At 43.8% G+C, this 144179-nt stretch overlaps 1 protein-coding gene across 1 annotated transcript; it reads right to left on the minus strand.

The window, feature by feature from the left end:
* Window positions 1-15320: 15320 nt before the first annotated feature.
* On the minus strand, window positions 15321-65332 carry LOC122926674 (paired box protein Pax-6-like). Its single transcript, XM_044278126.1, has 8 exons — window positions 65218-65332; window positions 62340-62345; window positions 48404-48562; window positions 24759-24841; window positions 22619-22769; window positions 20142-20239; window positions 19849-19996; window positions 15321-18617 (listed from the first exon to the last, which is right to left on the minus strand). Exons 1-8 carry the CDS (start codon window positions 65330-65332, stop codon window positions 18532-18534), a joined length of 846 nt encoding a protein of 281 aa, XP_044134061.1. The 3' UTR covers window positions 15321-18531.
* Between the last annotated feature and the right edge of the window lie 78847 nt (window positions 65333-144179).

Here is a 144179-nt window from a genome sequence, read left to right on the forward strand (position 1 = left end):
TCAATACTACATTACAGAAACAGTCCCTCTGAAAATACTATTACCACACAGATAGTGCCCCCTTCCAGGGACGGATTGGGAACTTAAAGTGGCCCTGGAAAAAAACCTAAAAGTTGCCCCATGTTGTAAGTGGGACTAAATTGACAGAAGACAGGCCAACACAAGTAGGCAGGGACAACAGAAGTAGCCAGGGCCTGCAATACCATAGTGCAGCACAAAGTACTGCTGTATCAGAATCAAATACTACAGTTCATCACAAAATACTGCTGCCTACTTCACATTATCCAACTGTATCACCTTCCTGAGAACATTAAGTACCTGACCTGCGGCCATCGGGAGAGCTTGGGTGGCCCCCTGGGCATCAGCCCACCGGGAAATTTCCCTTTAGGGTCTATGGCCAATCCGCCTCTGCCCCCTTCAATTATTATTGGCACACAGTGCCCTAAAAAATAACTGCGCCCAGCAAATATTGACCCTGACACAAATAATGTTGTAAACCTAATGTCCCCCAAAAATATATGCTACACATATACTGTACCAGGGTGCCGCCACAGTAATAGTGCTCCCCGAAGTCCCACCAATAGAAATAATTATCTGCCAGAGTGCACTTAGTGTTAACAGTGCCCCCAATACTAATCCTGGCCCCATTGTGCACATACTAGTAATCATGTTCTCCATAGTCCCCCCAGTAATAATAATTCTCCTTATAATGTGTGCCAGTAGAAAAATGCCTCCTAATGCATGCCAGAGCAAAAATACCCCTTATAATGTGTGCCAGTCCAAACATACCCTCATTATGCGTGCCAGTACAATGGTACCCCTTAAAATGTGTGCCTGTGCAAAAATACTTCCTTATAATGTGTGCCAGGACAAAAAATACCCCTTAATAATATGCACCAGTACAAAAAAAAATTATAATGTGCACAAATGCCCCCTTATAATGTGCGCCACTACAAAAATACCCCCTTACATACCTTTCAGATCAGACCTCCATATCAGATCCTAAGATCAGACCCCCATACACCTCAGATCAGACCCCCATATCAGACCTCAAATCAGATCCCCCATATGAAACCTCAGATGAGACCCCATCAAACCTGCATGTTAGTCCCCCCATATCAGACCTCAGATCAGACCCCCATCAAACTTCCATTTCAGACCCCCTTTAGACCTCCATGTTATACCCCCAGATCAGACCCCCTTTAGACCTGCATGTCAGACTCCCTTTAGACCTCCATGTTAGACCCCTCCATATCAGACCTAAGATCAGACCCCCTTTAGACCTCCATGTTAGACCCCCTTTAGACCGATATTAGTGATGGACGAACATCGGCCGGGACGTTTTGCGATCAAATGTTCGGGAACCGCTCGTTCGCGGCGGGCCCCATTCACTTTAATGGCAGGCTAACCTAAAAAACCTTCAGTCATATTTGCAGCCACCAAATACTTACTAAAAGTGCACAAATAGTCCTACAACATGGACAGTGACATACCAGAGGGGGATCAATGGCAAAAATTTCCACAAAAAATATGTATTTTAATCAGGGGCCAGTTTTATATGTCTTAAAGGGAAACTCTCAAAAATGTGCCCTGCTGGAGCCTAGAAAATTAAAGTGATTATGTGGCTGGAGGTATATTAGACAGTCAGTGCATAACAATTTTACTGTAGGCCAGTGGAGTACAGGTCCCAAACATTAGGCATTTACCGGACAGAAAACATCAAGTGATTATGTGGCTGGAGGTATATTAGGCGGTCAGTGGATAACAATTTTACTGTAGGCCAGTGGAGAACAGGCACCAAAAATTATTAATTCAGCTGACAGAAAAGAACAAGTGATTATGTGGCTGGAGGTATATTAGGTGGCCAGTGGATAATTTTACTGTAGGCCAGTACAGGCCCCAAAAATTTGTCATTCACCTGACAGAAAATAATTTGTGATGAAGTGGCTGGAGGTACAATAGGCGGTCACCAGCTAAAAATTTTACTGTAGGCCAGTACAGGCCCCAAAAATTAGGCATTCACCTGACAGAAAAGAACTAGTGATTATGTGTCTGGAGGTACATTAAGCGGCCGTTAAGCCGTTGTAGTCGGACACCTGTCGGTCTAAGCGTTCCCTGAGTTGGCTGTAAGAATGATCCCATATCCGAAACGACCAACACATCTTCAAACTGCCCTCTTTTTGCAGGTGCGGTAGGATTGGTAACCGCACCTGTTTAGCTGTGGGTGGAAATTCCTCTGCCAGCGCCCGCAACAGCTGAATGCAGCGACTCTCACAGCAAGGCCTGGAAATGCTGCATTTTGACAGCCCTCTGTGATGCTGGTAACATGTCCACCATTTTGTGTTTGTACCGGGGGTCTAAGTACGTTGCCACCCAGTACTGGTCCTTGCCCTTTATGCTTTTTATAAGAGGGTCCCTCTTCAAACACTGGAGCATGAAGGCCCCCATTTGCACTAAATTGGAAGCAGTGGAGCACCCTGGCTCCTGCTCATCGACCAGGAGAATGTTATCCTCAGTCTCCTCCCCCCCATCCACGGACAACACTAGGGATCCCAGAAAGCCTGCTCTTCTTGCTCCTCCTCCTCCTCCCCCCAGGCACCATTCTCCTCTTCAGACTCCTGCTGACTTGTCTCAGATGAAGTATCCCCCCTGGGAATTCATTCAGCATTGCAACTTCATCATCTTCCAGCTCCTGCTCCTCAACGGCTTGATCAATGACACAACGCAATGCACGCTCCAGAAAGAAGGCGTAAGGTACGATGTCACTGATGGTGCCCTGGCTGCGACTGACCAGTTTGGTGATCTCATCAAATGGCCTCAGAAGTCTGCATGTGTCATGCATGAGCAGCCACTGGCCAGCTGTCAGCCGTTGGGCAATAGTGTTATCCGGCGTCATCAACTTTTTACACTCGAGCATTTGTGTCACGGAAGCCTGCCTTCTGCCAGATGAACGAAACAACGGCACGGTGGAAGGTGGACTGGAGGACAAATGAAAGGAGAATGGGAAGAGGCAGGACATGGAGCACCAGGAGTGTGGCTTTGTGGGTTCTGATGGCGTTGCTCCCACTAGGCTCGGTGATGGGAGGCGAGGTGCCTTCTTAAGGTGGTCGTCAGGTCAGTGTTGGGCTTACCGCGACTAATGCGTTGACAGCACAGGCTGCAGATGACAACACTATTGTAATCAGCTGACACATTAAAAAAGGCCCACACTGCAGAGCCATGTGCCAGCGTCCTGGGAGCGCAAGATGTGACCGTGAATGGTGGATGGCTCGCTCCAGATACAGATACATTTTGTCTGCTTTTTGCCTCCTGTGCACTGTGAGTTCTGCCTGCTTCTCCTCCCTATCTGCTGCTCCGTCTCTCCCTCTAAACTCCCCTCCCTCCTCTCTTGTGTCCACCCACGTGACGTCCATCGACACTTCATCATCGTCACCTTCACCACCACTGACATTAGAGATCTCTGAGTAGGCAGCAACAGCGGGGACCACCCTCCTTGGGCTGATCTGGGTACTGTCGTCAGACCACTGGGTGGCGGCCGTTGCTACCTCCTCATCCGATGCGCGTCGGTAAGGTCTGGGAATGGATGGGAAAATAATTCCTCTGACTCGAGTGGAGGGGCTATGGTGATGGTATCTTTGGGGGTGCACACAGCAGAGGGTGAGAAGGGTGCAAATACAGAGGCTGAGTGAGCCACTCAACCAACTCTGTTGCCTTCTTTTGACGTGATCGCACGCACCTTCTCCAACTTCCTACTTAGGCTCTGGCCTGGTGTACCTGCCCAACCCCTACCAACCCTGCAGAACAGCCTGCCTCTTCCTCTGCCTCCTATTTACAAAATGACCCTGTGCCAAAGTCCCTAAAAAAAAAGTTGTATTTGTGGAAGCAGGTATATCGCCGGCCCCAATCAGTATTTGGTGGAAGCAGGTATATCGCACCCCTCAATCAGTATTTTGTGGAAGCAGGTATATAGAACCCCTTAATCAGTATTTTGTAGAAGCAGGTATATCGCACTCCTCAATCAGTATTTTGTGGAAACAGGTATATAGAAAACCTGAATCAATATTTCATAGAAGCAGGTATATCGCACCGTTCATTCAGTATTTTGTGGAAGCAGGTATATCAAACCCCTCAATCAGTATTTTGTGGAAACATGTATATAGAACACTTGAATCAATATTTGGTGGAGGCAGGTATATCGCACCCCTCAAGTATTTTGTGGAAGCAGGTATATAGAACCCATTAATCAGTATTTTGTAGAAGCAGGTATATCGCACACCTCAATCAGTATTTTGTGGAAGCAGGTATATTGCACTCCTCAATCAGTATTTTGTGGAAGCAAGTATAAAGAACCCCTTAATCAGTATTTTGTGGAAGCAGGTATATCGCACCCCTCAATCAGTATTTTGTGGACGCAGGTATATCAAACCCCTTAATCAGTATTTTGTGGAAGCAGGTATATCGCACCCTTCAATCAATATTTTGTGGAAGGCGGTGTATCACAGGCCTCAATCAATATTTGGTGAAAGCAGGTATATTGCACCCGTCAATCAGTATTTTGTGGAAGCAGGTATATAGAACCCCTTAGGCTACTTTCACACTTGCGTTCGGGGTTCCACTTGTGAGTTCCGTTTGAAGGCTCTCACAAGTGGCCCCAAACGGATCCGTACAGCCCGAGCAGGTATATCGCACCCCTCAATCAGTATTTTGTGGAAGCAAGTATAAAGAACCCCTTAATCAGTATTTTGTGGAAGCAGGTATATCGCACCCCTCAATCAGTATTTTGTGGAAGCAGGTATATAGAACCCCTCAATCTGTATTTTGTGGAAGCAGGTATATCAAACCCCTTAATCAGTATTTTGTGGAAGCAGGTATATCGCACCCCTTAATCAGTATTTTGTGGAAGCAGGTATATCGCACCCCTCAATCAGTATTTTGTGGAAGCTGGTTGCCATGGTCCCTCCCGTGACAGAGGCGATAAGACCGGATAGACTTGCTGCACGTGAGGCTATCTGACAGGTCTCTCTGTTTTCCTTTTTGTATGTTGTTTGGCAGGATCTCACCTCTCTTCAGGTTCAGCTTGTTATCAGTGATGAGGCTCTATTTAGGTCCACCTCACACTGCTGACCATGCAGTTGATATTTCCTCTTGGAGTTGCTAGAGCTTGTTTGTCTTGGATCTCCTGCTTCCCCATACATTTCAAAGCTACTAGTTTCCTTTTCTGTTTATTGTTCTCTCGTATGTTTTGGTTCTAGGCCTCAGGGAGATGTGGGTTTCTTCATCTGGGAAGAGACCAGCTGTCTCAACTCCTGCTACCTATCCTAGGGCTCGTCAGTTTTAGCAGGGCATAGTTATCCGGCGTATGAGCATTTCCACCATCAGGATCTGCTCATACTGGCAGGAGTTAGGGAAGGGCCTAGGGATTACTAGGAGGTCACCATCCTTCTTCCTTAGCTTTTGAGGCCTAGACTGTTGTCTATTTCCTTTTGTGTGTATCTGTTGTTTTACCCTTCCCCATTACCCGTAACACCGGTGTATTGCAGGCCTCAATCAATATTTGCTGGAAGCAGGTATATCGCAACCCTTAATCAGTATTTTGTGGAACCAGGTATATTGCACCCCTCAATCAGTATTTTGTGGAAGCAGGTATATCAAACCCCTTAATCAGTATTTTGTGGAAACAGGTATATCACAGCCCTCATTCTGTATTTTGTGGAAGCATAGTAACATAGTACATAAAACCGAAAAAATACATTTGTCCATTCAGTTCGGCCTGTCATCCTACAAGTTGATCCAGAGGAAGGCAAAAAAAAACTGTGAGGTAGAAGCCAATTTTCCCCCGACTCCAATCAGGCAATCAGAATAACTCCCTGGATCGACGACCCCTCTCTAGTAGCTATAGCCTGTAATATTATTACACTCCAGAAATACATCCAGGCCCCTCTTGAATTCCTTTATTGTACTCACCATCACCACCTCCTCAGGCAGAGAGTTCCATAGTCTCACTGCTCTTACCGTAAAGATTCCTCTTCTATGTTTGTGTACAAACCTTCTTTCCTCCAGACGCAGAGGATGCCCCTCGTCACAGTCCTGGGAATAAATAGATGATGGGATAGATCTCTGTACTGACCCCTGATATATTTATACATAGTAATTAGATCTCCCCTCAGTCGACTTTTTTCTAAAGTGAATAACCCTAATTTTGATAATCTTTCAGGGTACTGTAGTTGCCCCGTTGCAGTTATTACTGGAATGGGGCAACTATATTTCAGGTATATAAAACCCCTTAAACAGTATTTTGTGGAAGCAGGTATATCGCACCCCTCAATCAGTATTTTGTGGAAGCAGGTGTATCGCACTCCTCAATCTGTATTTTGTGGAAGCAGGTATATAGAACCCCTTAATCAGTATTTTGCAGTAGCAGGTATATTGCACCCCTAAATCAGTATTTTGTGGAAACAGGTATATAGAACCCCTGAATCAATATTTTGGTGGAAGCAGATATATCGCACGCCATTTTTTGAGGGGCAACAGGTGTATCACACCCGTTGCAAATAGTTGTTCCAATAATGTTTGTCCCTCTATATACCTGCGGTATTGCAGCAGAACCGCACACAACTGCTGCATAATACAAATGCACTATAATATACTTTCTATGTTAGGAAGTATATTATAGGTATATCACACCCCTCAATCAGTTTTTTATGGGGCAACAGGTATATCACACCCGTTGCAAATAGTTGTTCCAATAACGCTTGTCCCTCTATATAGCTGCAGTATTGCAGCAAAACAACACACAACTGCTGCACAATACAAATGCACTATAATATACTTTCTATGTTAGACATACAGAAATTAACCCCTTCACTAGCCCCAAGCCACCAGGGATACAGGCATTAACCCCTTCATTGTTCTAGACCAGCAAGGATGTATACAATAACCTTCACTGTGCTAAACCTGGGTGCTGTTTATTGCTGTTTGCCTGGATGCCACTTGGTCTTGTATATCTGGCTGGTTTATAGCTAATTATTAGGGGCTGTAAATAATCTCTACTCAGACATATGTGCAGTTTATGATGTACAGTAAATGGACAATGGAAGAGTGCTTTACTTTGTGCATTATTTCTGTTCTGTGACATCACTGATTCATTTCTGTGCATCACCATGCATATTATCATACTATTGTGATGTCATTGTGAGCCTTATTGTTGTACTGTGACATAATTATGAACATTATTCCTGTGGTGTGACTTCATTGTGTACATTATCCCACCATTATTTATTCAGTTATTTATGTATTTATTTTATGCACTTGGGGTACTGTCACACTTGCGGCAGAGGATTCCGGCCGGCAGTTCCATCAAAACGTATGCAAACTGATGGCATTTGTCAGATGGATCAGGATCCTGATCCGTATGACAAATGCATTGAAATGCCGGATCCGTCTCTCTGGTGTCATCCGGAAAAATGGATCCGGCATTTATTTTTTTCACATTTTTTGCGGTCTGAGCATGCGCAGACCGCAATACTGGATCCATTTTGCCAGAACACTCGGGGCCGGATCCAGCATGAATTTTGGACGGAGATAAAACCGCAGCATGCTGCGGTATTATCTCTGTACTGAAAAGACAAAAAGACTGAACTGAAGACATCCTGATGCATCCTGAACGGATTGCTCTCCTTTCAGAATGCATTAGGATAAAACTGATCAGTTCATTTCCGATATTGAGCCCCTAGGACGGAACTCTATGTCGGAAAAGAATAACGCTAGTGTAAAAGTACTCTTATATAGCGCTACTATATTCCACAGCGCTTTACAGACATTAGCATCAAACTGTCCCCAGTTTGCTCACAAAGTAAGTTTGACATCACTGTGTGCATTATTCTTATGCATTAGGAAAACCTAATGGTACTGTGGGGTCCCATCCTCAGTTTTGCTATGGGGCCCTATAGGCCCTTGTTCGCCCCTGTGATGTTTGACATACTGTACCCGACAACAAGTTCTGAGCCTGATAATTTTTCCTATACTCTGGATTTTCACTTACATTATGATCTACGCTGATGATTGTTAAATTATAACTAAAAAGATTATTTTTTTTGTAATGATTCAAGTAACGAATCCTTATATTATGCTACACAAGATGAGTGTGGTCTTTCACCTAAAATCATATCATACTAAATATCTGATATTATCTTGGAAGAAGGCCTCAGCTGTGTATTAGATAGTGTATGCTTATTCTCCGCTGACCCAGTCTCCATGATACAGGAAGAATGGTGTATATATAGCAAGGACACTGGAGTTTGTATCTTTAAAACAAACATGAGGGCGGCCTGAGATGGAGAGCCTGGGATGTCGAGGTGATGGTTATTGTCTTTGACATCCTTCCTCTCTATGCCTCGCTCCTACCTCCCCCACTGCTCGCCCTAGGGCCAGGATTCTGCTCCTGTCGCCTAACACCCATTCCGCTGCGCCAGCTCCCTCCACTGCGGTGTCAGAGGCAAAGCACAGGATGGGTGAAGGGAAGGGAGAGAAACAGAGAGGTTATTTTTATAGAGAACATGACCTTTCAGCAAGGCCCTGGAAGGAAACGGGAGCTTGAAAGAGCAATGAAGAATGTAAATACATATATGCTCTTTAACCCATGGCTACTGGGGGAGGGCATTCACATTCTTGTGCCAACTAGGTTAAAAAAATAAAAATAAAAATAAAATATTATAGTAAATAAACATCTGCATTTTATTGTAGCTAACATCCATTTACAGCTTTATGACAAATGAACTGCAGCTGTGAAGGAGTTAATGGAGCAATACATTTCAATATGTATATATTCTGTCAAATCCAAGAAAGTCCAGTCCACTCTGAGCATTTATCTTTTATTCAAAAGCAATTGACATATTGGGATTTTGTCTTTACAGTCACTGGGGGAGAGAATTATCAAAATTGGTGCAGTTGGCCATTGCAACCAATTAGATCCCAGTCTTTGGAAAGGAAAGATGCATTCACTTTGCCTTTGCATCAGTACTGATAAGTCTTGCCCATTGTGTTGGTTATAAAATATTTTAGAAACATAGAATGTGTCGGCAGATAAGAACCATTTGGCCCATCTAGTCTGCCCAATATACTAAGTACTATGGATAGCCCCTGGGCCCTATCTTATATGAAGTATGGCCTTATGCCTATCCCATGCATGCTTAAACTCCTTCACTGTATTTGCAGCTGCCACTTCTGCAGGAAGGCTATTCCATGCATCCACTACTCTCTCAGTAAAGTAATACTTCCTGATATTACTTTTAAACTATTTAAACCTAAAAGTAGCTATATTGGGCAGTGGATCACTATGTGAGTTTAGTGATGTCACCATGACATCACTTCATATCAGGAGCTTAGTGAATTGGCTACCTACATTACACAAAGAAAGCTGAAGACAATCTACTACTGATGCTATAACTTCAGGTGATCGTTAGCATTTTGTGGACATCTGCCGTCTAACATCTGTATAGGTATAGACCCATATTAGAGGGGTTTTCTGGTCCTTTCATATTGATGGCCTATCCTCAGTATCCAATCAGCTTTGTCTGACACCCTGTCTACCTGACAATCAGTAGCTGTGGTGCTGGAAGGCTGCACCCGAACTACAATTATATCCATTGTGCGTAGTGGACGGAGCCAGTTATGGCAGTGCTGCTCCCATTCACTTCGGTAAATCGTCAGGGGTGCTGGGAGTCAGACCTGCCCCGATCAGGTATTGATCCTCAGGATAGGCCATCAATATAACAGGACTGGAAAAGCCCTTTAAAATGCAGTCGTCCAGGGGTTTTTGTACTATAACAAAAGTGTTTAGATTTTAAAGGAGTTTTCGGAGAGTTCAACATTGATGGCCTATCCTCGAGATAATTATCAATATCTTATCAGTGGAGGTCCAACTCTTGGCACCCCCGCCGATCGGAGGCCATGACACTCCAGTGAGCACTGCAGCCTCTTCCTAGGCCAGTGATGTCACGTACTTCGGTCACATGGCCTAGGTGCAGCTCAGTCCCACTTAAGTGAATGGGGCTGAACTGCAATACCAAACACAGCCACTGTACAATGTGCTGCGCTGTGCTCGGTAAGCTGTCAGGAGCAACACATCCTCTTCAAAAAGCTGATCGGTGAGAGTGCCACTTCAGGTGATGGTTAGCATTTTGCGCATTGGTCCGTAGGGTGGTCTTAGAGTCCACGTGAGCTCATAGGCTTTTTGGCACTGCCCGTATGGCCAACTGCTGAGGAATCAATTAGTAGTGTCTTGAAAAATTTGCAATCAACCTATATAATAGAGTCATTTTACAAAGTAATGAAGATTCAACTTAGGTCTCATGCACACAACTTCTTTTTCATCTGTGTACTCTGGATTGTTTGCAGATAGCACATGAATGGGTCAATAGCACATGAATGGCCATGCACCAATCAATAATTTTTTCAGATCCATGTGTTCTGCAAATTATAGAACATGTCTTATTCTTGCCTCAACTGTGGATGAGATTAGCCGTTTTCTATTGATTGGAGTGAGAAAAATGCAGAATGTACACAGAAGATATCCATATTTTGTGAATCCGTTGTTTGCAGACCGAAGTAAGGACATAGTCATTTGCATGAAGTCTAAGTCTTTTTTAATCTATTTCTTTTTTATTATTCTTTGTGTTTATTTGTCCGTTTTAAAGGCATATGTTTAAAATGCATACAATTGTGGTGTGAACATAGCCTTTTACTCACATTACAGTTACTCAACTGTAGCACAGGTGCCCCATATAATAGTCCAGGGAACAGAAAAATGGCAACCCTAAAGGGCACCATTGGAACTGTTGCCACTTCCATTTTCCTTGTGCAGATGTCAATCAGAAGGACCCCTGCCCAGACTAGAAGATGTTAAAATCCAATACTCTGCCATACTGTATAATAAAAAAAAATGGTGAAAGCGAGCGTTAAATAAGGCTGATGTGTCTTCTGTAAAACATGTACATCTGTATTGCCCACAACATATATCTCAAATGGAAAGTCTGACGTGCCACTGTCTAGTCTATATGGTAGCATATGTCACCTATTGGCTCCCATGTTAGAAAGGAAAAACGCTTGGTATACTTTTTTTGTGGAATGCCTCTATATAAAAAGTGCAGTCTACTATGCATTCCTCTACAATTTACTGATGTATACCAGCCAATTTTGGCCTCCATTGGGTGAATTGAGCTTCTTCCAGTTCATATGCCAAAACTAGGGCTTAAACTGTCTCTGTTAAATATAGTGAACCGGCCCTATATTTAACATTTATATTTAATATTTAACATTTATTGGGTGAATCAGCTGAACCCAGAGCACCTGTGCATTGTATTGGTCAGGTGAGCCACCAGTTATCCACTTTATTGACCTTAAACCGTCTCTGTCTCTGAAGATTGGTTTTCCAGTTAAGATGACTCCTTTCATGACCAGTTTTACAGAGTTCATAACTAGTGCCTAGAAGTACTCTTTAACTGCTGATCAGTGCTTTCCAGTACAGTCATCCATGGATATATCAATCAGTCTTCAGTTTTCCAAACTACTGATATTCTGCCCAGGGCTGGCCTTTAGCCACCCCTGCCAAAGGGTGCACCACCAGGAATTTTAGTATTCTTTGAGCAGTATATTTTTTTTGTAGTGCCTGGTGGTGACAGCAGTATATTACATTGTTATGTATTGCTGTATGGCACTGTTAGATGGACACCATAATGAATTACATAGCTAATTAAAGAGGTTATCCAAGAGTCAGACAGACCTACCAGAATGGCCGCCCCATGGTGGATATCATACTCACCTGGTCCCTATCGCTGGGTTCGGTGTCTAATGCTCACTGGCCGACTCTTCCTTGCCATGCTGAGATCAACATCTATCGAAGTGGGGACATGTGACCGTTGCAGCCAATCAAAGGTCACACGGAAAAAGTACAAAGGAGAGCGACTAAACTGATAAGGGGAATGGAGAGTCTTAATTATGGAGAAAGATTAAAACAATTGAATTTATTTAGTCTTGAGAAGAGACGTCTAAGGGGGGACATGATTAACCTATACAAATATATAAATGGGCCATACAAAAAATACGGTGAAAAGCTGTTCCATGTAAAATGCGCTCAAAAGACAAGGGGGCACTGCCTCCGACTGGAGAAGAAAAAGTTCTCTGTCCGGAAGCGTCAAAGCTTCTATACTGTAAGAACTGTGAAGCTGTGCAATAGACTACCTCCAGATGTGGTCACAGCAGGAACAGTGGACAGTTTTAAAAAGGGTTTAGATGAATTCTTAAAAGTAAAAAACATAAATGCTTATGAAAACGTGTAGAAATCTGAGTCTCAATTCCTTTTGGGATTCGCGTCACCACCTTTCCCTTGGTTGAACTTGATGTATGTATGTCTTTTTCAACCGTATTAACTATGTAACTATGTAACACGCATCTCCCCATTGACAGATGTTGATCTCTGTTGAGCGGCAGGGAGAGGAAGAGCCATCCTAGGAGCATTAGACACTGAACGTGTTGGCAGGGACCAGGTAAGTATGATCTCCATCACAGGTCAGACACTCTGGGAGGTCTGTCTGACTCTTGGATAACCCCTTCAAGGCATTATAACCCCTTTAAGGAATTTGTTATTTGTAAACTGTTTAAACACTGTACTTGGCACAAAGTAAAGTTATGGTGCAAAACACTATCTGGTCTTCATTGGGTCCCGGAGAGCATGTAGTCATCTTCCCAGAAGTAAACAGTTACAGTGTTAACCGGAGCGGTGAGTATTGTATATTTTATTATTTTGAAGCAAATATTTTTTTAGATTTGACAACCCCTTTAACCAGGTTATTAAATGATATACACCACACACCCAGTGACATGCGGTTACACTACAGGAAATAAACTTTGAGTAGTTTGAGAGAGAGCAGAGTTTAATAGGATCACAGTGCAGAACAGACAGGGCAGGTCATGCTATACACTAGCAATGCACAGCAGGGAGGAGATGATGCATGCCAAACAGACGGTATCTAAAACACAGCTTAGGGGCCTGTGAGGAGTACACGGGCAAATCATACAAAAACCAAGCAGCAAGTTCCAATGCTGAACCCTCTCAGCAGCTCTAGTGAGGACCTGGGTCATTTTCCCAAATATTACTCAAAAACACATTAAATATCAGCTGTATACACCAATATATCAGCAGACTGAATGACAGCAGTGGCACAAAATATACTCAGTTACCATATGTTGGTGGTGGGGCCACCAGCTTGGATTTTTTTTGTAATGACAATTGAGATGAAATGTGTTAGCACCCAAAAAAACCTCATTCTTAGATTGGTTATGACACGTACATTTCTGATAAGCTAATCAGTAGCAAAAACTATAAAAAGTGCAATGTTAATGAGCTCCCTGATCATTGGCGCAGTCCGCAGTAGTGCTGGTCATGATTCTTAAGAGCGGTATTGCCATCTTCTACTGTTATAGCTCACTGTGATATGCCATAACATTGTGATTCATGGGGACTCCCTCTGATTGAAGAAGTAGCTTCTTTCCTGCACTGCAGCTCTGGTGTTCATCTGCAGTGCAAGAAAGTCAAGCACAGCTCCAAATATTCCAGAACAATAGAAAAGCTGTCGCATTGCCTGCAAATGGTTAAAAATAAAGTGTCCCCCGCCGCTGCCATTCCAACAATGCCCATGTCCCCATTGCACTCCACTTCCTGCTCCCGTCTCCACACAGCAGGAAAGGGCTGGGAATGCTGCTTTACTGGCTGCAGCAATAACCCGCCTCAGCCAGTGATTGGTTGAGCGGCATTCCCTGCCATTTCCTGCTGTGTCAGGATGTCAGCAGGAAGTGCAGCAGGGATGTGGGCACAATTCGAACTGCAGCAGTGGGGATGAGGAAAGTGAGTGGAAGCTCATTTATTTATACCATTTGAAGCCCATTAGACAGAATTTTTTATTGGGTGGAAATACCCCTTTAGTGTTACAGTTCCCTGCACAGAGGGTGGAGTGGATCACGACAACTGAGGAGCCTAAGGGCCCAGTGATGGCATATCCTGGTAATGTACCATTACTTCTTGTGGTGGGAACGGTTCCACCTTACATTACCATTCGTTCAATTATCAGTCAATATAAAATCTAGCATCTTTGTAACATTTTTATGTTTTTTTACCATTTATTTTCAACTGGTCACAGATCTTATTATGCTGCAAATATTGTATGGCAAGAATTCATGGACATCTAAATAACCTGAAGCCGTAATCCTTTGTGACCCCAAATACTAAATAAAGACACATAAGAATAAACAGACATTTTACTTAATTGCTGCTTACACCTTTGAGGTTTTCTTTACACGGCAGCTGAGAATTCAGATGTTTCGGCGGGAAAAAGCAAGCCCCTTTTTTGCTAATCCCAGAAAACCTCTTTAGAGAGCACCTGTCAGTAGGATCAACTCTAATAAACCAAGCATGCTGCCTGCTGGAGGTGATCCTGCTGATTAAAATGATATCTGGTATGTGAGAATTGGTTGCAGTGTTCCCGGAGTAATTGACTTTTATTATTTATTCAAATAAGGGATTCAGTGCACTAAGGGTGTCACCAGCAATGGAAAGCAGAGGATTTAAGGTGGACTGATTTAATAGGGTTGATCCAGCTTACAAGTGCTCTTTAAGAATTTTAACTAATAAGATCTATACATTTCTCCCCGTTCTGTTATAGTTTTTGTACTAAATATACTAGTGTACACTGGATGCTTGTGACCTAGGTATTAATTTCAATTCCTGTTGATTTACAGGTAATGTATATGACCTGTATGTGTCCTGGATTTGTATCTGGTAAGTTAGGTTAGTAATTTTTTGTGTGTGTGTGTGTGTTTGTCCACTAGTTGACATTTGATAGAAACTTGTATAGATGCCCCAATTAAGAGCAGTTCATAGAACAAGTTCATATTTAGTAAAATAAAGCCAATAGTTTTAAGATCTCCTTAAAAGCTATGTACACATTTGGAGCCAATTTTTATTTGATTGCATTTCACTCATTTTGGGCTAAAAAATCATATTTTCAATTAGCCTTTATGAAAAATATTGAGCCATTCTTTCACAAAGGGTTAACTGTTTTTCTAACTGTGTGACTAGTACTTTCACTTTCACTTTGTGCCGGTCATCTAATAAGCCTTATCTCAAAATTACTAACAGGTCATAAACACATTCCTATGAGTAAGATAAGTATTAAGCTTTAACGAGTGTTTATAATGTGAGAGAGCAGAGAGAAGGAGCCTGTCTGCACCCCAGGTGATGTAAAAGACAAAAAATCCTTTGACTGCTACTCTAGCATCTAAGCTAAGAACACAAAACAGGATTCCATATTCTTAATAAAGACCAATTGAAAAAAAATTTTGTTCAAAATAAGTATAATGCAATAATAAAAAATTATTGTCCCGTACATAGCCTTTGGAGGGGCTATCCGGTAAAAAATTAAATAAAATACTGAGATTAGTATGTGTTAATAGAGGGAGATCTGATGTTCTTGACCCTTTATTTACTAGAGAGAAAGGAAAATTCCTCTGAAAAGAATCTCTTTGGAGAATTGAAGGTTATCTCCCTTTCAACAACCAGAAATGTCAGGATATAGTGCCATTAAGCCCAATCTTTCACTCACCCAAAAATTATACTTAGGGGCCTCCTGGTTTTGACATACTTTTCTAAAGGATTTGTATAATGGACAACTGGTTTGGCTCCACAGTGCTATGAAACGTTTAAATCGTGGTCACCAGTGAACTTGATTCTGTAAGCAGTATCTCCTCCGTGAGAAGGAAGTACCGTAAAAATTCTTACCTTTGGAGAGCCACCCTTTTTTTAAAGACCATTATCAACTGGTGACCACCATGTTTGGTTTTAGTCCGAGGACCTTTTAGAAAGCCTTCCTAGAATTCAGTTTCCTAGTTTGCTTGGAAGTGATAGAAGTAAGATTTTTGGAACTCAAACCAAAATTTTCTTAGAAGAGATAAAAATCAAATCACATACCATAGTCCCCTCCACCTTTGCAAATTTCTGGGTTTAATATACAGTACTGTGCAAATGTTTTCATAATAGATGTGTAAATAGTTTATTTGTATCCATTAACAAAATGCTAAGTGAATGAACAAAAGAAATCTAAATCAAATCAATATTTGGTGTGACCACCCTTCACCTGAAACCAATTCTTCTAGGTACAACTGCACACGGATTTTGAAGGAACTCAGAAGGGAGGTTGTTCCAAACATCTTGGAGAACTAAGATCTTCTGTGGATGTAGGCTTGCTCAAATCATACTGTCTCTTCATGTAATTCCAGATAGACTTAATGACGCTAAGATCAGGGCTTTGTGGGAGTCATATCACTTCCAGGACTCCTTGTTCTTCTTTATGCTGAAGGCTTAACAACATTAAACAAAAATTATTGGTGATTTTTTAATACACATGCGTATTGTATGCTGCAAGATCCTATGAGGAGTTATCCCAGTCCTCCGTATAAAAAGCAAAAGAAAAGGGGTAGCGGATCTGCGCAAACTAAACAAGTGGTAAAGGTGAACAATCAAAAGTGCAGTCTCCCAGTGTATGCTCAACGCAACTAAAAAAGTCTGCTTGCTGTCTCTTAGCCCACGGGCATTCACACTTCTCTTGTTACGGCAATATACTTCAGTGCTGGATGCAGGTACCGCAATGCTCGTTTCTGCCCATTATTCCAGCGCTGCAGCCTTAAGAAAAAATGCATACATAGTGGTCACCACGTATAGATAAAAGTAATCGCACTTTATTGTACTTACAAAGTTGTTGTCTTAATCAAATCACATAAAATATCACTGTCCGACCTGGGTTTCGCTCCGCTTCGTCAGGGGTGTGCCGAGATTCACTTCTGGTATGGGTGCATTTGAACCTCCTCATTCGGGACGTCACATCCGCAAAATAACATTGGTTGCATGTCTTAGGTCATTGTCCTATGTAAGTTTGGCGCTATTACGTAGCCTCTCTGGTATTGCATGTATTTCTCAGCATTGACAACACCATTAATTCTGACCTAAATCCAAATCCCCAACCCCATTTGCTGAAATGCAGTTCCAAGCTTGCAAGGAACCTCCACCGGGCTTCACTGTTGCCTCATTATTATACTGTTCTCCAGCCCTTCAGCGAACAAAGTGCCTACTGTTACAGCCAAATATTTGATTCACCAGACTACAGCACCTGCTGCCATTTTTTACATCCCAGTTCCTCAGTTTTCATACATAATTGAGTCGCTTGGCCTTGTTTCCTCATCGAAGGTATGGCTTTTTAGCTGAAATTCTTACATGAAGACCTCTTCTGGCCAAACTTCTCCAAACAATGGATGTGTGTACCTAGGTCAAACAGGTTTCTGTTAGTTCTGATATGATGGCACTGCTGGACATCTTCCGAATTCGAAGGGAAGTAAGCATGATGTGTCTTTCATCGACTGCACTGTTTTCCTGGCCGACCACTGCATCTACGGTCCTCAATGTTGTCTGTTTTTTTGTGCTTCTTTAAAACAGTTTGATACAGGCAGGCCCTTATTGAGTTTGTCTGTGATTACATGAAGAGACAGAAGGATTTGAATAAGCCTACATCCACAGAAGATCTGTGATTAGCGCTCTAATAAATGGTGTGCAAGTGTACCTAGAAGAACTGATACTCTTTTGACAGCAAAGGTATTGATTTGACACCAAATATTGATTTGATTTACATTTCTCTTTTTTTTTCATTCTGTGCATTTTGTTATAATAATAACACTTCTAATAACACTTCTTATGCTGCTGATTTTTTTCCACATCTGCCTAACACCTTTGCACAGTATACTATGTCTATAAATGAAATTTCCCAGGCATTATCGACACTGGGTATTATAGTAGTATCATCCAAACATCCTTAAAAAACAATAGGAACCCATCCAGATGAGAAATATCAGTGCAGGACAATCATGCCAGTGAAGACCTACTTTATACAGCATAAGGTGGTGCAATGTTAGAAGTACCTTTGGTTTTACATAACTTATTTCCTCTTTTTTCTTGTAAGAAGTTAAATCTTGAAAGCACTGTTCTTAACACCAGGGAGTTTTCTAAAGACAGACAGAGGTGCGGATGTTTAGACCTGAACTCAACAATATCCATTTGTTTAACAGCTCTTTTCAGCAGAATCAGATTCTTTGATAAATTTCTGGCTGTAGAAAAAAAGCTTCTTATTCTCAACTGAGTTTTTACCAACTGCTGATCTGTGGTAACACTACTTTACAAAACATGGGAAATGGTGTGAACATCTTATGATAATCAGCCATTTTTTAAATAGTTCAAAGAAGACTGTTGTAGACTTCTTAAGGTTGGGTGTTCTTGTGATGACGATATTGATAAGTCATGATTAAGAAAGCTGGTGAATACGGTATATTTTTTTCCATTTTTAACATAGAGGTCTGTTGATTCACGACAGTGATTGATGTCTTCGTTACACAAGAATATGAGCAGTCAGACTTAATCCATACTTGTCCTTTTTTTCTTCACTGAAGCCTGGGCCAGTATTGAGTCAGATCTGGGTCTCCTCCCGGTACTTGGACAGGAACAGAAACGCCTGGAGAGATCAGACCTGTATGAAGAAACAGAATTTACTGAAAATGACCATGCTGTTTATCATGGGGAACTGTGATGCAAATATCAGGTATATCCATGTGTCCCACTAGTGCATATGGAGATCATAGAGGGGGAGGGTGCTCTGCTCTGGACAGATGCAAAGAGCAGTTCCTGCTCTAGAAGATCCAGCACAACCACATGTTACGCAGTCTCCGATTCATTTGAATCGACTCCATGTAATGCAACATTTCTCCACAATTGCAGGATGTTTGGGTATTTAGTGATGGTTCTTATAGGGATCACCTGATTGCCAGTGTGTTCTCATTTAGAGAAGGGTGGTTCAGATCCATTTTAAGGGTATTACCAGCAGTAATATTTATTCTTTACCAGCTGCAGTGGAGCAGCCACACAATGCAGTGATATATCGGTAAGTAAAGAAGAATGAATAGACCCTCAGCAGATCCGCTGTACAAATTTCTGTGAACCAGCAAAATAAGTTAAAATACTCAAAGGGAGATTATAACTCAAGGATTTAAATTTTATACCTTGGGGAAACTTCAAGGCCCACTGGGCAGTTGTTAAAGGGGTTATGCCATTGCCGTTTTTGTGCAGATCTGCATTTTGTGGAACAGAATGGCCGACCCCTAATAGAACAGTTCTATCCTTGTCCATAAAATGGGCAAGAATAGGACATGTTCTATTTTCTTGCAGGACTGCTGAATGGACATACGGGAGTGGAGAGCACACTGGGGTGCTATCCGCATTTTTTGTGGCCCCATTGAAGTGAAAAAAATGTGTTTGTGTGCATGAGCCCTTAACTGAGCACATTAAACCAGCTCAGTGAGACGGACAAAAAATAAGGAAAATAAACAGCAGGTGGCGCTATACAGATACATTTTATTGAATAGCTCACTGGCTATACTAATTACGTGCAATTACAAAAGTATTCAGACCCAGTTGCTGGTTTGAAAAATGTAGAATATGATTAGTGACAGAACCCTTTTAAAGGGGTTTCTTACCCTTTAGAGGCCACAATGTTGGCCAATTAAAAAATCAGTGGCCAACCATGGATATCCAATAACAGGCAATCCCCACTGTACTAGGCATAGTGCTACACTGGAAGAGTTTTCATATGGGCCAGCCTCAGGTCTCATACATTTTAGTCAAAGGTTCATCATTATTGCACTAGTTAGAGATATTTGTCCTCTTAACTGTTCTCATAAATACATATTTTAAGAAACACTTGCCTGTGGAGCCACTTGCACTGGACCCCAGACTCTGGTTATTCATGTGAGTCTGAAGTTGAGGAGCTGTATAGGCATCATAACTGCGGACACTCACTGAAGGACTTGGTGGTATCATGCAGGAATAGGAAGAGGTCTGACTGGCTACCGGCTGTGGAGAATTAAAAGAAAATAAATTCCTCAAATACATAACTATAGAAACAAAGGAGGGGGCCTGCCATATATATGAAAACGCCAATAGGCTGGTGGCTTTCCTTCTTGGCCTTTAAGCAGAAATTTCCTTAGCTTCCTCTCACCTGGATGGGAAGGTTATTTGGCATTGTGAAGCTTGGCAAAGGAGGAAGAGAACCATAGCTGTTCGTTATAGCTGCTTCACTGCGGCTCAGCATGGACCCTAAAAGAAAAGTCTTGATTAAGTCAGTGTGAAGAACCAAATGGTTTATCATAGAAAATATGTCTAATAAGTCTTCACCTAGTGCCTAGTTTCACTTTGTTCCATCAGACCATGTACCATAGTCCTTTAGAACAGTGTTCTTCAACTCTAGTCCTCAGGGCCCATCTGGCGGCCATGATTTCAGAATATCCCACGTAAAGAATACCTGTGGTAAGTCCTGATGCATTAACACTAACTATCTGGTCTGGTCCACCTGCCACTGCTTGTTTACAAACTGCAGTGCTAATGTGCAGGTGTGTGGCATATGACCATTACGGCCAATCAATGTCCTCGGAGGTCGACGACTGAGGACATTGATTGGCTGTAGCAGTCACCTGCCATATACCAGCACGTCAAAGCTGCAGTTTATAAACAGCGGGAGGAGGACCGAACCACCGCCACAGAGAACAGCACGGGAGAAAGTAATGAGTATTAGAATAACTTTTTTATTTTAGGCAGTTGGGGGTCTTTAATTATCTTGGACAACCTATTTAAAGCTTTATAGCCACTGGTGTTAGGTGGTCTAGACCAGTGTTCCTCAAATTCAGTCCTCAGGGCCCACATTCCAGTCATGATTTAATATCCCACAGAATGAATACCTGTGGTAAATCCTAATGCATTGAAACGAATTATATCACCTGCTCAATATTAAGGAAATCCTGAATACATGACTGGCAGGTGGGCACTGAGGACTGGAGTTGAGGAACACTGTTATAGAAGATACATTTCCAGATCTCCTAAGCAGTGTGGAGACTAACTAGAAGCATCCACTGGCACAAATTTAGTGAGTTGTCTCACCTCAAACATTGGTGGCATATCTCTAGGATATGCCAAGAATATCAGATAGGTGTGGGTCACGCCTTTGGGACCCGCACCTATCTCTAGAAAGGAACACCTAAAGTGAATCAGAGTGCAACATGAAAGCATGGCCACCGATTCATTCCCTTCTATGGAACAGCCGGAAATGGCATGGCGAGCTTGGCTATTCGGCACTCCCAAAGAAATTAAGGTGTGGTGTCCTCTTGTTCTCTTTGGGAGCTCTGTTCTAGATATAGATGCAAGTCCCAGAGGTGGAAACCGCACCTATCTGACATTGGTGGCATATCATAGCGATATACGCCGAATGTTTGATGGGAGACAACCCTTCTAAGTACAGCTCTTATTGGTATTATTTATTAGAGAGTATTGTACTTGAACCTCCTAAAAAGGGGTTATGCCATGACAGATTTAAAAAATGAAAATCAGAAATCAAATAGTACATGACAATCTCTTTCTAACAAAGCTAGAACCAGCCCTGTACCTCACATGGGACCACAGATCTCCCCATTCATTGCGCCAGTTTGTCTGCTAGATTTACTTCAGGCTGTCCATTCTCAGGGGGCATATCCTTTCTGCTATAGCTCTTTTCCTTTATTTGCCACAGCTTCTAACAGAAGATATGGCTGTTCACAGTTGAAGATACAAAGTGAGCATGTGCGACCACCCCAGTGAGGTGGACAAAGAAATAAGAAAATGAACAAACAGTAGGTGGCGCTTTACAGATACATAGTTTAGTAGCTTTACTAAAATTTTAATTACATGCAATTATAATAGTATTCAGATCCAGCTCCTATAACAAAGCACATATTTAAGATGCTTCTAATCTCTCAGTACCAATACTGGTCTTTAACTACTAACTTATCTGGTAAGTTTATGTATCCTGCTCTTTACCACAACTGTCTGCCTTTCACTGAACGTGAGTGTTAATTCTTAAATCATACCTACAGGGGGGGAAAAAATTGCAATGCTCTTGGATTTTCATAATCAGTACCTCTGTGAACACTTTGCCTTAAAAGCAAAGTGTTCTTAAAGGGGTTATCCAACCCTTATAATGATCCCCCTAATGCCCGGTGCCCTCAAATAGGTTATACTTACCCTGCTCCCCGGCATCCGCATCGCTCCTGATGCCCGCACGGCATCTTCCTTTCACGCGGATCGCCGCAACAGGATGAGCCTCCCTGGCATTGCAGGTGACGCTAGAAAGGCTCGTCCCGATTGAGGCCATCACATCCTTAAATAAAAGCTGCCATGGAAGTGCTTATGCTCTGCACATTGCTGCAGGTAAATCATATACTACATGGTACTGTTCTTTGCTAGTAGATGGGATTGCCTAATGGTAGACCCCTCCTTTATGACATTTATAAACCCTAACAGATCATATGTCAAGGGAAAAGCCCTTTTGGCTTGCTCCTCTCGAAAATGTGCTGTCTCAAACACTGACTGGGTGTATGGTCGGTGCATTGTAAGCTCGTCTGGGCAGAGCCCTCTATAACCCCAACATGTTCATTTCTTCAGTCTTACCTGAGCTGCTGGGCTGTGGTATGGACTGATAGACACTGCTGGAGAATGAACTGTTGATGGAAAGGTGGCTGGAAGCATTACCCGCTTGTCGTCTCTGGTTTCTGAGTTTTTCTTCTCGTCTCCATTTGGCTCTCCGGTTGGAGAACCATACCTGTAATATAATGTGACAGTAGGTCAGTATTTTTGTATCTGTGGGTATATTTATGTTATATTAAAAAGCGTGTGGTTTTCAAACGTATTTCTCATTATTACACTCTGCATAGCAGTTGAAGGCATTGGGAAAGATTTATCAAACTGGTGTAAAGGAAAACTGTCTAAGATTTCACCTTTCATTTTCCAAAGGAGCTCTAAAAAATGAAAAGGGGAATCTGATGGCAATTTTCCTTTACACCAATTTTGATAACTCTCCCCCATTGTCTAAATTCTTCAAATAAAAAAGCAGTACGTTTTCTAAAATAGAAAAACAAGCAGTACTCCTCTCCCCAATACCCTGCCGAGCCAGTGGCCTCAGTGACTGCCTGCCAGTCTTTGTGTACAGGCTGCCAGTGTCAAGATGTTTTACCAGCATGTGACTACTGGCCTCATTGATTACTTGTCCTAATTACTGGCATCTTTTCCTTAGGACAGGCCATCAGCCGATCAACAGGGGTCTGATATCCCGCACCCCGGCATTCAGCTGTTCAGGTAAAAGCCACAACTAGACATCAATGGGAGCAACACTGCAGTGATGAGCTATGTCTACACTTGACAGAGCTGTGTAGTTCCAGCGATAGAGCTACAACGGATTGTTGGGCGTGTGGGGTGTACTCTTTCTTGGTTTTACTTTGCACAGCAGCCCTCCAGGTCCTCTCGCTGTGCAGGGAGCTGCCGCAGACTACAGTCCTTTTGCAGAGTGGGTGTTCGGAGGGCCTCTGTGCAGGGAAAAGCTGTGGAAGGGCTGCAGTGCTGAGTCAGAGCTGTGGCCCCTTCATTCTCCAGATTTGTGTGGGCCACAGAGGTTGGAATATGATATCACTTTATATTTAATAAGAGGGTATGCAAATGAGCTGTTAGCAAGCTCTGCCTCTAATACCACCAGACGTAAGGCAGCTATTCTATAAGTCAATGTTCAACCTTTTAAAGCGAACCTTTCACCTCATTTTCACTTTATAAACTAGCAACAGTACCTTATAGATTATCTTGAGTGTGTTGTTATCCAGGTTACTGCCGCTTTCCTGCGCTGTTTATTCATAAAAAAAATCATCTTATAAAGTTCACATTTCGTGCTCCAACAGTCAAGCAACAAGTCAAGGGGGTAGCCCTTCCCTCTCCTCTGGCCGTACCGCCCCTGCCCTAACGCCGCCTCTATGCCTTGTAATTGACAGCCGGTTCAGTTGCCGGGACGGCGCTTCTGAATCCTGCGCATGCGCCGTCCTCCTCATTCGCCTGAAGATAGTGGAGCGCGCGCACGGGAGGGAGAGCAGACAGGCAGGCATCGCGTACGGCGCATGCGCGATTCTGTTACATGGTCGCGCTTGTGTCCGCCAGAAAGACAGGATCGAGCGGCGAATGAGGAGGACGGTGCATGGGCAGGATTCAGAAGCGCCGTCCAGGCGACTGAACCGGCTGTCAATTACAAGGCATAGAGGCAGCGTTAGGGCAAGGGGCGGTACGGCCAGAGGAGAGGGAAGGGCTACCCCCTTGACTTGTTGCTTGACTGTTTGAGCACGAAATTTGAACTTTATAAGACGATTTTTTTATGAATATACAGCGCAGGAAAGCAGCAGTAACATGGATAACAACACACTCAAGATAATCTATAAGGTACTGTTGCTAGTTTATAAAGTGAAAATGTGGTGAAAGGTTCGCTTTAAACAGGCCTTGAGACATGACTTGGATAATAATTAAGTCAATGAATTAAGTCACAACTCCATTGTTTTTATTGTTAGTGCTTTAAAAACATTCAACAGTTACAGTTTGCATCCCTTTTTCCCAGAATTCCAGAGGAGAGTTGCCTGGCCTATAAGACTCCTCAAGCCATTGAGGCGCTCTCCATAAGGAAATATAGTTATCCCCTTTATATTTGATGCAATGTGCACCAGGTAAAATGTTTGGCTTATACTGGCTGGAGCTGACATTACCAACCCTAATTTAGGTTTACCTGGATCCGTGCTTCAGGCAGGTCGATCTTTGCCGCCAATCTCTCTCTGGCAAAGACATCAGGGTAATGCGTCCTCTCAAACTCTTCGAAGAAAAAAAAATAGATGATAAGAGATCATTGCCACACAGTCTCTTTTTCAAAGATTTGAAAGTTTTCTTCTCCATCTGTTTCCTGCCATTCTTTACCTACACAATTGGTTTAGCCTGTGCAGTGGTATCCAGCCGTGCGGACTACAATATGAGGGGAGTGTGAATTGGTGTGACAGACAGTAGACATCACAATAATGCAAAAATATAAAATATTTGTCTCAAGCATCAAAATACAAAGAAAAAGGATTGCTTTAAAAAAGGAAGTTGTCCAAATAAAAAAAAAATTGTATGACGTGGTAAGTTAGTAAAATAATAAAGCAATGCTCATTGTTCCAAAGCCCTGCGTTCTAGTACCACTAATCCAGTTCTCCACACCGGACTTTGTTTTCACTGGCCTTAATGGTCTTGTAGTGTATATACCACTGAGGCCAGTGATTGGCTCAAGTGGTCATGTGCACATCATTGCACAGACACAAGCAAGACGTCAAAGCTGAAGCAGTGGGGATGATTAGAGCAACACCGCTAGAGTAGAGGGGTTGCAAAGGTGAGTATTACTTTTATTATTGCATATTAATGCATATGAATTATTAATGCGTGAAATTCCCTAAACAAGTGATTTATCCATTCTAATCTGTGGAACAGCTATTGGTAAGATAAGGATTCCCCCCTGACTCCTTTTTGCTGGTGCCTTCAATGAAGTGCAGTACATGGCTCATTCCCTAACTCCTCTAAACTTCCGTAGGTAGAGCCACATAAAAGTACAGCCCCTTCTCCATTGAAGGTGATGCAACTGGTGCCACGTTGCATGAGCAAACAGTGGACAGGGGTCCCATTCTCCCTATAGATGGGGGGTCCCGGAGGTAGGAGCCCTACCTATTAAGCATTTATGGCATATTTTGAATATAATTGAAAATAATGCACACATGAACACAATAGATTCAATTATAATATACAGTTGTGTTCAAAATAATAGCAGTCAGACATCACTATGATCAATCACTGTTTTTGGTAGAAATGATATTTGTACATGGCAAATAATTTACTAGCAGGTGTAGTAGAGTAATAGAAATCCAACAGACCCAACTGTCATGCCATTCATGCTGCTGATTCTGTGTAATTGAATCACTAATTGAAAGGGGCATGTTCAAAATAATAGCAGTGTGGAGTTCAATGAGTGAAGTCATTCATTCTTTGAAAAACAGGTGGCAATTGTTGCACTTATTTAAGGAAGGAAGGCAGCAAATGTTGTGCATGCTGGTTACAATGCATTTCTCTCTGAAATTCTGAGGAAAATGGGTCGTTCTAGACATTGTTCAGAAGAACAGCGTACCTTGACTAAAACGTTGATTGGGGAGGGGAAAACATATAAAGAAGTGCAGAAAATGATAGGCTGCTCAGCTAAAATGATTGCAAATTCTTTAAAATGGCAACCAAAACCTGGAAGACGTGGATGAAAACGAAAAACTACCATTCAAATGGATAGAAGAATAGCCAAAATGTGCTGAAGAGGTTAGAATTTGCCAAGGAGCACATTGACTGACCTAAAGAGACATTTTGTGGACTAATGAAAGTAAGATTGTTCTTTTTGGGTCTAGTGGCCGGAGACAGTTTGTCAGATGACCCCCAAACACTGAATTCAAGCCACAGTACACTGTGAAGACAGTGAAGCATGGTGGCTCAAGCATCATGATACGGGGATGTTTCTCATACTACAGTGTTGGGCCTATTTATCGCATACCAGGGATCATGGATCAGTTTGAATATATCTGAAGATCTGAAGAGGTCATGCTGCCTTATGCTGAAGAGAAAATGCCCTTGAAATGGGTGTTCCAACAAGACAACGACCCCAAACACACCAGTAAACGTGTAACATCTTAGTTCCAGACCAACAAGATTGACGTTATGGAGTGGTCAGCCCAATCCCCGGATCTTAATCCAATAGAAAACTTGCGGAGTGACATAAAAAATGCAGTTTCTAAGGCAAAACCAAGAAATAGAGAAGACCTGTGGAATGTAGTCCAATCATCCTGGGCTGGAATACCTGTTCACAGGTGCCAGAAGTTGGTTGACTCCATGCAACACAAATGTACAGCAGTTCTCAGAAACAGAGGTTATACAACTAAATATTAGTGAAGTGATTCAGAGGAAAGCAAAATCTTCAAACATTTTTAAGTTTATATAGTGAATGTTTGAGTTTGTAAAGAAGAATACAAACACTGCTATTTTTTTGAACAGTCTAAGGGCTGTTTCACACGAGCGGATGCCGCGCGTGACATCCGCTCCGTGAAAGAGTGCCAAGACCCGATGCAGACTGCAGAGGCACGGAGCATTAACATGACTGATAATGCTCCGTGCCTCTCTGTGACCTCTTTACTACGAAATTACAGTTGTCACTGTGATTTCGTAGTAAAGAGATCACAGAGAGGCACGGAGCATTATCAGTCATGTTAATGCTCCGTGCTTCTGCTGTCCGCATCGGGTCTTGGCACTCTTTCACGGAGCGGATGCCACGCACGGCATCCGCTCGTGTGAAACAGCCCTAAGGCCCCTTTCACACGGGCGAGTTTTCCGTGGGGGTGCGATGCGTGCGGTGAACGTATTTCACCCCCACTGAATCCTGACCCATTCATTTCTATGGGGCTGTGCACATGAGCGGTGATTTTCAATCATCACTTGTGCGTTGAGTGAAAATCGCAGAATGCTCTATATTGTGCGATTTTCACGCGACGCAGGCCCCATAGAAGTGAATGGGGTGCGTTAAAATCACATAGCATCCGCAAGCAAGTGCGGATGCAGTGCGATTTTCACACACGGTTGCTAGGAAACGATTGGGATGGAGACCCGATCATTATTATTTTCCCTTATAAAATGGTTATAAGGGAAAATAATAGCATTCTGAATACAGAATGCATAGTAAAACAGCGCTGGAGGGGTTAAAAAAAATAAAACATAATTTAACTCACCTTAGTCCACTTGATCGCGAAGCCCGGCATCTCCTTCTGTATCCTTTGTTGAGCAGAACCTGTGGTGAGCATTAAATACAGGTAAAGGACCTTTGATGACGTCGGATCACATGCTCCATCACCACGGTGATGGACCATGTGATTGGAGCATGTGATCTGAAGTCACCACAGGTCATTCAGCCCACAGCTAAAGAAGAGACCGGGAACTACGTGATCAAGAGGATAAGGTGAGTTAACTTTTTATGTTTTTTTAACCCCTCCAGCACTATTGTACTATGCATTCTGTATTCAGAATGCTATTATTTTCCCTTATAACCATGTTATAAGGGAAAATAATACAATCTTCAGAACATCAATCCCAAGCCCGAACTTCTGTGAAGAAGTTCGGGTTTGGGTACCAAACATGCACGATTTTTCTCACGCGAGTGCAAAACGCATTACAATGTTTTGCACTCGCGCGGAAAAATCGCGCATTTTCCCGCAACGCACCCGCACCTTATCCGGGCATAAAAACTGACGCCCGTGTGAAAGAGGCCTAATATTCACTTTTCTTCAATTTCTTTTAGAGGAACAACACACATTTGATATATTTTTCTTCATGTTTTAATTTGGAATAGAATGTGTAGTGTTCCCAATGCATTTGTGTGTATGGAAATAAAAGCTATTAGAAGGATTTTGAGCTTTATTCACTTTTTTAAACAATCTGCTATTATTTTGAACACAACTGTATAGACTAAGCCGTCATTCTGATATGATAAAATCTGAGACTCTCAACCAAAACACATCTTTACCCTCGCCAAGGTGGTCTCAGTCAGGCAGGTCCTACTCTAAACCTACCTATGCCGTTGGGCAACTAAATTCAATAGAGCAGACATATAGTGTGTTTCTCCTCGATACCTCTATGTGCATCCAGCAACCAATGAGAGGAGGAGCACGCACACCTATATGTACCACCTAATCAAGGTCGCCTGTGGGATAGGTGCTGTGTGTGTAGGTTTGTGCACAGACACTAAAGATTTATGCCTCATGGTAGGCTTGTTCAAATGTTTTCAGTTAGGCCTCATGCACACCACTGTATTTTTCACCTGTGTACTATGCCAATTTTTTTGTGGACAATGCACTGACCCATTCATTTCTATAGGGTCATGTACACATCTGTATTTTTTGTGTATATATGCGTGGCCGTTCCCCAAATGATAGAATATGTTCTATTCTTGCGACAAGAATAGTCTGTTTGATGGGAGTGAGAAAAATGCTGAATGTATACAGAAGGTATCCATATTTTGTAGATCCATTGTTTGTGCTCCAAAATATGGACACAACCGTGTGCATGACACACACTTAAAAGGAATTGCAACATAGCATAATAAAACCTAACATGTGCCTAAAGGTAAAGGTGTGCTTCCCGTTGCCGTATTGCGGACCGCATTTGCGGATCCGCAATACACTGGCACCGCTCCGTGTGCATTCCGCATCACGGATGTGGACACATTCACTTCCATTGGTCCGCAAATCCGGAGATGCGGAATGGTGCAGAAGGGAAACATGGAACGGAACACTACGTAAGCACTATGGAGTGCTTCCGTGGGGTTTCGTCCCGTACTTCCGTTCCGCAAAAAGATAGGACATGTTCTATCTTTGTGCGGAACGGCCGGATCGCGGACCCATTAAAGTGAATGGGTCCACGATCCGCTCCGGCTGCCCCATGGGCGGGGTTCGTGCATTGTGGCCCGCAATTTGCACACGTTCGTGTGCAGGAGGCATAATTCTGAAATAACAAACAACCATGCATTAGCATAGTAACCTAGGGGGGAATTCATCATTGTAAGTGTACTTGTGGTTAGTTTTCAGATTGGAGTTGCTTTGCACACCTGCGTCAAATTTATGAAAATGGTGATTGCTCCTGTTTGAGTTAAAATATGTCTTCGATGAATTTAAAACTTTTTAGAGACTTTTTAAAAAGTTTCACTTCATAAATATGTCACAAAAGTGATATACTCTGAAATTCTCACCAGGTTGTCCCCAAAAAGTCGCAAAGCCTCTACTCTGACATGCAGAGCTTAAAGGGCTTCTGTCACCCCACTAAAGTGATTTTTTTTTTTGGGCTGGTGAAATTAGTTATATTGCGATATATGACAATATAATTGTGTTACTTACTTTGATCCAGCAGTTTCTGCAAAAAACGAAGTTTTATAATATGTAAATTCGATAATATGTAAATTCGGTAGCTGCTGCAGAAATCCGCCCCCTCGTCGTGTTGATTGACAGGGCCAGCCGGGATCTCCTCCTCCGGCCAGCCCTGTCGGCATTTCAAAAATCGCGCGCCTGTGTTGATTCGGCGCAGGCGCTCTGAGATGAGGAGGCTCGTCTCCTCAGAACTCCCTCAGTGCGCCTGCGCCGATGACATCACCGAAATAGAAGACGTCATCGGCGCAGGCGCACTGAGGGAGTGCTGAGGAGACGAGCCTCCTCATCTCAGAGCGCCTGCGCCGAATCAACACAGGCGCGCGATTTTTGAAATTCCGACAGGGCTGGCCGGAGGAGGAGATCCCGGCTGGCCCTGTCAATCAACACGACGAGGGGGCGGATTTCTGCAGCCAGTGGCGTACATACAGGGGTCGCAGGGGTCGCACTTGCGACCGGGCCCGGCACTCCAGGGGGCCCGGCCGCCTGTGGACCCTCCCTGCAGTAGTACTGTGCCTGTATAACCCGAGCGGCTGGCCCGGGGCCCGCCCCCCAGTGTTGAGTTTCTCTGCTGCCAGCCCTACCCTCCCTTGAGTCTCCTCCCCCTAAGTCTCCTCCCTGCAGTAGTGCCGTGCCTGTATAACCCGGGCGGCCGGCCCGGGGCCCGCCCCCCCAGTGTTGAGTTTCCTTGCTGCCAGCCCTACCCTCCCTTGAGTCTCCTCCCCCTGAGCAGTGGCTACCTACCATAAAGGCAGACGGGGCCCCGAAGTGGAGGAGAGGCCCCGCCCCCTAATTGCTCCTATTTATCTTTCTAAAGCTAAAGGACCTTTGATGATGTCATCAGAGGTCCTGTAAGGGAACTGCACAGTGTAAAGTGTAGTTCCCAGGTTAGAACAGTGCATCTGCCAGGACCTGTGATGACATCATATTCAACATCACAGGTCCTGCAGAATCTAGCAAAGGAACTGCACCAAAATTGGTGTAGTTCCTAGGTTTCAAAGGTATATCTGCCAGGACCTGTGATGACATCATCCCAGGTCCTTCAACCCCTAACAGCAAGTATTAGCAGTTCACAATCAGCTCTGCGTTAATTCATACAGACTGGACTGGAGTGGTAAGAGGAGGTCCTCCACTTTTCATCATTTACCCCCCCTCCATGCCCTGTTTTTACTCATTGCTCACTCATATATAATACTTCAGACAGTTACAGTGACCACTACCTCATGTACCTCACACACACAGTGACCATAATGTGTAACTGACCACATATATCTGTAAACACTGCAGCTACAGTATTATACCTTCTATGTCTCACATCAATACACTGCTCTGTGTGTGTGTGTGTATATATATATATATATATATATACACACACACATACACACACACACTGCATATATTACACAGTATTATACATGCAATATGTACAGATATATAGTATATACCGCAGTGCACTGATATGTGAGGTACAAGGTATAATAGATGCTGTGTGTACAGATATCAGTACACTGCTGTATATACTATATATGTGAGGTACGAGGTATAATAGATGCAGTGTGTACAGATCTATAGTATATACAGCAGTGTACTGATATGTGAGGTATGAGGTGTCAATACACTGCTGTATTTATTATATACCTGTACACACTGCATCTATTATACCTCACATATTACACTACTGTATATACTGTATACACTGCATATATTATACCCCGTACCTCACATATCAGTACACTGATGGCATAAATTATAAAACGCAGCAGCAAGAATAGTTCATGGAACAAAGGGAGGGGCTATAAAAGGGGAATGGGGGCCCAATTTAGATTCCTGCTATGGGGCCCAGTGATTTTTATGTACGCTCCTGCCCCTGAGTCTCCTCCCCGGCCGGCAGTGCGGTGTGCCGGACATGACGTTGAGATGCAGGGACAGGGAGAAGGTGCCGGAAAAGAAAGGGAGAGGGAGAGCGCTGCGCAAAGAAGCCGGTCCGGCTTTCAGAGTGAGGTCTGATGGGGGCTGAGAGTTGGGCAATGTATGTAAAGTTATGACTGGTGACTTGTGCTATGAAGTAATGGGTTTTTTGTTGTCTTGGGATGCAGCTCTTTTGTGTAGGCACTTCTATTGAGCTTCTAGTATATGCTTGGATGTAGCAGAGCTGGTTTTGTCATGCATTTCTTTTGCCTTCATATGGTAAAATACTTCATTGGCCTATCAATGGCTTTATAACTAACTCTGCTATATTTCTGTAGCCTAATGATCTTAAATCATTGCTAGTAGCTCAGAATATCATCCTGTTGTATATAGTAATATACAGTATATATATATATATATATATACACACACATGCATACACGCACGGCAGCGGGTTGGGGGGGGGGCCTCGACGGAAGGGGGCCCCATGGATCAGTTTCGCACCGGGGCCCCGTGGATTGTGTGTACGCCACTGTCTGCAGCAGCTACCAGCAAGTAGCCGCCCTACTTGCTGGTAGAGACCGGATTTACATATTATAAAACTTCGTTTTTTGCAGAAACTGCTGGATCAAAGTAAGTAACACAATTATATTGTCATATATCGCAATATAACTAATTTCACTAGCCCAAAAAAGAAAAATCACTTTAGTGGGGTGACAGAAGCCCTTTAATAAATTCCCCCATCCTAATGTTGACCACAAATATCTCCTGCAAGCCCTTAAAGAGGACCTTTCACTACAATAAAAAATCTAAACTAACTATACAGACATGTAGAGCGGCGCCCAGGTATTTCCCTGCACTTACTGTTATACCTGGGCGCCGCTCCGTTCTCCCGGTATAGGCTCCGGTATCTTCATATGTTTGGCTCAACTGGGTGGAGCCTGCCGGCGTCTCCTTCTCCCAGGCTGTAGCGCTGGCCAATCGCAGCGCTCAGCTCATAGCCTGAGAGTTTTTTTTTCTCCCAGGCTATGAGCTGAGCGCTGCGATTGGCCAGCGCTCCAGCCTGGGAGAATGAGACGCCGGCAGGCTCCTCCCAGTTGAGCCGAAAATCTGAAGATAGCGGAGCATATACTGGGAGAACTGAGCGGCGCCCAGGGATAATAGTAAGTGCAGGGAGATCCCTGGGCGCCGCTCTCCATGTCTCTATGCTTAGTTTAGATTTTTTATTGTAGTGAAAGGTCCTCTTTAAGGGTCCATTCACACGTCCGCAAAATGGGTCTGCATCCGTTCCGCAATTTTGCAGACCCATTTATTTTCAATGGGGCCGGAATGTGCTTTGCGGATCCGCACTTCCGCACCCTTGCTTCCGTTTCTGCAAAAAAAAGAACATGTCCTATTCTTGTCCACAATTGCGGACAAGATTAGGCATTTTCTATTATAGTGCCGGCGATGTGCGGTCCGCAAATTGCAGAATGCACATTGCAAGTGTCCGTGTTTTGCAGATCCGCAATTTGCGGATCCGCAAAACACTTACGGATGTGTGAATGGACCCTTAGGCTACCTATGTGGCAGATTATGCATGTTTTTTTCCATGCAGATTCTCATGCGGGGGGAAAATGCAGCGTAATACAGTACTGGCAAAGTGTATGAGATTTCACATATCTCATGTACATTTTGCTTTTACATTCTGTGCGGAAAATGACCAGCCATGCAGATTTTCACCCTTTTCAGCGCCCAAAGATGAGATCTGCGGCAAAATCGCTTAAAATATTCACCAAAAACTGAAATTTACACATACAGTTTTTGGTGCGGATTTAGTGTCGCAACGCACAGAAATCCATGCAGAATTGTGTGCTGAATTTCTGCAAGACAGCCTGCACCCGTGTGCAGATAGCCTAACCCCACTAAACTAACCTACTGTCACTTGTTTCCAAGAACATCACAGTTGATTAGTCACCTAGTGCTGCTCTTAATGTTTATTTATATATATATATATATATATATATATATATATATACTGTATATAGTTAGGCACTTGAGTTGTCCACCAGGCCTTTGCTCTGGTGCAGTAAAATAGTAAAATGAATACATTTTTCATTAATACGCAAACTGTAGGACAAACCCAAGCCATGAGCTTCAGAATTCCCACCTCCACCTGCATCCGACTTCAACATGTTAGCTCTCAACAATGTTGTAACCATAAATGTTGTACCAGTAACCTGCATACTTGGCTCTGCTGCATGTCTTATTTTAACCAACCTATGTTTATACCATACCATTCAAGACAGCTGTCTATTTAGACTACCCCTCGTTGTAGACCATTGTCTAGTAGTCTGTGGCGAACCTGGCTCATGCAGTGCTGCTGACCTATTTACATAGAGTGATGCACTGCCAACAGACAACAATATTAGGTGTTGCATGAAATATGTTATCACCTGTCAAAGTAGTGCAGTGACCCGCTGGTTCACTGCTAAAGGGTTAATGCTATAAATCAATGATTAATGTTATGTGTCATTACGGAAGTGGTTGAACGCAAAGAGTTGGAAGCAGTTAACTAGCAGTTCGCAGTGTTAGTTGCTGGGTAATGGGCTGGTGATTTGTTTCTAGTGTCTATAAAGAGAGAGAGACTCAGGGAGGACCACAATCATACTACCTACATCCTCTGCACAGCTTTTGGGAAAAGCCTACTCTGTGAAATTCTTCAGAACTGTCTACTTTATGTAGTTGTACTGCAACTCCCATCATCTATTCCGTAAAGGAAAGACTTTATTTGACTATAACTAAGCCTGCCTGGTTATTGGTCTTTATACCTGATTTGTTCATCATCTACCTCCTGTTTTCCTGCCTTGCACTCAACAACTCTTTTAGCATGAAGGGCACCCCAGCCACCACCAGACAGGAGACCCTGAAAGTCCAGGGTGGTGCACAAGGAGGAGAAGGGTTGAACCCCTCCACTCATTGCAGGCCAAGTCTGGGGGAGCACTAGAGCAGTGTTAGCCACCGTGAGGACTAAAGCCACCTCTCCACCTCACACCTCCGCTGTGGCCTAGTGCATTGCCTAAGGCTGGGTTCACACCTGAGCGTTTTACAGCGCGTTCCTACGCGCTGTAAAACGCACAACAGGCAAGAACCAATGATTCCCTATGGGAATGGTTCACACCTGGGCGTTTTACAGCGCGTACGATCGCGCTGTAAAACGCCCGCTGCTCAAACAAGTACAGGAGCTTTTTTTGGCGCGTTTGACGCGCGTTTGGGCCATAGACTCTTTGGACAACACTGCTGTCAATCACCCAAACGCGCGTCAAACGCGAGTTTACTATTACAAAAAACGCGCATAAAAACGCGCGACAAAATCGCGCATAAAAACGCGCGTTTGCGCAACGCTCAGGTGTGAACCCAGCCTAAGCCTTTGCCTTTTGTCAGGTGATCAGCAGCACCTTGCAGGTATGGCTACACGTGCAGGTTTTTTAAGGCCAAATCAGGAGTGGTTCATAAAAGGCGAGAACATATTAAGGAGAGATGTGAATTCTCCTCTTTGAATCCACGTCTGGTGTAGGCTTCAAAAACGGCATAAAAAAACCTGAATGTGTGACCATTCCCTTGAAAGAGGTCAACTATTGGGAACGTTCATACAAATTTTTATTCACAATAATTGGTCCAATCCTACATCTGTGTTGTCCTAAGGAGTTGCCCAAGCTGCACAGCCCCTTTAATGGTGGTGGGCTTTTTAAAATACCCTTTAAGAAATAACTGACTGCTAATAAGAGAAACTGTAACCGGCTATGGTGCTATAAGATGGCAGCTTTGATTTACCAAGTTTGACAATTAAATGCTCCACTTTATGCAGGAGTGAAGTTTCAGTTCCTTGAATAGGTATTATAATATGTTAAGTCTTTTTATGAAATGGTAATTATAGTTTACTGCTATATATGTCTGGGTAACAGCGCTCTAACAGACTGGGAGGAGGTCTGTAAAAACATCCTGTGACAGGTGCTATGTTCACACTTCCTCTTTCTCAAGCAGGTTTTGTATACAATGTAGGGTTCATTTCCCCCAAGCAGTGGATTTTCAGGTGAGATGCCCAAAAGATGCCCTGCTGGCATGTACCAATCTGGAGTCTGAACTGCAGACCTCCACTATAGAACTACCCTGATACTTCTATGTATAATCCCCCCTATCTAGTGAGTAAGAACGTAAAAGGGGTTAGCCCATGAACGACATCCATTACCTATGCACAAGATAGGAGATAAATGTATGGTCCCAGCTGTTGCACACCCAGCAGTCACAAGAACAGGGGTCCCTAAGTCTCCTACGTGTCCAGAGCGGTAATGCACCTGCCCAGCCACCACTCCATTCATTTCTTTGGGGCTGATGGAGATAGCCGAGCACTGTATTCCAATATACAATGAATAGAGTGGTGGTCTTGCATGTGCTATACCACTCCATTCACAAAGGGAACTCGTGGACCCCCATTGTCATGATTGCTAATGGTCCCAACAGTCAAACCCCTAAAGATCATACATTTATCATCTATCCTATGGAAAGGGGATAAATGATCTTAATAGGCAAACGCCTATAACTATAATTTAGATGTATTGAAGGTTAAAACAGGAAATGAACAGCCAATTTAATGCTTAAAGGAATAGTCACTGTGCTTCCCTCATGAGTGGGGAACAAGAAGCCATAGCCTGGTAGAAATCCCCCTGTCACGAGGGTGTCAAGAGCCACGCCTGACTCCGTTGTACCCGGGGTCAGGAGGTCGCAGCGGTTGGCTGCACGCTCTATGTCAGATAGGGAAGTTTCCTTATTGTAGCTTTCTGGGTTTGCTTTACAAACCCTTTTGGCTCACTCAGGGATCCGTAGCTCCTTCTCCTCAGCTGTTCCTTGTCCAGCACTCCCAATCCTCCTTATATTCCCCTCTCACACTTCTCTGGTTGCCAGATATAGAGCTTCCTGCCTGGACATCTATTCTGACCCACTGGAGCTGTGTTGCTGCGTTCTCTGAGTGTTGCCTTAGAACGCTACCCTCCGGATCCCTGTTGGACCTTTGTGGACAATTGTTGCCGTCCACCTGGGTGTTTGTGTTTGTCTGTCCTCTCCCTGGTGTTTCCCTCTTAGTGCAGTGGTGAGGACTAGCGATCCCACCGGCCCGTTCATTATCTAGGGCTCATTTCAGGGAAAGCCAGGGTTTAGGCACGTGATCGCCGCACGGGTGAGGAACCCGTCTAGGGACGACAGGGCAGGCAGGTACCAGCTGCAAGGTGAGTTAGGGGTCACCACCTTTCCCTCTCCCTTGTGCAGGGCCTTCCCTGTTTTCCTCCCTGTGTGTGTTGCCGGTCATTACATTATATCTGGCCCTTATTTTTGTGTAGGTAAAAAAAAAAAATTTAAAAAAAAAAATTTTTTTTACCTACTTAGAATCCAGTATGGATCCAATTGCTGCTCTGTCCGAACAATTTCATGGCCTGTCTTTGGAGGTGGCAGGATTGAAGGCGTCGGTCCTCCAGCAACAGCAGCAATTACAACAGACCGCAAGCCCAGCGGTTGCTACTGGTAACCAGGTTGTTGCGGAACCCAAGGTCCCTCTCCCTGGCAGATTTTCTGGGGGAAGGGACAAGTTTTTGACGTTCCGTGAGGCCTGTAAACTATACTTAAAACTGCGTCCTTACTCCTCTGGTAATGAAGAACAGCGGGTGGGTGTTGTTATTTCCCTGCTGCAGGGGGACCCGCAGTCCTGGGCGTTCTCTTTACCTACTGATTCCCAGGCTCTTCGGTCAGTGGATGAGTTTTTCGGGGCCTTGGGTCTCATATATGACGACCCTGACCGAGTCGCACTGGCTGAATCAAAATTACGGAGACTCCTACAAGGAGAGCGGCCGGTAGAGGAGTATTGCTCTGACTTCCGTAGGTGGGCTACGGATACCCAATGGAACGACCCGGCTCTCAGGAGTCAGTTCTGCTCTGGGTTATCCGAAAGGGTTAAGGATGCGCTTGCATTGTATGAGACCCCCTTTTCCCTTGATGCAGTTATGTCCCTTTCTATCCGTATAGATAGACGCCTTAGGGACAGGTTGAAAAAACCGGAGCCATTGATAACCCCTCCCAAGCAGCAGTTAGTCTGTACGGACATAGACGAGCCTATGCAGCTAGGAGGAACTACTCGTCAGGTCCGTCCTCCTGAGGTTCGCCGTAGGCGTGGGGGTTGTTTTTTTTGTGGGGAGAGGGGTCATTTCATTAACGTCTGTCCTTCTTTCCTCAGAAACAAAAAAACCGTCGGAAAACTACTAACCCCAGGCTGTGTGGAGGATGTCAGCCGGGGGGTATACGTTTCCTCCATACGTACATCGCAATTTTTGTTGCCAGCGGTTATTGTTTTTGGTGATAAGACAGAGACTGTTTCTTTCTTTCTAGACAGTGGAGCAGGGGTAAATTTGATAGATGCCCATTTTGCCCGCACTTTGGGTTTGTCTCTCTGTACGTTACAGAGACCTATTCCCATATTTGCTATAGATTCTGCTCCTCTGTCTCAGAGAAACCTCACCCACATCGTTCATAATTTACACCTTCGGGTAGGGGACCACCATAACGAGATGCTTTCATGTTATGTTCTGGAGGGGCTTCCCACTCCGGTGGTGCTGGGCCTACCCTGGTTGGTAGCGCACAATCCAGTGGTGGATTGGCAGGCCAGGGAGATATTGGAGTGGAGTGAGCCGTGCAGAGAAAATTGCTTAAATAGCAATTGCTTAGTCGCCTCCATAACTACCCTACCTACATTTGTTTCGGACTTTGAGGACGTTTTTTCTGAAAAGGGTTGTCAGAAGTTACCACCTCATCGTCCTTATGATTGCCCGGTTAACCTCATTCCCGGCGCAAAATTACCCAAGACCAGGTTATATAATCTTTCAGGTCCAGAGAGACAAGCCATGAAGGATTATATCTCCGAGAGTTTGGCTAAGGGACACATCAGACCCTCTTCTTCACCCGTGGCTGCAGGGTTTTTCTTTGTTAAAAAGAAAGATGGGGGCCTGCGTCCTTGCCTAGATTTTCGTGAATTAAATCGGATAACCATCCGAGACCCATACCCTCTTCCTCTCATTCCTGACCTGTTTAACCAGATTGCGGGTGCTAGGTGGTTCTCCAAACTCGATCTTAGGGGGGCCTACAATCTGATTTGTATCAAGGAGGGGGATGAGTGGAAGACAGCTTTTAACACCCCTGAGGGGCATTATGAAAATCTAGTTATGCCTTTCGGCCTGACCAATGCTCCTGCCGTCTTTCAACATTTCGTTAATGACATTTTTAGTCATCTAATCGGCAGGTTTGTGGTAATATACCTAGATGATATCTTAATTTATTCGTCTGATCTGAAAACACATGAGGAGCATGTCAGACAAGTACTACAGGTCCTACGGACGAATGAATTATATGCTAAAATTGAAAAATGTGTTTTTGCCGTTCAGGAGATACAATTCCTAGGTTATTATTTATCTGCGTCAGGTTTCCGTATGGATCCTAGGAAGGTCCAGGCAATTTTGGATTGGGATCTTCCTGAGAACCTCAAAGCACTACAACGGTTCTTGGGCTTTGCGAATTTCTATAGGAAATTCATTAAAAATTATTCGGTGATCGTAAAACCCCTTACTGACATGACTAGGAAGGGGACTGATTTTTCTAAATGGTCTGACGCCGCTAAAGTTGCTTTTTCCTCTCTAAAAGAGAGGTTTACCTCAGCACCTGTACTAGTCCAACCTGATGTCTCTCAGCCTTTTATTGTTGAAGTCGATGCATCAGAGGTGGGAGTGGGGGCTGTGCTGTCTCAGGGTCCGTCTCCTGGCAAATGGCGTCCTTGTGCTTTCTTTTCTAAAAAACTATCTGCAGCGGAACAGAACTACGATATTGGCAATAGGGAACTGTTAGCTATTAAACTTGCGTTTGAGGAGTGGCGCCACTTTTTAGAGGGGGCAGTCCACCCCGTCACTGTGTTTACGGACCACAAAAATCTGCTGTACCTCGAATCAGCTAAGCGTCTCACCCCTAGACAGGCTAGGTGGTCGCTATTTTTTACCAGGTTTAACTTTGTGATTACCTATCGTCCTGGGGTAAAGAATACCAAGGCTGATGCACTATCTCGTTGTTTCCCTGGAGGGGGTAATGTGAGTGATCCGGTACCCATTCTACAAAGAGGAGTAGTTGTCTCTGCGGTACACTCTGCCTTGGAGGGGAAGGTGTTAGAGGCCCAGGGGGACGCCCCGGTCTCTTGCCCTTCAGAGAAGTTGTTTGTACCGTTGAACCTACGTCTCGAATTATTAAAGGAACATCATAATTCGGCACTTGCTGGGCACCCGGGTAGTAAAGCAACCTTAGAGCTATTGTCTCGTCGTTTTTGGTGGCCAAGGTTGCGTCAGGATGTATTGGATTTTGTGTCTTCTTGTTCTACTTGTGCGCGCGCAAAAGTTTCACATACACGTCCTGCAGGGTCTCTATTACCACTCGTCATTCCCAATAGACCATGGACACATCTGTCTATGGATTTTATCACTGACTTACCTTTGTCTGCGGGTAAAACAGTGATTTTGGTAGTAGTGGACAGGTTTAGCAAAATGGCACACTTTATTGCGTTACCCGCACTACCTAATGCTAAAACTCTTGCTCAGGTATTCGTCAGTGAGATCGTGAAGCTTCACGGGGTCCCCTCCGATGTTGTTTCGGACCGGGAACCCAGTTTATTTCTAAATTTTGGAAAGCTTTTTGTTCCCGTTTAGGGGTTCACTTGTCCTTTTCCTCAGCTTTCCATCCTCAGTCGAATGGACAGACTGAGCGTACCAACCAAAACCTGGAGACATATCTAAGATGTTTTGTGTCTGAAAACCAAGAGTTGTGGTCGTCATATTTACCGTTAGCTGAGTTTGCCATAAATAATCGCCGTCAGGAATCCACTGGCAAGTCACCTTTTCTTGGTGCATATGGTTTTCATCCCCAATTCTGTACTTTCAAAGAGGGGGGGTCTTCTGGGGTTCCCGAAGAGGAACGGTTTTCGTCATCTCTTTCTTCAGTATGGCAGAAGGTGCAAGCTAACTTGAAAAATATGGGAGGTAAATACAAATGCATGGCTGATAAGAGACGGTCGCCAGGTCCGGACCTAGGAGTGAATGACTATGTGTGGCTGTCTACAAGGAATATCAAGTTGAAGGTTCCCTCTTGGAAACTGGGTCCTAGGTTTATTGGTCCTTACAAGATTGTAGCCATCATCAACCCCGTGGCTTTTCGCCTGGAGTTACCTCAGACTTTTAAAATCCATAATGTCTTTCATAAGTCGTTACTCAAAAAATATGTTCCACCTCTAGAACCGTCACCGCTGCCACCCCCTCCTGTTGTCGTGGATGGTAGTTTGGAATTTCAGATATCCAAAATTGTTAATTCTCGTCGGGTCCGCCGCTCTCTCCAATATCTGGTGCACTGGAGAGGTTACGGTCCCGAGGAAAGAATGTGGGTTCCTGCGTCTGAGGTAAACGCCGACAGGCTAGTCCGGATTTTTCATGCCTCTCATCCTGAGAGACCTGGTCCTGAGTGTCCGGAGGCCCCTCGTAGAGAGGGGGGTACTGTCACGAGGGTGTCAAGAGCCACGCCTGACTCCGTTGTACCCGGGGTCAGGAGGTCGCAGCGGTTGGCTGCACGCTCTATGTCAGATAGGGAAGTTTCCTTATTGTAGCTTTCTGGGTTTGCTTTACAAACCCTTTTGGCTCACTCAGGGATCCGTAGCTCCTTCTCCTCAGCTGTTCCTTGTCCAGCACTCCCAATCCTCCTTATATTCCCCTCTCACACTTCTCTGGTTGCCAGATATAGAGCTTCCTGCCTGGACATCTATTCTGACCCACTGGAGCTGTGTTGCTGCGTTCTCTGAGTGTTGCCTTAGAACGCTACCCTCCGGATCCCTGTTGGACCTTTGTGGACAATTGTTGCTGTCCACCTGGGTGTTTGTGTTTGTCTGTCCTCTCCCTGGTGTTTCCCTCTTAGTGCAGTGGTGAGGACTAGCGATCCCACCGGCCCGTTCATTATCTAGGGCTCATTTCAGGGAAAGCCAGGGTTTAGGCACGTGATCGCCGCACGGGTGAGGAACCCGTCTAGGGACGACAGGGCAGGCAGGTACCAGCTGCAAGGTGAGTTAGGGGTCACCACCTTTCCCTCTCCCTTGTGCAGGGCCTTCCCTGTTTTCCTCCCTGTGTGTGTTGCCGGTCATTACACCCCCCTTAAACCTAGAATTAGTCTGGTTTTGGATTGAGGCCATAAGTTCCTTCTGATTCTGTGTTTATATGATTTCTGTTGAGAAATGTTGCCAGACTGTACTCCACCTTTTTGGTTTCTTCATACAATACTTGCAGAAAATGTACTACACAGGACTGGTGCAAGGATTTTTGCCATCCATGGCAAAAGCAAATTTTTCCGCCCCCTTGACTACGCCCATTGACCATGCCCTTTGACCCGCCCCTTTTTTGTCGCCCACCTATTTATACAGACTGTACCCTTCATTGTGGTAAGGCCACGTTTTTTCCCTCCAGCTACATACCATGTCACCCACAGATCCCCACAAGTGTCACCCACAGATCCCCCACGAGTGTCGCCCACAGATCCCCCACGAGTGTCGCCCACAGATCCCCCACGAGTGTCGCCCACAGATCCCCCACGAGTGTCGCCCACAGATCCCCCACGAGTGTCGCCCACAGATCCCCCACGAGTGTCGCCCACAGATCCCCCACGAGTGTCGCCCACAGATCCCCCACGAGTGTCGCCCACAGATCCCCCACGAGTGTCACCCACAGATCCCCCACGAGTGTCACCCACAGATCCCCCACGAGTGTCACCCACAGATCCCCCACGAGTGTCACCCACAGATCCCCCACGAGTGTCACATCCACAGATCCACAGCAAGAGTGCGCTCTACGTGGTGGCGTACCTTGCTTATGGGTGGCGCCGGCCCTGGTACTACAGGAGGTAAAGTAGTATTTTCTTAAAGAGGTTGTCACTACTCTTTCCTTATGTTGCAGTGACAACTTCTAGGCTAGAAATGAGGCCAAATCAGAAATCTGAATTTAGCAATTTGCCAAACTGCATCCCATTACTACATTTTGGGACCTTGATAAGGTAGGAATTAAAGGCTGTTGTATGGAAATGTACAGCATCCATAGCCTGCTATAGGCTCATACAGTACTCATAGTTCATATACAAGCACAAATCAAAATGTGCGATGTTCTATCACTCGAAGAGCACATTAGATACACCAGACTCTGTAATATGGATGTATATGGACTGCGCATGCTACAACATATGGTCAATGCACATAAATTTGCATAATTTTAATGAATCCCCTGTAATACTGTTACCGTACATGTGATAGTGAAGCTCATAGGCCCCACTGCAAAATCTATATCTGGTCCCAAATCAAAATTGTGTGCAATCATCTAGATTTGAGTAGGTTCTATGTGTATTGTATTCACACACAGTAGATTTTCTGCAGAGAGTTCTGCAACTGTTCAGTTTATCTGAATGGGGTCTGCAAAAAAAATCCTGAAGGCTTCCAGTTCAGTCTCTGCATTTCCTATAGATACAGCACAGAAGCTTTAAATCAGGGATGCTCAACCTGCGGCCCTCCAGTTGTTGCAAAACTACAACTCCCAGTACGCCCTAATAGCTGTAGGCTGTCCAGGCATGCTGGGAGTTGTAGTTTTGAAACAGCTGGAGGGCCGCAGGTTGGGCATCCCTGCTTTAAATAAAAGAGGTTCTCTGGGAATTTGATACTGATGAGCTTTTGTCAGGATAGGACATTTATCACAGATTAGTGGGGGTCCAAATTCTCGGCACCCCTGCCGATTGGCTGTTCTAAGAGGCCACTGCGCCCACCGAAGCTCCGGTGAGCACTGTGGTCTCCTTGCAGCTTACCAAACACACTGGATAGCGGCTGTGCTTGGTATTGCAGCTCTTGAATGGGACTGAGCTGCGCCTAATCCAGGTGACCGATGTAAGGTGATGTCACTTGGGAGCTGTGATATAATGGAAGAAAGTAGCAGTGGAAAATTCTAGATGTACAGCAAAAGTCTGGGAGGCTGCTGAGTAAGTGCAGAGCTTCTCTCAGCTCTGCTGCTCAGCGGAAACAGTGCTGGTTTCACCCCAGTAGGTTTCCCTTGGGTGCCTTGTGGTCTCATCCGCTCTCTGCACCACTGACTCCTTCCTTTACCAGCACGTGTGTGCAGAAGGTGCAAATTGACACATAATAGACACTCGCTTTTTTTTGTGTGCAAAAGTCTAGCTTTTGTAGAGATCTTGTCATGTCAGGCAATGTATGGCTGCACGTTGGATCTTAAGGGGGATTTCTGTGTACAGTAATATTATGATATATGTATATATAGATAAATAGATAGATACAGGTGAAAAAGTCACATTGTTGAGGTCAGAGATCTCCGACCACCCGTGATTTCCAGAATGAAAACGCTCTATAGAGAGCTTAAACCCCTAGTAGTGTCAGGTTTCTAGTAACAGAAACGTCTGAGCGGTGCCATAGGGGGTTTTGAGCTCTCTATAGACTCTTCTCATTCTGGAAATCAGAGGCTGAGATTGCAAATCTTTCCTGTCAAAGATGTAGGTTGATTTTTCCTGGACAAGATGCAAACTCTTTAAATGGCCAATACCCAACATTGCATGCGATGTGACAAGACAGCTATTTGGCTATTGTAGGCACCTGTTCTCAGGTGGAACTAGACCCTGACATTTCCCTGAAAATGCTCACAGTGATGTCACTGCACAGATATAATATCATGCAACCTGGATAATGATCATAAGTGTAATCATATGCTGGCTCAGCTCTTCCACTACCCACCTTCTGTTCTCAGCTGCCACCCTCTTCTGACGCCAGATCGCCATGCCTACTGGTTGCATAGCATGCCTAATCCGGGCCAGTGGGTTTATAAGAGTTTCTTCAACAGTACTTGAAGCTTGAACAATAAAGTCCAATTGGTTCCTAGCCTTCTACAGTAAATTTGTTCCTGGGGCTTACGATTATGACTTGTTTTGCTGATCGATTTCTCATGTCTGCTGCCTGTTATGACCTCTGCCTGACTTCTGCTTTCAATTGAACTCTGCTTATCCTGACCTTGCACTTTCTGACCACGATTCCTACCTACTGTCTTAATACGTGAAATTTGGAAACTCCAGTGTTGCTAACACAACTCCTGAGGTATCAACCTAGGTCTTTCCTGTAGGAAAGTCCATACCTCCCTATGCCTCATTCACACATCAGTGTTTTGGTCTGTGATTTCCATCAGTGATTGTGAGCCAAAGCCAGATGCGGCTCTAAACACTTTCCCTAAACACGCTCCAATCCTGGTTTTAGCTAACAATCACTAATGGAAATCACTGACCAAAACACTGACGTGTGAATGAGGCTTTACTGGGCTAAAAAAACACCAAATCTTTTTGACTTCACTACCTGGGTAGGTGCTAACCCATATTAATTAGTAACCTGGAGTATCCATGTCTCCACTCGGCCACTGATAAAATAATGATATCCAACCACAAGTATAATAAATACAGTGACTGTTGAAGTACAAGGATAATAAACACGTGATGTCACCATATGTAGATAATAAACAGTGATGTCACAGTACAGAGATAATACATTTCATGATGTCACAATACAGAAATAATAGTCATAGTGATGTCACAGTGCAGAGGTAATGAATACAGTTATGTTGCTGTAGAGAGAGCAGATGCCCACCAGTGAAGAAGCACCCACCTGCTGCGAGATTGACAAGGCTGGGCACTTAGCCTGGCCCTTGCAATTTTCTGCCTGCTGTTGAGGAGCAGTGTAAACGTAGGTGCAGCATTTGTGCAGATGCTGCTCCGAAGCAAAGCCGGTGCCCCTGCTCATCTAATCAGAGCAGACGCGCAGGCAGGAAATTGTCAGAGACACGCTAAATGTCCAGAAATTTCAATCTTGCGGCAGGTGGGCGCTTCTTCACCTGCAGGGTCAGCCCTCCATGGGTAAAGAAGCCCTGCTGATGAGACATGCTCATCTCTAACAGGGATAATAGAGGAAACACTGTAAACTTGTAGCACAGTCATCACACAGCAGTCACATTATGGAAACAATGCCCATAGTATGAGATCAGCGCTGACAGTGATGTCACAGAGCTGTGGTGTCACATCGTAGGGATGCATAATAAACACAGCATCATAATAAAAGCATAATGCACACAGCGATGTGAGAGTACAGAGGTAATATTGGTATATTTGTGTGTGTCTTTGGGTCCCTTTGGGATTAGGGACAACTACAAACTTGCCCCCACTATAGGTACACAGATTACAGGAGAAGGTCTGGACTTTTGGGACCACATTACCGAGGGTGGAATTGGGCCATAAGTGAAGTTTTGAAAATGATAATATATTAGTAAATTTCTCTATTTGAAGACCACTGAACATGTTTTTTCTGCCATTAGACAACCCTTTTAAGATGTTGTTAAAAGACTCCTCACTGATATCCTTAATACTTGTGCCCATCACCTGCTAAAGATTATGGTATCTGTGCATTGGGAAACCACATGTTGAAATCTTGTCTGCTTGGCCACATGGAACATGCAGTTGTGGTTCTCAAGTCATAAACCATGTCTGCAGACAGTTTCCTCTATAGGTCTCTTGGTAAATGTGCTCACTTGTAGCGTAAATACCAGGTACAAACCTGGAGAGCAACTGCTCAACTATTGCCTTATTCAGAACGAAGGAATCTACAAAAATTAGGTGGCTAGTCAGTCCTTTTTAAATGAGTTAGTTTGGTTTAGAAAACTCATTTTCAATTGAAATTTTGAGTAAACGAATCCCTCATTCGGGACCCTCATCTATTTGCCAAAGTACAAAGTGGCTACTAAGAGCATCTCTTGCTCAGTAGGAGCAACCTTAAGTGAGAACTGTTTAATGCTTAAAGGGGTTGTCTCACTTCAGCAAGGGGCATTTATAAAGCAGAGAAAGTTAATACAAGACACTTACTAATGTATTGTTATTATCCAAATTGCTTCCTTTGCTGGCTGGATTCATTTTTCCATCACATTATACACTGCTCGTTTCCATGGTTATGATCATCCTGCAATCCATCAGCGGTGGCAGGGCTTGCACTCTATTTTTTCTATAGTATGCAAGCACGGCCACCTCTGCTGGATTGCAGGATGATCATAACTATGGAAACGAGCAGTGTATAGTGTAATGAAAAAATTAATCCAGCCAGCAAAGGAATCAACATAGATAATAACAATACATTAGTAAGTGGTTGTATTAACTTTCTCTACATAATAAATGCTATCTGCTGAAGTGACACAACCCCTTTAAAGATGTTGTTCAAGAGTTCTGGTAATGTGGTAAAGTAACAAAAAGATCCTATACTCGCTGGTGCAATCCCCCTCCATTCCAACACTGCCACTCCAGTCCTCCCTGCCAGGCCATGTTATACTGGCAGCAGTGACGTGCCCATTTACTCCACATGACCACTGCAGGCTATCCCTGGCCCCCTTGGTATGCAGCACAAGACTAGTTATTATACATTTGCTTCTATGTAACAAAACTAGACTAGACTAGAGGAGCAGAGTGGCAGTGCTGGAATGGAGGGGTATTGGGCTGGTCAGTATAAGATATTTTGATATATTAACACACAGTTGGCGCTATAGGGGGATTGAACACATGCTGCAAGATTCCCACTGATTTCTAAGGGACCAAGTGGTGGGGCAACATGTGATCAACTTATGGGTCACTCTTTTAAAGAAACACTCTCACCATACAAACTGTATTTAAATAAACCTCTTAGACCCTACGATCCTGGTGTACTTACTATAAAAATCCACATCAGAATGGCTCTATAAATCCTTTTTTAAGGTTTTTCTGCCTGACCCACTCACCACAAACTCGCAATGTCAATTCCCAATGGGTAAACAAGATGTTGGATCCCAAATATTACTGAGCATGATGATATTCTGTTTTTCAAAAAATGGGATAAGGTGCACTCTAGTCCAAACAATGTTCCCTATTTTTTTTCCCATATCCCACATCTGTGTAGACTACATACACTATGTTTAACAACTGTTTTGTGAGCGCCCAAAGGGGGTTAATAGCTTCCCAGATAACCAGCAATCTCCCTGAATCATTCAAGTGCAACTTTGATCTCCATCTACTTCATTGCTTGCATGTAAGTGCTTCACTAACATATTTTACAGAGTTACATCATATGCCTTACCATGGATTGCAGTGAATGCAAATTTCGCCCCCTATCAAACAGCCATATCAGTTTGGGTGGTAACCAAAGACCTATGTAACCACTGTTCTTCGCGGTGTGTACTAGGGTCAGAGAGAATCTGAAAAGAGCCTGATCTTTATGTTTGCCGTGGATTCCTCTATGTAGGCCTCTGATGGCTCCATGTTTTTTCTCACCCCATGTCCAATGTCTTTGGTAAGCCACTTAAAATCCACTAACCTTTTTCTAATGCTTCAATCTGCTCCTGAGTGAATGAAGTTCGATTACGCTGAAGTTTGCGTTTCAGTTGCAACCGGATCTGGGAGTCATCCAGGTCATCATTTACTGCCCCCGTCTGATGTTCCGAATCTAGACTGCTGTCCAGTTGCTGACAACTGTCTGTGGGATGAAAGACATAGAGAAATATTGGGGCAGAATTACTAATAGTAGTGTCTAAGAACACAAATCACAGTCTTAATAGTAGACGGATTTACTATTATGGGGCATGGACCTTTGTAAATTTGGAGTATCGTAAATCCTGTTTCAGATTTATGCTAGAATTCCATTCTCCAAATTTTGTGAGTTGGTGTAGTTTCACTCTAACAATGCGCCAAAATTGTGGTGTGCAGAGTTGCATGTAGGCCATGCCCTCTTTCCCTAAGAAGCCAGGCCCCCATTGGCAGAAGAGGCGTAAAATGCTTAGAAAAGAGTGTAAGGCTTGTGTCACATTTGCGGCAAATAGATCTGGCAGGCTGTTACGGCCGGGGATCCGTGAATACGGGCGCAACCATGCACTGCCAAGATACGTCCGGAAGATCTGGCCGCTACCTGGCAAATATGTCGAGGAGCGGCCAGACAAATACTGCTGCATACAGCAGTTTTCGGCCACCTGCTACTCTGCATATTTGCTGGGTAGCGGTCGAATCTCTGCCAGCCCCCCATTATAGTGAATGAGGTCGGCCAGTATCTCGGCAGCGCACAGTTGCGCACAGTATTCACAGATCCAGGTGGAACAGCCTGCCGGATCTGTTCACCGTAAACGTGAAACAGGCCTAAAATAGTTAGATAGTAAATCTGCCCCATTGGGTCATTATATAGCTGAAAAAATGTAAACTCAGAAAACACTGAGAGGAAACAGAGATTACTGTGGAAACAAATCGCCAATAGTCAAAAAACTATTGAGAATATATCTGCAATATGTAAATGGACAGAGTCATTCAAAATCTTTACTCTTTCAGGTTCCCCAGTTAGAAATAATAGGAGACATTTCTTACCAGTGTGTGACATTTGGCTTCTACTATACAGAAGTAGCTAGGCAGGGTGGAAGACAGGACAAAGGGCGTAGCTAGGCGGAGGTTGATGGGGCATATGATTCTGGTGCCAGGTGGCCCGTAAGCCAGTCTGCCTTTGAAACTAGTCATATCTGCTCCTTGGTCCATTCACAATTTGAATTGTCTTGATTTATACAATATATATTTGTATTTCGGTCAGACCAGCTTGTCCTGAACCGACCTGGATTTTCGGCAGAATGTGTTTAACTGATCTGTAACAGTTAATGATTTTAGCTGAGATAAAAACGCCTGCAGACCCCCTAGAAGATGTTCTATGGTTTTTTGTGACTTCCTGAAATATAGTTTGCTTTCTTTGTTTAGACTTAATGATTCTGTAGCTTTTTGATACTAAAGAGATTTAAATGGGTTGTCTACTCCTCTGACCCCCCCCCCCCCCCCACTGATCAGCTGTTTCAAAGTATCTAAAGCACCAGAAGTTGGCATCGGATCTACACCGCAACGTCCAATGGACAGAGCCCGCTACTGCTGTGCTGATCCCACTGAAGTGGATGGGAACAGCGTTGCAGTTGCAAGTTCCATCCACTGGACTGGTTCCGGTTCCAATTTCCACCACCAAAGCTACTTTAAAACAGCTGATTGGTTGGGGTGTGGGCTGTCGGACCCCGCCAATACATATCTTGAGGATAGGCCATCAATAGTAATGGAATGGACAACCCCCTTTAAGGCCTCCTTCACACACTTTTTCATTCTTGTGATAAACAACATTAATTTCAGTCATCATATTATGGTTTTCAAGAATTTTGGTGGCATTTTTTAATTTTGTTATAATGTATATGTTTCTAACTTTTATCACTGTGGACACTGATATAAACAAAGTAGTTTTCTGGTCTTACTTGGGGCAACAGGCTTATTGGCAACAATCTTTTGACAGGCTTAATGGTTACAGTCTTACAAGAGGCAATGAGCATATAGTCTCAAAGTCTCTCAGTGAGGGCACGGTCTTAAAATTGGTACACTGTTCTTTAAAAGGTTGAATTTCATACTAATGACCTATCCTCAGGATAATAGGAAAAAATGCGTATAGCAGCACAACGAAAAATTAAAGTCTTATCTTGTGGTGGTGCCAGCCGTGTTGGGAGCCAGTCAGAAGTTCCCCCTTGGATGCGTCATATAGAAGAAACCGCAGCACTCTCCTGTCTTCAATTCAGTGGAATTTATTTCACCAGCAAAAAAATGCGACGTTTCAACCGTAAAGGTCTTTCTCAAGCAACATGATTGCTTGAGAAAGACCTTTACGGTCGAAACGTCGCATTTTTTTGCTGGTGAAATAAATTCCACTGAATTGAAGACAGGAGAGTGCTGCGGTTTCTTCTATATGACCTATCCTCAGGATAAATCATCATTTTCTGATTGGTGGGGGTTCGATACCCAGGACCCCTGCTGATTAACTGTTTGAGAATTCACTGCCACTTGCAGTAGCACTGCGACCTTCTCAGTTCACCAAGCACAGCACTGTACATTGTATAGCGTCTGTGCTTGGTATCACAGCTCAACCCCATTCACATCACTTCAATGGGGCTGAGCTGTGCCTAGGCCATGTGACCAATGAATGTGACGTCACATGGCCTACGCAAAGCTGCAAGAAGGTCCCGGCACTACTGCATTACTGGTGCCTTCCCAAACAACTGATCGGCAGGGGTTCCAGGTGTTGGACTCCCACCAGTAAGATAACGATGACTAGTGTTGAGCAAAGCAAGCTTCAGATGCTGCGTCCAAGGTCGTTTCATTCAAAACTTCGGAATAATACTGTACGGAGATTCATCTCAGTACAGTATTAGAATGTATAGGCTCCAATGAATCGAAGTGAGTTATTCATGAAGTCCAAATCACAGAGGCAGACAAGGCACAAGACTGTGCTACCACAACATTTCGGGGGTGTTCCCCTTCTTCAGGCATGCCCCCGAAACGTTATGGTAGCACAGTCTTGTGCCTTGTCTGCTTCCGTGATGTGGACTTTTAAAAACATGGACTTTGGTATTTGTTGATGACACTTTTTGAATAATGATGAAATAAAAAAGATGTTAATATAATACAGCGGGCTCTTTTGCTGCTTGGATTGTGTGTGTAGTATACAAGGGAACTTCTGCTACTGCCTATACCAGTGTGCGGATTTATTTTTAATATTTTTGCCCTATGTTGGCAGTGACATAGTGCACCTTTATGGCTAGTGCCATTCACCTCCACTACTAGCTAGCTACATGCAGGAATCTGCAGCATCTCGTAGCTTACACTCAGTCTCACTAAGTCCGACTATGAGGCTTGTCTTCACTTCTGCTTAACCTCTCACAGGTATGTAGTCTCTCTATAGCATGAGGATCTGCATAATGTTGTCATGTAACAAAAACACTTTTGTGCATCCACACATAATATTAACCCATTCACCCACTTGGACATAACTGTACAACCCATCCCGCAAAAAACAAGCTCCGACACAGGTACATTGGTGAAAAAATAAAAAAGTTATATACTTTAGTATATTGTGATGCAAAATTTATATATTTTTAAAGCAAAAGGAATTTTATGCTGAAAAAGTAGTAAAACAAAAAAACGATATAAATTAAGTATCGCCATAACCGTATCAACCCACAGAATAAAATTATTATATCATATTTACTGCGAGAGGAACCCCATAAAAAAATAAAAATAAAAAACACTGACACAATTGCCATTTTACCCAATTCACCTCCACAATTTTTTTTATAAAAAGCGATAGGAATTTAATAAAAAAAATAATACAGCCCCGTCCCACATAAAAACAAGCCCCTACAAAGCTACATTGGTGAAAAAATATAAATGTTATGGCCCCTAAAAACAGTTTCAGAAAATTACATGTTAGAAAATCCTGATGCCGCGTCCCCAAACAGTGATTTATGAACACATATGGGGTGTTTCTGTAAACTGCAGAATCAAGGTAATAAATATTGAGTTTTCTTTGGCTGTTAACCCTCGATGTGTTACAGGAAAAATTTATTAAAATGGAAAATCTGCACAAAAAAATGCAATTTTAAAATGTCCCCTCTATTTTGCTTTCATTCTTATGGAACACCTAAAGGGTTAACACAGTTTGTAAAATCAGTTTTTAATAACTTAAGGGGTGTAGTTTCTAAAATGGGGTAATTTATGGGTGGTTTCTATTATGTAAGCCCTACAAAGTGACTTCATAACTTCTAAACTTCTAAGCCTTCTAACTTCCTGAAAAAATAAAATGACATTTACAAAATGATGCAAACATAAAGTAGACATATGAGGAATGTTACGTAATAACTATTTTATGAAGTACCACTATCTGTCTTAATAGCGGAGAAATTCTAATTTTGAAATAGAGAATTTTTCCAAATTAAATGCAAATTATGGATTTTTTTTTGATACATAAAGGTAAAACATATCAACTCAAATTTACCACTAACATGAAGTATGATGTGTCACGAGAAAACAATCTCAGAATGGCTTGGATAAGTAAAAGTGCTCCAAAGTTATTACCAGATAAACTGACAAATATCAGATTTGAAAAATGGGGCTCCGCCATTTGGTCCGAACTGTCCATATACAGTGCAGCATATCATACAGTGCAATACATTTATATCACAGGTGAGTCCAGTCTCAAAGACCATCCTGCCCAACACAACATGACTCATCCAGAGTGGTGATACTGTGACTGCCTGTGACATTTCCTACCAGCATACAGCTATGTTCAGGGCCTGTGCACAGGGCATTTCAGCCACATTAACACAAGACCTTTTTAAATTCCACTCACTAGTGTTTCTTAAGGACCAAGCATGTACTAGCACACAATCTTGCTGGCATCTCACATCAGCTTAAGGGCATAGTGCACATGGCGTATCATGAAGGACGCAAGTTACATGGCACATGATGCCACAGACAATAACTGAAATGTAATACTGGCCTCAGAAAATACAGTCATGCAACAGTTCAACTTAAATTTGATTTCCACTGCAAACGGGTCACAGTAACCCCCAACAACAGATTTAAATGTGAACAGGATACGCTTGTCGTAAGAGGGGTGAACTTTTTTCAACACTCTTAGGCCTCAGGCCTCATGCACACGACCGTTGTGTGCATCCGTGTCCGGTGTTCCGTTTTCCGTGATTTTCTGCGGACCCATTGACTTTCAATGGGTCAGTTGAAAACTCGGAAAATGCACAGTTTGTCATCCGCGTCCGTGATCCGTGTTTCCTGTCCGTCAAAAAAATATGACCTGTCCTATTTTTTTTGACGGACAACGTTTCGCGGACCCATTCAAGTCAATGGGTCCGTGAAAAACACGGAGGCACACAAGATTCTCATCCACGTCCGTGACCCGTATCCGTAGGCTACTTTCGCACAGACGGATCCGCAGATCCGTCTGCATAACAGCTTTTCAGATCGGAGTTTTCACATCATTGAGAACTGCCAATCATATTTCATTTCATCATTTGTAATTTCATTTTTTTGTTAGCATCCAGGAATATGAAATTTGCACAGACTTGGCCAACGTTTCGGTCCTAGTATGGGACCTTGATCACGGCCTTTGTCCTAGCTGCATGTTTCCTGCGTTGGATGCGCTCCAACGCAGGCATCATGCAGCTAGGACAAAGGCCGTGATCATGGTCTCATACTAGGACCGAAACGTTGGCCAAGTCTGTGCAAATTTCATATTCCTGGATGCTAACAAAAAAATGAAATTACAAATGATGAACTGAAATATGATATAAAATATTATGAAATGAAAATATAAATTTTCAAAAATACGAAAAACGAGTGCCGTCGTTTCCTTTACTATATATTACCTCAAATTACCATTGAGCACCGTACCAAAACGACACAAGAGGAGTGCCGTCCAACCCAAGCACTTCAAGAATTTAAGAACTGCCAATCAAGCGGATGGGCGAGAGAGCAGGAGATTATGTATAACCAGGACTCTTTTCAGGTAGATTTGACTCTTCAAGGCCTGGGCTGCAATGATTATGATGCTGGTTCTCAGCAACCACTTACTTTTAGCTCATGAGTGACACCGCTGAAATCAGCATTTCTGTCACTATTTTATGCTGCCCTCAGTGAGGTCAGCATAAAGTTGATGACAGGTTCCCTTTAAACAGCCTCCTCTGGTACCTAGGTAAGACTGCTCCCTTGCCATAAAATCCCTTTACTAACCCAGGCCTACGATGAGTCTCTACCAGGGCTCCTTATCTTATTAGCCAGTTGACTAGCAAATCAAAGATCCCAACTACCCTATTAATTAACTGAGGCAGGTGAATACGGATGGTCTGATGTAAATGCAACCACTGTGAATAACTAATATACTTCAGTCCACAATGAGTCACATCTCATTCTTGGAGGCAGAAAACGTACCGCCTTTAGGCTCAGAAACAGACACCAACAGGATGATACAAGCTGGGCGACTTGAAGGGAACAGGTTGCTGTAACCCCAAGCAGGCAGCCCTCACAGTGGTAGCATGCTGGGATCAAGAATACTAGACTAAAGCGCAGGCCCACAGGCAGGAGTAGCCGCTGGATGTCATCCATGTTACTATAGTTATCACAGGCTGCAGGGCATTCAATGCCTCAAACCCAAGTGTCATGTCGGACACAAATTTCTTTGGGCGCAAGTCACTCACCGACACAAGATGCTATAAGCTGCAGTCATATCTGGTGTTAAAACCAGTCAATCAACGGTGACTGCTGCTGACCACATAGCGCTGCAGAACCCCTAGTGACCTGGATGGGATTTAACTATTCACGCATGGGTGGAGTCACCCGACTGTCAAAGTCACTATAAACCTCTGTTCATTGACTCCAGAAAAACACAAATTACAAGAATACAATATACCTAAAGTGTGTGCTCTTTCCCCTATAGAGAGAGGGATACTCGTGTAGGCGGCACTCACTGCCACTGTTACCCAGTATATATATGTGTATACATATATATATATATATATATATATATATATATATATAGTAAATACAGTACATTTAGATTCTTAACACGTTATTAAGTGTATTGCAAGAAAATACGTTCACATCTACGTTCAGAATTCTGGCAGGCTGATTCGGGATAGGAACAGCCTGCTGGAGTCCACTGTATCCAGTATAGAAATGCCAGTTTGCGGACATAAAGTCATGCAGAACTTTTTGTGCAACTGAAAGCTGGCATTGATGCTGGAAACCAGCTGAATCCCTGTCGTATCCCATTATAGTTAATAGGGACCTGGAGGTTCAGGGCATTATTTATGCTGCATATGTGAAGTTAACAAAAACCACTGAAAAAGATATAAAACATCCTGCACAATGTAATAACTGAATATGCGGATGTGCATGGCTACATCCATTAAAGGGATTCTGTCACCTCCCCTAAGCCAAAAAATGATTTTAAAGCAGCCATGCAGCACAGCTTACCTGGATTAGGCTGTGCTCTTTTATCTTGCAATCCGTCCAGCAGTTACTCCAAAAAACGACTTTTATTCATATGCAAATGTGTCCTGAAGGTGCCCAGAGGGGCGTTTTGTTCCTCTTAGAGAGCCCAGTACCGCCCCTCTTACAGTGCCCAGCCCGCCTTCCTTGCACTGTCTATCCGCCCCCAGCCTGCCACAGCCTCTCCTCCCTCTCCTCCCCCTCCCTCACGCCGAACAAACTCTCGCACAGGCGCAGTACCCACTGAGGGCTGCGCCTGTGCGATCATCAGGAGACTGAGGGCGGCAGCTTCATATTCGTCACTGGGCATGCGCCGAGCCCAGTGACGTCCGATGTTCGCTCTTTCCCTCAGTCAGCCTGGTAGGAAGCGCAGAGGATTGCCGATCGGCTGCTGCACCCTGCGCTTTCTCCAGTCTGCCTGCCACAGTGAAGACGGCCAGAGATTTCTTTCCCCACCCTCCCTTCAGGAAAGAAATAAGTATTTGTTGGGGCAAATTAGGTATTATTATATTAAGTAAAGCTGTATTGTATTTAGCCGATCGGCAATCCTCTGCGCTTCCTACCAGGCTGACTGAGGGAAAGCGCGAACATCGGACGTCACTGGGCTCGGCGCATGCCCAGTGACGAAGATGAAGCTGCCGCCCTCAGTCTCCTGATGATCGCACAGGCGCAGCCCTCAGTGGGTACTGCGCCTGTGCGAGAGTTCGTTCGGCGTGAGGGAGGGGGAGGAGAGGGAGGAGAGGCTGTGGCAGGCTGGAGGCGGCGGTTAGACAGTACAAGGAAGGCGGGCTGGGCACTGTAAGAGGGGCGGTACTGGGCTCTCTAAGAGGAACAAAACGCCCCTCTGGGCACCTTCAGGATACATTTGCATATCAATCAAAGTCGTTTTTTGCAGTAACTGCTGGACGGATTTCAAGATAAAAGAGCACAGCCTAATCCAGGTAAGCTGTGCTTCATGGCTGCTTTAAAATCGTTTTTTGGCTTAGGGGAGGTGACAGAATCCCTTTAAAGAAAAATCACGGAAAATAATGCACTAACACAAAAGATGCAAACATTATATATGGACTTAAACCTCACTCTGATATGATAAAATCTGAGACTCTCAACCAATATATTTTAATCAAAACACATCTGTGCCCGCCTACCCGCGCCAAGGTGGTTTCAGTCAGGCAGGTCCTACTCTAAACCTACTCTTAACACTCCTGTTTTCTGAGATTTCTGAGTTGTGTTATCTAATCTAAGCAAACACCTTCAATTGCTTTTCAATGGCTTTTATCTCAAGATAAGGCAATGAGTTAAGAAATTTGAGTAAAGAGCTGGAGTGCTAACCCTGCTACATCTGTACCTATGCCGTTGGGCATCTAAATTCAGGAGAGCAGACCCTGCACATATAGTGTGCTGCTCCTAGTTACCTCTGTGTGCATCCAGCAACCGATGAGAGGAGGAGCACGCACACCTACAGTATATGTACCACCTAATCAAGGTCGCCTGTGGGATAGGTGGGGCACAAGAATGCATATGTAAACTTAACCTTAATAATTGCATTGAGTTCTGGCAGCCCTAACAAGAAAAAGTCCTTCATCTTTGTGTAGCTAAAACTATCTGCCTGTCTCTTCTTGGTATTACATCACTTCTAATCAGTCATTCAACGTTTCGTCCTTCCAATATGCAAAAATGGTCTTTTCTCAAACAATATTCCATATTTACAGTCTTGATTTAACAGGTCACCACTAAAGAGGTAGCCTATCATAGGTGGATGGTGATTATTCGGTAACATTTGGTGTTGTCATATGTATGTGAATATTTAAACCTGCTGTTTGCTCCCATCTATACGCACAGGGAGGGGGGCATGATCTCCCAAAATGAGGAGGCGGAAAATACTCAACATGTCCTGTGGTGGCTACAAGAAAGTTAAAGGGGTATTTCTGAACACAGATATGAACCTAGCGTTATTCAATGGCTTTCAATGGAAGTCAAGTTTAGAATTGCTACATCTGTATCTATCTATTATCTGTCTATCATCTATCTATTATCTGTCTATCTATCTCATAACTAATCTATCTAATATCTATTATCTATCTAATATATATCTCATATCTATCTATCTATCTATCTATCTATCTATCATCTGTCTATCTACCTATTATCTTACATAGTTACATAGTTAATATGGTTGAAAAAAGACAAACGTCCATCAAGTTCAACCAAGGGATAGGTGGGGACGCGAATCCCAGAATGAAGTGAGACTCAGATTTCTACACGTTTTCATAAGCATTTATGTTTTTTACTTTTAAGAATTTGTCTAAACCCTTTTTGAAACTGTCCACTGTTCCTGCTGTGACCACGTCCTGAGGAAGTCTATTCCACAGATCTGTCTATCTATCTATTATCTATCTAGCTCATATTTAATCTATTATATATCTATCTATTTCCTATCTATCTATCTATCTATCTATCCTCTATATATTTATCTATCTATCTATCTCCTATCTATCTATCTATCTATCTATCCTCTATATATTTATCTATCTATCTATCTACTATCTATCGATCTATCGTCTCACTTCACCAAATAACAGTATATCTCTATATACAGGCTCACATTACCACACACCCAGTATGTCTATATATACTTTATGTAGGTATAGGCCAACATTATCAAATAACAGTGTACCTCTAGCACGGGGATCAGCAACCTTCGGCACTCCGGGTGCTGTAAAACTACAACTCCCAGTATGCACACTTACTCAGTTCTTCTTGTACCTGGAAGTGAAAGGAGGATTCTGGGAGTTGTAGTTTCAGACATCTTGATTGCCGGAGGTTGCTGATCCCTGCTCTATTGTGGTGCAAATCTTAGGCCACGCTCCTTTCCCACAAAACCGCACCCATTTTCCAGTAAACTACAATCCCCTTCTGGAATAGGCGCAAATAATTTCTTTAACCCTAGATGCACAAAACTATGACAAAGTGCACCACATTTTGACACAATTAATACCAGAACCTAGGTGCACTCACATTAGTAAATGGGGGCCACTGTCTGTCCTTGCACTGTGAGGACTGCTTACTTTAGGCACATTTGAATTAGCGGTTCCGTTCAGAAATCCTATTTTCATATAACCTATTGGGGACTTATGAGTTAATAGTCAGGGGTTGCCTGCTCCGACTCCTCATCTTTTGGTCAGAAGGGAGAGTAGGTTCATAGTGAACTTCTGTGTAATGCTTCATTTCCCCTGTGGTGGCGCTGCTTAGAAACTGAACACTCATTGCCTAGTTTCTCCACAAATTACAACTGATAGCACAGAGTCCCAAAAGGGGGACATTTTGTAATATTTTATTGTTAAGGGACTCTTCTAACAAGGAGGATATATTAAATAGAGCAACATTGTGTCACTCAGGTTCACTGTCTCTTTAAAACTCGTTGATATTTACTTGGTGACAAACCACCTCTGATATAACAAGTAGAGAACATCCATCTTGTTTTTCTGAACTGTATCGCTCAACTCACCACAAGCTTCACCTGGTTTGTTTTTGCAGAACAGGGTTCAAGTGTTTTTGCCTACATGAAGCTATTCATTAGAAGATGAAAGAAAACATAAAACCATTAAACATAAAACAGTAAAGTAAAAAAAACACAAGTTCTTAGACAGACAATTCAAACCTTGTGCAAAAGCTAAATTTGCACATCTGCAGCTGGCTGAGAAGACTGCAAGCTTCCTGCCTCGACCACAGCACCACGCCGCAATACTGTCTGTTGTGACACAGATATCGCTAACATATGGCCATTACCTTTACTGACTCAGCACTGATAGAATGAAATACAATAGATATATACAGCTAAAATACAGAATGAAACCTGTCATTTTATTTATAAAGCAATATTATAGCGCTGGTACTATACTGCATCTCCTGCAAACTAATTTTGATACATTTCCCCCTAAAAAATCTATTGGTCAGAACTGACATGACAATTAAAGGGGTTCCTTCTGTATTTTTTACCATGCTGTACTGCTGTTTACAGATAGGTAGGGACTGAGGAGAGCTGGACAAATATACCTTTTGTGTAGCTTTTCTTATCAGGGGTAGTGTGAATGGGAAGTTTTATTCTGCCAGATTCTGCTCCTGCAGGTGCCCAGGGTGGGGCTTAACTGTGAAATACTCCACTGCGTTGAGCTGCTCCACAGCTCCTCCCCTCTGATCTGAGTGACAGATTTTCTGGTCTTCTGTTCTGATGCTACAGTTATCCTGCAGAAGTGAGGGGCTGTGATGCAGTTCCCTGCAGAGAGTAGAGAGCACTTCACAGTAAGCCTCCATCCTTAGTGACCTTAAGAAGCAGAATCTGGCAGAATAAAAATGTATATTCATACTAATCCTGATGAGAAAAGATCCATAAAAGATATGTTTGTATTGCTCTCCCCAGCCCCTACCTGGTGCTTTAAAACTGCTGACAGACTCACTTTAATTTGCAGCTATGTATTTATTGTTTTATGTATACTCTGTTTGTAATAAGATTTTTCAGATTTAGGCCTCATGCACACGGCCGTTGTTTTAGTCCGCATCCGATCCACAGTTTTGGCGGCTCGGATGCGGACCAATTCACTTCAATAGGGCCACAAAAGATGCGGACAGCACTCCGTGTGCGGTCCGCATCCGTTGCTCCGTTCCGTGGCCCCGCAAAAAAAAATATGACCTGTCCTATTCTTTTCCGAGCTTTGCGGACAAGAATAGGCAGTTATATTAAAGGCTGTCCGTGCCGTTCCGCAAATTGCGGAAAGCATACGGACGCCATCCGTATTTTGCAGAATGGTCGTGTGCATGAGGCCTTAGGACAGTGATGGTGAACCTCTTAGAGACCGAGTGCCCAAACTGCAACCCAAAACCCACTTATTTATCGCAAGGTGCCAACATGGCAATTTAACTGAACACCAATATCATATATCTTCCATGTACTTTATCATTTAGCTATAACCTGCCTACATTCAATGTGCTGCCTGTGCTGTTCATAGCATGTCCTGCACTATTGAATGGCAGGCAAATTCTAAGGCATATTGGTACACCATAGACTTTCTCCAGAGTGCGGGTGCCCACCGAGAGGGCTCGGAGTGCCGTCGCTGGCACCCGTGCCATAGGTTCGCCATCACTGCCTTAGGAGAAGTTAAATAACTGCTTAAAGGGGTTTTCACAGACTTTTCTCCAGATAACCTAACCTCCAGAGGATGGGTCATCAGTATCTGATTGGGGTGGGGTCTGACACCTGGGACTCCTGCCTATCAGCTGTTTGAGAAGGCACCAGCACTTGCAGTAGTGCCGTGGCCTTCTCGCAGTTCACCAAGCACAGCACTGTCCGGTATTTACTTTAAATGGGGCTGAGCTGCACCTACACCATGTGATTGATCGACGTGACATCACATGGCCTAGGCAAAGCTACAAGAAGGCTGCGTCGCTACTGTGAGTGATGATGCCTTCTCAAACAGCTGATCGGCAGAGGTCCGGGGTGTCAGACCCCCACCGATCAGATACTGATGACCTATCCAAAGAAAAAGTCATCAGTAATGAGGACTATGTACTAAGGGCCCTACATGAACTTATAAGTCAGAGTACACAGAACTGACACCTGCATAGAAGCAATAGCACAGAATTTAAACGTAAGTAACTAAAGTCAGGATATGTACAAATTAGGGGGTTGTTGGAGTGGTTTACTATACAGCGATGGGTTTTAGACAAAATATTCACACATCAAAGGAGTTATGCCATGATTGATGTGAAAAATGAAAATCAGACATCATATAGTACATGACAATCTCTTTCTAACAAAGCTAGAACCAGCCCCGTACCTCACATGGATCCTGAGATCTCCCCATTCATTGCTCCAATTGTTTTGCTAGATTTATTTCAGGCTGGCAGCTCAGGGGGCGTGTCCTTTCTCAGGGGGCGTGTCCTTTCTGTTGTAACTCTCTCCTTGTAGCTGCCACAGCTTTTAAAAGGATAACTGTCATATTTAAAAAAAAATTGCTAAAGTGTAGGGCAAGTGATAGGTAACAATTTTGCAATAGACTTTATTTAGCCAAAACATTTATTTTTGGTAGAAAACTGGAGCTGAAATGGCCCCTAGCAGCACTCTTCAAAAGAGCGTTGCTAAGGGCCATCCGTCTCCTGATAGCAAAGGGGAGACGGGCTGTGCAGACGCTGTGCTTCAGCCTCCCGTGTTTCCCTGGGAGACAGAAGGCTGGGCGCAGGAGTCTTAAGAGTTAAAATTACATTTATATTCCCCCTTTCTATGCAATCTAATGCTCCGTTACATTCACTGACCTGCGATCCCTGTGATAATAATTCATGAATTCATGAAGAGCCATTTCAGCCCCAGTTTTCGACCAAAAATAAACTTTTGGGCTAAATAAAGTCTATTGCAAAATTGTTACCTATCACTTGCCCTACACTTTAGCAAAAAATAATAATAATAATATGACAGTTATCCTTTAACAAAAGATATGGCAGATGACAATGTGATTGTGTGTCAAAGGACAAACAGCAGGTGGCGATATACATTTTATTGAAGAGCTCAGTGGCGATACTATGTTTTTTATTACACGGCACAACCCCTTTAATGGGTCATCAGTTTCCGGGTGTCCTAACCATGGGCATTATAACACAGTGACTGGCTCCATCATTTGTGTCTGTCAATGAAGCCATGCAGGAAAAGGAGAAGCCGAAGTGGAGCTGCCCAGGATATCTCCCTGTGCTCTGTGCTCCCTCTTTTTTAAGACTATAGGGCAGATATAGTAATCCTGTCCAATACTTAGAGAGCGTAAACCTAGACAGTGCAGTCCAATAATGGCCCTTACTTATCAAAGTGGCTCCTGCTGTATGATAAATTTGGTTACACCCGCCAGAAACGTTACACACTTTTGTCTAACTTGACACTACCTATTGGTAGACTTACTTTGTGCCACAATTTTGGGGCATTTTGTCACATTTTAAGTCCTGCCCTTTCCTGCTAAACCAGACCCCATTTCCTGCCAAACTGTGTCCTGTGTGTAATGAAGCTCAAATGTGTATAAAAGACAAAATAAATGTAGTGCAAGATGCTTAGTAAATCTCCCAATATGTTTTCTCTGAAACATTGCTGTTTCACAGTAAAACACAGTTCATGGGAATAAGAGAACATGTCACTGTGTTATGCTGACCTGACCGTGGTTGGGGTAGCACGAAACTGATGACAGGTTCCCCTTTAAATAGAGAAGATATGTGATGTACCACAGGGCAATGAGCATAGACCTCTCAACCAACTATTACTACAAAATGGTAACATGACAATTTTAATGTAGGAACACAGACCCTGATTTTTGATGCCTTCACCAGAATTTTGGCTCCACAAAGTTGCAAAATGGGGCTTTTGACACCTTTTGGACTTACTTGTGCAAAAATGTTGTGACTTTTTGTGGGTTTGGTTTGCTATGTTAATGAGTTTCACTCCAAAGTTTCTGAGACTTCTTTTAAAAAGTTGTAAAAAAAATGAACAATCTCACTCCAGAAGGAGGGTGGAGTGGGAAAACTGGAGGAGCTTTTCGAGACAAAAGTGTTAGGTTTAGGGCTCATGCTCACGAACATACACTCACCTAAAGAATTATTAGGAACACCATACTAATACGGTGTTGGACCCCCTTTTGCCTTCAGAACTGCCTTAATTCTACGTGGCATTGATTCAACAAGGTGCTGATAGCATTCTTTAGAAATGTTGGCCCATATTGATAGGATAGCATCTTGCAGTTGATGGAGATTTGAGAGATGCACATCCAGGGCACGAAGCTCCCGTTCCACCACATCCCAAAGATGCTCTATTGGGTTGAGATCTGGTGACTGTGGGGGCCATTTTAGTACAGTGAACTCATTGTCATGTTCATTATGTGACATGGTGCATTATCCTGCTGGAAGTAGCCATTAGAGGATGGGTACATGGTGGTCATGAAGGGATGAACATGGCCAGAAACAATGCTCAGGTAGCCCGTGGCATTTAAACGATGGCCAATTGGCACTAAGGGGCCTAAAGTGTGCCCAGAAAACATCCCCCACACCATTACACCACCACCACCAGCCTGCACAGTGGTAACAAGGCATGATGGATACATGTTCTCATTCTGTTTACGCCAAATTCGGACTCTACCATTTGAATGTCTCAACAGAAATCGAGACTCATCAGACCAGGCAACATTTTTCCAGTCTTCAACAGTCCAATTTTGGTGAGCTTGTGCAAATTGTAGCCTCTTTTTCCTATTTGTAGTGGAGATGAGTGGTACCCGGTGGGGTCTTCTGCTGTTGCGGCCCATCCGCCTCAAGGTTGTGCGTGTTGTGGCTTCACAAATGCTTTGCTGCATACCTCAGTTGTAACGAGTGGTTATTTCAGTCAATGTTGCTCTTCTATCAGCTTGAATCAGTCGGCCCATTCTCCTCTGACCTCTAGCATCAACAAGGCATTTTCGCCCACAGGACTGCCGCATACTGGATGTTTTTCCCTTTTCACACCATTCTTTGTAAACCCTAGAAATGGTTGTGCGTGAAAATCCCAGTAACTGAGCAGATTGTGAAATACTCAGACCGGCCCGTCTGGCACCAACAACCATGCCATGCTCAAATTGCTTAAATCACCTTTCCCATTCTGACATTCAGTTTGGAGTTCAGGAGATTGTCTTGACCAGGACCACAACCCTACATGCATTGAAGAAACTGCCATGTGATTGGTTGACTAGATAATCGCATTAATGAGAAATAGAACAGGTGTTCCTAATAATTCTTTAGGTGAGTGTATTTTCTTTCCGCATCCATGTTGTTGTTTTTTGCGGACCATATGTGGAACCATTTATTTCAATTAGTCCAGAAAAAATGTGGAAGGTACTCCGTTTGCATTCCGTTTTCGTATGTCCGCATGTCCGTTCCGCAAAAAAATAGAACATGTCCTATTATTGTCCGCATTATGGACAAGGATAAGACTGTTCTATTAGGGGCCAGCTATTCTGTTTCCCAAAATACAGAATTCACATGGACGTCATCCGTATATTTTGCGGATCCATGTTTTGCGGACAGCAAAATACATACAGCCGTGTGTATGAGCCCTTAAGGATGAGACAAATTTATCACACAACATGCAACATTTAATAAATGAGGTATAAAGTACACCAAAGACAGACTCAAGCTAAACCAACTTTGAATATTGCCTCATGATAAATTCCCCCACAGAGTTTAAATGAAAAATGTTTTTCATACTTAGCATGAAGTCATCTCCTCAAGATGAGGTGACAGTACCTGGATTGGGCTGGCTGGTCACTAGATTGTCCTGGTACCAGTCCTGGCGACTGCCCCAAGAGGCGTTCTGTATGTTCAGCATTCTGATCTTCTGATCAGTGCCATCAGCCCCCATGGACTAACCACCAGCACTTGACCTTGGTAGATCAGCAGCACATCTTGTTGTGGAGTCTTTGACCTTGATCTGAAAGAAAACAAAATGGAGGACTCTGTTTAGTCTTTGATTTCCCAGCAGGTACAATGTTTGCACTGATTTTCAGTCATGAGTGTGTAATGTTCTTCGGTTCTTCTAATCCCTCTTGTTAGAAAGCTTTCTTGACAATCAGTTGATCCCAATGGATCAAGACTTATGGGCACATTATCTGCTTGCTTCAAATAACTTTATTTAGAAATTTGCAGACACATTTTATGGTATTCAGTGCTGTCCCAGTGGCCCCTCATTGAGGCACACTGTGGTGTACATGGAGGCACCATGACTAGCTTTATAGGGGTCCTCTTAGTGTCTCTTAAAGGGGCACTTTACCGGCTGTAATTGAAATGAGTCTCTCTTAGGCTACTTTCACACTGGCATTTCTGGGTCCACTTGTGAGATACGTTTCAGGGCTCTCACAAGCGGCCCATAACGGATCAGTTCAGCCCCAATGCCTTTTGAATGGATAAGGATCCGCTCAGAATGCATCAATTTGGCTACGTTTGGTCTCCGTTGTGTTTTTTAAGCGGTCACTAAAATGCAGCTTGCAGCATTTTGGTGACCGTCTGACTATGCAGAACCAAACAGATCCGTCCTGACACAATATGGTGTTTTTCACTGACACAATATGGTGCAATTGAAAATGGATCCATCCCCCATTTACTTTCAATGTAAGTCAAGACGGATCCGTTTTGACTTAGACTTTTTTTTGAATGAATAATGTAAACGGATCCGTTCTGAACGGATACAAGCGTTTGCATTATCGGTGCGGATCCGTCTATGCAGATACAAGATGTATCCGCACCAAACGCGAGTGTGAAAGTAGCCTAATATGTCAAGAGGCCAATGTGGGGCACTGTAAGTTTAAATATTCGCGTACATATGACATCACCACATGTTACACAGTCAATACAACTCCTCAACATACACAATTACTTAAATGAATTAAATATCCAAGGAGTAAAAAACATTACACAGAGAGTGTTCACAACAATACTCTACAATGACACACCTCGTTGGACCCTTTGGGTTCTACAGTGTCCATCTTCACAATCCAATATGTGTCACGTTGCTATAGACTTCTGTTGTTCTCAGAGTCGCTGTCACATTCACACATTACTTGGTTCTTTGTACCTCCTAATATTCGACATGTGCTTGTTTAATTAAATTTTAATTTCATTTCTTTTGCCTGATATACCACATTCCACAAGGGCACTTTAAACCATAAAGAACATTCTTAGTACAGCAACTAGCATACCCTCTTATAAATGTGTTATAGCCCTGCATATGGTCATAGGTTGCATCTCCCTTAGGTTACGCTCACATATGCAGCCCAAACTCTGGCAGAGGAACAGACTACCGGTATAGCCAGATACTGCCGCACAAAGCTGGATCCCTATTGACTAAAGTGGAATCCAACGGGGATCCGTCCTGTTTCCAGCATAAATGCAGGCTTTGGGCTGGACAAATACAGCTGCATTCAGTATTTTTTGTCCTGCTAAGAGCCGGAATTTATGCCAGAAACTGTCTGGATCCACATCGGATCGCATTATAGTCAATAGAGATCTGTCGATGTGCGGCAGTATCTGACTATGCTGGATACAGTAAACTCTGGTGGTCTGTTCCTCTGCCTGGACAGACCAATGGAGTTTGGGACTCATATGTGAAGTAACTAGTAGTTGAGCGAATCGAAGTATGAAATGGACTTTGATCCGAGAGAGAAAATTCGATTTGCCGTGCTTCACAGTATCAAAACAATTTTCCCTAAAAAAATTCATACTTACCTCATTCATTTGAGTGCGAAGAGCCTGCGGCCACCATCTTGATTGCAGATCCCACACACCGTGACATATGATGTCACCACGCTGCCCTAATTATGACATCATCATGGGCAGCGCAAGATTTCGCGCTGGATTTTCAATCAAGATGGCAGCAGCGGGCTCTTCGCGATCAAATGGATAAGGTAAGTATGATTCTTTTTTTATTTTTATAAAAGACTTAGGCTACTTTCACACTAGCGTTCGGGCGGATCCGTTCTGAACGGATCCGCTCATATTAATGCAGACGGAGGCTCCGTTCAGTACGGATCCGTCTGCATTAATAACTTTAAAAAAATTCGCAAGTGCGCAAGTAGCCTGCGCGGATCCGTTCAGACTTTCAATGTAAAGTCAATGGGGGACGGATCCGCTTGAAGATTGAGTCAATTGGTGACATCTTCAAGCGGATCCGTTCCCATTGACTTACATTGTAAGTCTGAACGGATCCGCACGCCTCCGCACGGCCAGGCGGACACCCGAACGCTGCAAGCAGCGTTCAGCTGTCCGCCTGTCCGTGCGGAGGCGAGCGGAGCGGAGGCTGAACGCCGCCAGACTGATGCAGTCTGAGCGGATCCGCTCCATTCAGACTGCATCAGGGCTGGACGGCTGCGTTTGGGTCCGCTCGTGAGCTCCTTCAAACGGAGCTCACGAGCGGACCGACGAACGCTAGTGTGAAAGTAGCCTTAAATATTAAAGTCAGATCCCGCGATCAGCGATGAACATGGCATCTGAGGGGTACAATGACAGGGGTGGCACAAGCACCGTTTCCCTCTCATTGCACCTATTTACAAATAAATGCGCTTCATGACAAAGTAATTTGTCACAAAGTGAACCCCCTGTGAACAGATGTAATCTAGGGGGACACCTGTCAGCAAGTGTCCAATATTTCTGCAGCGCCACCACTGATGACATTAAGTATCCCATAGCATTTATTGAAATCAATGGGCTGTCCGTGTAGCTGCTGGTTCCTACTCCTTGTAGTTTCTCTCTGCTGTCACTTATAGATGAGGATCCTGAACTGGGGGCTCTTCTCTATTAACTTACAATCTCCTAAAAGGGTATATCAAAATGGCCTTTCTAAAAAGACAACTTCTTTCATATTAACTGTTATATAAACTGAAGATTGTAGGAATATAAATGGAAGGGGAAGACTCGGACTGACCCACATGTGAATCCCATGGTGGGCTCCTGAGCATGGTGGGCCTCTAGTCCGTTACCCCCTGCACAAGTGGCACATTTTACAGTAGACTGTACTACATATAGATCGGCAGTGTACAGCATCTTAACCTGCCTATGTGATCATATAAAAACTAGGTAGATTATAAACCACTCTGTTTATTATTATAGATGCATCAGGTGGCGGAGGTGACTTCTAGGCACAGAGGAATTGACAGCCAGTATCCTCCTTCATCAGGGATCTGCCTTCTCAAAGTCGCTGCAGGGACCCCTCAGTCATCTTGTAGAGTTTTGCTGCCGCTGTGTGGGAATATAATATTTGCATGTAGTTATACACTGGGCCCCCAGGAAGAATTTTACTGCAGGGCCCAAGGCACAATCGTCCAAAACTGATTGTGGACTGATTACTGGCGAATGTGAATAACGGATTGACTTGACGAAGGCCTAGAATTACCAGGCCAAGCAGTAACATGCATGCTTCTGTTTAGCAAATAGCATTTTTTTTTGTGTTGGGATTATTTCTTAATAGTAGACATAGCAATAGGAGATGAGCGAATCTCAATAAAAATACAATTATATAAAAAAAAATAGATGAGCGAATCGAATACCACGAAGTAGAATTCGATCCGAATTTCAGGATAAATTTTATTTGCCTTGAAGCTGAATTTCTTTGTGCTTCGTGTTAGCGAATCGATTTAACCTAAAATAGTTTAAAAAAACTAAAAAATTCATACCTCCTCCATTAGCTCACGACGGGCCGCCAGCCGCCATTTTGATTGAAGATTTCGAAATCCCGTGCGTGGTGACGTATGACGTCAACACGCTGACCGGCGTGATGACGTAATCTCGTGCCGAGCAAGATTTTGCTCCAGATCTTCAAGCAAGATGGCGGCAGCTGGCCCGTCGCGAGCAAATAGAGGCGGTAAGTTTGATTTCATTTTTAATGTTTTGTTAATTTCACACTGCTTTTACACTCAGATGCTGCGATCATGTATGAACGTGGCATCTGAGGGGTACAATGACAGGTGCGGCGCTATTGCATCTCCGTGTCATTGCACTCGCTACTTACAAAAAAATGCACTTTGTGACTAAATTTGTTCATCTCTAATAGCAATATATAATTTTTTGATGTAATTATCATTCAGTAATTAGTCTCTCTGCTCGCCAAGTACGGAAGTCTCGCTTTTCCTGTGACAGGAATAAAGATCTAAGGAAATACAGGAGTGACATAAATTCTTCTCATCCTAAGTCCCCTGTGGCAAGACAAACTTTATTTATAACTTCAGCTCACCTAAAGTCCTATAAAATATGCACGTCTGCAATCAAATATAATTCAGGAAATAACATGAATGTTTCAGGAAATACACATTTGTTGCAATTGAATCTCCATGTTTTTGTCAGATATTTTAGAATTAAAGGGCTGTTCTATGAGCTGCCCAGCGGCCTCCAACCTGTGGCTGTCCTGCCGTTGTGAAGCCATAATCCCCAGTAGGCCTTTAGTTGTACTTTCACCACTTCACTTAGAATTATTATCTCTACATATTTAGTTATATGCATAGCTGCTTGGTCCAAAAGAAGGCAAAACAACACCCTTTTCCACAAAGCGATTATAGACAATCTGAACAAGATTTTTCCTTGTCCCACTTACTAACTATAACCCTCTTTCAGATGCCCGATTTCAGCCAACCATCATTTAAAGAATTTGTCATTGGTGATGGCCAGTGGCAGACTTTTATCTGTTAGTTATCATCCATACTGGAAAATTTCACCTATGCTAGATCAAAATAACATGTGTACGCCATGATTGGCCATTTGCTCAAGGACCATGGAGTCAGACTCTTTGGTCGGTCAGTTTATCATGTTGTTGGTGGTATCATTCCTGAGAACATTCCCATGGACCCATGGACAGCTGGGCAGCCTCAATCCAGCCAACTATTGTACTTGCCTTGGTGGGCATTCACCTATGTAGAAGATTCATTTACTTTACCCAATTTATTAATGTAGAACTGATAGAGTTCTTTAGTGTTATTTGTCTACAGCATGAGTCACAGTGAGGCCGGGTTCACACAAGGACGTTATTTAGATGAGGAACATGCATTTTTGTATAGTGGTATTGCAATATGTTTCCTACTGGCCAACACAAGTTGTGCATGTAAAAAAAATGAGTGAAATTAACTCGTATTCGGTTGCTAGGCTACAATAACACTCCTAAAAAAAATTATGCACAATAGCAAATTGTAACAACTATTTTATTTTGTACAATATAAATGTACAAAATAATCTAAAACAGTTGTTTCCCAATTTAAGAAAAAAGAATCTGGAAAACCATTGGGTACCAAAACCAGAGCTATGTGACAAGAGACAGCAAGGATGTAGACAATGAATGAACCAAACATTTGGAGACTTGAAAGTCCTTCAGACCCTGTAATGATTGTCCAGAACACATGCCAAGATCAGATCCTCCTCAAGGTCTAATCTTAATTAACGTCTTAAGGATATGCACCAACTCCTGTATTACATCCACATAAAGCCAAACCTTGGCTAAGAGCAGAAACCGGTGATTAACCAGACAGACTGAAGATGTGCAAGCTACTTATACAATATGACAAGCCCATCTTAGAATGATTACGCAATGCACCGAGGAGCAGACAGGGATTGACACAGCCCTTGATATCTTGTCCTTGTGGCGCGAGTGTGAATACTGTGTTTTTAGGACTAGGATAAGACGCCTTGGGTCAGACTATATGATGCATCCAAAAAGAAAAAAAACACCACATTATTTTTCCAGGCAGTCTTATTGTCCCAAAAATCTACTAATGACCCACTGCCTCCAAAAATAGTTACTGGACATTTTGTATGTCTGAAAAAGGGGAGATATTGCTTATTAATATCAATAATTGTTATCGATAAAGATATCTGGTTACTGGTCTAAAAAGGCCCTAGCTCGTGAGATTGTTCTCAATTTATACCACAGCTACAGTATGTTGCCTTGGTATCACCAGGAATAACACACAACTCTTGCAGATATAACATAAAGACACCTTTTCTTAACTACAATGTACTACAACATATACAAATACTTTCAATATCATGGTGATATCAGTATACATCCACCATATAACTGGCCTATAGTCTATATACTATCAGTATCATGGTGATATAAGTATACAACCACCATGTAACCGGCCTATAGTCTATATACTATCAGTATCATGGTGATATAAGTATACAACCACCATGTAACCGGCCTATAGTCTATATACTATCAGTATCATGGTGATATCAGTATACATCCACCATATAACTGGCCTATAGTCTATATACTTTCAGTATCATGGTGATATCAGTATACAACCACCATGTAACCGGCCTATAGTCTATATACTATCAGTATAATGGTGATATCAGTATACATCCACCATATAACTGGCCTATAGTCTATATACTTTCAGTATCATGGTGATATCAGTATACATCCACCATGTAACCGGCCTATAGTCTATATACTATCAGTATCATGGTGATATCAGTATACATCCACCATATAACTGGCCTATAGTCTATATACTTTCAGTATCATGGTGATATCAGTATACAGCCACCATGTAACCGGCCTATAGTCTATATACTATCAGTATCATGGTGATATCAGTATACATCCACCATATAACTGGCCTATAGTCTATATACTTTCAGTATCATGGTGATATCAGTATACATCTACCATGTAACCGGCCTATAGTCTATATACTATCAGTATCATGGTGCTATCAGTATACATCCACCATGTAACCGGCCTATAGTCTATATACTATCAGTATCATGGTGCTATCATTATACATCCACCATGTAACCGGCCTATAGTCTATATACTATCAGTATCATGGTGATATCAGTATACATCCACCATGTAACCGGCCTATAGTCTATATACTATCAGTATCATGGTGATATCAGTATACATCCACCATGTAACCGGCCTATAGTCTATATACTATCAGTATCATGGTGATATCAGTATACATCCACCATGTAACCGGCCTATAGTCTAACAATATAGACAACAGATACTTAGCCTTAGAACGTCAGGTGATCCTACTACTTAAATCTAAGACTTCACATGAAGCTGGTCAGGGTGAGGAATACCCCAAATTCATTGTACTGTGATGTAAGCACAGGAAGGGACTGAATCTCAGCCCTGTAACAATATAAATAGACAGTAAAGGCACTGGCACTCTGGACTTCAGTACTGAACATATTTGAAAAGCATTAAGAATAGTTTAAAGGGGCATTCCTATCTCAGACAAGGGGGGCATATTGCTAGGATATGCCCCCATTGTCTGATAGGTGCGGGTTCCACCCCTGGGACCCGCACCTACACCGAGAACTGAGCCTGTAAGGTGGCGGCTGGAGGACCCCGGGTTTCCCAGGGTCCGGCCACTGCCAAGCGCTCTCCCCATAGAAGTGAATGGGAGCACACCGCTCTTGCATAGCCACCGCTGCCATTAATTTCTATGGGGCCGACGGAAATAACAAATAATCTTGGGAGTACTTTGATGTAAACTGTTTGAGTAAAGAAGCTTTACTGCTCTAACTATAGAGAACCCTTTGATCTATCTCTATTGCAAATTCACATTGTCCCCATGCTGTGCTTTTTCTAGTGTTTAGAAAACTTTTATGTCATTTATCTGAGTTTGGAAGTTTAACTTCTCTAACTTTAGAGAACCCTTTCCAATATCTGCTTCAAGGGTGTACTCATTATACTCTTGCTGCGCAACACCGATTATAGCATTGCAAGCATTTCAATATTTCTTTAGGTAGAAAGAGCTTGGCTGTGTTGAGGGCCTAGTTTTAGAATCTATCTAAGCTCAAGCATAGTCCATTACTCTTTGGGGTTGGATGCACCATTGTATGGATATATGATAAAGTGCGTTTTCAGTTATTTCTTTAAAAGTATATGTGTAGATGTGCCTTGGGATATAAATGTGACTTAGGGACTAATATACATATTATATCATCTATATTTATAAGATGTATTCAAGAGTACGACACATATTTCTCCGACAACTTTTCTAACAAGTGCAAAGAATACTCCCTGCCTACCCAGGAATGGCTGTGTGATTCACTGTTAGCAATGGTAGTAATGGTTGATTCAATGGACATATTTTCTAAAGGACGGGTGTCCTTCTTTATAGGGAGTAATAGTTACCGCCACAGGGCATCTATGGGGCATGTGCCCAGATGCTTTAGATACAGGGCTAGGAAAACTAGATCTATTTAAGGCAATTATCCTCTTAAAAAAGACAAAAATTGGCAGATAGTTCTATATAGATCAATGTAATATATTTAGGATTAGCAGGTTAAGACTGGATGTTATCTCTAAAATGCACACCTGATCGTCACGTCTGCAGGCTAAAAGCTTAAAGGGGTTCTCCAGGATTTACATACTGATAACCTATCTTCAGGAGAGGTCAATATGAGATCAGCGGGGGTCCAACTACTGCCACCCCCACGATCAGCTGTTTGAAGAGGCAGCACCACGTCCTTCTCTCAGCTCTCCAAGCATAGCGCCATACATTGTATAGTGGCTGTGCTTGGTATTGCAGCTCAGCCCCATTTACTTGAATGGGACTAAGCTGCACCTAGGTCATGTGACCTGTAAATGTGCCATCGCATGTCTATAGGAAGAGTCTCCTATGTGGTTCCAGAGCGGCGCAGCCTCTTCGAACAGCTGATCGGCGGGTTTACTGGGAGTCACACCTCCAATAATCTCATATTGGTGACGTGATCTCATATTGGTGACGTATCCTGAGGATAGGTCATCAATATGTACAGAAAATCACAGAGAACCCCTTTAACTGGGGCAGACCCTCATTTTCTGTAGTAGCATGGGAAAATGTAGTATTACAAGGCAGCCATTCCAGTGAATGGATGACAATGTAATAAATGAGTCCTCCACAGGGGGTGCCACTCTTTGCAGCATCTTTTGAGCATGTCTTCCATGTCCTGATCTTTTTATCTGGTTTTAATATCCGATAAACTATGCATCATGTTTTTGAACAGAAAAGATAAAGAAAATGTTTAGTCTTCCATGGGGCTTCCAGGAAACGCTGGGAGTAGTAGTCTTGCAAAGACTTTAGGACGATCGGTTGAAGACCCCAGACAATCTCTATACAGCGCTATATTAATGAATGAAATGAGTAAATACACTTCCATTAACTTGTGCCCAAAGTTCTGTAAAGTGCTAAGCACTTGCTATCTTTACACGGAACGCTTCCAGACGAGCGGCCCTCGGGATTCATGTACTGTAAACCACTTCATTCGCATGAACACTTTCACGCAGCTTTGTTTTACAGATCAGTTTATGACCTCAGTGGGAGATTATTAGTAGCATTCTTCTCTGAAAAGACACCTAGGGGCCCATTGTGGTGGCAGCACTATAATAACTTAAAAGGGCTTATTTACACAATTAAAACTGCTTATACACATGAGATAAGTGACTTTTCACTAATGGTCGGCCAGTAATTAGTTGCTTTCTTTCAGTCAAATGACCGTTAAATGACAATCTGCTGAAATTTTGATATGATGGTCATCAGTCTGACAGCCATCTTCATACAATTTACACTGACCAACAATACATAGTAACTAGACATAGGTGAGTCTGGAAATGTACTTTATTTTGTCATTGCTCACCCTCCATCCAATGCCCTTAGCTCTAGTTAGCGAATATATAATAATGCTGCGCCTTATTTGTGCTGAGTTGAAATTCTGAGGTTCCCAGCCTATAGGGGTCATCCCTAAAAATGTATTCTTGGGGGAGACTTGTCTGGGTGTGGCTGGTGATGTCTCATGCATAAAGCGTGTACTAGCTTATTTGGACACATATAGATATTGTATATTTCTAGGTTGATATTTTCTCTTGGTCATTTGAGCTATAATATGTTGTATGTGTTGTCAATTTGTAGTATTTTTTTAATAATGCTTCAAATAATGATATTGGGTGCATCATACTCTGACAGGTCCGAGTGCAGGAAAGGCTCCTACAGCCCTCTCATACCTGCTGTGACATTGTATTTACTACTGCTGCCCTTTATTGTTCTATGGCCTATACCTCAATTAATTATTTTTGGTGTTGTGATTTTGAGCTAAATTCTTGTATGTCCGTACAAAAGCTTGGCCCATGTGGCAGAGCTGGGTTTGTCACATACGTAAATGAATTGTTAATAGTAATCTATTCAATCAATAAGTAACAGTATGATATATACTATAATAATAGTATATTAGTATTTATAGTATAATATATACTACAATAATATTGCTTTAATACTCGGTATATGGATGTAGCGGGGCAGGACTGTTATTAGAGGCAAGATTTTCTTTTAGCGCAGTTCAAAGGAACAGTTTACAAATGATAAATTCAGCTTTGCTACAAATATATCTGATAAACACACAAAAATATATAGATAGATAGGAGATAGATAGATAGATAGATAGATAGATAGATAGATAGATAGGAGATAGATATATAGATAGATAGGAGACAGATAGATAGATAGATAGATAGATAGATAGATAGATAGATAGATAGATAGGAGATAGATAGGAGATAGATAGGAGATAGATATGAGATAGATAGATAGATAGATAGATAGATAGATATGAGATATACATGAGATAGATAGATAGATAGATAGGTAGATAGGAGATAGATAAATAGATATGAGATAGATAGATAAATATTAGATAGATAGATAAATATTAGATAGACAGATAGATGATAGACAGATAGATAGATAAATATTAGATAGATAGGAGTAGATAGATAAGATATTAAAGATATGAGACATATAGATTGATAATGAGAATAGATAGATAGATAGATATGAGAGAGAGAGAGAGATAGATAGATAGATAGATAGATAGATAGATAGAAATGAGAGAGATAGATAGATATTAGATATATAGAATATATTAATAGATAGATAGATAGATATAGATAGATAGATAGATAGATAGATAGATAGATAGATATTAGATAGATAGGAGTAGATAGATAAGATATTAAAGATATGGATATGAGACATATAGATTGATAATGAGAATAGATAGATTTGAGTAGATAGATAAGATATTGAAAAAGATTTGAATATGAGATAATGACGATAGATAGATAGATAGATAGATAAATAGAGGATAGATAGATAGATAGATAGATAGATAGATAGATAGATAGATAGATTGATAGAGTCAGTATTAGAAAGGTAAGATATTAGATATGGAATAGATACAGTAAATAAAAAATAAAAACAGCAATGTCTTCTTAATGATGCCTCTAATCCACATATCATTATAAATCGTGGCACACCACTTCACATTACCTGCCTACACAACTTGTCAACTCCGGTGAATCTCAGGGCACAGGAGCATATTACCACTAGCCTCTGGTCAATCAGATTCCAACCAAGCTCATCAAACAAGAACAACATGACCACTGGGCAACCAACAATAAGCATTTGTATTAATTCAATCCCTCTGTACAGATCTGTGCAGTTTAGACCAAAGATCTGATGCTCGTCACAAAAAAACTACCAATTACTGTACTAAGTGGGAATGAAACGGCTCCAAAGTTCTGCAGGGCACATTTACAGGCTTTCACAAAGTCAGCAGGTAGAAAGGTAAGTAAATCAATGGAGAATGACAAGTTAGTAAGGTTTTTGGATTGTTTCTTCTTATCAAATTAAAATGCAGAAGAAATACTACTACTACTAAAAATATATTATAATAATCAGGTACAAGAAAAAATAATGAAAATGTATGTATATGCATTAGATAGGATTACATTTATCTTGTATTTTAATATAGGTATATTGATTATCTATTCTAAAAACAAAATCCAAATATATTATAAAAATATTAATTATTTACTTTTAAAAATAAAACACAAAAAATACAATAAACAGATACTGAAAAAAATGATATCCATCTAAAATGTTTCCCATATCTGTCTTTCCAACCATCAAATATCTCTATCTATCTATCTCTCTCTCATTTATCTATCATCTACCGATTATCTTAGTTATCTACCTTCTATCTATCTATCTATCTATCTATCTATCTATCTATCTATCCAAGTCAAACTTAGCTTATATATGTCAGCTATTAATCTATAAATAATAAGTAGATAGATCTATGGATATATAAGATAAATAGATAGATACATATTCCGTATATATAGGCCCATCAAAAATATGTGGTGACTCCATTTCCAAAAAGTCCGCTATATAAGGTAAATATCCAGATTCAAATTAGAATCATCTACAATAGTGGGGAAAAAAAGTTCATACAAGCAATAAGAATACTCTAAAGCCAAGAGTACATGGTGCCAATACCATATCCGCTGTGCCCTAGGTCTGATACAAAGTAAGATGTGTGCAGTTCTATCACCTTTCAGCGGCTGAAGTTCTCGAGTTGGACCTGGCTTGCTCTCCACACACATATGGGTCTTCCTCACCCACAGCTGGCAGTCGCTCCAAATGACTGTGCCACTCTGAAGCAGTAATGAATAAATAAGTTCTGGGAGCTATGAAAAACCAACAGGATGGTTCATCTTGGTGACACTTGTACTAACCATTAATGTCATGTTTGAACTTAATTCTGCAGAATGGTTGGGGGATGGGTGGGAGAGGGGAAAAAGAGAGATACAAAAAGGGAGGGAATAGGGGAATGCATGCGGAAGGGAGGGCAGAGGAAAGAGTAATAAAGAGACAGAAGATGAGGAAGGAATACAGCAGTCCCCGAATATCAGCCATGGTCTGTTGGGTGAAGAGAGAGCCACGAAGGTTTCTGGCAGGGCCTGTCAACTCTCGTCAGGGTCCGAACCGGGCTGCAAATACGTAATCTAATCACTAAACGAGGTCTTGTATTTGACACACAGCAGTATTAGGCAAAATGCCTCTGCCAGCCAGCGGTGTTAGGAGCACAGAATGGAGACATACCTGCTCTGTGACAGCAGTTTACCATGTTGGACCGTCAATGTCTCCACTTTCTATTCCATTCACTTCCAAAAGATTCTAAAAAAAAATCAATTCTGAATTTCACAATCATAACTTGTTGATGATCTTTTCTGCTTTCTTGCTTTAATTAAAGGAAATGTGTTATCAGAAAATGACCTACTGTTTAAATCACATTTTTATTTTTAACATATTTTTTAAGAATTTTCGATGATTTATTTTAATTTTCCATGTCAATATTTATATCTAAACAACAAACAAAAAAATCCTGCAGTTTTCACACTTACTACTAAGTCAAATAATAGGCGCCACTTCTTGGTCTGTATAGATGACTTTACTGCAGTTATCTGCTTATCTATACACAGTGGGGATATCATTACAGGCAGGATTAAAATGGCAGATAAGACAGGATCCACCAATCACAATAAGTGATTGTCAGAGCTTATCTATTCGTACCTTGTACAATGACCTCTGCACAGGTCTTAGAGCATGTCTAGAAAACTCTCCCATAGAAGTCACTAAGGTCTCCTCCTGACCATTGTATCTATGGCCCATGGGGCTGCCGTAATGGAATTTTTTTAATGCTTTCTAAATGCTGTTAAGAACACCTCAGGCAAGATGGCCGCCCCCATAATCATGCTCAGGAAATAGAATTTAAAAATCTGCAATTAAAAAATAAAAAGACATTAGAAAAAAGAATATCTCTTGCTATCTGGTTTTAACTGATGACTCGTTTCCTTTGAATGCATAAATTAAAAGCTAGACAGAATGGAAACATCCAGTTTTGTCTGGAAAATATTTCACCTGTCAAAACCGCACTTACCTGGGGTCCTGGGGTGCAGAGGCCTTAGGGGTTCTTTGTCTCTGCTTCCTCTAATTCAGTGGTTTCCATGCTGGTATTTCCCCACCGTTGTAATTTATAGCACCCTCAGCGCCTACACTGCACTGTATACTATATGTGTTATATGTTATTGCACTGTATATGGACATGTCCAGCCATCTAACCAGTCTGAGACCAGGTCTGTAAATTAATTCATGATATTATAGGAATAATGCTTGTGTGACCCATTATTTCTCATCTAGGTTTAGTTTTAGTTTTTTTTCTTTCTATATGCTCACATAATTTAATACATAAAATTCTAGAAAATAAATCCAAGTCATCTACCGTTCCTTCCCATCCTTTATTATGCACCTGATTTAGGGTAAAACTAACCCAAAATTGGAGATCCCCTTTAAATTCCCCCAACTGATACTGATTCTTCTCACATGCAGCACATTACACTAAAGATAACATTGCATAAAGGGAAGACATAGTAATGAGCCTTGCCCTTGTAGGCTCGTACAACCTATCCCCAAAAGAGTATCTCCCATATATCCTAACAATATGATTCTGATTAGAGGGCAACCAGAATGTAAGGAAAATTAAGGCTCCAGTAAGGATCAAACCCATGAGCCTTAAATACCTTTACCAAGGAGTTGGTCCCAAAAGTATAACTAGGACAAAGCTTCTGTTTGCTAACCTAGTCCTATTTCATAATTACCTAACCAAGACAGAGTGCCTTGTTGGTGCCCCCTGTCACCCAGCATCTGGGGCATATGCCCGAGCAGCACATCCCTAGCTACACCTTTGCCTGATCCTATTTGATATTGAAAATTAGGGTGTTGAATGGACAGACATATATAGCAGTATGTTCATATATGATAGAAGTTCAATGTATCTGAAACTTTCCATTCATTTCATGGAGGTTTACTTTCCAATATTCCCATTTTTTTTAATCAAGATAAGCCCCATTCCTGAGAGTGCCCCAAATGCCCCAAAACAAGTACTTGGCAACTTTGCACATACTTGGCAACTTTGTGTCATAAGCATCTGTTTGATAATGGCTCGCAGCGCGGGGCTTGAAAACATTTTCGCGGATTGGCATGCCCAGTTTAATCTGTCCCCGACTGTGTGATTGGATATCGGGGCTGTGTCTGAGGGTAACACACACAGCTGAAGACTGATTTTAAGGAGGTGCCTGGAGGATTCTCCAGCACCTGTGAGATTTGCCAATTCTCTCAGGAGTCTGGGAGGTCTCCCCTTTTTCTGGGAGTTCTCCCCCTTTTCTGGGAGCCTCCTGGACACTTTAGGAGAGGTGACAAGTATGGGTGTACAGTGGCGTAGCTACAGGGGTCGCAGCGGTCGCAATTGCGACCGGGCCCCTGAGCCAGGGGGGCCCACGGTCCCCCACCACCGCCTCCTATTCAAAATGTTATCTAATAGTGCCGGGGCCCGGGGCAGTGCGCACGGCGCAGCGCAGGCTGTAGTAGGCAGGCACTAGGCAGCTCACCACGTGTGTCAGAGGGGGCGGCGCCGGCCGCGGAAGCAGCGTGAGGTCTGAGTGACTGGGAGCCGGAGGCGTGGTTTGCGCGCATCTCCGGCTCCCAGTCAGTCAGATACTGTCAGAAGAATCAGCAGGCGGCAGTGACTGTGCGGCGCGCGAGGTGAGTTTTCTTGACTAGCCTCGGCTCGGCCCGGCCCTCGGCTCTACAGTCTCTACTCTCTCTGACTCTGAGTCTGAGACTAGTGACAGGTGGCGGCAGCGCAGTGAGCAGAGCAGAGGCGCTGGCTAGCCCAGCTTGATGATGGGATTTGGCGAGCCAGCCCTGTGTATTACCTGCAAGAATGTAGTATTACAGGACATGCTTTCAAATGAACGACAGACCATGTAATTAGATGTGGACATGAATCAGCAAGAATGGGAGATCCTTCTGTACAGTAGAATGGCTTGATCACAAAGGAAGGGGGTCCCAAGTAGGGGACCCCCATGTGATATCCATAAGCAATAATAGAGTATACAAGCAAAAGTGGTTTTCATGAGACATTATAGGAGTTTCACCATAAACAATGTTTATCCCAGATGCACAGGTAGATATATGATCAAAATGCTGCATCAGGTCTATATGGTTGATAATACAATTCAAATGATCACAGCACTCATGCATTCACTGGCTTTTCCTGGGTGCTCGTCTAATTTCGTTCCCAGCTCCACCTCAGGAACACTTTCATCCATATATATACAAATTGACAGGACTCTGAAATTGAAGGTGAAGTAATCAGTGATTTTTTTTCAGCCGGACATAAATTTAGGCAACGTTTCGGGCTATTTGTAGCCCTTCATCAGGCCTAGCTAATCGGAACAGACATGTGGACGCCAGAGCCATGGGCGTAGCTACAGGGGGTGCAGAGGTAGCAGTCGCTACTGGGCCCAGGAGCCTGAGGGGGCCCAAAGACCCTTGTGCCACATAAGAAGACACACAATGCACTGAGGGAAGGGGGGCCCAAGCTGAACTCTTGCACCAGGGCCCATGAGCCGTTAACTACGCCCCTGTGGGTGTACATATGTCCTGCCCCTTTTGTGACTCTGTTTGTTGTCCCAGTAAAGTCGAGACTGTTGGCAAGTATGTAGAAAGTGATTATGCATGCTTGGTCATCCCACTGGTGGAGAACTTGGGGGGCCCCTTGTTATAGTGGTGGTAGGTACTAGGGGTAATGCCTCAGTAATGCCTATGATCCAGAACAAAATAATTCACCATGTAAACAATTGTAATATTCCCCTATTTATAGCTGCAGAGATTTCTTCACACCCTGGAGGTATAACATGTTTTTAACTCATTTTTGTGTGATCTGATATCAAGCTTGGGCTTATGCTACAATAGGTTCTAGGAGACCTGTGTATATGTGTTTAGCTAGTCACATACACAACGAGTCTGGGGACGTGAGACTGGCCGTGACCCAGATTTATTAATTAGCTCTAAAATTACACTTCCTCCTGAATGAGCATTTGTGATAATAAGGGACTGTCTTGAATATTGACATCTGCTGCTCTGACCCTACAGAACAGCTGACCTGCATCAACTCCAGTATGTCACGTAATGGGGGTGGGGGGCTCGCTTCATGTATTAGAGAAGATCTCAGTGATGTGTGAAGTTTAATGTGATGCGAGGGAAATGTTTCCCACTCGAAGAATTGGATATGGCAACCTTCTCAGGTGTATGGAGAATGTATGCTGATGTATAATTGGGAAAGGAACGGTCTCCTCATTGTTATCTATATGATTTTGAAATTTAGTGGGTAATTATGGAGTTAAAAGGGCATTCTCACAATTAGTATTTATTACCTATGCAAAGTGTAAGATAGATTATAGTGCTTGTCCATCTTCATCAATCCCATAGACTTTGGAGCAGCAGTGTTGATGCTCGACTGTCACTCCTTTTAAAGTCCTCCTCTCTGCAGTTGTGCATACAGAAGAAATGTTGACCTCAGAACCTCCATTCTAGGGATCAATGAAGAAATCAGCAGTGAGGTCCTCATGTGGATACCATGTGAATACCCCTATAAAGGGAGGCTCACCTGGATATTCACAGTTAAACCAGGCACAATGCATTGTAGGGCTAGCTCATCTGAATGTAATGAGATCTGTTGCTTTGTCCTGGAGAAAAAGTATTGCAAAAGTGCACCGAGGGCAGGCCCAAGTGATTTTGTGCCCCCTGTCCTCCTGATACCTTCCATGTCCAGCTGGCAGACAGCTGAAGACTTTTGTGGTCTTGGATTTGTGTTCTTTTACTACAGATGGAACAGTGAGGAAGGGTCGGTTCTGCAGCCAGTTGTCTTACATCCAGAGAAAATAGTAAGAGACATACAGTATATGAAATACGGGGGGTCTCATATAGAAAACATTCTTTAGGTATTTCTCAGTGTATGACACAGAATATGATCAAAGAAAAGGTAATATTATTAATTCTGGACTAATGAGGTCACATCTAAATCAGACTAACCCAAAAGTACTACATAGTAATAATACACAATACTGCCTGAATAGCTGACTGTAATATCAAATCTTGTATTCGGTTTTACTCCTCAGTCTTTTATTAAGTAAAGTTCAATAGTATGGAAGAATCCCCAGGCAGTCCGCTAGCTGCTATCCTCCCTCTATGCCATAGGTAAAGGTGGGATGTGCGTTTCACCTGACGTTCTGTAGTAAGGAAAATGCCACAGTTGGTGTCTACAGCATGGAGGCCCAGGGGTATAACCATCCCACTGTCACTAGGGTGTCACGACCTAACGCTGACCCTGTTGTGCCTGAGGTCTGAAGGTCGCAGTGGGTGGCTACGTGCTCAGTTTCTCAAGGGATCGCTCCATGACCTAATGGTGAGAATGGATTCCGGTCCAGGTTTTCCTGCTTAGGTGTCACGGACGTACGGAGAGATATGGACGTCCCTGCGACAGTGAGTGGCAGGAGATCTTTGACACTGGCAACACGTGGTTTGATTTGACACGTTTACCTTGTGTATCAATATGTTTCTGTGTTGTTTCTGGTACTGGCCACACCCTTGACCTCCAGGTATTGCTATTGTGGTAATTTAAATTTCCCTATTTATAATTGTTTCTCCCACAATGCTGTGCGGTTTATAGCTTCAGTTGGAGCTGTGGATAGCTGGTGTTTGGATCTCGGCTGAGTTCCTGGTGCTGCCATAGCTTCTTGGAAGTTAAGTGTTACCTTTCCCTTTGTATTTTTGCTTTTCTGTGTGTTGCATTTCTTTGTTGTTTTGAATTAGGCCTTAGGGAGACTCCCGTTCATCCTTCCTTTTGGAGGAACAGGATGTCTCATTCCTGTCATTAGTACCAGGGTCCTTTAGGGTTAGATAGGACTTTAGGTATTCCTGTGTATGAACTCACCTACCTCTGGGGTCTTTTCATACTGGTAGTCAGTCAGGGCTTTGATTAGGGTTTTCACTTGGAGGTGTCTATCTTCCTTCCCTAGTTTTCAGGCCTTATTTCCTTTCCCTCCTATGTTTAGTGTGGGGTTTCCCTCCCACACTAGAGCTTGACATAAGGTTTGCGATCCTTTTTGCCCCATTTAGGAATCTGTAGCTTTTCCTTTCAGCTGTTCTCTGTCAGCCACTCTAGCCAACTACAATATATTCTCCCTTTCTGCTTCCCTTGTTGCCAGATATAGACCTTCCGCCCAGATCTTCTATTCTTACCTCAGGTGGACAACTGTTGCTGTGGAGCAGTGGGAACTGGAGCTGTTGGATGCCTGATTCTCTCCTGTCAGTGGTGAGGACGAGTGCTCCCACCGCCCTATTCACTACCTAGGGCTTATTTCAGGGTAAGCCAGGAACGAGGCACGTGATTGGCATATGGGTTAGCAGCCCATCTAGGAACGTCAGTGCAGCCAGGTGCCAGTGCCAGGTGAGCTAGGGGTCACCACTCCTCTCACTCCCTAGTGAAGGGTAATCCTCTTCCCTCCCCTCTGCGCCACACGTCTGTTACCTGCCAGCTCAGATACCTACATACCCACTGTCCATTCCTAGCTACATTCCTAGCTACTCCCTATCAAACAGCTCATACAAAAGAAAATGTATTAGGGAGTCTGCAGGACTCCACACAGAATGTACAGGAACTTCCATATCCTCTGTTTACTATGTTCAAGGGGCTCAAGCTAATCCAATGTGCTATACCCAGTGCAGGGTCAGAGGGGGCGGAGCATGACTCAGGTACTGTGTTATAGTTATAGCTAAGAGTATCAGTTTTTTTTGTGTTCCCTTAAAGGGGTTGTCCAGGTTCAGAGCTCTGAACCCGGACATACCCTTATTTTCATATATGTATATAATACCGGCGCTGGCATACAGAGAGGGTAGGGGAGGGTGAGGATTATTATATGTATATGCACATAAATCACAGAAGAAATGCACCAAACGGATAAACACAGAAATATAGTGGCAAATCTGGGGGAGCTGCTCAACCCCTTGCCATGCTGAGAACCGTGACGTGGTGCATGATGGGCTCCGATAGCTTCCTGACAGGAATATATTGGCAAAAGTCTCAGCTTTTAATATCTGCATTTATGACTAGCCAGTATAGTCAGTGGCATATCTGTTTGGTGCATTTCTTCTGTGATTTATATGATTATATTTTCATCCGCACAATGTTCCGTTTTGTGTAGGATGCCTTTGTGGTGCATGTGGACCGCGCCGACATCCTCCACCGTATGCAATTTTTTTTGCTGGGGATAGTCGTTTGCTGCGGTCCACATGCGGTGGGACTGCTTCCCCAATGAAAAACACGCTACAGTGTTAGGGGTTGAGCAGCTCCCCCAGATTTGCCACTATATTTCTGTGTTTTTATCTTGTTTTATATGTAGTGTATGTGCCTTTACCTGGCATTCAAACACTCTCCTTTGCACCTGGTAACCTCCATCACATGGTCTGATATGGGTGTGGCTTACAGTCTGGCTTTGTTCACATTGCACTAGTTGTCCTGCTGGGCGGTTGTGTGGAAGCTTGGCTGTGAGCTGGATTACCTTCAGACCTTGTTCACACCATAGGTAGCTTAGTGGTAGGACCCCTTGCCATGCTGAGAGCCGTGACGTGGTGCATGATGGGCTCCGATAGCTTCCTGACAGGAATATATTGGCAAAAGTCTCAGCTTTTAATATCTGCATTTATGACTAGCCAGTGTAGTCAGTGGCATATCCATTTGGTGCATTTCTTCTGTGATTTATATGATTATATTTTCATCCGCACAATGTTCCGTTTTGTGTAGGATGCCTTTGTGGTGCATGTGGACCGCGCCGACATCCTCCACCGTATGCAATTTTTTTTGCTGGAGACAGTCGCTTGCTGCGGTCCACATGCGGTGGGGCTGCTCCCCCAATGAAAAACACGCTACAGTGTTAGGGGTTGAGCAGCTCCCCCAGATTTGCCACTATATTTCTGTGTTTTTATCCTATGTATATGCACAGGACGCTAATTGCAAGACTTCTACCTGTTATCTGATGAATAGTCGTTCGTGATGTCACACGTGTGCGCTAGCTACCGGCCGGGGCAGCGTGCTAGGTGAGAGTTAGAGCAAGAAGAGTCTCATCAGATCTATACAGCGCTTCCTGGAACAACAGGATCACACCACATCACGAACGACTATTCATCAGATAACAGGTAGAAGTCTTGCAATTAGCGTCCTGTGCATATACATATAATAATCCTCACCCTCCCCTACCCTCTCTGTATGCCAGCGCCGGTATTATATACATATATATATAGCTATTAGGCACCTATTAAAGGTGAGAACAGGTTGGATACTCACCCCAATACTAGGCAGCGGCAAACAAGGTGATAACATCAGCCTCTGAGATATATCTAACGGCAGCGCAAGTGTCTCTGTTCATCATAAACTTAATTGATACCCTTATTTTCACTCGGGCAGCCCCCCTGAGGCTAGCATTGGAACATCTCGTGTGTTCAGTGACGTCACCGGCTCTGATGGGCGGGCTTTAGCGCTGCCCTAGCCGTTTTACTGGCTAGGGCAGCGCTGAATCCTGCCCATCAGTGCCAGTGATGTCACCGGGCTTCCTGGCAGCCCCATGGAGAGCCCCGGTACGTCACCGGGTCTCCAAAAATCCCTTTGCCCTGCGCGATTTAGCGCAGGGCAAATGAGAGCATCGGAGCATGAACTGCTCCGATGCTCCTGTCAGGGGGGCTGCCGGGGTGAAAATGAATACTGGAGATATCTTTTAAATATTGGACCCTCCAGCCTCAGATCAGACCCTATCAGATCCTCCCTAGCCTCAGATCAGACCCTTCCTAGCCTCAGATCAGACCCCCCTATCCTCAGATCAGCCCCAATCAGACCCTCCAACCTCAGATCAGAACCCTATCAGACCCTCCCTAGCCTCAGATCAGACCCCCATCAGACCCTCCCTTGCCTCATATCAGACCTTTCCCACCCTCAATTAGCCTCAGATAAGCCCCTATCAGACCCCCCAGCATCCAATAAGACCTCAGATCAGACGACTAAAAAAAAATATAAGCTTACCTCTCCAGCTCCAGACGGCGCTGCCACTTGGCAGATTCACTTACCTTCCCTGTTCTTATTCCAGCTGCGTTGTACTGTTACCTGACAGCGCACAGCATGAGGTCACAGTGCGCGTCTACATGCACTATGTCCTGACACTGTACGTGTCAGGACACAGAGCGGGGCCAGAAGAAGACCAGGAAAGGTGAGTACAGCCAGTGCAATGCTGTTCTCACCTCCCTTGCCTCCCGAATGCTAAAGACCGTTTTCATAATGGAAGCAGGCATTAGCATTTTCACTATATGTTATGACAGGGGGCCAGGGGCTCCATGAATTGATCCCGTGGGCCAGAGGATCCCAGCCCTAATCTACAGGTACAAGATGAGGCAGTGAAAAGAGGTGGTGGACCACTTTATTTCTCCCAAAAGCAATGTTTCAGCCCAACAGAATGAGGCCTTTCTCAAGTTAGAGAAAGCTTGTGAATGTTTAGGCTCAATGCCCTACAGCCAGGAGGAATTGCACCCACATTAATTTTGACAAGTGCTGTTCTCTATTTGTTCTATATCTATCTATTTATCTATCTATCTAATATCTATCTCATATCCATACCTTATCTATCTACTCATATCTATCTATCTTATTATTTATCCATTATCTATCTATCTATCCATCCATTTATCTACCTACCATCTATTAATTATCTATCTATCTGTATTATTGTTATCATTATATTACATTCTTATTATGCCTTATTGGACTTTGATCATTTCTTTGCACAACAGTTTCTTGCTTTCCTTATGACTCTTCCGCAATACTGTACAAGAAGTCAGAAGACCTGGATGTGGTTTAGTATTTATTTTGGGTAGTTTTAGTTCAGATACAGTCATACTGCCATTGACACACTGGTGACTTCCAGTTATATGATGGGTATTAAAAAGGTAGGCCTTTCCAATAGCACCAGGGGATGACTAATGTATATTTTCCCACAGCACAGTGCACTCGTCAAGGTTACTTTTGGGTTATAGGTTATATTGATATTTCTAGCGCTATTAAAGGGTAAGAGGCTGCAGTCCTCCACAGCCATGTGACAAGACTGTATCAATATAAGACTCTGGTTGAGGATCAGTTCCCCTATCTGTAAAAAAAAAAAAAAGTAAAATCACAAGTGGTAACTAAATAACATTTAGCAAAAACTTGCAGTGCGAAAGAGATAACTAGTGATAATGTAAATGCTCTCATTTTAAAGGGGTTTTCCAGTTTACATCAACATCCTTTATCATAATCATTTATAAGGGTAACTGTAATTCTGTTATGTATTTCTTTTACCTTTATTTCTCCTATCTTCTGTTCTGGGCTGTGGTCACATGACCATGTCCATGCAGCTCTATCTTATTTCCTGTGATGTTATGTCCATGGGAGTGTCCAAGCAGCAACAGGGGCAGTGATAGTGGAGTGTCTATGTACCTAGCTGGGTGGGAGGAGCTATAAACTAGCTGGGTGGTGCTAGGGGCAGTGATAGCAGAGTATATATGTAACTAGCTGGGAGGGAGGAGCTATAGATTAGCAGGGTGTTGTTAGGAGCAGTGATAGGAGAGTGTGTATGTAACTAGATAGGTGGGAGGAGCTATAAACTAGCTGGGTGGGAGGAGCTATAAACTAGCAGGGTGCTGTTAGGGGCAGTGATAGGGGAGTGTCTATGTACCTAGCTGGGTGGGAGGAGCTATAAACTAGCTGGGTTGTGCTAGGGGCAGTGATAGCAGAGTATATATGTAACTAGCTGGGTGGGAGGAGCTATAGATTAGCAGGGTGTTGTTAGGAGCAGTGATAGGAGAGTGTGTATGTAACTAGATAGGTGGGAGGAGCTATAAACTAGCTGGGTGGGAGGAGCTATAAACTAGCAGGGTGCTGTTAGGGGCAGTGATAGGGGAGTGTCTATGTAACTAGATAGGTGGGAGGAGCTATAAACTAGCTGGGTGTTGTTAGGGTCAGTGCTGGAGCAGTGGCAGAGAAAGGAGAAGTAGATCATGGGTTTGGTTGGATACAGAAACAGGAAGTGCCACGCACAGGATAGAAACAAACAGGGGTGATCTGTTTACATGGTAAAAATAGGTATCATGACCGACGTGCTGATCACATACGTGACGCAAAGGGAGGGAAATGGGAAGGCCCTGTCCAAGGGAGAGGGAAAGGTGGTGACCCCTAACTCACCTTGAGGCTGGCACCTGACTGCCCGGACGTCCCTAGACGGGTTCCTCACCCGTACGCCGATCACGTGCCTAAAACCTGGCTTTCCCTGAGATGAGCCCTACGTAGTGAATAGGGTGGTGGGAACACTAGTCCGCACCACTAACACTAAAGGAAAACACCAAGGAGAGGACAGACAATACAGACAAAACATATAATCCCAGGTGGGTGACAACAGCGGACAACAAAAGCCCAACAGGGAACAACAACCAGGAATCACAGCTACACAGCTCCAGTGGGTCAGTGTAGACGTCCAGGCAGGAAGCTCTATATCTGGCAACCAGAGAAGTGGGAGAGGGGAATATAAGGAGGTTGGGATTGCTGGACCAGAAACAGCTAAGGAGAAGAAGCTACGGATCCCTGAGTGAGCCAAAAAGGATTGCAAGGCAAACCCAGAAAGCTACCATTAGGAAACAGCACTATCTGTAGACATAGAGCGCGCAGCCACCCGCTGCGACTTCCTGGCCCCGGGTATAACGGAGTCAGACATAGCTCTTGACACCCTCGTGACAATAGGTCAGGAAAGTCTAAATTGGAAAAAGAAGAGCATGGAGAAGATGTACATGAACTAAACAGTTACATTTCTGATAAAAAAACATATTAATCCCTGAAAACCATTTTAATGAACACTATGGACAAAACAGGATATGTGGGTATACTGACTAGTATATGGCATATGGTGGTGCATGACACAAAGATTCTAACTGTGTTCTGCCCCTGCTTTATAAAACAGTTTTAATAAGAAGTAAAGATACACTACTCGCAAAAGGTTAGAGATATTTGTCATTTAGGTGAAATTTATGGAAAACGTAAAAAGTTCACGCTACACTGATATTATTTCATGAAAGTAGGGCATTTAAGTCGAAGCATGCAATAGTGATTTCCTAATCTCCAACAATTTATTGAAGCAAAAAACAACAACAGTGGTGGGTATACCCCAACAAAAATGTCAATGACTGAAAGACTTGTCATGTGGCGTTGAGCATCAATTACAGCTTGAAAACGACGTCTCCTGCTGTTCACAAGTCGACTTATTGTCTGCTGAGGCATGGCATCCCAATCTTCTTGAAGGGCGGCCCTCAGGTCATTGAGGTTCTGGGGTACAGAGTTACGAGACTCTACACAGCGACTCAGCTGATCCCATAGGTTTTCAATGAGAATCAGGTCTGGAGAAAGTGCAGGTCACTCCATTTGCTGTTCCCTAATGATGCGACCTCAATGAAGATGAAATTAAGCCTCTGTTGTTCATGCAGAGGCACAATGACTGGATTAATGATGTTATTCAAGTAGTATGGGCTTGTCACTGTACCATTCACAAAGTGTAGGGCAGTTCTGTAATGACTAGACACACCTGCCCACACTGTAACACCACCGCCACCACCAAAGGCTCGTCTGGTGACAACAGTGGCCAGGCTCGGACTGGCCCACAGGGGTACAGGTGAATCCCTTGGTGTGCCCCTGAGCAAGGTGGGCCCCTAGTCTTTCACCCCTGAACAAGTGGCACATAACATCGTAGACTTACTGCACTACATACATATATTTAATGTACGGCACATCCACCAGCCTATGTTCATATAATAAACCTTATAGATTATTAATAAAACTTCACAGATTATTATTATTATAGACACCATCAGAGCTGAGATGACTTCTAGGTATAGAGAAAATCTGCCAGTGTCCTTTTCTCCCCAGGACCTACCTTCTGAATGTACCTGCAGGGACAACCATAATCAATCATCTGGTAGCATCTTACTGCTGTGTGAGCAGGTAATATTTGAATGGTATAATATTTGAATCCGTATGTGTCACCACCTAGACATCTGAGAAGCTCTGACAGACGTTCTTCAGAACCTCCTCCTTGAGGTTCCTTTTGTTTTGCTTTCGTTTTCTCATCTCGTTAGCCTCTCAGCTGTCATGTAGTTGCACTGATTGCATCCCTTTAAATCCCTTCCCATACTGCATCACTTTGCGGTTTATACAACTTGCTGGAGTGTGTGTATGCTGGATGCTACTACTGAGTCTTCTACAGATAAGTTTTGTTCATTCATTTGTGTTTTCCTGTTTGCTGGATCCCAGGTGACCCTGACTCCCTCCGTATCAAGTGTAGGGAGACGGTGGTCGTGTCCCCTCACTATTATAGGGTGTTCAGGTGTTATACAGTCGAGGAACGAGGATATGCGATCATCTACCATTGAGATTTTTGCATAGGCTGAGCAGTTAGGGAGAGAGCCAGGTCTGTTGCAGGGCTCTCCCTTTGGTTCCTTAGTTTTGAATCCAGTCAGTCGGATCTTCATTTTGTGTCTTCTAGTTTTCTGTACACCTTCCGTGACAGTATGGTGGGCCCCCAAAATATTTTTTTCTGGTGGGCCCTGTAGCTGGCCAGCTAAGACCTGTCCTAGGTTGCTAATATAGCTTATATGTTTATACAGCTAAACCTGCCAATAGCCTTAATACAGTTCCTGTGTGTTAAAGACAAAAGCAAAGTTATTTACAGTGACTTCATGTTTGGATGTCATAAAACTGTTATATATTGTGTTCATAGAAACAGAAAGGATAATATGCCTTTAAGATTCATTATATAATGTAAGGTAAGTTCAATGACACAACAGAAACAACAGAAAGCATAGAGTTAAACTGTTGTTGCTGGGCAGGAGTCTGGACTAATCACAGCCAGCCTCACATACAGCAGGAGTCTTGGCCAATCACAGCCAGCCTCATACACAGCCTGTGTGGGAAATTCCCTAGCAGGAGCTGCTAGAAATTATTATTCACCAGAGAGAGAAGCTGAACAGACATTCACTCCACTAAGAGCTGTGTTTTATGGAAGCAGAGAGGCCAAAATAGGCATTTAAAACCGTTATATAATGTTTCTACTGTTAATATAGTGATTAGAACTGTATACTGAACTGGTTAAATGTATGTTTACTTACAGTTCCACCATACAAACAAACTACTAAGCCATACAATCATACAATCCAAACAAATTGCATACAAATGCGAACTGCTCATACCAGATCATAAGCAATTGTATAGAGCAAACTGCAAACCAAGTAGAGCAAGTGAACTATTGGATAACCTCAGCTATACCTCTCAGATAGATCATAAAGTGCTTAAATAACTTAAAGTCAGAGTACAGATACTGAAGAGAGAAATATATCCACCATTTTATGTTGAATAACAAGATTGAACAGTTGAACCACCATCTTATGCATACTGCCATTTTGTGATATCTTTTCAACAAGTGTTATGTACATGGACTATCTGCTGCGGAGGCGGCAGTGTTATATATAAAGAAAAGTTGAAGTTAAAAAAGAAGTTAGTTCAAGCATTTGGTGTACTCTTTAAACCTACTGTTTCCATAGAACGGTGCTAGAGGAATTACAGAGTAATAGACAGTCTGGTTAGACTAAAAGTCAGAGATATCAAAATTCTTCTAATGCCACAGCGCAAAAGGCACTTCATAGTGCTGCGCCTGCCACAGTGGAACTATTATCCTCAGAGGGTGAAGCGATAGCGCTCCTCAACTTGCACAGTAAAGAGCGCATTAGAGCAGCAGAGTACCATCATATACTGCCGCGCAGCAACTGTTCCCTGAGTGAGCAAGCAAAGACACCTCAGCGGAGCTACCACAGAGGCCATAGAACGTGTGCATTAGTCAAACTGCAGCTGACTCTTAAGTGCCAGAACGGCAAAGGCAAAATATTCAGAGAAAGAGCACCAACCTTCCTGCGATCCCTAGAGAGAGAAAGAGACGCATTGTGGGAGGCCAAAGTCCAGAGCTAGAGTGCCAGTGTCCATGGAGAGACCACGTACTGCAGCCAGCTAGTTTCCTGCCATTAGGCCCAAAGCCTGCAGCAGTGTATCCAAGTCAGCACAAAGAATAGCAAGTCAGCACAGAACATCGCAAGCAGCATATCCAAGCCAGCGCATCTTAAGCTTTGCAAGTCTTCTAATGCCACAGGCCAAAAGGCACTTCATAGTGCTGCGCCTGCCGCAGGCCCTAGTCACCCTAGTCCGACACTGACAGTGGCTGATGCTTAAGCGCTCTCCTTGACATCTCCAACATCGATGGCGGTCATCATTTCTGTTCAGCGTGAATCGACTTTCATCAGTGAACATCACTGAGACCCACTGGTCCATGTCCAGCGTATATGCTCCCTGTCCCATGCAAGACGATGACATCTGTGCTCAGGTACCATTGCGGGTTATCTAGCACGCAGACCACGCTGATGTAAACGGTTTTGAATGGTTTGATGTGACGCTTGGGTGCCTCTCACCTCTCTAAAATGTTCCTGGAGTTGTATGGCATTCATCATCTGGTTCCACAGGGCATTGTTCACAATGAAGCGGTCATCAGTGTGAATTTTGCCTGTAAGCTCCTTGTTAACGGTCATCCTAGCAAGTTGTGCATAGAAGTACTGAAACATTGAACATTTGGACATGTGCATTGAATTGTTTAGAGAAGGTCGCATTAAGTTCACTTGTAAAGGTTAGAGTGCATTTTAGGTTCATCCTGAAATTTTACCCACAAGCCAAATATCCCTAACTTTCTGTGAGTACTGTATGTGCAGAAATAGACAGAGGCAATTTTTTTTTCCTTGGAGGGGACAAGGGCGATGTAACTATTTTTTCTTAACATTTTTTCCTAAAAATGTGGGACATGTTAACATGGTGAGCCCATCTTCTGGACTACATGGCACATAGATGTGCTCCTACTTTCACCTATATGGTATGTGCACCAGTTACCAAGCCAGGATCCCAATCATACATAAAGTACTACTGCCTACAGAGCAGATGTTCTTGAGCCGGAATCATAGCCTCTGAGTGGTGTTCTTTCTAGTCCATTGTCTTCCTCTTATCAGACAGGGATTGTCATTACAGATGTGGCAGCTTGAACTGCTCCTACATAAGTACACTTGCTCGATGCTTGAGTAGTTCTTAATTTATAATGTATAGAGCACTCAGGTTACAGCTGGATGATCACAATCTGTGTCAGCACAAATCTGTCCTCCTAGCTGTGTGTGTGGGCCTTCTTGTTCTGCCAGTCACCTGAGATTCCCACCAGGGAAAATGAAATGAAACACAGCTTCTGGGATGGGGATCTGACATTCAGAATATGAAATATTAACACTCCTGTACCTATGAGAGCAGCGAGGGCCTCACTACAATCTGTGGCGCATGCAAGTCTGGGCACAATGCTATCTTATTGTTTTCCACCTTCGGGCCTAACAATCCTGGTCAATCAGCTCCATGGAGCTTTAGAATGAGAGAACACAATGTCACCTGTACCACAAGCCACTCTATAAGAATCGATGGCTCCTTAGAAGTCTTAGTTTCTGTATTTTTATCTTAACAAATGGTTTCATTTTAATAGTTCACCTGTTATGACTTAAAATAACAGCTAAATATAACTAGTGATGAGCGGCAGGGGCAATATATACGAATTCTCAATATTTTGTGAATATTTGGGCGAATATTCGTAATAAATTCGCAAATTCACGATCTTCTTCTTGATTGTGAAAATCGGCAATGTAATATTCATGTAATGCGCGCGCAATACAGGCGTGGGTCACTGTTGCTACATTTTTCAATGGTTGGCACGGCAGAACATTACAAATGGTTGGCACGGCAGAACATTACAATAGCTTCATATGCAGATAGAGTGCTCCAATATATTCGCGATTGAGGGAAATCGGCAATTAATGATGCGCATATTTTTGCACAATACGTGCAACTTCACATTTTAGCAGGTCTGAGTACATATTACTAATTATTGTTGTGACATCACAGCACTATGTCTGTAGCATGTATGTATGGACAGCAGAACCTATCAGCTACACTATATCAGGATACAACCTACACTGACTATCTCCCACTAACTATCTGTATTATATATATACAGTATAAGTTATATAACTATCTATCTAATCAGGGGCGTAGCTATAGGCAGGCCCTGGTGCAAGAGTTCAGTTTGGGCCACCCCTACCCTCAATACCATTTCCTAACACCAGCAGACCCCTGCACGCCCACCATGTCCAATGGCAGAACTAAAATCTCACTGAGAAAATACATTTTAATCATAGAAACATAGAATGTGTCGGCAGATAAGAACCATTTGGCCCATCTAGTCTGCCCATATACTAAGTACTATGAATAGCCCCTGACCCTATCTTATATGAAGGATGGCCTTATGCCTATCCCATGCATGCTTAAACTCCTTCACTGTATTTGCAGCTACCACTTCTGCAGGAAGGCTATTACATGCATCCACTACTCTCTTAGTAAAGTAATACTTCCTGATATTACTTTTAAACCTTTGCCCCTCTAATTTAAAACGATGTCCTCTTGTAGCAGTTTTTCTTCTTTTAAGTATTCTCTCCTCTTTTACCTTGTTGATTCCCTTTATGTACAGTGGGATGCGAAAGTTTGGGTAACCTTGTTAATCGTCATGATTTTCCTGTATAAATCGTTGGTTGTTATGATAAAAAATGTCAGTTAGATATATCATATAGGAGACACACACAGTGATATTTGAGAAGTGAAATGAAGTTTATTGGATTTACAGAAAGTGTGCTATAATTGTTTAAACAAAATTAGGCAGGTGCATAAATTTGGGCACCACAAAAAAGAAATGAAATCAATATTTAGCAGATCCTCCTTTTGCAGAAATTACAGCCTTTAAACGCTTCCTGTAGGTTCCAATGAGAGTCTGGATTCTGGTTAAAGGTATTTTGGACCATTCCTCTTTACAAAACATCTTTAGTTCATTCAGGTTTGATGGCTTCCGAGCATGGACAGCTCTCTTTAAGTCACACCACAGATTTTCAATTATATTCAGGTCTGGGGACTGAGATGGTCATTCCAGAACGTTGTACTTGTCCCTCTGCACAAATGCCTTAGTGGATTTTGAGCAGTGTTTAGGGTCGTTGTCTTGTTGAAAGATCCAGTCCCGGCGCAGCTTCAGCTTTGTCACTGATTCCTGGACATTGGTCTCCAGAATCTGCTGATACTGAGTGGAATCCATGCGTCCCTCAACGTTGACATGATTCCCAGTCCCTGCACTGGCCACACAGCCCCACAGCATGATGGAACCACCACCATATTTTACTGTAGGTAGCAGGTGTTTTTCTTTAAATGCTTTCTTCTTTTTCCTCCATGCATAACGCCCCTTGTTATGGCCAAATAATTCCATTTTAGTTTCATCAGTCCACAGCACCTTATTCCAAAATGAAGCTGGCTTGTCCAAATGTGCTTTAGCCCACCTCAAGCGGCACTTTTATGCTGTGGGCGGAGAAAAGACTTCCTCTGCATCACTCTCGCATACAACATCTCCTTGTGTAAAGTGCGCCGAATGGTTGAACGATGCACAGTGACTCCATCTGCAGCAAGATGATGTTGTAGGTCTTTGGTGCTGGTCTGTGGGTTGACTCTGAGTGTTCTCACCATTCGTCACTTCTGTCTATCCAAGATTTTTCTTGGTCTGCCACTTTGAGCCTTGAACTGAGCCTGTGGTCTTCCATTTCCTCAATATGTTCCTAACTGTGGAAACAGACAGCTGAAATCTCTGAGATAGCTATCTGTATCCTTCCCCTAAACCATGATGGTGAACAATCTTTGTCTTCGGGTCATTTGAGAGTTGTTTTGAGACCCCCATGTTGCTACTCTTCAGAGAAAATTAAAAGAGGAGGGAAACTTACAATTGACCCCCTTAAATACTCTTTCTCATAATTGGATTCACCTGTGTATGTAGGTCAGAGGTCACTGAGCTTACCAAGCCAATTTGAGTTCCAATAATTAGTTCTAAAGGTTTTGGAATCAATAAAATGACAACAGTGCCCAAATTTATGTACCTGCCTAATTTTGTTTAAACAATTATAGCACACTTTCTGTAAATCCAATAAACTTCATTTCACTTCTCAAATATCACTGTGTGTGTCTCCTATATGATATATTTAACTGACATTTTTTATCGTAACAACAAACGATTTATACAGGAAAATCATGACGATTAACAAGGTTGCCCAAACTTTCGCATCCCAGTGTATTTAAAAGTTTCTATCATATCTCCTCTGTCTCGTCTTTCTTCCAAGCTATACATGTTAAGGTCCTTTAACCCCTTAAGGTCACAGGGTGTACCTGTACGCCCTGTGTATTTCCGAATCACCGCTCACTGAGCAGGCACCTTGGCTAAATGCGAGGGGGGGGGGTCCCGTGACCCCTCATACAGCCAATGCATTCCAATACAGAAGTAATGGAATGCATTGTAAAAGGAATTAGACCCCCAAAAGTTGAAGTCCCAAAGTAAGACAAAAAATAAAGTAAAAAAATTTGAAAAAATAAAGTTTTCCCCCCAAAAAATTAAAAGTTGCAAGTATAAATAAACAAAATTGTGATTTTCCCCAAATAAAGTAAAAAAAAATTGGTAAAGAATAGGGGGGAAAATAGGGGGGACATATTAGGTATCGCCGCGTCCGTATCGACCGGTTCTATAAACATATCACATGACCTAACCCCTCAGATGAACACCGTAAAAAATAAAAACTGTGCTAAATAAACCATTTTTTTGTCACCTTACATCATAAAAAGTGCAACAGTAAGCGATCAAAAAGGCTTATGCCCACCAAAATAGTACCAATCTAACCGTCACCCTTATCCCGCAAAAAATAAGACCCTACCTAAAACAATCTCCCAAAATTTTTAAAAAATATGGCTCAGAATATGAAGACACTAAAACATCATTTTTTTTTTGTTTTAAAAAAGCTGTTATTGTGTAAGTGTCATGGAACCATGAACCAGACGTACAACAAGAGATAAGTGGAAATAAGAAGGCTTTTATTGAAAATCAAGCTGTAAGGCAAAAGTCCAAACGGATGGCTAAACCGAAGCAGGGTCTTGCGAAGCCAGAGGTCAGGAACCAGAAGGGTAGTCAGACGAAGCCTGGATCAGGAACCAGCAGGGTAGTCAGACGAAGCCTGGATCAGGAACCAGCAGGGTAGTCAGACGAAGCCAGGATCAGGAACCAGAAGCAGCAGCAGTCTTAGAAGCATGTGAACACAGGAGGACCAAGCAAGGAACTGAAGCCACAGACCTCCTATATATATGAGCTAGGCATCCAGCTCCTCCTAGTGGGAAGGAGAAGCCACAAGGTGGGAGGCTACAAGAAACCCAGAAACCAAGATGGCCGCCAGCACATGTCAAACGAAGGAGAACAGCAAGAAGGTAAGACCATGACAGTACCTCCCCCTCCAGGGCCCCTCCTCCGCGGAGTAAAGAACGGTTTCTGAGGGAAACGTGCGTGGAAGGCTCGGAGCAAGGCAGGAGCATGGACATCTGCGGAGGGAACCCAGGAACGCTCCTCTGGACCATAACCACGCCAATGGACCAAAAACTGCACCCGACCGCGGACCAGGCGTGAGTCCAGGATATTGCTCACCTCATACTCCTCACGATTGCCCACTTGGACCGGACGAGGCCGAGGAACCGAGGAAGTGAAACGATTACACACCAGTGGCTTCAACAGGGAGACATGAAACACGTTGGAGATCCGCATGCCAGGAGGAAGCGCAAGGGCATAGGCTACCGGTTTACCCTGCGAAGCACTCGGAAGGGACTAACAAAGCGAGGCGCCAGCTTGGGAGTGGGCACTCGAAGGTTGAGGTTGCGGGTGGACAACCATACGCGGTCTCCGACCTGGTAGGAAGGAGCGGGCGCTCGTCTGCGATCAGCCTGGAGTCTCTGGCGCTGCGCAGAGACCTCAAGGGACCTCTGGATCTGTACCCAAGAAGCACGTAGGACGGAAAGGTGATCCTCCACAGCCGGAATATCCTGGGGAGAGAATACTTCCGGTAACACGGCAGGTTGGAACCCATAATTGGCCATGAAGGGAGACGTCCCAGAGGAAGAGTTCACCTGCCGTGTTCCTGGCAAACTCAGCCCAAGGCAGGAGGTCAACCCAATTGTCTTGGTGATCGGAGACATAGCAACGAAGGAATTGCTCCAAGGCCTGATTGGATCGTTCTGCGGCCCCATTGGACTGAGGGTGGTAGGCCGAGGAGAAAGAGAGATGAATCCCCAACTGGGAGCAAAAGGCACGCCAGAACCTGGACACAAACTGACTCCCCCGATCCGACACAATCTCCTTGGGCAAACCGTGCAACCGGAAGACCTCCCTGGCAAAAATCGAGGCCAACTCTTGTGCAGAGGGTAACTTCTTGAGAGGAACACAGTGGCACATTTTGGAAAACCGATCCACAATCATGAGAATGACCGTATGGCCTCGGGATGCAGGGAGGTCCACAATGAAATCCATCCCCAGGTGTGACCATGGACGCTCCCCGGTGGCTATGGGTTGCAAAAGGCCCAACGGAAGGTGCCGAGGGGACTTACTCTGGGCACAAACGGAGCATGCCGCTACATATGCGGCGATGTCGGAACGTAGAGAAGGCCACCAGAACAGACGTGAAACAGCCCAGGACAGCGGATTCTTTCCAGGATGCCCCGCGGCCTTGGAGTTATGGTAGGTTCGCAACAACCGAGTGCGCAACTCCTCAGGCACAAAACATCTGCCGTTGGGTCTCCCAGAGGGAGCACCAGATTGAGCCGCCAAAATCTGCTCACCCAGGGGAGAGGTCAGGCTGGTGCGAATGGCGGCCAGGATCTGATTCGGAGGTATGACCGAAGTCGGAATCGACTCCTCCCCGGACAGCTCGGAGTACTGCCGTGATAAGGCATCCGCTCTGATGTTCTTGGAACCGGGTAGGTAGGAGACCACGTAATTAAAACGTGACAAGAACAGAGCCCATCTGGCCTGACGTGGTGTCAATCTCTTGGCCTCAGAGAGGTAGGTCAGATTCTTGTGGTCCGTCAGGATGAGAACCGGAACCACCGAGCCCTCGAGCAAGTGCCTCCATTCTTTAAGGGCCTGCACGATGGCCAATAACTCCCTGTCACCAATCTGATAGTTGCACTCCGCGGAAGACAGTTTCCGGGAGTAAAACCCACAAGGAAGCAGAGGACCCTCTGGTGTTCTACGCTGAGACAGAAGGGCGCCTACTCCCGTCTCAGACGCGTCCACCTCGAGAACAAAAGGCAACCCAGGGTTGGGATGCGACAGAATCGGAGCCGACACAAAGGCGGACTTTAGAGCCTCAAAAGCTCGGATGGCCTCGAGCGGCCAGACCTGGGGATTACTGCCCTTCCTGGTCAGATCCGTGAGAGGCTTGGCTAGCATGGAAAAGTCCCTGATGAACTTCCGATAATAATTGGCGAAGCCCAAAAAGCGCTGCAGGGCACGAAGACCACTGGGCTGGGGCCACTGTAAGACAGCCGAAACCTTCTCAGGATCCATGGAGAACCCCTCAGCGGAAATGATGTAACCTAAGAAGGTTACCTGGGATCGGTGAAATTCGCATTTCTCAAGCTTACCGAACAGCTTGTTCTCTCGTAACCGTTGCAACACTCGTCTGACATCCAGAATGTGGGCCTCCATGGATTCAGAATATACCAAGATGTCATCCAAATAGACCACCACACACTGCTGCAACAGGTCACGGAAAACATCGTTGATGAATTCCTGGAAGACTGCGGGCGCATTGCACAACCCAAAGGGCATAACCAAGGATTCATAATGACCGGTCCTGGTGTTAAACGCGGTCTTCCACTCATCGCCCGCCTTGATCCTTACCAGGTTATATGCCGCCCTCAGGTCGAGTTTGGTAAAGACCGTGGCCCCTTTGAGGCGATCGAACAGCTCGGAAATCAAGGGTATCGGGTAAGCGTTCTTGATCGTGATGCGATTGAGACCCCTGTAATCGATGCAAGGCCTCAACTCACCGCCCTTCTTTTTCACAAAGAAAAATCCAGCCCCTGCCGGGGACGAGGATTTGCGAATGTGTCCGCGTGAAAGCGCCTCCCTCACGTACTCCTCCATGGCCTCATTCTCCGCTACCGACAGTGGATAGACTTTGCCACGAGGAGGAACGGCACCAGGTTGTAACTCTATGGCACAATCGTATGGGCGGTGCGGAGGTAGGGCAACCGCACGCACCTTATCGAATACATCCCGGTACTCCTCGTATTCAGGAGGCAACAGAGAGTCCGAGGAAGTACACAGCAACTTGACAGGCCCATGGATGCAACTAGCCCCACACTGCGGTGACCACGAGAGGATCTCGGCCGATCTCCAATCGAAAGTCGGATTATGCTTCTGGAGCCAGGGGTACCCCAAGACCACCGAGTAGTGTGGAGACGAAATAACCTGGAGACAGACCGACTCTCTGTGAACGGCACCAATGGCCATCCCCACTGGAAGGGTCTCCTGAGTCACGTGTGGCGGCAGAAGGGGTCTGCCGTCTATCGCCTCAAGAGCCAGTGGGGAACCTCGAGGCTGCAGAGGAATGGAATTGGCGGCAGCGAACACACTATCAATGAACAAACCACCAGCACCAGAGTCCACCAACGCCTGGGTCGTCACCGAGCCCCCGACCCAGGAGAGGACAACAGTAATCAGTGGTTTGTCAACACGGGAAACCGGGGACGAGGAGACTCCACCCAAGATCTGCCCCCGACAGGATCTCAGGTGCGAGCTTTTCCCGGACGGTTCGGGCATGCCAACCGAAAATTCCCACCGAGACCACAGTACATGCATCGGCCCTCGCGTCTCCGGAGTACCCTCTCCCCCTCGGACAGGCGAGCAAACCCCAGCTGCATGGGTTCACCCCCAGACAAGTCATCCCCAGGAGGCGTGGGAGGAGAGGGAGGCACGGGTGGGACAGCAAACGTAGGCGCCAATCTGTTAGAAGACCTCCGCAGGCTCTCCTTAAAGGAAGGTCTCTCCCTGAGTCTGGTGTCAATCAAAATCAGGAAAGAAATAAGAGACTCGAGCTCCACTGGTAGGTCCTTAGCTGCAACCTCATCCTTCAAGGCATCCGAGAGACCATGAGAGAAAGCAGCGACCAGAGCCTCATTATTCCAGCCCACCTCTGCTGCCAGGGTACGAAACTCAATGGCGTATTCAGCTACGGATCGTGAACCCTGTCTGATGGACATAAGGAGCTTCGCAGCAGAGGCAGCACGAGCCGGCACATCGAATACCTTCCGAAGAGAAGCAACAAAACCGGAAAACTCGGCAACCACCGGATTGTTGTTCTCCCATAAAGGGCTGGCCCAGGCCAAGGCCTTGTCCGAGAGCAGCGAGATCAAGAAGCCCACCTTTGATCTCTCAGTAGGAAAGGCATGTGGCAGCAACTCGAAATAAATGCCCACCTGGTTAAGGAAACCTCGGCACTGAGTTGGCTCTCCCCCAAAGCGCTGTGGAAGGGGGGCAGAACCGGTCATACCCCGAAACACCGCAGGCGCAGCAACAGGTGTCGGGGTAGACTCTGGCGCAACAACCGGAGCGGCAGTAGGAGCGGGCCCAGGAGCGACAACCGACCCATCGGCAACGGAAGCTAAATGAGCCGTGCGTTCAAGCAGGGTTTGCAACGCCACAGCGAACCAACCCAACAGGTGATCCTGCTGATCAAGTCTGGCAACCAGCGTAGGTAGCGAGGATGGCCCTGTACCGTCAGAATTCAGGGCTTGGTCCTAATGTCATGGAACCATGAACCAGACGTACAACAAGAGATAAGTGGAAATAAGAAGGCTTTTATTGAAAATCAAGCTGTAAGGCAAAAGTCCAAACGGATGGCTAAACCGAAGCAGGGTCTTGCGAAGCCAGAGGTCAGGAACCAGAAGGGTAGTCAGACGAAGCCTGGATCAGGAACCAGCAGGGTAGTCAGACGAAGCCTGGATCAGGAACCAGCAGGGTAGTCAGACAAAGCCAGGATCAGGAACCAGAAGCAGCAGCAGTCTTAGAAGCATGTGAACACAGGAGGACCAAGCAAGGAACTGAAGCCACAGACCTCCTATATATATGAGCTAGGCATCCAGCTCCTCCCAGTGGGAAGGAGAAGCCGCAAGGTGGGAGGCTACAAGAAACCCAGAAACCAAGATGGCCGCCAGCACATGTCAAACGAAGGAGAACAGCAAGAAGGTAAGACCATGACAGTAAAACTTAAGTAAATAAAAAAAAGTATACATATTAGGTATCGCTGCAACCGTATCGACCGGTTCTATAAAAATATCACATGACCTAACCCCTCAGGTAAACACCGTAAAAAAAAAGTGTAAAAAAAGCCATTTTTTTATCATCTTACATCACAAAAAAGTGCAATGGCAAGCAATCAAAAAGTCATATGCACCCCAAAATAGGGGTCATCTCATCAAACCGTCATCTCATCCCGCAAAAAATGAGACCCTACCTAAGATAATCGCCCAAAAACTGAAAAAACTATGGCTCTCAGACTATGGAGACACTAAAACATGATTTTTTTTTGTTTCATAAATTATATTATTGTGTTAAACTTACATAAATAAAAAAAGTATACATATTAGGTATCGCCGCATCCGTAATAACCTTCTCTATAAAAATATCACATGACCTAACCCCTCAGTTGAACAATGTAAAAAAAAAAAGTGTAAAAAAAGCAATTTTTGGTCATCTTACATCACAAAAAGTGTAATAACAAGCGATCAAAAAGTCATACGCACCCCAAAATAGTGCCAATCAAACCGTCATCTCATCCCGCAAAAATCATACCCTTCCCAAGATAATCGCCCAAAAACTTAAAAAACTATGGCTCTCAGACTATAGAGACACTAAAACATGATTTTTTGAATGAAATAATTGTGTAAAACTTACATAAATAAAAAAAGTATACATATTAGGTATCGCCCAAAAAACTGTGCCAAAACAGCTATTTCTTGTTACCTTGCCTCGCAAAAAGTGTAATATAGAGCAACCAAAAATCATATGTACCCTAAACTAGTACCAACAAAACTTCCACCCTATCCCATAGTTTCTAAAATGGGGTCACTTTTTTGGAGTTTCTACTCTAGGGGTGCATCAGGGGGGCTTTAAATGGGACATGGTGTCAAAAAAACAGTCCAGCAAAATCTGCCTTCCAAAAACCGTATGGCATTCCTTTCCTTCTGCGCCCTGCTGTGTGCCCGCACAGCAGTTTACGATTACATATGGGGTGAAACTACAGAATCAGGGCCATAAATATTGAGTTTTGTTTGGCTGTTAACCCTTGCTTTGTAACTGAAAAAAATATTAAAATGGAAAATCTGCCAAAAAAGTGAAATTTTTTAATTGTATCTCTATATTCCATTAATTCTTGTGGAGCACCTAAAGGGTTAATGACATTTGTAAAAATCAGTTTTGAATACCTTGAGGGGTGTAGTTTCTAGAATGGGGTTATTTTTGTGTAGTTTATATTATGTAAGCCTCACAAAGTGATTTCAGACCTGAATTGGTCCTTAAAAAGTTGGTTTTTGAAAATTTCTTAGAAATTTCAAGATTTACTTCTAAACTTTTAAGCCTTGTAACGTCCCCCAAAAATAAAATGTAATTTCCAAAATGATCCAACATGAAGTAGACATATGGGGAATGTAAAGTAATAACTATTTTTGTAGGTATTACTATGTATTATAGAAGTAGAGAAATTGAAACTTGGAAATTTGCTAATTTTTTCAATTCTTTTTTATAAATAAAAATGATTTTTTTTAACTTCATTTTACCAGTGTCATGAAGTACAATATGTGACGACAAAAACTATCTCAGAATGTCCTGGATAAGTCAAAGCGTTTTAAAGTGACACTGGTCAGATTTGCAAAAAATGGCCTGGTCCTTAAGGTGAAATATGGCCGTGTCCTTAAGGGGTTAATCTTTCCTGGTAAGTTTTATCCTGCAATCCATGTACTAGTTTAGTAGCTCTTCTCTGTTCTCTCCAATAAGACATAAGTGCATAAGTGCATAAAAATAATAATAAAGATGCCATCTAAAAGCATATGGTTTAAAGGGGTTGTCTCATCATAGACAATGGAGGTATATCGCTAGGATATGTCCCCATTTTTCTTATAGGTGCAGGTCCCACCGCTGGGACCCGCACCTATATAGAGAACGGAGACCCAAAAGTGTAAGAAGGCGCACTGTGCATGCGCAGCTGCCCTCCATTCATTTTCTATGGGTCTGGCGAAAATAGCCGAGTGCTGGCTCGTCTATTTCCATCGAGCCTATAGAAGTGAATGGGAGCAGTGGCCGGTCATGTGCGGTACCCTCCCATTCACTTCTATGGGAAGCCGGCTTGGTAGTGGCCGGACCGGAGTCCTCCAGCCACCACCTTGCAGGGCTCAGTTCTCGATATAGGTGCAGGTCCCAGTGGTGGGACCCGCACCTATAAGACAATGGGGGCATATCCTAGCGATATGCCCCCATTGTCTATGATGAGAAAACCCCTTTAGAGGGATAATTGACTTAAAGTTAGGCTGCTACATTCACAGGGCTATGGTGCTGCCATGCTTATGCTTCGCATTGCAAACCGCAGATCTGCAAAGCACCAACTGTGTGAACACAACATCATGTTTCATTGCTTGCGTCTGGCAGGGTGGGATTCCATCTCTCCTGGGGGGCCCCGTGGGCCCCCCTGACTTGGGGGCCCAGTCGCAATTGCGACCGCTGCGACCCCTATAGCTACGCCACTGTATCTAATGTAATGAGTGGAAATCACAGAGCACAGCAATGACACTGATGTATCTCTCAGAACTTTAAAAAAAAAACTGTAGAAAATGGCTGCTGGGGAGGTTCTTATATGGTAAGGGGTAGGCTGCTTTCCTATTGGTTGCTAGGGATGTTGCTAAGCTCAGACAAAGACATTGCAGCCTTCTCATTGGCCCACAAGCAAGAAGCATATTCGAGAATATGAATATATAGCACTACATTCTAAATATTCGTGAATTCTCGAAGTGGCCATATTCCCAATTAAAATTCGAATATTCGCGCCCAACACTATATATAACTAGTTTTTCCTGTTATTGTATCACATCAAAGGAAACATTATGTTCTGTATCTTTACATTAGAGTCACCAATGCAAGTCTGAGATGTCCAGATCAGAGGGCCAATTGGAGTTCCCAATGCAAACAGAGCCCACTACCTACCATATATAACACTTGTGTCTTCCTGTGTTGCTGAGGGTCCTTTGGGCCCTGCAAGCACCAGGGCCCACCTGTTAGTACAACTTCTGCTGCTCCTATAGTTTTGCCCCAAGACATAGGAACCTTTTGAGACATCAGATCTGTGCAGGAAGGTGGACAACTACAAGACTTTATTAACTGTTGTAACATCTGCTAGTCTGTGCATGCTGAGAACTGTAACTGACATGCTTACACTTAAAGAACTGTTCTACTGTAAAACTGCCTCATCTTTGCCACCTCCACGGCTGCTTGGGACCACCCTTCTTTGGATCTCAGAATGTGTCACCACCATCAGGCAGGAGAACCCCAGAATCCAGAGTGTACCCCGAAGTGAAGAAAGGTGCACCGTTCCTACCACTGCATGGCCCAGGGGAGTGTCAGAGTGAGTAACCACTACCACCACCATTTCATTTTTGTATCAGTCCTATCTTCTCCTCTTCTCTCCTGGGCTTGCTGCATTACTCATATAATAACTCTTCTACTATTGAAATGCCACCACTCTGAAGCACTGCACTGGTCTTTGTTTAGTTGGCTACAATGATGATATGCCCATCTACCCCTTACTGCAGCCAATCACTGGCCTCAGTGGCGTATAGCTCAACGTCAGTGTTGAGGCCAGTGATTGGTTGACGCAGTAGATGGGCATGTCATTGCTGGGCACGTCTCCTCCACTTGACCAATTGTTTCCGGAACTTAGAGCAGGGCAACTAAAGTAATAACTGGAATGGGGGGACTACAGTACCCTGAAAGATTATCAAAATTAGGGTTATTCACTTTAGAAAAAAGACGACTGAGGGTAGATCTAATAACTATGTATAAATATTCTCTCTCGGCTACAGGCTCTATTGTAGGAATGGGCTGCACCTCAATGGGGAAGCGGCAGCTTTGTTGGGGGAGAAGATGGCTAGAAGGTTGGAGGAGTTTTTAAACTAGGGACTGGGGAGGAGGGAAATTACATTATAGGAGGGGAAGATAGTGCAGATAGAGACCGGGGGCAAGGTAATGGGACTGGGGAGGAATGGAGGGAGGGACTAGAACAGTTCAGAAGGAAAGGTGTAGGGTAAAAAATATACATAAACCTCTTAACTATATGTATACTAATGCCAGAAGCCTGACTAATAAAACTGGGGAACTGGAATTAGTGATGTGTGAGGAAGACTATGACATAGTGGGAATAACTGAGACATGGCTGGATGATAGCTATGACTGGGCGATTAATGTACAGGGTTACAGGGCCCACAATGGGGATCTTTCACATTTGGAAGTTGCACCGCTTGTCGGTACATGGTTAGAACAGATACTCTTGCAGGTGTAAAAACGGAGGCGGTCATATACTATGCGGAGTGCCCATGTGGCCATATTTACAGAGTGCTTAAGCACATTCGAGACATCAGGGCAGCAGGTGAGATTACCGAACCAGAAAAACTCAAGAAGCTGAAACCCATTGCAAAACATTTCCGGGAAACCCACAAAAGTAACCCTATGGGGACTTCTTTTAGAGGGATAGATCGGGTAAGACTAGAAATTAGCGGAGGAGACATTAAACGATGTCTCCTCCAAAAAGAGACAAAATGGATGGTTTTGCTCAATACGGTGACTCCTCTTTGGCTTAATGAGGCCCTGAGTTTCAAGTCCTTTATATAGGTGGTTTTATTAAATCTTGTACTGTTAAATATATATATATATATATATATATATACAGTACACCTCATTCAAAGAGTTTTCTTTATTTTCATGACTATGAAAATTGTAGATTCACACTGAAGACATCAAAACTATGAATTAACACATGTGGAATTATATACATAACAAAAAATGTTATATTCTAGGTTCTTCAAAGTAGCCACCTTTTGCTTTGATTACTGCTTTGCACACTCTTGGCATTCTCTTGATGAGCTTCAAGAGGGAGTCACCTGAAATGGTCTTCCAACAGTCTTGAAGGAGTTCCCAGAGATGCTTAGCACTTGTTGACCCTTTTGCCTTCACTCTGCGGTCCAACTCACCCCAAACCATCTCGATTGGATTCAGGTCCGGTGACTGTGGAGGCCAGGTCATCTGGCGCAGCACCCCATCACTCTCCTTCATGGTCAAATAGCCCTTACACAGCCTGGAGGTGTGTTTGGGGTCATTGTCCTGTTGAAAAATAAATGATGGTCCAACTAAACGCAAACCGGATGGAATAGCATCCCGCTGCAAGATGCTGTGGTAGCCATGCTGGTTCAGTATGCCTTCAATTTTGAATAAATCCCCAACAGTGTCACCAGCAAAGCACCCCCACACCATCACACCCCCTCCTCCATGCTTCACGGTGGGAACCAGGCATGTAGAGTCCATCCGTTCACCTTTTCTGCGTCGCACAAAGACACGGTGGTTGGAACCAAAGATCTCAAATTTGGACTCATCAGACCAAAGCACAGATTTCCACTGGTCTAATGTTCAATTACTTGTGTTCTTTAGCCCAAACAAGTCTCTTCTGCTTGTTGCCTGTCCTTAGCAGTGGTTTCCTAGCAGATATTCTACCATGAAGGCCTGATTCACACAGTCTCTTAACAGTTGTTCTAGAGATGTGTCTGCTGCTAGAACTCTGTGTGGCATTGACCTGGTCTCTAATCTGAGCTGCTGTTAACCTGCGATTTCTGAGGCTGGTGACTCGGATGAACTTATCCTCCGCAGCAGAGGTGACTCTTGGTCTTCCTTTCCTGGGGCGGTCCACATGTGAGCCAGTTTCTTTCTAGTGCTTGATGGTTTTTGTGACTGCACTTGGTGACACTTTATAAAGTTTTCCCAATTTTTCGGACTGACTGACCTTCATTTCTTAAAGTAATGATGGTCACTCGTTTTTCTTTACTTAGCTGCTTTTTTCTTGCCATAATACAAATTCTAACAGTCTATTCAGTAGGACTATCAGCTGTGTATCCACCTGACTTCACAACGCAACTGATGGTCCCAACACCATTTATAAGGCAAGAAATCCCACTTATTAAACCTGACAGGGCACACCTGTGAAGTGAAAACCATTTCAGGTGACTACCTCTTGAAGCTCAACAAGAGAATGCCAAGAGGGTGCAAAGCAGTAATCAAAGCAAAAGGTGGCTACTTTGAAGAACCTAGAATATGACATATTTTTAGTTGTTTCACACTTTTTTGTTATGTATATAATTCCACATGTGTTAATTCATAGTTTTGATTCAGTGTGAATCTACAATTTTCATAGTCATGAAAATAAAGAAAACTCTTTGACTGAGAAGGTGTGTCCAAACTTTTGGTCTGTACTGTATATAGTTAATTATTTTCTGTAATGTACTGATAAACATTAGACTTTCATATATTTTAGATTCATTACACACCAACTGAAGTAGTTCAAGCCTTTTATTGTTTTAATATTGATGTCATACAGCTCTGTCATACATATATTTTGGCATACAGCTCATGAAAACCCAAATTTCCTATCTAAAAAAATTAGCATATTTCATCCGACCAATAAAAGAAAAGTGTTTTTAATACAAAAAAAATCAACCTTCAAATAATTATGTTCAGTTATGCACTCAATACTTGGTCGGGAATCCTTTTGCAGAAATGACTGCTTCAATGCGGCGTGGCATGGAGGCAATCAGCCTGTGGCACTGCTGAGGTGTTATGGAGGCCCAGGATGCTTCGATAGCGGCCTTAAGCTCATCCAGAGTGTTGGGTCTTGCGTCTCTCAACTTTCTCTTCCCAATATCCCACAGATTCTCTATGGGGTTCAGGTCAGGAGAGTTGGCAGGCCAATTGAGCACAGTAATACCATGGTCAGTAAACCATTTACCAGTGGTTTTGGCACTGTGAGCAGGTGCCAGGTTGTGCTGAAAAATGAAATCTTCATCTCCATAAAGCTTTTCAGCAGATGGAAGCATGAAGTGCTCCAAAATCTCCTGATAGCTAGCTGCATTGACCCTGCCCTTGATAAACCACAGTGGACCAACACCAGCAGCTGACATGGCACCCCAGACCATCACTGACTGTGGGTACTTGACACTGGACTTCAGGCATTTTGGCATTTCCCTCTTCCCAGTCTTTCTCCAGACTCTGGCACCTTGATTTCCGAATGACATGCAAAATTTGCTTTCATCCGAAAAAAGTACTTTGGACCACTGAGCAACAGTCCAGTGCTGCTTCTCTGTAGCCCAGGTCAGGCACTTCTGCCGCTGTTTCTGGTTCAAAAGTGGCTTGACCTGGGGAATGAGGCACCTGTAGCCCATTTCCTGCACACGCCTGTACACGGTGGCTCTGGATGTTTCTACTCCAGACTCAGTCCACTGCTTCCGCAGATCCCCCAAGGTCTGGAATCGGTCCTTCTCCACAATCTTCCTCAGGGTCTGGTCACCTCTTCTCGTTGTGCAGCATTTTCTGCCACACTTTTTCCTTCCCACAGACTTCCCACTGAGGTGCCTTGATACAGCACTCTGGGAACAGCCTATTCGTTCAGAAATTTCTTCCTGTGTCTTACCCTCTTGCTTGAGGGTGTCAATGATGGCCTTCTGGACAGCAGTCAGGTCGGCAGTCTTACCCATGATTGCGGTTTTGAGTAATGAACCAGGCTGGGAGTTTTTAAAAGTCTCAGGAATCTTTTGCAGGTGTTTAGAGTTAATTAGTTGATTCAGATGATTAGGTTAATAGCTCGTTTAGAGAACCTTTTCATGATATGCTAATTTTTTTAGATAGGAATTTGGGGTTTTCATGAGCTGTATGCCAAAATCATCAATATTAACCCCTTAGTGACCACCCATACGTGTTTTTACGGCGGTCACTAAGGGGCCTTAGGCTGGGCTGCCGCGTTTTTACGGCGGCCCGGTCTAAGCGCTGCACGGCTCCCCCGTGCAGCGGGGAGCACGGACCCGGCTCTCACATGAGAGCCGGGACCCTGCTCTAACAGCCCGGACCGGCAGGAGTGCCGATCCGGGCTATTTAACCCTTTACATGCCGGGCGCAATGGCGCCCGCTGCATGTAAAGTGGTGACAGAGGGAGCGGACTCCCTCTGTCTCCCATCAGCACCCCGAAAATAAGATCGCGGGGTGCTGATGTGTTCGGAAGCTTACCTCACTTCCGATCAGGGCCCCGAGCCTGTCTTCAGTTATTTCCAGCAGGCCGTGCCTCTCTGGCGCCACCTGCTGGTCAAGGTTTGAATAGCATCGCTATTGAAATGCTATTGAAATGCTATTGAAATGTAATGCCTTATAGAGATAATGCATTACATTTTAAAAGCAATCAAAATACTGTATATTATAGTCCCTTTGTGGGACTTTTAAGTAGTAAAAAAATAAATAAATACACATTTATTAAATAAAAAAAATTCCATAAAATAAAAAAATATGCTTTTTTTTTCATTGAAAATACGCTTTTCAATGAAAAAAATTGCAAAAAGAAAATATCCCCCATATGTTTGGTATTGCCGCGTCCGTAACGACCCGGACTACATAAATATTACATAAATTATCCCCTATGGTGAACGCCGTAAAAAATAAAAAAAATAAAAATAAAGAATTTCTAATTTATTCTTAGTTTCCACCGAAAAAAACGTAATAACAAGCGATCAAAAAGCGCCATTTACTCCAAAATGATACCAATGAAAAATACAAGTTGTCCCTCAAAAATCAAGCCCTCACACAACTCCATAGAAAAAGGAAAAAAAAAGTTATGGGTCTTGTGAAGTGGCAATGCAAAATCATTTTTTTGGTTAATAAAAGGGGTTTTATTGGAAAAAAAAGTAGTAAAACGTAAAAAAAATTATAAGTATTTAGTATCACTGTAATCGTACTGACCCAGAGAATAAAGATATTATGTTATTTGTACCGAAAAATGAACGCCGTAAAATTTATAATGTAAAAACGCAGTGGCAGTATTGCTATTTTCCCCCATCTCCCTCCCAGAAAGAGTTAATAAAAGTTAATCAGAAAGTTATGTGTACCCAAAAATGGTTCCATTAAAAACTACAACTTGTCCCGTAAAAAACAAGCCCTCATAAAGCTATATAGACGAAAAAATAAAAAAGTTATAGCTCTTGGAACGCGACGATGAAAAAAGGAAGAAAAACGCTTGGTCATAAAGGCCCAAACAGGCTTGGTCACTAAGGGGTTAAAACAATAAAAGGCTTGAACTACTTCAGTTGTGTGTAATGAATCTAAAATATATGAAAGTCTAATGTTTATCAGTACATTACAGAAAATAATGAACTTTATTACAATATGCTAATTTTTTTAGAAGGACCTGTATATACTTTCTTTTCTTTTTTCTTTTTTGTAGTTGTGATTAATAGGAACAGAATTTATGTGACCACAAGGACATGTTGAATGGAATGGGCAGGGATGCACCTTGTAGGTGGGGAATCACCAGGTGGTGATGCACATTGTAGGATACAACAGCTGATATGTTTCATGTAAGTAATTGAGTAACATTTGGTGCCCGTTTCGGATATAAATAAGAGCCTAGGGTTACATTTCACTACCTCCTGACGAAGTAGAGGCGAAACATGCGTTGAGGTTTTCTTACTGACCTGCACTGCTGTTTATCCCCCCCAATCATGTCCTGTGGAATGTAGTGCACATAATTTTGTGGCAATTTGTGGTATATCTTGACAACACCGTCAGTGGCTCTCCTGATTGGGCTGAGGGTGGTGGTTGTTTGTTTTGGGGGACCTTTTTCTCTAATTTTTCTTCTTTTTGGTTTTGTGTTTTCACTTTTTTCTTTTCCTCTTGTCTGTTTCTATTTCATTCCTGTTTTTCTGTCTTTTATTTTTTTCTCCCCCACTCTCTCTGCCTCATGGCTTATTTATTTTTTGCCCTTGCCATACCATTGTTTTGGGCTTTCGTCACAAGGGAATATTATTATACAACTCCTGATAATATACTTGATGTGGGTATCCACTTGTAATGTGGGACATACCCATGTGGAGTAACAGGTTGGCCGCTATGTGATACATATGTTCTACAGTGCATATTTTTTGATATGGTGACACATGACATGCAGCATAGGTCAGGTGATTCTGGCACCTTTTTACATCTGTTGTTTTCTGTTTATTACCATCATACTGTTATATGCCGTATATATGGATTTGTATGCAAAAAAGTGGATATATATTTTTTGACTATATTGGGTATGTTCTCGCTGTTTGTGAGCAAAATTATAAATAAATGTACAGGGTTACAGTCTGTTTAGAAAGGATCGCCAAAACCGGAGAGGGGTAGGGGTCTGCCTTTATATAAAGTTCTGTCTAAATCCCACAGTCCAAGAAGATATAAGTGAGGGACATAAACATGTGGAGTCACTGTGGGTAGAAATACATGAAGGCAAAAACAATAATAAATTATTAATAGGAGTTTATTATAAACCACCTAATATACCAGAGTCCACAGAAAATATGCTACTAAACGAGATAGACGAGGCAGAAAATCATAATGAGGTGGTTATTATGGGGGACTTGAACTACCCATATATACTGGGAAACTGAAAGCTGTACATCTCATAAAGGAAACTGGTTCTTGGCAATAACCAAAGAAAATGACCTTTCCCAACTGGTTCAGGACCTGACTAGAGGGACAGTCATACTGGACTTAGTATTAACCAATAGGCCTGACAGGACAACAGACGTGCAGGTTGGGGGACACCTGGGAAATAGTGACCATAAAGTAATAACCTTCCAATTATCATTCAACAAAGCGTTTCTTCAGGGAGGAACAAAAATACCAAACTTCAAAAAAGCTAAATTTAGCCAACTAAGAGAGGCCATGGGCCTAAATAACTGGGACAAAGTCCTCAAAAATAAAAATACAGCCATAAAATGGGAAATTTTTAAAAGCATTCTAAAATCTAATTGTGAGAGGTACATACCTTATGGGAATAAAAGGTTAAGGAACAAGAAGAAACCAATGTGGATAAATAGAACTGTGAAAAAGGCAATAAATTACAAAAAAAAAGCATTTAAATCACTAAAACACGCTATCAACTAGCGTGGGCGGGGCTAAGCTCTGTTTATTTGAATGGAGCTTAGCCCTGCCCATGCTAGTTGATACTAGTCGTGACGTCACTGGGCCGGCGGTAAACAGTGAGAAGGCCGCAGTGCTACTAGAGCGCCGCTGCCTTCTCAAACAGCTGATCGGCAGGGGTCCTGGGTGTCGGACCCCCGCCGATCAGAAGCTGATGATCTATCCAGAGGATAGATCATCAGTTTAAACAAATTGCAGAACCCCTTTAAATATGGTACACACTCAGTACACACTCAAATTGGGTCACTGTCACTAGTGGAGTACCTCAGGGGTCAGTATTGGGCCCTATTCTCTTCAATATATTTATTAATGATCTTGTAGAAGGCTTGCACAGTAAAATATAAATTTTTGCAGTTGACACTAAACTGTGTAAAGTAATTTACACTGAAGAGGACAGTATACTGCTACAGAGCGATCTGCATAGATTAGAGGCTTGGGCAGAGAAGTGGCAGATGAGGTTTAACACTGACAAATGTAAGGTTATGCACATGGGTAGTAATAATACAAGTCACCTGTACATACTAAATGGTAAAACACTGGGTAACACTGACATGGAAAAGAACCTAGGAATTTTAGTGAACAGCAAACTAAGCTGTAAAAACCAGTGTCAGGCAGCTGCTGCCAAGGCCAATAAGATAATGGGTTGCATCAAAAGGGGCATAGATGCCCGTGATGAGAACATAGTCCTACCACTTTACAAATCACTGGTCAGACCACACATGGAGTACTGTGTACAGTTCTGGGCTCCTGTGAACAAGGCAGACATAGCAGAGCTGGAGAGGGTTCAGAGGAGGGCAACTAAAGTAATTACGTGAATGAGGGAATTACAGTACCCTGAAAGATTATCAAAATTAGGGTTATTCACTTTAGAAAAAATACGACGAGGGGAGATCTAATTACTATGTATAAATATATCAGGGGTCAGTACAGAGATCTCTCCCTTCATCTATTTATCCCCAGGACTGTGACTGTGACGAGGGGGCATCCTCTGCGTCTGGAGGAAAGAAGGTTTGCACACAAACATAGAAGAGGATTCTTTACGGTAAGAGCAGTCAGACTATGGAACTCTCTGCCTGAGGAGGTGGTGATGGTGAGTACAATAAAGGAATTCAAGAGGGGCCTGGATGTATTTCTGGAGCGTAATAATATTACAGGCTATAGCTACTAGAGAGGGGTCGTTGATCCAGGGAGTTATTCTGATTGCCTGATTGGAGTCGGGAAATAATTTTTTTCTCCTAAAGTGGGGAAAATTGGTTTCTACCTCACAATTTCTTTTTTTTTGCCTTCCTCTGGATCAACTTGCAGGATAACAGGCCGAACTGGATGGACAGATGTCTTTTTTTCGGCCTTATAAACTTTGTTACTAACTCGAAAACCCCTTTAACCACTTGTCGGCTTATTTAAAAGCATTTACTGTCTCACCTAGTCATTAGATAATAAATGCTAGATTGGTAGTGGTCCGACCGCTGGGACCACCACCAATTGCTAATACTGCTCCCATTCCAGCAAATCGTTAGGTCTCCAGCAGTAAGACCACTCATGATTGGCTAGACTGCTTTTTTAACAGAATTTTTAAGTTTTAGTTCTTGTTGCCTACACTTCATGAAAGGTCTTCCATATCTATTTTGGTCATAACAGTTTTTTCACGAACCTGTCCGTTCCAAAACACTGTATCGCCTGTCTGCCACCCCTCCTTCCCTTCTCTCCCCTGTACAACGTGTAAATGTTTAATTCATGTACAGTGTGAGCCTGAAGCTCCATTTCAGCTTGGTGACACCAGATCCTTACTGACAGACCCTCCTGCTCTCTGCAGACATCTCAATCCCAGATTCCGTAACCGCAGGGTGAGAGATTTACACAGCACTAAAGGCACTCATCACATGCCTTGATGTCTGTACCTTACCAATCTCCCATACAGGACAAAGGATATCTATTCCGCCATAGTGACAGAAGTGTCTCTCAATCATTACACACCCAGCACGGCAGGCTTAGTTCTTCCCTGTCCCTGCAGTTGTCCAGTCTGATGGATTTCCTCACAGCACTGTCTATACATTTTAAGAAATTCTAGAAAACATATCATTACAGGTAGCTTTACTATGACCATCTACTAAGATGTCAAAGAATACATTGCACCCTAAAAAATAAAAGTAAAAAAATGAAACCAGTAGAAAATCAACTGTACTGTAAGTTGTTCCATAATAAGTGCATCAATAAGTGCAAATAAAAAAAGGGGGTTAATCAGCACATCCCAATGCACAGGTGTACCAGGTACCAGGCACCAGGAGAGGTAAAATACAGAGTAGGCTCAGCATGCATGTGGAGCCTGTATTCCCTGAATTTAATGATAGCCAGTATAGCACCAAAAGAGGTAGTATTTAGCATAGGTTCCTGTCTTAAAAAGATCGCCTTGCCGGGGTAGACAGGCACAAGTCTTGTATAACCTCTTTGTTGTTTGCTCACGTGATCATCTTCCTTTTCCCCTTTCAGTAATCGTTGTTTATACTCAAGTCACAGCTGGCAGTCGGTGTAGTTATGAAAGTATGGAGTGAAGGCGGACTTGCCCACTAGGAGACTGTGACCGACCTCCCTATCCAACAAAAAATGATAGTTGTCATACCTCTTCATTATTATGGAAAATTGGACCTTTTGGGGATGCTGATTGTTCTCTGCAGTCTATTGACTTTTATTTAACTGCAAAATTGATTATATTCAGTACAAAGCAGATAAAATGACCAGTGTTTTAAAGAGGATCCAGCAAATCTTGAAACAAACCTTCTCTTTATTTTCATCCAAAGTATTAAAAACATAGCGACACAACTTACACCAACCCCATAAAAATTGTAGATAAAAATGACAATGATAAATGGTGTTGAGCGAAGCATTCAAAGCAGAATTCAGTCCACAGTTTAGGAAAACTTTGATTCACAACGAATTTCCTCCTGCTACATGGTAACGAATCAGGTTTTCCTAAAATGTCTGCTGCACGTGTTACAAAGCCAAACGAAGTGTAGAGGAGATGAGCCCGGGAATTCAAGATTACCCATAATGCCGTGCAGGCAGCCAATCTGCAGATAGCAATTCCCTGTGAGGTCATAGCCCGATAAAACCCTCATCCCGCGCGGTCTCCACCAATGTCCTGTAAGCTGAGCATAGGGAGAGACGTGGCAAGTAGTCATGTGCTAGGGACAGAACAATTCAATACCAATAAGATAGAAGCCTTTATTATTCTAGTGCCCATTGTGCCAACCAATACCATCCAGTCTTCACCCCATTAGGGGGGCCACGTCTTAATGGTCACCATCCTCATCTTTTGCTGGCTTTACTTCTTCCAAATCATTCTTCAAAGTCTCCACGTCCTAGAAAAGTCAGAAAGATGCAGAGATAGGAGGAGCTGGATGTTCCTGATGACATATTCTCATCGATATTAGATGATGGGGAAAAGGAGGAGAAGCAGCTGTGGGGTATTTAAATGAAAGGCAGCTGTGGGCTATTTGGCCACGTGGTTCCTCACCACAGCATGGCCGCCACCCGCCCGCAGTACAGCTATACCCTAAGGCAGAGTGGCCTGATTTATATCAATTTGTGGCTAATTAATTTGTAACATTGAATTTGTTGGGGAACTTTGGCAAAGCTGCTAAATCGAATTTTATAAAACTTCACTGATCTCTAATGATAACCCAAGAAATTACCCATAAAAAAGAGAGAGCTATAAGATAAAACTGAACATAATTAAGAGTGCAGAAACTCCAGAAGTATTTGAATTCTAGGGGTTATACCAGTTATCTTGCAGGTCATTATAAGTGAGGGATCAGCAACCTCTGACACTCCAGCTGTTCTGAAACTACAACTCCCAGAATCCTCCTTTCACATCTTTGGGGGTTACAAGAACAGCTAAGCAAGTGTACATGCTGGGAGTTGTAGTTTCACAGCATCTGGAGTGCCAAAGGTTGCTGACCTCTGTTATAAGGCATCTGCTACTTCTGTAGGAAATATCAGTCCGTAGTTAAACAGGTTATGCCAAACTACTTTTCACTCTGAAATGTTTTTCATCCATTACTCTAGCTCCCATTCCACCTTGGATTTATTTTATTTTTTTCAAAATTGCCATTTCTTTTCTCCAGAAGTGAGACGAAAATGGCAGTGCATCTTATGAAGCCAATACTAATGAACGCTTCCCTTATGGAAGTACTCAGTACTCCGTATAACCAGTGAGTGGTAAACATAATCCTCCTGGTACTGGCTGTACTCACCGCTCCCTGCTGTTCTGCCAGGTGCCCGCTGTGCTGTGTCCTGACTGTGTACGGCTTCAAGACATAGTGCGCACTATGAACTGACAATGTGCAATGACAAGTCACATTGCAGAGCAGAAGACCAGGGAGTGGTGAGTGCAGGAAGAGCGCACTGGAGCAGGGATGGTAAGTTATTTTATTTATACCCGCATTTTATGCCTGATCGGAGGTCTGATAAAGAATGGGCATCTGATTTGGGAGTCTGATCTGAGGTCTGGTAAAGAATTAGGGTCTGATTTGGGGGTCTTATAAAGATTGGGAGTCTGATGTGAGGTCTGATGAAGATCGGGGGTCTGATGTGAGGTCTCATAAAGATTGGGGGTCTGATCTGAGGTTTGATGAGCAGTGGGGGTCTAATTTAGGGGTTTGATGAAGATTGGGGGTCTGATTTGAAATCTGATGAAGATTAAGGGTCTGATCTAAGGTTTGATTAAAAATATTGTTTTTCTTATTTTCCTCCTCTAAATCCTAGTTGCGTCTTATGGTCCAGTGCGTCTTAAGGAGCAAAAAATACAGTACCTAATTTACAGTTTTCACTTATCCTCTATGTTTGAATCCTACTTCCTGATTTGTCATGTGACTGGTGTCCCATCATGCCTTAGGGCACTGAGTAGACATCAGCAGGTCATGGGACACTAACTACACCCCTTGCTTTTACCAATGAGGCTTCTTATATCCCACATTATAAGCCTCCAATGCAGGACGTAACCTACAGCAACTAAAAATCTAAACTGATTTGCCAAAGGTGCAGTGGTAGGCTAATAACTTTTGAAAAAGGCAATTTCGATAAATGGTGCTATTTGAGGAAAGTGATATAACAGCAATATCTGTTGGGCGGGATACATTTATACTAGTGGCACAACCCCTTTAATACATTTCAGATGTAATTGTGAGAGCTATTACGTTGTGATCTATGGAAGATTTTTTTAAAAGCAGCAGTGAAAAGTGATACAACACATTACAAACTCAATTATGATGTTTATGTCTTCAGAAATATTACAATTCTATACTGTACTTACTAATGAAGGCAACACAGATTGTTACCGCAGAATGGCTGCACAGGTGAATCAGGGAGGAAGAAACATATGTGTAAGGGCTCATGCACATTAGCGTATGTATTTTGAGGTTGCAAATAACGGATACGCACAAAATACGGATGACGTCCGTGTGCATTCCATATTTTGTGGAACAGAACAGCTGGCCCCTAATAGAACAATACTATTCTTGTCTGTGATGTGGACAATAATAGGACATGTTCTATTTTTTTGCAAAACGGAAATACGGACATACGGAAACAGAATGCACACGGAGTAACTTCCGTTCTTTTTGTGGACCCATTGAAATGAATGGTTCCACATACGGTCCGCAAAAAAAACCTGATACAGAAAGAAAATACGTTTGTATGCATGAGCCCTAAATAAGTTTTAGTTAAACATTTGAAGGGATTTATCATCCCTCTACACCAGTTTTCTGGCATAAAAATGTCTAAATCTAGGTGCAAGTTACTTTTCTACACCGCCCTTCCCCACTTTCCGAAAAGGGACATGAGAGAAGCAGAGTGTGGGTGAGGCCAACAGTTCCAGCACATTTACCGTCATTTATGCCAGTTTTCTGGAGTAAATAAGTACTGAAATCTACATTAGCTATGAGCTGGCATAGATTTCATTTTGGGCGCACAGATTACCGGAGCTTGTGCCTGATCAGAAATTAAACACAAACGCCAGCGACGCATGAGTAATCAATGACCGGCGTCTAGCATGTACCACTAGGGAGACTGACATATAGGTGATCCCTACTGAGATCCATAGGAGGCTTGAATGCAGCTCCTATGTATCTCTAAATGGATTCAGTTCTCCTAAAGGGGTAGTCCGTGTTCAGCGCTGAACCTGGACATACCCATATTTTCACCCATGCAGCCCTACTAATACGAGCATCAGAGCATTTTTATGCTCCAATGCTCTCCTTTGCCCTGCGATGAATTGCACAGAGCAAAGGCATTTTATGAAGTTCTGGTGACGTACCAGGCTTTCCATAGGGACTGCCAGGCAGAGACTTCCTCCTGGCAGTGAGCCTGGAGACGGCACTGATGGGCGGGTTTTAGCGCTGCCCTAACCTGTAAAACCAATGAAATAGAAGAGACGCGGCACTCACCGAAGGTCTTGCGATTAATGGTTGCTTTATTGCAGATCAGATGGCATGCTGCGCAGGCAGGGGAGCGGGATGGCCACGATGTGCTTCAGTGGTGACGGCCATTTCGCGCAGAAGTCGCGCTTCCTCAGACTGGCTATGACGTGCAGGCGCACGGACGTACCTTTAAAGGAGAGCTGCCAGTCATCACCATGGTGATCCCAGACGCTCCCCGAATGTGCAGCTGCAGAGAAACAGAGAGAGACACAGGGAAGTAATCAAAGTCATATAGAATATAAACATTGCAATTACTGCAAAAATACCAATATGCGCCTCCTATTAAGGCAACTACGAGGAGCCTAACATCGGAGTACATAAGAGAATACATGGATAGTACATAAGAAGCACACGGTTGCTTGGGAGAGAGAATATAGGGAAGCAACCAAAGGTATTAAAGGGGTTTAGTTATAGACCCAATAATGGCTGCGGGATAGTGGGGTCATAAAAAGACCGCCATGTCGTTCTTATCATTGAGGCCATGGGGTCCCATAGCGCCCGTCCTGATAATCCATCTGGCCTCCCGTTGCAGCAAGAGGCGGTGGCGATCCCCACCTCTTGGGATGGGTCCCACGGTCTCAATGCCAGCAAAGGAGAGGCCGGAGGGATCACCATTGTGGGTAGAACGGACATGTTCGATTAAACGAGGCGAACCTCGTCCAGTGCGAATGGAGTTCAGGTGCTCACGCACCCTTTCAAGCAAGGCCCTGATTGTCTTGCCAATGTAGAACCTACTACAGCTGCATGAAACAACGTAAACCACGTATGAAGTACGGCACGTGATAAACTGTGTGACTTTGTGCGTAATACCCCCCAACGACAGACTCTTAGCTTGCGAATTGTGATTGCAGTGTCCCAGGGGGTCAGTAGTGTATGCTGGGCTTTGTAGTGCAGATTGACTCACTAACCTGGGATCCACTGTCGTCTTCAATTGGGGCAAATACTGGAACAGGCAGGTATTTAAAAGTTCGTGACGCAGGTGTCAATTAAACGGTGACACGCCGTGTATGGTATTGTAGAAGAATGAAGCAAGCATAGGATAGCCAACAAAAACTGGAACTTTACTGAATATCAGTGAGTATAATACATGGACGCAGTTGGAAGCGCAGTTCCATGAAAGACAGTTGGTTACTATTGGAATACAGCTGGTTCTTGGAAGTACAGAATGGCCGGTCTTAGCAATGTTTTATACAGAGTGTTGATTACAGGAGATGCAGTACAGGCGGCTTGCACACTATTCCTGACTGGTCCTGAAACATGTGACTTTCTCTCCAAGGTCTAATGCCCTTTATCTGGCGTACCCTTGAAGCTGTCCTTATCTAGTACCTCCTCTGTTATCTTGAGTACCTCTTGCTTTATCTGATCGGCCTCTGTGGTATTCTGTGTCTTGGCTGGTGGCTTGCTTATGCTGTTTCAGCTAAACGGATGATGACTCAGGAGGGGAACCTTTTCCTTGGATCCGGAACCCGGTTACAGGACCTTTACTACCCTCTCCTAGTCGGCAGGCTTCAGGCCTGCTCTGCTCTCACAGGCCCATAGCCTGGCCTTCACTCAGACACAGGATCATTTCTGACCTCTGCTCCCACTGTCTGAACCTACTACTACTTCCTGACTGGGCCTTATATAACCTAGGGTTCCCTAGCTCCCTCTAGTGACTCAGAGCTGGAATGACACCCTAGCCGGCCTGCACATGCACATTTCACAGTAACAGGAAGTACATAGCATTACATTTACAAGATGTTCTATACCAACCTCCCCATAAATACAGGGGGAACGACAATACCCAAGTGACCCTTCTGTAGTGACGGGGTATTACTCTCCCGTACACTACATACCCCGCTGCTTTAAGCTGAGTACGACCTCGTACTCCATCAGGGCCCGCCCAACTGGAATCATTACCTGAAATAGAGAAAGACACATGCATACATACATATATGTCAATTACACTCATATCAGACCCAATTGGCAAAGGTGAAGTGTGGTGACAAGGGGCGTCGTTCTCTCAGGATAGTGAGTGGAACGGGGGCGCTGACCTGGCACAGCGAATGTTAAAAACCAGGATAGTCCATGACAATAAATAAGTCCATAATAAAATTAACCTCTCAGAGGCTTGCACATAGGAAGTCCATCTCTGGGCACATAGACGTGAATAAAAAAAAAACGGTTACTAAATACAGTCAGCAGCACATATATAAAATGACAATACAGGACTCTGACAATACCAGGGCCAAGTTATCCTGGCAAGTCCTGCTTACCCTTTAAAATAGTGCTGACATAAAAAATGCCTTTTCAACCTGAAATGGGGGTAAAAAGGGAAAAACAGTGCAAACTAAGGCACAACTGGGACTTTAGCAGCAGACCGGATGTCCCAAACACAACATGGGCAGCTGGAAGCAGTGGTATACAGTGGCACCATTATTCGGTTAGAATGCCACCGGCCGTGTGTAACTGGCAGCAAGCTTGACCAGCTCTGCCAACCGGAGGGACAAAACGGCCATTAGGGAGACGGACATGAAGAAAGGCTTACTCACAGGCGAGTGTCATATTCTTCATCCGAGGACGACTCCATGAAAGGTCCCTGCAGCAACTGTTCTGGCAAGGCCGGCCACATCTGGAATCCATCTCCTCTGACGATCTTTAAAGGGGGAGGCTTGTCCTTCATTGCCTCCATTTCGGCATCCGTCCTGGGAAACGGGATCCACTGGCATCTGGCGTACCCGAGGTCCTCCACCCAGTAAATCCTCTTGCGTAGAGCCTCTATGCCAGCCTTTGTGCAGGTCACTGGGGCTACCGGAGGTCCGGTGACAGTGACCTCTGGGGTAACGGTGGCAGCCGCTGCTAGACGTCGGGCCTCAGCGCATTCTTCCGCCCGCTGGCAGCTGTCTAGCCGCTCTCTCTCCTCTTCTCTCACTGGGTGCAGAGTCGTCGCTGGCTCCTCCCACACACTGGGCCGGTCTACCTCTATCTGAGGCCCGCCTCCCAGGCGTAACTCTTCAGGGAAGTCAGCCGCATCATCACTTCTCAAGGTGGGTGGCGCTCCAGGACAATCTCCTCCTCCTTCTTGGAGGGTTTTGGCGCCAAATATTCGCGCCTCTGCGCATCGTGATGGCGCAGTAAAAAGCCTCATGGCGTCGGCGGCCATTTTAGATGTCCTGATGCTGCAATTCAATGACAGCAAGCAGGTTGATGAAAAGTCCAATAAATCACAGTCCACAAATACGATTTTCTCTCTGGGGGTAGCGCAACACAGTACAGCGTCTCTGATTCCTCCCAGGCACAATTGTAATCCACAGATTTAGGAATAAAGGTTACAGTCTTTGCAATATGGTGGTGGAATAGTTAAAGCACACAGTTCACACTTCTCTGCACTTCAGAAGTATGCGGATCCTGTTCGTGACGCCATAAAGAGCGATGCAGTGTCCCAGGGGGTCAGTAGTGTATGCTGGGCTTTGTAGTGCAGATTGACTCACTAACCTGGGATCCACTGTCGTCTTCAATTGGGGCAAATACTGGAACAGGCAGGTATTTAAAAGTTCGTGACGCCAGTGTCAATTAAACGGTGACACGCCGTGTATGGTATTGTAGAAGAATGAAGCAAGCATAGGATAGCCAACAAAAACTGGAACTTTACTGAATATCAGTGAGTATAATACATGGACGCAGTTGGAAGCGCAGTTCCATGAAAGACAGTTGGTTACTATTGGAATACAGCTGGTTCTTGGAAGTACAGAATGGCCGGTCTTAGCAATGTTTTATACAGAGTGTTGATTACAGGAGATGCAGTACAGGCGGCTTGCACACTATTCCTGACTGGTCCTGAAACATGTGACTTTCTCTCCAAGGTCTAATGCCCTTTATCTGGCGTACCCTTGAAGCTGTCCTTATCTAGTACCTCCTCTGTTATCTTGAGTACCTCTTGCTTTATCTGATCGGCCTCTGTGGTATTCTGTGTCTTGGCTGGTGGCTTGCTTATGCTGTTTCAGCTAAACGGATGATGACTCAGGAGGGGAACCTTTTCCTTGGATCCGGAACCCGGTTACAGGGCCTTTACTACCCTCTCCTAGTCGGCAGGCTTCAGGCCTGCTCTGCTCTCACAGGCCCATAGCCTGGCCTTCACTCAGACACAGGATCATTTCTGACCTCTGCTCCCACTGTCTGAACCTACTACTACTTCCTGACTGGGCCTTATATAAACTAGGGCTCCCTAGCTCCCTCTAGTGACTCAGAGCTGGAATGACACCCTAGCCGGCCTGCACATGCACATTTCACAGTAACAGGAAGTACATAGCATTACATTTACAAGATGTTCTATACCAACCTCCCCATAAATACAGGGGGAACGACAATACCCAAGTGACCCTTCTGTAGTGACGGGGTATTACTCTCCCGTACACTACATGATGACAAAGGAAACAAGTTCCGCACTTATGGTTGCCTAAGGGAATTCTACTCTGCAACCAATTTGACCGTTTAGGAGATCGAAGAACGCTATGAACTAACCTGTCCTTTAAGGTGTGACACTTCCTAAAGGTGATAAGGGGTTTGCTGGAAACCACTGCGCCCAAAGACGGTTCACTTTTTAGGAGGTCCCAGTTATTGTAAATGGCCCGTTTGACTATGTCGGCTGCAGGGCTGAATTTGAAAATAAAAGCGAGCACACGCCAGACGAACTTTCGTCATCTACACTATCCTTATCTGTCACCCAGACCGACGAAGCGGCTGCCAGCCTGCGCTTAGGCAGAGAGGGAGCGGAGGCCTTTTTTACCTTGTGCAGCGAGAGAGACCAGGTTGTGTCCATGAGTACTCGCTTCTTAGAAGCGAAGATCTTCCAGTTAGCCGATTCGCGAGGTCCGTTTATTCTGGACCATTAAATCGCTCACCTCTTACAAAGAGCTGTCGTGTCCCACGCGGGCTAAGGATCTACAAGGAGATACATCAGTATGAGGATGATCCCGATTTTGTGGAAGCATGGAAGCGCATGCACGCTGATTTTTCTATGGAAATTCTCAACCTGATTTTGTCACGTGACGAGAAGGAGTATCAACAGGTCAGTGATGACCTTGAAAAAGCCCAGGCCGAACTCAAAGCTAGAATGACAGCTGTTCAGCATACCAATTTTGAAAAAAAGCTGAACAAAAAATTAGCTGTCATCCAGGTTGAAATTAAAGAGAGAAAAAGGGATAAGTTCCTTCGGGACAAGATTGATTATGAAACCTTTAGGAAGTGTCACACCTTAAAGGACAGGTTAGTTCATAGCGTTCTTCGATCTCCTAAACGGTCAAATTGGTTGCAGAGTAGAATTCCCTTAGGCAACCATAAGTGCGGAACTTGTTCCCTTTTGTCATCACAATTCGCAAGCTAAGAGTCTGTCGTTGGGGGGTATTACGCACAAAGTCACACAGTTTATCACGTGCCGTACTTCATACGTGGTTTACGTTGTTTCATGCAGCTGTAGTAGGTTCTACATTGGCAAGACAATCAGGCCCTTGCTTGAAAGGGTGCGTGAGCACCTGAACTCCATTCGCACTGGACGAGGTTCGCCTTGTTTAATCGAACATGTCCGTTCTACCCACAACGGTTATCCCTCCGGCCTCTCCTTTGCTGGCATTGAGACCGTGGGACCCATCCCAAGGGGTGGGGATCGCCACCGCCTCTTGCTGCAACGGGAGGCCAGATGGATTATCAGGACGGGCGCTATGGGACCCCATGGCCTCAATGATAAGAACGACATGGCGGTCTTTTTATAACCCCACTATCCTGCAGCCATTATTGGGTCTATAACTAAACCCCTTTAATACCTTTGGTTGCTTCCCTATATTCTCTCTCCCAAGCAACCGTGTGCTTCTTATGTACTATCCATGTATTCTCTTATGTACTCCGATGTTAGGCTCCTGGTAGTTGTCGCCTTAATAGGAGGCGCATATTGGTATTTTTGCAGTAATTGCAATGTTTATATTCTATATGACTTTGATTACTTCCCTGTGTCTCTCTCTGTTTCTTTGCAGCTGTGCATTCGGGGAGCGTCTGGAATCACCATGGTGATGACTGGCAGCTCTCCTTCAAAGGTACGTCCGTGCGCCTGCACGTCATAGCCGGTCTGAGGAAGCGCGACTTCTGCGCGAAACGGCCGTCACCGCTGAAGCACATCGTGGCCATCCCGCTCCCCTTTACTACGCTGAGCACTACTACTCCGGTCATTGGGGGCAACCGCTGGTCCACGGATCCCTGACAGATGTAAGGGGCTTACAGGTGATTTACAAGCGTGGTGCCGCTGTTTTTCCTTTTTTCCTCACTCACCATCTAACCTGTAAAACGGCTAGGGCAGCGCTAAAGCCGGCCTATCAGAGCCGGTGATGTCACCGAATACACTGCTGTGTGGAAGCCTGCACCTAGCAGTGTACCAAAGTAAACAAGCAAGCTCTTGCCCTGAGCATATCACAGGGGCCAGAGGACTGAAAATGTGCGTATGCCGGGGTTCAACTCTGAACCCAATAAAACCCTTTTAACTGTGGATTTGGGCTAGCAAAACTTTGACACTTAGGGCTCATGCAAACTACCATATGTATTATGCGGTCCGTAAAACAAGGATTCGCAACAACAAAAAATGTATGACGTCCGTGTTACATCAGTTTTTTTTGTGGATCCAGTTTAACAATGTCCTTCCTTGTCCTCAAAATGGACAATAATAGGACATGTTCTATTTTTTGGCGGAACAGACTTGCAGACATACAGATACCGAATGCACACGGAGTAATTTCCATTTTTTGTGGCCCCAATGAAATGAATGGTACTACATACGGGCCGCAAAAAAACGGTATGGACACGGACAAAATAATACATTTGTGTGCATGAGCCCGTAAGCGAGTGAGGGGATGAACATACCTTTAACCAGTGCAGCGACCCACAGGGGGAGAGCCGGGAGGCGGGGACTGGTACTTGTGGCACTGGTTCACAGTGCCGGACCTCACTCCAGATCTCCCTGGGGCTGTGCAATGGTTGGAGGGGCACTTCCCTTCTTTCCCTCGGGGCACACCCTAAACTTAGGGCTCTTGCCTGTTGTTGGCCGTGGTAACCTTGATGTTGGTTGTGTGGGTAGCTGGATGCAGGGAAGCAGAACGATAGCTAGTGGCCGGCGGATGCATGGTGGAGTCAATGACCAGGTCCATTTGGTTGTGATAAATAAGTATTTCTTTACTGAATAGGTAATGGGAGTAGTAGTATATATATCAGCAAAAAGGTCCATTCACACGTCCGCATTTTCGTTCCGCATTTTGCGGAACGGAATTGCGGACCCATTCATTTCTATGGGGCAGCGCGATGTGCTGCCCGGATACGGAATTGCGCATCCGCAATTCCGATCCTGAAAAAAATAGAACATGTCCTATTCTTGTCCGCAATTGCGGACAAGACAAGGCATTTTTTATGAGAATGCCGGCGAATGTGCGGACTGCACATCTGTGTATGTGGTTCTCAACCTTCTATGGATTTCTGTTCTCAGTCTCTCAGTGGTATTTTTTTACATAAGACGTTCTCTGGCAGCTTTCAGGGTCAGGAATTAAGATTCCCTGGACCAGGCTTCTCTCTGGACCTTCTTCTCAGGAGCTCACACATGCATGTGTTGCCTCTAGCTCTGGTGACTAGACACTCACTGACCAGGGAATGGGGCTATCCCATCACCCTGCAAACTGGGCTAATAATGCCATTAGTAACTATTTGTTCCTCATCCATAACCATTTGGGACATACATAGAGCAGAAGCAAATGAGTACTTCAACAGTGACTCAAAATATTTAATTCTGTACAATACACAATACACTTAACTCTTTAACACTAAATTAACTCTTTGCAGTCAACCCCTGGGTCACTGCACTAGTCCAACACTGCAAAGGGTTGTTAACTTTTCATAATGCTTTTTTGTTGCATAAGTTCCCAGAACGTGAGCTGAATCACAGCATAAGGATACCAGACTGCTGGGACTGCTAGTGATCAGCTGTAATCTGCAAGGCTGTCCTACTGCAGGGACTCCACAAGAGAAATGAAGCATCACCTTGTACACACTGAATTTAGAGGATTGTCCATGTACTACAGAAAAGTAACAGAAAATCGGAAGAAAAGATGCCTTTCTATTAATTCAGATTACAGTATTTAGAATTTTTATTTATTTTTTTAAATCAGACAACTCAGTAAATTACCAAACACAGATGTAAAATTTATAGTTACAGCTATAAGAGAAGTACTAGCAATAAGAAAAATATTTTGTAGCACTAAGGTAGACTAAAAGTTTCTTTGAGAAGTTACTACTGCCATCTATTGGTTGAAATGTGTATATAAATGCAGCTGTGAAAGAAGCTAACCCTAATGTCCCGCTGCTCCCATATCACACATTGGTCGAAAAAACTAAGATATGTGAGCCTTTTTAGTAAGGTCCTGAAACTGTAGAACTGCATTACCTGCCCGGTGACTTTCTGAGATATGGAGCGAAGACTGTAGTCATTGGTGATTTTGATTCCCTGACTAACAAACTAACTCTTCAACGGGGTTCAGTGGGTTTTCAGAATTTTTATAACTGATGGCTTATCCTCTGGATAGGTCATCAGTATCTGATTGTTGGGGGTCAGATCAGCTGTTTGAAATGGCACCATACATTGTATAGTGGCAGTGCTTGGTATTGCACTCAGCCCAATTCACTTCAATGGTGCTGAGCTTCGCCTAGACCATGTGACTAACGTGACTTTACATGGCCTAGGCAAGGCTGCAAAAAAGGCTACAAAAAGGCTGCGGTACTACTGCGAGTGCTGGTGCCTTCTCAAGCAGATGATCAGCAGGTTCCCTGGTGTCAGACCTCCACTGATCAGATACTGATGACCTATTCTGCTGAAAAATGCTAGTAGGACACCCTGCTATGAGAGGCAACACGTGTGGCCACATGATGTCCTGCACCTATCAAGCTGTTAGTATCGCTCTTATCACTACTAAGGGTGACTGTCTTATGCAATGGCTCCCCAGATAATCACATTAGGGGCAGTGTGTTGATCCACAGCAAAGACAGGATGAAAGTGCTCACCACCAGGCCTCCATAGTCAAACTGTACCATCTTCAATCCCAAACAGGATCTGGGTTCGTTGCTAAAGACAATACGATTCCAGTCTGTAGCAGTCCAGGTTTCTTGTTCACAACGCCACTGTGAAAGATAACAATGGTGGCTGGTTGTCAATGGCAGGACAAGTAATGGGCACAATGACACCAACTTTCTTTCTGTTAAGGGTCTGTGCGGAGACAGGGATGTGTAATGAAGGTGCCACCTCTGTCTGGATGGTGGACAACAATAAAATCTGTGGGAGATGCTCATGATTGTTGGCAGATCAAACGATCCTCTTTACTGGTAGTCTGTCTGAGCCGTCCGGAGCCTGTTTGTCATTTACCTGTCTGCCTAATTTCTAAGTTCCTTTTATATATACACACACATTGCGCACGAGGGGATGGGGCGTTCAAAAATTTGCTGTGGGGCATGGTCATTTCTAGTTACGCCAATGCGCGTCTGTGTGTAATGCAAATAAATATGCCTATTAGCATAGCTCAAATCTATTCTACAGGGGATCAAAGGTTTGCAAGTTCAGGGGGAAAAAAATAGCTGTCAAAAAAATGCCCTTTTAATAAAAGAAAATATAGTCTGCCACAACACAAAGAATAAATTAAAATAGAAAAAAAAAAATTATTGGGCAAAGTAGTAGGACATAAAAAACATATACCGTATTTTTCGTCCTATAAGATGCAATTTCCCCCTCCCCCAAAAGTGTGGGGGAAATGGCGGTGCATCTTATGGGACGAATGCTGCCGTTTACACTGATACACCGCCGACCGCATGCTGCACAGCGCGGTCGGAGGTGTATCGGCGAGGAGGGAGGAGGAGCTGGGGGCCGGCATCTTGTTTTGTAATGGCAGTGGGGCCCATTGCAATCACTGTATTGCAATGGGCCCCGCTCACTGTACTAATCGTATCTAACTGCAGGCAATGTTTAACTATAGAATATTTTCAATCCAGCAGCCAGTACTTACAGTACAGACCAAAAGTTTGGACACACCTTCTCATTCAAAGAGTTTTCTTTATTTTCATGACTATGAAAATTGTAGATTCACACTGAAGGCATCAAAACTATGAATTAACACATGTGGAATTATATACATAACAAAAAAGTGTGAAACAACTGAAAATATGTCATATTCTAGGTTCTTCAAAGTAGCCACCTTTTGCTTTGATTACTGCTTTGTACACTCTTGGCATTCTCTTGATGAGCTTCAAGAGGTAGTCATCTGAAATGGTCATCCAACAGTCTTGAAGGAGTTCCCAGAGATGCTTAGCACTTGTTGGCCCTTTTGCCTTTACTCTGCGGTCAAGCTTACCCCAAACCATCTCGATTGGGTTCAGGTCCGGTGACTGTGGAGGCCAGGTCATCTGGCGCAGACACTCTCCTTCATGGTCAAATAGCCCTTACACAGCCTGGAGGTGTGTTTGGGGTCATTGTCCTGTTTAAAAATAAATGATGGTTCAACTAAACGCAAACCGGATGGAATAGCATGCCGCTGCAAGATGCTGTGGTAACCATGCTGGTTCAGTATGCCTTCAATTTTGAATAAATCCCCAACAGTGTCACCAGCAAAGCACCCCCACACCATCACACCTCCTCCTCCATGCTTCACGGTGGGAACCAGGCATGTAGAGTCCATCCGTTCACCTTTTCTGCGTTGCACAAAGACACGGTGGTTGGAACTAAAGATCTCAAATTTGGACTCATCAGACCAAAGCACAAATTTCCACTGGTCTAATGTCCATTCCTTGTGTTCTTTAGCCCAAACAAGTCTCTTATGCTTGTTACCTGTCCTTAGCAGTGGTTTCCTAGCAGATATTCTACCATGAAGGCCTGATTTACACAGTCTCCTCTTAACAATTGTTCTAGAGATGTGTCTGCTGCTAGAACTCTGTGTGGCATTGACCTGGTCTCTAATCTGAGCTGCTGTTAGCCTGCGATTTCTGAGGCTGGTGACTCGGATGAACTTATCCTCCGCAGCAGAGGTGACTCTTGGTCTTCCTTTCCTGGGGCGGTCCGCATGTGAGCCAGTTTCTTTGTAGTGCTTGATGGTTTTTGTGACTGCACTTGGGGACACTTTCAAAGTTTTCCCAATTTTTCGGACTGACTGACCTTCATTTCTTAAAGTAATGATGGCCATTACTTAGCTGCTTTTTTCTTGCCATAATACAAATTCTAACAGTCTATTCAGTAGGACTATGAGCTGTGTATCCACCTGACTTCTCCACAACGCAACTGATGATCCCAACCCCATTTATAAGGCAAGAAATCCCACTTATTAAACCTGACAGGGCACACCTTTGAAGTGAAAACCATTTCAGGTGACTACCTCTTGAAGCTCATCAAGAGAATGCCAAGAGTGTGCAAAGCAGTAATCAAAGCAAAAGGTGGCTACTTTGAAGAACCTAGACTATGACATATTTTCAGTTGTTTCACACTTTTTTGTTATGTATATAATTCCACATGTGTTAATTCATAGTTTTGATGCCTTCAGTGTGAATCTACAATTTTCATAGTCATGAAAATAAAGAAAACTCTTTGAATGAGAAGGTGTGTCCAAACTTTTGGTCTGTACTGTACGTCCGTAGCAGGCAGGAGGCTGGGTGGGCGGGCAGGCACTGGCATAATAACTCGCTATGTAGTGTCCCACTAGGTAAATGTGGGCACTACACAAGGGTCAATTGGGCCACGTTGTCCTTCTACTCCTAAGGGACAGTGGCAGTGTATTTCTCAGTCCATTTTAATGCATTTTAATACGTATTTATGTGTATTCTCCCTGTTAGCTGTGCAGCAGGCCTATTAGGGTGTAGTTTATCATCCTAGACACTAGAGGGAGATAGGGAGCCCCTAGTATATATAGTGAGGCCCAGACAGGGAGGATTGAGTCTGTGTAGTCAGGAGTCTGTGGAGAGACAGAAGTGAGAGGGCACCTTGGCCAGAGACAAGCTGAGGGCCTCCTCCTGATATGCAGCTAGACAGCCCAAGCTTCTAGTTGCCACCAGGAGGCTAGTGAAAGGAGTCTAGCCAGCCTGAGGATATTGAGCCATAGTTAGCTCAGAAGATTTACACCAGGAGAAGGGTTTGCCTTCTGAGAGAAACCAAGTTCCCATAAGCAGATCAGAGCCAGTATTCCAGCTAAACAAAAGAGCTGAAGGGCAGGAGGATCCACCCAAAGCAAGGATAAATACCTGAGGAAGTTTGCTACCAAGGATAAAGCCAGCATTAGGGCATACGGATTTTCATTTCCTCCATCATACCAAGGGAAAATTAAGTCGTTGCCCTGGAAAGAAGTTTGCAGCATGGGAAGTTTTAGTGGCATTTGTGTATGCTGTACAATGTTTACCCCCAGGGCACAGAATACTGAATACAAATGACTGCCAGACCTTCAGTCCTTGTAGGCCCAGTAAAGCAGGACCACTCACCCTCCCTCTCAAGCCCTGACATGAAGCTGGCAGATGTATTGAGCGTGACAGAGTGTCCTGATCCCCCCAGGACCCCTTCACACATGAGTCAATCTGCTTTGCATTTTTAATTGACGCCATCCACGGTACAAAGGAATCTACTTATCTCCATACGCCCCCGTGAGCACCCGGCTGCGGTGAGCCAGGGTGACAGCCTAGACAACGCCAGCCCCCCTTTTCCCATCTCCTTACTCTCATTGTGTCCCTTCGAGTTATGGCTACTTACAGCCTGTCTCCCTGGCACTTCATAGCCCCTGAAGCCTATCGTTATATTGCTGGGGATATGAGACAGAATGTTCTGTGCTTACATACTTTAAGTTGGCAAATGAGATTGCCAGCCTTGTGGGACAGTAGCTCCTCGCTGTAGATCCAGATGCTGCTTCCATACAATTCAACAATAATTTACATGCAACGTTGCGCGCTAATTTGCTATTTTATAATTACACTATTAAGGGCAGAGCTAATTTGCATTGATGAGGGTGTTTTATAACTTTTGGGTTTGTTCAGCTGTCCAGTATATAACAATAGGTGACTACCTGGCCACAGACTCAGAACTTTATCTAATGTATATGTTAATAATTTGTCTTAACCCCTGAAGTACACAACCAGTTTTCACCTGAAAGGGTTGTTCCCATCTTGGACAATGGGGGCATATTGGTAGGATAGGTAGCAGCATAGATCCAAAGTCGATTCATTTAAACGCTTCATTTTAATGCTGTCCGTAGACCTGTCTCCTAACAGCATTAAAACGTATTGCCTCCGCGGAAGCAAAATTCTTTTCAGCTGAAGTTGTATGAGACTTTGGTGAAATAAATTCGGTAATCACTTCTGCTTCGTTCTGTGGCGCACTTAGCTATTTTCAGTAGACCCTTTGAAATGAATAGGAAATGCATTGGGCAAGCGTGGCCACCACTCCATTCACTTCTATGGGGTTTATGGAAATAACCAAGCCAATGCTCGGCTATTTACAGTAGTCCCGTAGAAATGAATGAAGGGGGCCATGCATGTGCGGTGCAGCCTCCGGCACTTTGCGGGCTCCGTTCTAAGTATAGGTGCAGGTCCCAGAGGTGGGACCCGCACCTATCAGACATTGGGGACATATCCTAGCAATTTGCTCCCAATGTCCAAGATGCGAATACCCCTTTAAGGACCAAGCTTACCGTAATTTTGCAAATTTCACACGCGTCAATTCTTGTGGTAATAACTTCGGAATGCTTTTACTTATCCAACTTAGGCCTCATGCACACGACAGTATTTTTTCATGGTCCGCAAAAACGGAGTCCGTAGGTCCGTGATCCGTGACCGTTTTTTCGTCCGTGGGTCTTCCTTGATTTTTGGAGGATCCACGGACATGAAAAAAAAGTCGTTTTGGTGTCCGCCTGGCCGTGCGGAGCCAAACGGATCCGTCCTGAATTATAATGCAAGTCAATGGGGACGTTGACACAATATGGGGCCATTTCAAACGGATCCGTCCCCATTGACTTTCAATGTAAAGTCTGGAGGAGTCCCTTTTATACCATCGGATCTGAGTTTTCTCCAATCCGATGGTATATTTTAACTTGAAGCGTCCCCATCACCATGGGAACGCCTCTATGTTAGAATATACTGTCGAATATGAGTTAGATCGTGAAAACTCATTTCCGACAGTATATTCTAACACAGAGGCGTTCCCATGGTGATGGGGACACTTCTAGTTAGAATATACTACAAACTGTGTACATGACTGCCCCCTGCTGCCTGGCAGCACCCGATCTCTTACAGGGGGCTGTGATCAGCACAATTAACCCCTCAGGTGCCGCACCTGAAGGGGTTAATTGTACTATCATATCCCCCTGTAAGAGATCAGGGCTGCCAGGCAGCAGGGGGCAGACCCCCCCCCCCCCTCCCCAGTTTGAATATCATTGGTGGCCAGTGCGGCCCCCCTCTCCCTCCCTCTATTGTAATAATAGGTTGGTGGCACAGTGTGCGGCCCCCCCCTCCCTCCCTCTATTGTTATAATTCGTTGTGCGCCCCCCATCGGCCCCCCCTCCCTCTATAGCATTAACAACATTAGGGCTTTTATAGACGTCTGTTTCCTGCCGGGCTCCTTTCTGTTAGAGAGCCCTGTTCACCCTGAGCCTCCTGGTGCCAGACACCGATCATTAGGACATAGGCTGTAGTATTTTACTCTGCCGGCCATTAGTGGTTGTCACCCATCGTCTCCAGGGTAACACATCAGGGGTTAATAGCCTCCATTAACATGTCCTTGTCGTATGAGCTTACAATCCTGTTCCTGTTCCTTCCTCCTCCTTCCTCCCCCTCCCATCTCCTTCCTTCCCCCCCCCCCCCCCCCCCGATCATTGGTGGCAGCAGAGTTCCGATCGGAGTCCCAGTTTAATAGCTGGGGCTCCGATCGGTAACCATGGCAACCAGGATGCTACTGCAGCCCTGGTTGCCATGGTTACTTAGCAATAGTACAATAGTAAAAGATTCATACTTACCGGCGAGCTGCGATGTCTGTGTCCGGCCGGGAGCTCCTCCTACTGGTAAGTGACAGTTCATTTAGCAATGCGCCACACAGACCTGTCACTTACCAGTAGGTGGAGCTCCCGGCCGGACACGAACATCGCAGCAGCCAGCAGGTAAGTATGAATCTTCTACTATTGTACTATTGCTAAGTAACCATGGCAACCAGGACTGCAGTAGCGTCCTGGTTGCCATGGTTACCGATCGGAGCCCCAGCGATTAAACTGGGACTCCGATCGGAACTCCGCTGCCACCAATGATCGGGGGGGGGGGAGATGGAAGCCGCACACTGGCCAACAATGTTGTTAATGCTATAGAGGGAGGGGGGGCCGATGGGGGGCGCACACTGTGCCACCAACACATTATTACAATAGAGGGGGGGGCGGGGGGGCGCACACTGTGCCACCAACGAATTATTACAATAGAGGGAGGAAGGGGGGCGGGGGCGGGTGGGGGGCGCACACTGTGCCACCAACAAATTATTACAATAGAGGGAGGAAGGGGGGCGCACACTGTGCCACCAACTAATTATTACAATAGAGGGAGTAAGGGGGGCGGCACTGGCCACCAATGATATTCAAACTGGGGAGGGGGGGGTCTGCCCCCTGCTGCCTGGCAGCCCTGATCTCTTACAGGGGGATATGATAGTACAATTAACCTCTTCAGGTGCCGTACCTGAAGGGGTTAATTGTGCTGATAACCGCCCCCTGTAAGAGATCGGGTGCTGCCCGGCAGCAGGGGGCAGTCTTGTACACAGTTTGTAGTGTATTCTAACTAGAAGCGTCCCCATCACCATGGGAACGCCTCTGTGTTAGAATATACTGTCGGATATGAGTTTTCACGAAGTGAAAACTTAGATCTGAAAAAGCTTTTATGCAGACGGATCTTTGGATCCGTCTGTATGAAAGTAACCTACGGATCACGGACACGGATGCCAATCTTGTGTGCATCCGTGTTCTTTCACGGACCCATTGACTTGAATGGGTCCGTGAACCGTTGTCCGTCAAAAAAATAGGACAGGTCATATTTTTTTGACGGACAGGATACACGGATCACGGTCTCGGCTGCAAAACTGTGCATCTTCCGATTTTTCCACGGACCCATTGAAAGTCAATGGGTCCGCGAAAAAAAAACTGAAAACGGCACAACGGCCACGGATGCACACAACGGTCGTGTGCATGAGGCCTAATTCTGAGACTGTTTTCTCGTGACACATTGTACTTCATTTTAGGCCTCATGCACATGACCATATTTTCAGCCAGCGCCCGATCCACATTTTTTGCCCGTTCATTTCTATGGGGCCGCGAAATAAACGGATGTCATCCATTCGGCTGCTCCACAAATTCTAGAACACGTCCTATTCTTGTGTGTTTTCCGAACAAGAATAGACATTTTTACAAAGAGGTTGTGGCATGCACACAGCTGGTATTCGTAGTTTTCAGATTTGCGGTTTGCAGACCGCAAAATACACACAGTCGTATGCATGTTGCCTTAGTGGTAAATTTCAGTTGATATGTTGTACCTTTATTCTGAATCAGAATTTCTCTGCTTTTAAGACAGATAGTGATACCTCATAAAATAGTTATTAATTATTCACTATATCTCTTTATGTTGGTATAATTTTGTAAATTTCATTGTATTTTTAGGACATTAGAAGGCTTAGAATTTCAAAAGCAATTTTTCTAAATTTCCCCAAAAAGTTTTTTAAGGGCCAATTCTGTTCTGAAGTCACTTTGAGGGGCCTGCATAATTAAAATCACCCATGACTGACCCCATTTTAGAAATGACACCCCTCAAATTATTCAAAATTTATTTAGAAACCCATTAGGTGTTCCACTAGAATTAAAGCAAAATGGAGATTTTTTTTTTTTGCAGATTTTCATTTTTAATCTATTTGTTCTTGTAATACAGCAAGGGTCTAACAGCAAAATAAACTTCATTATTGATTACCCTGATTCTTTAGTTTATAGAAGCACTCCATATGTGGCTCTAAACTTCTGTATAGGCACATCGCAGGGTTAAAAAGGGATGGAGTGCCATATGGTTTGTGGAGAGCAGATTTTGCTGCAATGGTTTTCAGGAGCTTGTTTTGTTGCATTTGAAAAGACCCTGAGGTGCCCCTACAGTAGAAATCCCCCAAAAGTGACCCTATTTTGGAAACTAAACCCCTAAAGCAGTGCTCCAGATGGCCACCAAAATGGTCGGCAATGCGACTTAGAATTTATAAAGTCTTGTCGCCATTTGCAACTAGACCCGCGCTGCAGCGCCGCCGCCGATCACCCTCATAGGCTTCAGGCTTAGAAGGCCTGAAGCCTATAAGGTAGTAAATACCTGCGCAAACGTGCGTGATGACGTAAGAGCAGCACTTCATATGGCTTGTGTAGAGCGTGGTGGTATAATGCAGCAGCTGGGCAAGGAACCCCAGATCCAAGGCGGTCCAACAAAAGACTATGCAAAATAGAAGCCACAGCAGCATGTCCATCCAATTCTTCTTTATTGTGCAAAATTCCAAGGCACAGAATACAAAAACAGCAACGTTTCGGCTAAGAATAGCCTTTATCAAGCTTGATAAAGGCTATTCTTAGCCGAAACTGTTGCTGTTTTTGTATTCTGTGCCTTGGAATTTTGCACAATAAAGAAGAATTGGATGGACATGCTGCTGTGGCTTCTATTTTGCATTACTACTGGAGGGGCACTTTGGGGGACATTAATACTGGAGGGGCACTGTGGGGGACATATCTACTTGACGGGAACTGTGGGGAACATATCTACTGGAAGGGAACTGTGGGGGCTTTACTGTTGAAAGGGCACTGTGGGGGACATTACTAGTGGATGGCGCTGTGGGGGACATTACTAATGGAGAGTCACTTTGGGGGACATTGATACTGGGGTGCACTGTGAGGGGACATAACTGGCAGCATAATTGGGTCACTCTAGAGGAATTTTTAATACAGGGGACAGTATAAGGGCCATTACTGGTGGCACTGTGGACTTATAACACTGAGGCCCTATAGGGGGCATTACCAGGGCATTTTTTAATGAGGGCACTATATGAGGCATAACTGGATGCACTGGGGGCATTTTAATCCTGGGGCACTTTAGCAGGATTTTTTTGTACATGAGCATTTCTACTAGGGGCACTATAGTGGCATTTTTACCTGTGGTAAAATAGGAGATATTAATGCTGGAGGTACAGTAGGGGCATTCTATTACAAGGACATAATAGGGGACATTATTTTTGGGGACACTATACAGACATTACTACTGGTAGCACCAGGGGCATTGCTAGGGTCTGAAAATATCTGGGGCACAAGCCCACTGTGTTGAAATTGCACATTAAAGGCATGCTTAAAGGGGTGTTCTGGTTTACGCCAATGAAGTGCAGTACTGCAGACTGCAATCATTATATAATACAACATTAGGTAAATTTCCAATATCTGTTATGTTTCATTCCTCACCACTATAGAAATCTTTGCTTGGGCCCTTTAATATTGATGGGAGTGGACCCTGGGCAACCCCACAGATCATCCCCCCACCCCCCTTGTACTTGTTCCGCTGATCCGCTACTTGCGGGCTGTGCGGACATGAGTTCAGTCACTTCGGTGCGCAATGCCGTCCTGCGGCGCGTGATCCAGCGAGACCCGTGACCTCCCACCTCAGGATGGGATTGCGCACCGAAGAGACTGAACTCATGCCCGCGCAGCCTGCAAGTAGTGGATCAGCGGAACAAGTACAAGGGGATGGGGGGACGATATGTGGTGGGTTGCCCAGGTCCAATCAATATTAAAGGGTCCTGGAATAGCCAAATCATTTATTTTTTTTCACCAGCATAACATTCGGGGCACTGGACAAAACATCCAGGGCTCAAGCCCCGAATGTTTTGACCTAACGACGTGCCTGGGGAGCACAATATAGGGTTTTATTAATATTACTGGGGGCATTTTAGCAGACATTATTATTACTGGGGGAGGGCACTCTAGGGGGCATTATTATTGCGGGAGGCACAATAGGGACTCTATGTCTACTGGGATCACAGTTTTTTCAGCAGGGGCATTGGGGAGCATAGTGGGCACAGGGCTGGGAGGGACAGCAGGATGAGATTGTTTGGAAACCAGGGTGGGGAGGTTGTGTTGAAAATGTGGGGAGGCTTATAGAAAAACTAAGAAATCTAACTCTGCAGAGCCTAGATGCGGCTGGAAGAATCTGTCATGGCAGTCTGAGTCAAACAAAGGAGAAGAGAACGTCTACATGACAGGAGATGTCAAAGGATGGAAGAGGTATGTGTTGCTGTAGTCTCCTATATGTTTCCTAGTTCTGGCAGGAAGTATGCTGTATGTAGAACTGGCTCACTACTGTCTCATCTTCTCCTCCAAGTCTTTTTTAATGATATGTATTTAAATTTGATGACTAAAAATTTAATTTAGCGACTAAATTTTTCAGTTCAGTAGCCAATGGCTCCTAGGTATTTATTTTTAGTCTGGAGCACTGCCTAAAATAATTTTTAAAGTGATGTAGTGAGCAATTTGACCCTACAGTTGTTTCATAGAATTTAGAAACACTTGGCAGTGGAAATGAAAAATCACATTTTTTACAATAAAATGCTTCCTTAGCCCCAAATGTTTCATTTTCACAAGTGGTAACAGGAGAAAAAGCACCCTACAATTTGTTACCCATTTCTTACTGAAACACCCCATATGTGCTCATAAACTGCTGTATAGGCACACTGCAGGACTCTTTGGTGGATTTCGCTGGAATGATTTTCAGGCGCCATGTTGCATCTAAAGACACCCTGAGCAGTGGCGTTGCTAGGGCTGGTGTCACCCGGTGCGGTAGAAAATGGTGTCACCCCAACCTGCCCCCCCCCCCCCCCCCGAGCAATAATCTTTTAGTCATAACCAAAAATATGTTGAAAGAATGAAAGAAGTCAAAGTTAATGCTTTTAAAAAATAACGTTTATTTTAAATCCAACCCCTTTAGTGAACAAATAACATTTTACAACACTAAATTTAACAGGATAAAATTATAAATAATTAAATAACACAAAATTCAACATGACTAATAAATAAATAATTAAATAACAGAAAATTGAACAGGAACAAATACAAGTGCACTTAAAGAACATCTCAATCAATTCAAAACTTTGCTTTCCTGGCCTTCAAAGCTGCAAAACTATTAATTGCTTCATCGAAATCAATGGTTTGCACTAATTCGCTTTCAACTGACAACAGTGCAAGATCGGAAAGCCTAGACTCTCCCATTGTAGATCGCAGATAATTTTTGATAAGTTTAAGTTTTGAAAAGCTCCTCTCGCACGAAGCCACAGATACGCAGATTGTGAGGAATAATTTCAGACATAGTGAAAGGTGTGGGAGGGACTCAATAAAATCCCATTCAGCTATGAAGGTCAAAACTTGTAAAGCTGCCCAATCTTTGACTTCTTCTAGGTCCAACTTTGCTGCTTTTAGGTGTCTTCTGAACCTTGGTATCTCCAGTAACAGCTCACTCTCAGATACCTCATCATAGAAATTGGTCAGTTTTGGAATGGACACCTTTAATTCTCCTTCAGTGGCAGATATGAGACTCTTTGCTTGAACAGCCTCAAACATGCCTGCTACTTCCATGATGGCTCTTAATCTGGTCTGGAGTTCCAAATGAAAGCGATCAATGCACTCAAACATCGCCCTCTTATTTTCTTCTTGCAGACTTGGGCTTCCAGCATCTCTTGCCAGTTCCCCTGCCATCCTCTTCTTGAACCTGGTTCTTCTCTCTACTGCAATTCCATATTCTTCAGCTTTTAAAAGTGCCTGCTGAATTGCATTTTCGACTAGGTGACTGCGCTCCTCACACAGAAAAAGTCTTAGTGTCTCAAGCTTTGCCACCACTTTATCGAGACTTAAGCCCTTAGTCTGCAGGTACTGCTGTGCATCATTAACTTCCCTCAGTACATCAGACCAGAAGTGCAGGTAGCATAGAAAAGTAAAATCACAGACAGCAGGTAGAAGACCTTGTGCTGCTCCTCTTGTGTCCATATTTTCACATGGTTCACAAAGAGCTCCAAGTGCCGACACAAACATGTCAAATTTTTCTTTTACTGGCTTAACTGCAGCATAATGAGCACTCCAGCGTGTTGTGCATAGTCTTTTTACTGACACTCCAGCATGGTCAATTAACACATCCCATCGATGGGTGGAAGCAGCAAAAAAAGAAAACATTGTCTGCAGAGTTCCAAAAAAGGTCACGCAAGATGCATTTTGAGCAAAAGAGTGCTGACCACACAAGTTAAGGGAATGGTCCACACATCCATTAAAAATAGCCTTCCTGTTTTTCCCCTTCAGAATGGATTGTACACCTCCATGGATTCCAGCCATAGTAGCAGCATTATCATAACCCTGCGAGCGGCACATCATTATGTCGAGTCCATCACTTTCTAATTTTTGAAGAATGTCAGAACTGAGGTCAGCAGCTTTTTTCCCCTTTAAAGGGAAAAATCCTAAAAAAACTTATTTTACCTCAACTTTCCTGTTGGTGATGTGTACATATCTGATCACTTCAGACATCTGATCAGTATGCGATACGTCAGGCGTGCTGTCAAACATGATGCCAAAGTACTTTGCAGACTTTATGTCCGTTACAATCTTCACCTTCACATGATTTGCCAGGACACTTATAAACTCATTCTGAGTTTGTGGAGACAGATAGGAGACAGAAATGTTAACTTTACAGGTGTGCTGCTTTAACTTAATTAGGTGTTCCTTCAGTACCGGATCATACTTGGAAAGCATCTCAACCATGTCAAGAAAGTTCCCTTTATTCAAAGAAGACTCATCTTCCTTGTGACCACGAAATGCCAGATTCTGCTTGGCAAGAAACAATGTAATATCCAGCAATCTGTGCAAAATGTCCCTCCACTTTTTCTTCTCAGTCTCCATCGTAGAAATAGTTTGGGCATCAATGGTTTCATGTAGCCTCAGTCCTGCTGCCAAAGTTTTCCACTTTTCCAGACAGTATAAGTGCTCTTCGGATGTCTCATGATTATATACCTTTGGGCTCAGTTTCCACCACTTCTGAAACCCAGTGACAAATTTGGATGTTGTATCTGTAGTACAGCTGGTAAAGAGTCGGCAACAAAAGCAATATAAATTCCCGCTGACAGGTGAGTAAACCATCCATGTCCTCAGAATTTTCTCTCCATTTGGCATGACCTTGTAAAACCACACTTTTGAAAGTTGGCGCACTTCTCCCTTTGATGCAGCTTTTTCATCTGGCCTTTTGGTGACACTAAAAGGACCATCTTGGTTCTGGAAAGAAGCACTTCCTCTTTTCACAATTTCTACCCGAAAATGATCTGGAACCGGTATCTCCCAGAAGGACACATCAGATAAAATTTGCAAATCTTTCTTCGTAACTGCAGTCATGTCTTTCATAGTATACGGACTCTGGCTTGAGTCACTTTCAGCACTCTCTTCTGCTTCAGATTCTGTCATTTCCATTCCTTGCTCTTCTGCTTGAAATTCTTCAATTTTCCCTCCTTGCTCTTCTTCAGATTCTGCCATTTCCACTTCTTGCTCCTCTGCAGAAAGCTTTCTAGCAAAAGCATCAAAAGAATCAGCTTGATCAATTGGCGGAGTGTCTTTTGATGAACCCTGGCCATCATCTGGTCTTTTGACATACTTGAGCATGGATCCAGCAAGGGTTTTGATTGCTTGAATTTTTGCCTCTTTTGTTCTCCTTTGCTGGAATCCACTTGGCCTCTTTGACTTATGCACTCCATGTGGCATGGTGGAATATTCGCTTAGGAATTCAGACTTTGCTTTCTGAAATCCATTTGAAAAAAGGACAGCATGAAAACATATAATTTGTCTCTTGTGCTTCTCATATTTTGCTAATGGTATGGATAAACCATATCATACACAGTCGTTTGGTTTAACTTTGTGGGGGGGTGTTGGAGGTGCTAGCAGACAGATGGCCGATGGGAAGGGGGGGTTCTAGTGGCAGGTCTGGTGGAAGTATTTTTGCCAACACAAGCAAAGCTACACTTTGGTGCATTCTGCCCCCCCCCCCCCAGAACTCCC

This window comes from Bufo gargarizans, chromosome 2 (assembly GCF_014858855.1).
Source record: "Bufo gargarizans isolate SCDJY-AF-19 chromosome 2, ASM1485885v1, whole genome shotgun sequence".
In the NCBI taxonomy this organism is placed as follows: Eukaryota; Metazoa; Chordata; class Amphibia; order Anura; family Bufonidae; genus Bufo; species Bufo gargarizans.

Coding starts and splice junctions, on each gene's coding strand:
- LOC122926674 (XM_044278126.1), bottom strand. CDS start 65,332: ATGGGGGCTGATGGCACTGATCAGAAGATCAGAATGCTGAACATACAG. Junction 24,842..48,403: donor GATTGAAGCATTAGAAAAAG/GTTAGTGGATTT, acceptor TTTTCTTCGAAG/AGTTTGAGAGGACGCATTAC. Junction 20,240..22,618: donor ACCACAGCCCAGCAGCTCAG/GTAAGACTGAAG, acceptor CTTTTCTTTTAG/GGTCCATGCTGAGCCGCAGT.